This window comes from Ictalurus punctatus, chromosome 17, assembly GCF_001660625.3.
Source record: "Ictalurus punctatus breed USDA103 chromosome 17, Coco_2.0, whole genome shotgun sequence".
NCBI lineage: Eukaryota > Metazoa > Chordata > Actinopteri > Siluriformes > Ictaluridae > Ictalurus > Ictalurus punctatus.
Window position 1 is genome coordinate 6,525,609 of NC_030432.2, and position 144,179 is coordinate 6,669,787.

Sequence of the window (144,179 nt, forward strand, 5' to 3'; positions counted from 1 at the left end):
TGGGATAATTGTCCTGTTGGAAGGTCCAATGACGCCCAAGTTTCAGCTTCCTCACAGACAGCATGACGTTTTCTACTAGGATTTCCACCACCATGCTTGACTGTGGACAGTGTTCTTTCTTAGTTCTTCTTCCTTCAGACTTACTGCTGATCCATCGTGCCAAAAAGTTCCAGTTTTGTTTTATCACTCCACAGAACAGAATACCAAAACCTCTGTGGCTTATTTATATGATTTTGAGCTGACCTTTCTCGTTCTTTCGGGTCAGTAGTGGTGTACATCTTGGGATTTCTGGCATGGAAACCTTTTGTGTTCAGTACGTCCCATGCTATGCTCAGTGAAGCTATTGTGTGACTGTTGCCACCAAGTCTTGCTGCAGGTCTTTTGCAGTCACTTGAGGGTTTTTCCACAACCTGTCGTCTCAGAAATGTGGTTGCAGCCGTTGATAATTTCCTTTTTCTACCCCTCCTGCCCCCCGCCCGCCCCCCAACCCGGTATTTCATGTGTTTTCTGCCCTGAGCAAGTTCAGGTATTTCATGTGTTCCAGCTCAAGCACACCTGGTGCAGCTAATGAAGCCCTTGATTAGTTGCGTCAGGTGTGCTTGAGAGAACATCTGTTTTGCATATTTGTGCTGTTGTGAGGTATTCTATTCAGCGGGTTGAATAATTTTGAAACTGGAGAAGTCATAAGTTGCATTTTCAGTTGAATTTGGGGAAACCACTTGAAGCATTCATTGTGTTGAACTATTTCAATTGCTTTTGTTTGATTGATTTTGTTTACTGCAAACAGCTGAAAGTCTGTACATTTTGACAATAAACCTGATTTGCGATGGGGGTTGAACAATGCTGATTGCAACTGTATGTAATACTGCAGACCTTGTCATTATAGAGTCAAATACTGTAGCTACATCCAAATCAGCATACTAATAAAGGCTTGCTAAAAGGTGTGGACTTTCAGCTGGTCACTGACTATATGGCCAAAAATATGTGGACCCTTGACCATCATATTCCTGTGTTCTTGTTGAACGTCCTATTCCAGTGGTAGTCCATTCTTTTGCTGCTATAACATCCTCCACTCTTCTGGAAAGGCTTTCCAGTAGTTTTTAGAGGGTAACTATGGGAATTTCCCATTTAGCCACAAGATTTTTAATGAGCTCAGACACTGATGTCGGGTGAGGACGCCTGGGGTGTAGTGGGGTTAAGGTCAGGGTTCTGTGTAGGTCACTTGAGTTCTACCACTCCAACCTTGGCACACCATGTCTTCATCATGCACAGAGGCAATGTCGCACTGGAACATGTCTGGGCTCAGCCGCTTAATTCCATTAAAGGGAAATAATGCTACAGCACACAATGACAGTTTGTGTGCTTTCAACTTTGTGCCCCTGTTTACAGGGGCTGGGACATCACAGACTACCTAGATCTTTTCTCAGTACATGGGCTTCTGAGTTAGCTGCATTGGATCGTTGATAATTTGACACGATCCTGGATTTGTCTGTTCTTTTCAATCATTGAGAGTCCTCGTCACACTTTGAACAAACAGCTTACGGAAGAGTTTGGAAAAATTCACAAGACTATGGATAGACTTTTTTTTTTTCTTTTTTTTTTTTTCTTTCACTTAGTCTTAGCATGAGGGAAGATATACAAATACCTCTTGCCACTACCAGTAATATTGTATTAGGACTATTTGACATACATTTTTAATATTTGAGTTTTTCCTCCAAGTATAATGAAAACTTCGCCAAGTATGAAAGGTTACATTAAACATCAACATTAAAATCACTGACCTCAACCTTTAAATGCTATGCTACACAAATAACTTTCTAAAATGAAAATACCATGGTCTGAATTACACATTTCTACCCCCTACGTCACAGGTTTCCAGCCCTGGTCCTAGAGTACAATACAGTACAGCATTTAGCAGATGCCCTTATCCAGAGCGACTTACAATTATCTCATTTATACAACTGAGCAGATGAGAGTTAAGGGCCCAACAGTGGCAGTGTGGAAGTACTGGGATTTGAACTCGCAACCTTCTGATCAGAAGGTTAACCTCTGAGCTATCACTTCGCAAGAGTAAATGCCTTTAGTGCTTCCTGCTCTAATACACCCACTTCAACTGTTAATTATCTTATTAATTTCATGAGCTGTGTTAGAGAATGAAAAACATTTACGTGTCGGAGAGGGTGTATTCCCGGACCCGGGGTTGGGAATCCCTGCACTAAGTAATGCACCAGGCTATATCAGTGGTCAGCAATCCTGTTCCTGAAGACATGAGCTCCAACCATAATCGTGCCCACATGACCATCTGATCATTGCTTTAAGAAGTTCTTGATCAACTAAAACAGGTGTTTGATTTTGGTTGAAGATGAACCTGCAGGAAGGTCAAGTAGATCTCAAGGAAGAGGGTTGGTGACCACTGGACTATATCTAGCAGTGGTTGGTGACAGCAGATGGCGCTCTTGTGCCTGCTTTACATTTCTATTTTATTTACCGGTAACCTTCTGTTGAAAAAAATGTCTTCGTTTTAGAAATAATAATAATAAAATAAATTGAACGTACCTTAGAAATCAAACCAGGCGAGTGTGCGTAACGATGAGAGAAATAACGCATTTATTTGCTTATTGATTATATAGGCTAATTCCTAATTCTGTCAGTGTGGTGTTGGTTCTTCGGCTAGTTGAGAGCAGCATTTTCAGACATCAGCCCTCTGACAGCTGAGCAGACCCGAGAGAGAGCAGCCCATCGACCGCATGTCACTCAAACCTCCGGCCCGCTGTTCGCGCAGAAACTCGTTAGGCCTTTAATAGGCGGGTTCATGGCCTTGGCTCCGACCCCAGGGGAATATTACCTTTGGCTTCTCGCCGTGCCGACGGCTTGGAGAATGGACTGATAGAGGAGAAGGAGTAATCCGACTCCTATAATTGCCTGTCTGGGCTGACATTTGTAGTTAGTGGAGAAGGGAGGGCCTCCCGGACCGCAGGGATAACAAAATCATTATCTGCACGTAATGCTACTCTGCTACAGGGATATGTCTAGTAATTTAACGTTGAGGGGGAAAAAAAGAAGAAAATGTGACGCTAATGGATTATGTCGCACAGAAGCATCTGGCTCCCTGCAGTCCATAGCCTGTAGTCTATTCAGCATCTTTATCAGTCTGTTATGAATGTATCTGATTGAGGGACTAATTTATCTCAGCCGAACCCTTCGCTTCTAAAGAAACATTTTGCTGCCCTATGAAATGTAACCCGCTCTCTTTTCCTGATTATCTGGAGAGGAAGAGGGAAGAGGGGGAAAGCTTATTCTTCACCCTTAAACCATTGACTTAACATCTGGGTCGGTATTCATCGTGCATAAGCGACCTCTGAATGGCCGCGGTCTCTCTCTCTCGCGCTCGCGCTCTCTCTCTCTCTCTCTCTCTCTCACACACACACACTCTCTCTCCTCTCCATCTCTCACTCTCTCTCTCTCTCTCACTCACACACACACACACACACACAAACACACTCTCTCTCCTCTCACTCTCTCTCTCTCTCACACACACACACACACACAAACACACTCTCTCTCCTCTCCCTCTCACACACAACACACACTCCCTCTCTCTCTCTTTCTCTCTCACACACACTCACTCTCCTCTCCCTCTCACACTCCCTCTCTCTCACACACACACTCCCTCTCTCTCTCTTTCTCTCTCACACACACTCACTCTCCTCTCCCTCTCACACTCCCTCTCTCACACACACACACTCCCTCTCTCTTTCTCTCTCTCGCACACAATCACCCTCTCTCCCTTCCCTCTCACACACACACTCTCGCTCTCTCTCTCTCTCACAGACACGCACTCTCTTTTTCTCTCTCTTCTCTCTCTCACAAACACTCACTCTTTCTCTCTCTTTCTCTCTCTTTCTCGCTCTCTCAACCTCTCTATATATCTCTCTCGTATTATTTCTCTCTCTCTCTCTCTCTCTCTCTCTCATGTTACAAGCCCCCGCGCGACCTGGCGTTAAGTGGCTCAGGAAATTGCTCTGACTCCCCCACATCAGTCAGCCTATAATGGCGGCATCGTGTTGCCGGCGGAAAAAAAATGAATGGCAATAAAAAGGGGAGATGATAGCTGTCGAGGGTGAAGAGGGAAGTGGAGTTTTATTGAGCTTGGCTGCCTCTGGGTGGATGTGACCTGGCACGCTTCAGGCAGAAATGTGCTTTGAGCTGATAGATTAGGACAAAATGGCCGCAAAGTAGAGGCGCGGGAATTTAATGAATCGCCTACAAATTTTGTTCTCAGTGGGGGAGATGTGGACTCAACAGTCACGGCTGTTTACGGGAGAGGATTAGACAATGTTTTTAATCACGTCTGGTTTCAGTGGCTTGTCCTGAAAGTCGACGGGCATTTCCCTGAAAGAAAATGGCCTACTTTCAAGACTGAATTGATTTCAGGTCGATTCTTGATGCAGGCTAAAAAAGAGAGAGACATGAACCTTTAGAAATAGGGTTTATTCTCAATATTATCTCCATGTTTGTCTCCATCCTTAAAACGAAAAAAAAAAAAAAAAAAACACGCTGAACAACTTCAGTTTCATAATCAATGCGAGATCGGATTAAATCTGATTGATCTTACTTTTATTTTTCTTTAGTTAAACCTTTTTCATCGACACACAGGTCTATTTTCAGTAAACAGTTTCCTATATAGTGCTGTCAGTGGTATATAGCCTTTGCTTAAACTCTACCTGAAGTGACCGCTGCTGCAGCAGCGCTTTAGTGCTTTAGTCATATGGTTTTCAAACTGCTGTTCAGGGATGCACAGAAACGCGGGTCGATGCTTTCTTTATATTCTTACCATATTCAAATCACATTATCGAAGTTATTAGGCTGTATTTATTATTGAATTCTGATCAGTATTAGTCTGTTTGACTGGTGAATTGAATTGGTTTCCTCCAAATCCTAATAACTCGAAAACATGTAGAACTATAAATAATGTCCATTTGAATCTACAGGGTGTCTGAAAAGTCTCCATACATCGTGGAAACAAACACATTTTAGCAGAATGTCTTTCCAAATTATTCATGTTTGGTTTATAATATATTTATTTTTTCAGATAGGCTTTAAGAACGCCTTTGACAAAAGAAGAACGTATTGAAATCATTCTCATGTCTGGATCAGAAAGCTGGGATACGTAGTCCCCTATAGGCTATATGAAGACTTTTGGGCCACCCTGTAATGACAAATTTACTGAAACAAAAATGTGTTATGTGAGTGAACATTTTAAAAGCTCTATGAGTCCAATTAGTAGCCAAAGTATTATTGTACACATTCTATAATAAGGTTAAAAACTAAATAGTCCGTAGATTTCTTTTTCCCCATAGATAAAGGGGTCCCTGGCTGCAAAATTTTGAGAAACCTTACTGTACATGCTACTGAAACAGGTCAATCCTCAACTTCAGTTTTAAAACCATCATTAAGTCCATTGTGGTTATCAGGCGCAGACTGGCCATTGGGAAGTTTGGGAAATCTCCTGGTAGGCCGGTCTTTTTAATAATTCTGATCATTCTAATTTCATTTAATAATTCTAAAAGCTGGCTATTAAGTCAAATTACTTGTCAGGTGATCATTGCATTAATTCATCTTTGAATTTTTGCTTTCTGTTCACACAAACATGGGGAGGAAAACCTTTAGAAAAAAATAGTTTCATCATTTTACAGATTCACTTAACAATACAAATGAACAAATACAACTTTAATATATATATATATATATATATATATATATATATATATATATATATATATATATATAATTATTATTATTATTATTATTATTATTATTAATGATTTGTTGATAGAGAAACATGTGTCAGTTTGAATTTGGTGTATCAAATTGTGGCCGTGCAAATTCCCAGGTTGCTTTTTGTTGCCAGTCCGCCCCTGGTGGTTGTCAGCTCATAGATCAGTCAAGTCGAGTATCTGCCCTAACTCTTGTGTTCTATAGCTACATTGCATTGTAACTGCATTGTATTCTGGAAATTTCCTTTTTTTATTCATTTCTGTGTTGGATTTCTCCTTTATATGACACTGAACGTCAATTTTGGTTTTTGGAGATAACAGCAAATCCTTACATTTATCCCTTATGTATTCTCATTAAAACCAATTGTAACTACCCAAGCAATGTCCACCTGTGACAGCAGAGCGACACACAAGCATTAACTTCTCACAGCAATGACATAAACACAGCACCAACTAACAAATTAGCACCAGAATCACTGCATATTTGAATATAAACATATTTAATGTGCTTCAGGGTGGAGTTTTCCTTTTACATACAGCTTGAGCAGAGCTCTGAATACTTAAAGAATGCTGCAGTGTTTTCGAAACATCAATCTGTGTGTGGCAGGAAGGCATCCTGTTGAAGAGGTAGGAAAGTGCATACACCTCGGCTTCATACTTCATCATGCTCCATAATGTAGCTACATGTCAGACTGAATTCAGGTAGATGGAGTAGAATATACTAAAAATGTATTAAACATACTGGGTTGAGGTAAGTTGTTTAAGTAGTCAGTTTTAAAAAAATAAATAAGAGCTGGAATTCATTAACTGGCATTGAAAAGGAACTGCAATAATGATGTTGACAGATCATATTTTATTAGCTATTTCCAGAGGGATAGGGGGGAAACAACCTTCCGGTAAATTGGAACGATTACAGTCAGAGTAACGATTTTTATCAGGAGCAGCGTTATCTGATATTCTTTTGCATCAGCAGAACCTTTTGAAAATGTCTCTCATATTCACTTGTGGTTGAGTACACAAGCCTTAATTGGGTTATCAATTGGTCAGGTTTGGAGGTTTGTAATATGCATCGGTGTCATTTGTAAGCTAGTTCGCACTGTGTCTGTATCTGTAGTGTGTGTGTGTGTGTGTGTGTGTGTGTGTATACCATGTGCCAGCTGTTTGGTGGCCCACGAGCGGTAGGTGGGCAGAGGACCCCATTAACCCAGCTTGAACTGGGCTCAGTTTTGCAGATTAAGCAGGTCAGAAAGAGTGGAATTAGCTTCTCCTGGAGAACATCTGATCACAAAGCCTCATCCAATTACAGACTTATGTCCCAGCAAATAAGATCCATGAGTAAATGGACACCAAGTGCTCTCAGCCAACAGGAGCGACTGGATAAGGGCCTGGTAATTAAATTTTTATGCCAATTAACAGGTAATAATAATGCATAATTAATCAAAACAGATCATGAATAATTTGCATTGTGACGAGGCTGCTCATCATTAATACACAATGCCAAGTCTGAAAAAGCAAAATAGACAGGACTGGTAGGTGAACATTATGGCTATAATGAGTAAGCCTGTAAGTATGATTACTGTTCATTAGTCTCAAGCTCATAACACAGATGATCGTATAGGCTATGGAACCATTTTTTTAATACTCTGATGTGCTTGTTTGGTTTGAATGGTACTCAGCTAATAAATGGATGATGTGTCATATTTTAATGAGCACCATCTGGACTTGAATTGAGCATGAGAGAAGTGTTGACCCCAGACACAGTTTCTCATTGTCCATACTAAACAGTTGGGGTTTTTTTCTTCAAAAAATTCTTTCAGCCTAAAAACTCATTGAAAAGAGTATTTATTAGGGGTTCTTCACACAGTTAAGGATTCTTGCTTATATAATCCATTGTAGGATTATACATAGAACCCATGAGAAGCATGGTGAAGAATACATTAAGGTTATTGATTTAAGTGTGTACTTGTGAGTTTACTTGTAATAAAGTCCTGCTGTATTTTTGATACCTCCGTTAAGCTCTTAGTTATAATTTAGCAATATTCTTGTATTATAACTAATAACAGTAAAATTGTTGTCTGCATTAGGATTGGGCAGTAACTGAATATGCGTAATCAAATTACCTGATTAAAACAGAAATTTACACACACAGATTACAGGTACTTTTAGGAAATGTCTCTGTACAGAATTACAAGGCTATAAATAGCAACTTACCTTGCTTTTAAACAAGATAAAATATGTATAAACACTATTAAACCTCAGCACAGCTGATTTCACAAATGTGATTGGTCAGATGTTGACTCATTTTCTATAACAGCAGCTCTGACTATAGTGCTCACTGTGAGGTAAATCACAGGTTTATATTAATGCTCTCATTCTAGTATGTTGTAATTTATGTAGTAACAGCTCATTCACAGGGACGTATGGCATGTACGCCACATAATCAAAGTATCATAATAAATGAATTTAAACATGTATTGTTCTTTAACAAAAGAAAAATTTGTAACTGTTTGATATGATGAATTTATAGAAGGAGTCTCCGGTGTCAGTGCTTCACACCGGGGCGCATCACACCACAGCCCTGTTGAGTAGTTTCCTATAACGGTACACCACTTCATGTTTTATTCCTTACATAATAAACAGTTAGTATGAACGGGTTCATCTGTCAGGACAACATCCACTGATTCATTTCAAACTTCTACCTTCAAACGTCAAGTTCAAATCCAGTTTCTGTTTCTGGAATCAGAATAGTTAAGTGTATCAGATTATTTATTGCAATTTTAACTGAATAAGATCCTAAAAAAATGGATGTGACATTAAGATGTTTAGAAATGTCGAGTAATCAAGTCCTTATTTTGTATAAATCTGACAATCAAACGGTCTGCTGCTTTTCTGTAATTGGACTGAATGTTTTTTAGTCGCCTGTGACACAGCTTGTGTGGGCCTAATTTGTCCTGTCTCATCTCTGAACAGCTTGAGCGTCAGTGTTATCTTAGACATTTCCCTCCTCCGCTTCTATCCTCCCACCACGTTCCTTCAAATACAGCTGACAGGCTAACCAGAGCAACCTCAGTGATCTCCTTTGATGTCGACTCCTTGGAGAGATGTGAAATGGGAGAAAAAAGACGCTCGCGCCAAAGCACCCCTGATAAGGACCTAATCAGCTGCCGTGGCGCCTTCCATTTAGCGCACCCTGTGAAAAAAAAAAAATCATCTGTCACCGAGCTAGCATGCCGCTCGTGTCATACTCCATATTCTCCTGTCGAACGGCTAATTTCTCACGTGGCGTAGAATTTATCTTCCTGCTGAAGCTGTCCTGACAGGTTTGTTATCGGTTGGCCTGCTTGCCGAACCCTGGGGAGATGAGGCGTAGCTATTAGCCGACGGGAATCGGAGTGCGTAAATGTCAAGTAAGCTGTCATTGCTATGAGGGAAGCCAAGAGACTGTGTTAAAGGCTGACATATTCAGTGTGGTAAACACCGTGGCGAATCTCACCTGTCACAAGCCATTTGTAATATTCCATTCTGGTTGTTGGTGAAAGCAAGAGGAGAAGGAGATAATAGCTTGTTATGGGCCATTCCTCATGAAGGATGTGCACTGCTCTTATGAAATCCCACTGTCGTCAGAAGAAAAAACGATTTGTAAGTTGGTTTTTATGGTTAGGCCTTCTATTATGATGTTACTCCAGTATCACAATGCTTCTGAGTGCATAAAGCCATGCCAACATCTGCCTGTCTAAGTATATATTCTGTTTTTCCCATATTCTGATACCCTAATGTTTTGAGTTGACCTCATCACTTGCTCACTTGGTGAGTTCAAAAACCATTTGTTTCCACTTCAGTGAGTAGAAGAAACTCTTGCCATCTGGCTCAGAGCTAATGGATGACCCTTCAGGGCTTCTTGTCTTGGCCTCTGCTGAACTACTGGTCTCCGATGGACAGTGAGACAGTGAGAGCAGGGTTAATTGCTTTTCACAACACAGGATCATCAAAATGATTGTAAGTAAGATCCTACTGGACCGTCTGACCACCACAGTCGACAATAGCATTGAGAATGATCAGCGGCTTTAGCGAAGTGACCAACACAAATGTAGCTATCTTCCCATTCAGGAACTGATTCCAGTAATTGAGGGAGAGAGATACATTTAGTGTTGTCCCAAGGGGAAAGTACACATTTCTTTATTCCTCATTCAGAGCTTGTCAAAGCAACAATAGACAGACATTGCCACTATGGTTAGATGAAAAACTAAGAGATTTACAATTATGTAAATGTCAGTGTTTTTATTCTCTGCAGTGACATGCAGTGCTGGATGTCAGCACCATCAGAGTGGATGGAGTAATGGAACTGACTATTCAGGGTCCCTGGGGTAGAGCATCAAAAAGCCTGGACTGGATTCTTTGTTTTGAGCTTCAGTCTGATGTTTCTAGATCATTAGAATAACAACTAATCTCAAATTGGAAGAGAAAATTGATGGAACTGAACTTTACATCAATAAAATATATTGGAGGTCCTCTGGAGCCTTGTCTCTGCTATCAAAGATACAAATGGTTTAGTCTACACCACGGATACAGTATAGTAATCCTTTAAACACAGGTAATCATGGCTGTCACAGGACACAGTTATGTCCGTCGTTAAGAAAATAAAGTTGAAAGAAGGAAGCTTGAGGGGAAAAACAATTCGTAAGTAGTTTCTTTCTGAAACCACCCCTTCCTCAGTTTTTTTTTTTTTTGAGAAGACATCCCTCAGAGTAGCTCCATATGCAGGCCCAGAGTTTTGTGCTATGCTGTTGCTGAGTGCTGAGAGTCTTCTTCAACGCAACGTGTCTGAGTGCAACTATAGCGCTGACAGATGGTAAGCATCCCAAGGACGTTGGCAACGCCAAGCCTCCCACAGAGCTATCACAGAACACAATTTGTTTCGCCGCGACTGTGTGCCAAGGTGTCCTCAGCGGTGGGCCAGCTCTGCTCTGTTCTCTCTCATAAGCATGCAGGAGCAGAGCATAGAGAGGTGCAATCTCACCAGGCAAAGAGCCTCATCGGCGAGAAGCTCCAGGCTAGCAATCAAGGCGTAAGCCAACACACATATTGACAGCATTTCTAATGCATTCCTGATTATGCAGCTTCTTCCTTCACAGTTTGATGGAAAAAGTATTTTGGCCGAGACAGTTTTTGGCATCTTTATAGGCTCCAACTAAAAAAGAAATGAGGCTAGTGCCAAGTTGACTATCTTTTCTATGCTACACACTGAGAGTTCTTGCCCAGGTTTTCAGCGAAAATTACCACTCCACATGCTGACAAGGAGAGTTACAGTTCCGCGTTACAGATAGCTGCTCCATATTGGCATCCCAAGCTGCTCTGCTTCTTTCCGGTCGGAATGGCAGAGGGCGTTGGTGGCCACGTCCCGATCTGTCTCCATAATGTATGAGCTGCTGGAGAGGCTCATCATTAGGCTCCGGCGGTGTGTCTCGGCCAGGCTGGAGACGGCTCCTGGACAGAGCTGTAAATTGGATGGGCTGCCCCTGCTGAGCTGAGCGGCAGAGTCAGTGCTGTGCGAATTAGGGAGCTGTGCGAATTGGCGCTGCTGTCAATTATAGAGCTGGCACGGCACTGCCACGGCAAACGCACCCGCTCCACCGTGGCTGTCATTACCAGCACTGGCAGACTCCCAGCCCTCTGTCATATGCGCACAGTCAGGGCGCCTCCGTCTGCTCACCATGCCGGGCATTGGGGAAGGTGGGGGTAAATGGACCTTGAAATTGATATTGGGCGGGAGGACTCACAAGCTCTTTTATTCCCCCCATCCACCCACCTACCCCAAAATCCACAGGCAAAATGCAGAACTAATTTCCAAAGGAGTTTTTGTTATTTCACATATATCAGCCTGTTATTACCATAAATGGCATGCTAAAATGGATGCACAGGTTTTTATACTTGTAGGCTCTATCATTGCGGTGCATTAAATATAGCATTGAAGTTTGCATAATTCATTGAACAGAAAGAGGATGAATTTATAAGTTCAAGGTCATTCATAAGAACTGGTTGAAGTTGATCATTTCTCATGTATTAACCTTACATAAACCTTACCAGGCCAAAACTTGGAACACCTTCAAGATCAAGATGGTAAACCTGCTGAAATGTACAGTGATATATGGTGATGTCTACTCCTATCTGATCAAATCCATTTTGTGAGTGTGTGTGAGTGTGTGTGTGTGTGTGTGTGTGTGTGTGTGTGTGTGTGACAGGCTTCAGTTCACAGACTATGTGTGCTGCCAACTGACAGAGGGTAAGAAAGAGCTTTCCCAGTCTGTCGGTTCATGATTTCTCCCCTGTGTTTTCACCGACAGTACACCAGAGGCCATTGTCATAGATGACATATCACCATTTGCATGATTTTGTTTTTTTTTCTAGGGCTATTTGAATGTACTTGGACCGTAATTTGTTCTTGGCTGATAATATGACCCTTAGCGAAGCAAGATCATGGGGCGACTGAAGTGATATTTTCTGTTAATGACGGTCATAGATCATTTTTGACGGCAAGGGTTTAGAGGCTAGCACATCGCCGTGGCCTCCTCAGGGACTCAGCTGCCATAAAGCAGCGAGACATAAGGACCCTGCGGAGAGCAGAGCAATTTCACAAGCTTATCCGGAGACCTCAGTGGCTTGAGGCTGCGCCTCTCACTGTCCTGGTGATTAATACCTCCCAAGTCCCATCATCTTTCTTCATGCTCTCCCTGGGCTGGTGCACTGCATTAGCGCTGGTCTAGATGTCCTCAAGGTGGAATGCTGCAATCATTTTCAGCATATAGGGCTACTAGCAGGGGAGTGTGCTGGGATGTGAAATATGGAGAGATCAAGCCATAGCACTTTAACTCCAGTGGTGGAAAAGGAAAGGTGGGCCACCTCTATATGCCAAAGAGCAAGGGTACATGGTATCCCAGATTGAAAAGCTTAGGATGCAAAGGTGAGGGTTAACTAAAAAGCTTTATCACAGCCTGCAGCAACAGTTGCTCAATCTGCCGTTTACAGCTTCCTACTGATTGATGATCAAGCAAAGACTGGAGTTTGTGTGTGTGTGTGTGTGTGTGTGTGTGTGTGTGTGTGTGTGTGTGTTGCATCCAAGGTTTAGCTGCAAAGGAAAGGTGAAGACATACCTTCCAACCAAAATGACATGAAAATATGACATGGGTGATAGATTTTTTCTGGGTCTGCCTCTCTTCTCAGCTCTTATTCTGTATCTTTCCCTATCCACCTTCTCTATTGTGTTATTCTGAAACCTTACTATCTCAGGGGGAAAAAAGCTGAAGAATTTCACCTCTTTGCTGTCTCTCCTCTTCTATCTGCACTCATGACTGCAATGGGAGCTGCGTGATTATGATGGAAATCTCACAAGCCATTACCATGAAGAGGCCGGGCCCGATGCAGACAGCTTAATGGGCTCATTTGTAATTGGTAGGGGGCAATGACTAAGCTACCATGCTCTTTGTCTGATGGAGTATAGAGGCATGCATGCAAATGTGACAAATGAATAGGGATGGAGCCTCTCAGGTTTTTTTGCCCCCCCCCTTCTTCATCTTTCCAAGCCAGCAGAGTGACCTTGAGAGACTATGCAATAGGTGTTAAGAATCAGCATAAAGGGCTGTTAACACTGGGGGTAATGAATGGAAAGGAGCAATTCAGGACATCTAAAGAGCCATATTCATTAGCTGTCACATGTATTACCTCCAAGAAGAAGGGTGTTGTGCAGCTCAGCCAGTAAAACATGATGGTAGTACATTTATGTTCATACTGCATGTGCCATCAGATTGTCACATACGCCTGCTGCAACATGTCAGATTGCCAGGAAGTTAGCAAATTCAACACTGAATATACAATTGCACTTGTCATCTCCAACTGATGGCAAGAGCAACGGGGTGAGGTCTTCACAAAAGTCAGAAATATTTCACTTGCCAAAGGAGCACCTAGCAAATGATTGAATTATTGTTATTTTTTTATGATTATGCCCCAAGGAACGTATGCGTTGATGAGAACATTCAGTTTGTTTAAAAAAAATAAATAAAACATTTCATCATGAATAATCTTGTTAATGTCGTTCATCAGCTTGGCAGGCAGGAAAAATACGCTCCTTTGTGAGAGGTGCTTTTTTGTGTGTGTGGCATTGGAAGAGAGCCTGTTCTTCACAGATGTCCAGGGAAAATTACACAAGTGGCTCGTTAATGAACGGCTGAGCGGTCTCTGGAGGAGGCCACTGAGGCAGCTCTTTAATGAGCTGGGAACCTAAACACTGCCAAAGTTTACCCTGACCCTGCCTCTTAGTCCCGGGTCAGTCGGAAGAGCGATTCAATTCAGGGCCACTGAAGCAGAGGGGAATGGCATCACGCTGATTTTCCCCTTTCAGCTCCCAAGGCAGGAATAATGCACTTTTGTGCCACGCATCCTTGGGAATTATGGCTCCTAATTTGATTAGGTGAGATTTGATTAACTGGAAAATGGGGATTTCACTAAAACTTTCACATGCTTAATTTATCCCGAGCGGAGCAGACGCAACATTGTATCATCCAAACCAAAGGGCATATGGGAAGCCTTTTCAGTCGTTAGATGGGCTTTGAAATCCAAGAGGACTGGCGTTTCGCTATGGTTCTCAAAGAAGTCCAAATTCCTTTGATTTACTTAGGCTGGCGTTGATAATCACTTGGCAGTGCCATTTTCTGTAGGGCAGTGATGCTCTGCAGTCATTTATAATGCATAAAAGAACCTTTGCTGACCAGGGTCTTAGCATACATTCACTCCTGATGATGGATTGGGGCATTTTCATTTCTAGGAGGCTAGAAAGGCAGGTCGTTTGAATCTTGACCCGAGTTTAGCCCACGCCTTACAATACATAGGGCTGATATACTTCTTATTGAGGCTGACTGGCCATTAATAATAGTCAATAAGAGTCACAGGCCATTACAGCCAAGCATTTATGGAGGACATGTGCTACTCCAGAGGGCCACTATGTCCATTAACAGTTATCTACTTTAATCAGCTCTCCCTCTCTTTGGGCCATCATGCCAGACTTGCATGCTGAAATTAATAGCCAGGCTCAAGCTGAAGGCTACGACATCAGTTTACTCCTCCTCCAGACAGAAAATCGGTGAAAACAATCAGGCCAAGCTGCACTAATGACTTTGCCTTTGAGGCAGGTCTATAAGATTTGCCTCATATTTTTTCATAGAGATGAGTACGTTGTTTTTTGTTTTTTGTTTTTTTTTTGCTGAGTTTGAGGGCGTACTAAACTGCATGCGACATTGTTATGAGACCATTCTGGTTCATTATCATAAAAACATGATTTAGAAAGGATTCATGCAAATGGGCACTCGGCTCATCAAGAGACTTGCGCACTCTCTCTGCAGCTCAATTTCCGTGATTATGTGTGCCTCAGGTTTGCAGCCTTTGAGAATAATTACACATTTATTAGAAACTGACAGTTTTGAGACATGCAATTGTTTCCTGGAGGTATTAAAACAAATGCTGAAGAAATAAGGCTATTGGAAAGTTTACTCCTTAAGCCTGAGTGTGTGATGAATAAACTTAAACTTATTAAAGGTCTAACAGCTAGTATCTATCTATCTATCTCTCTCTCTCTCTCTCTCTCTCTCTCTCTCTCTCTCTCTCTCTCTATATATATATATATATATATATATATATATATATATATATATATATATATATATATATATATATATATATATATATATATATAAGATGCTAGCTGGTTTGTAGACCAATTAAGCATCTTCTCTGCTTAGCATACAGTTATGAGGAATTAAAAGTCACAGAGCTTTATGAGTTTCTGACCAGACCAGCGTTAGAATGCAACACTGACGTACACGACATACATTGTTTTAGTTGCCAAATACAAAGTTGGATTTGTTCACACAGTACTCATTGGCATGTCTTTGGCATGCAATCACCAACCGACGCCAACAACTGATTAAAACATTTTGCTTTTAATTATTTACTGACTTTAACGTTCATTTTCAAGTGTTCTTACACAAGCACTCGCCAGCACAGAATCTGTCTGATGAACATTTGTCCACTTATTCTCCACATCACATGCAGAAAGACACATTATAACACCCCTGTATACCAGAATGTGGTGTACTGACAAATAAACACTTCTATATGCACTTGCCATGGTAGGAGTAAATGCATACTCTCTATCAGAATATTTCTATTGTTAGATAGATAGATGTGTATAGTCCTTTTGCAAAGAACAGCTTTTGAACGACCACAACCAAGGTATTATTCATAAGTTTGGATAAGATATAAACCCTGTCATGCCAATAGCAGCACACAAAATAAAGATTTTACGCATGTTCATGTACTGTTCTCATTTGATTCTTATGATTAAACTCTCAGGTCTGATGATGTTGGACCGAAATCCCCTGTTGTCACTCTGATCTTCCCCACTCTAAAAGCTGAACAGCAAATCAACTACACCATCAGTCAAGCCTCCGGCAAATAAAATTGGAACCATTTTCTTTGGTGATGGAAGGAAATGGCAGCCGCCTGCCGTTCTCTATCCTTTTTTCCCCTCCCTTCTTGATCAGCCTCCCGGTGTGCGCCATCAGCCGAAGGAAGTGGAGGCCATTTTTCCTCAGGCCTGCCGACTCGCCGAAGCTCTGCGTCCCGCTGAGGAGTCGCGAATAACAGCCCCCATCTCAGCGGGAGAGACCATGGCGCCTCCAACAAGGCCTCGCTCTGTTCAGGGCCTTGGCGAGATGCAATTAGACACCCCCACAGGGCCTGACAGAGAGAGAGAAAGGGACCTCCCTGCTGGCCTGGACAGCCTGAGGGCTTTGAAGTCCTCCGCCATCTCTCTTCTGCTCTGAAGAGGGGTGCCGTCAGGGACGAGAAGCCGTGGGCAAACTGCTGCGCATGCAGCTTGCCTTTAATCTTCACCTACGGCCTTTTTTTGGTTAGATGTTATTTGACCACAGGCTCGTTTCCCTGTGGAGATTCGGGGAGGGGGATAATGTGTGATCATGGCCTACTTTATGTTTTTCTATATGCAAAGTCTAGTAGGAAGAAGTCCAGAACTTGTGGCCTGTCCTTGAAGAGATTTAGCTACTAATCTGAGGCGCTTCATCGGTTCTGCATAAACAAGGGGTCTCACATCTTCAAGGTTACAAGTCCAATTGAAATGTAAAAACTTCAACCTTGTATATTTCTGAAATGCACTTTTCACCATCACAAGCTGCCGTACTGCAGTGAGAAGAAAGAGCAGTAGCTGCATGTGCAGGCTATATGACTAAGTAGTTAGGATATATAGGAGTTATATATACTGTTATGTAGGCTACACAGCATGCTTGAATGCCTTGGCAGTGGACATAAACACGTTACCTTTCTCGCTGCCAGATCAGCACACCGCTATTAATTATAGTGTGACGCTGTGGCACTTGACTGAGAGGTCTCTTTACTGTGTGAACCAGAACATCCTCATCACCATACCCAGCCTGTGCACACTCCCTCAGGCCATCACCTCCCTCTAATTAAAGAGGACATACTCAGTCTACTGACCTGTCTGTGTATGTGTGTGAGACCATGTTTTTATATATCGGTGGGGACCAAATGTCCCTACAAGGATAGGAATATCTGACAGGTTTGACCATGTGGCCAGTCTTCACAAGGAAAATGGCTTCCTTTTGGTTTGGGGTTTAGGGTTAGGGTTGGATTCAGGTGTAGACATAGCATTAATTAGCTCTGTGTGTGTGTGTGTGTGTGTGTGTGTGTGTGTGTGTGTGTGTTATGAGAGAGGGGATGACTCGGAGCAGGTGTCTTCTGTGCTGGTCGGTGTCGTGCGCTGCCTGCACCCTGCTGGGCGGAGGGACGGAGAGAAAGAGGGAGGGAGTGAAAGAGTGAGGGAGGGAAGAGCACTACTGAGGGTGGAGACCGAGACGGAAGTGCAGAACAGCACTCGTTTTTCACCGACAGATCGTTTTCACCCGCGTGCAGCCTACCTGCCTGGCGGAGACGCGCTTCGGCGGGCGGGAAAAAGCGCTTCCTCGAGCGTTGGACGCACGCGCACGCGCGCACTCGCGTAAAAGAAGGGCGGCCTCACGCGCTGCTCTTCTTCTTCTTCTTCTTCTTCTTCTTCTTCTTCAGCGGACCCGGATTTAATCTGTTTCACTTGTGAGCCAGCTGAGAGAGACCCGAGTCTGCGCCTCTCCAGGGATTTGTTTGAATTTTTAAAAATATTTTAATTTTTATTATTAAATGGATACGAGCTTTCTTCACGATGGACGTGGTGATAAACGTCGTTTTCCGGCCACAATGTCCTCGTAAATCCGAGGAATAACCGAAGGGGGAAAAGTCGTTTAACGGTCTCGTAGCTCTGCGGAAACACTTCGACTTCTGAGCGGCTTCTTTTGTCCTTCACACCGCACCAACTTTCTTTCTCCACTCGTGCTGGTTACGTGGGCTAGCTAGAGCCACACACACACACCCTGAAGGATTGAGAATAAAGACACACTTTGTTGGGATTTGTTGTGTTTGTGGATTATAACGCGGAGGAGAAGACCAGCCGGAACGTCATGTCCCTCTTTGTAGTGTTCTGTCTGTGACTCGGGTAAGTAAACATCAAAATGGCTTCAGTTAAGTCTCATAAAGTAAACATTTTAATATCGACACAGTCAAGTTCGTTTTTCGAGTAATGTTGAAACTAAAGGAGTATAATGCTGAAAGAAAAGAAGAGAGAGAGAGAAAAGAGGTTTCTGAGCTAACATCAGACCTGAAAATCTACTTCACAGTTTAGTTGACAGTTCAAAGTGCTGAAAACGCTGGATAACTACTAACCCATTCAGACTCTCCTGCCCTGTCAACATTTCATAATAATTTATTAGAATAATAATAATAATAAGCAGAACCTATAGACTGTCAACCTACGCTTGTATTTAATATCATTTCTTTGTTTTTACCTCACAGTATGATGTTGCACGCGCACACACACACACACACACACACACACACACACACACACACACACACACATATATATATATATATATATATAATATTTGTATATGTGACTTGATGTTTGGTAATAACATGTTATAAACACACACACAAAAGCAAAAAGCCACATATCTATTACACAGTTAACATCACCTTGCACTGTTGGGGGTTCAAAAGGAAGCAGTGTATAATCTAAATCTAATGCCTCATGTTTTACTCATTCATCTCAGACATGCAGGTCATGACTTGGTTTATTTGAATCTAAAATCAAATAAATCCACACACACACACACACACAGACACACACACACACACACACACACACACACACACACGCACGTGTCTAATAATGCTATAAAACTACACAACACACCCCCTGTTTATTGCCCAGGGACAGACTATTTTGGATTTCACACTATGTAACGTGCATTGTATTACAGTAATATGTGAACGTACTGATATTTTTATTAACAAGTTTTCTGTTAAATTCTCACCCTGGAATTTTACTATATATTAAGAAAAAAAAACCTCCCTTTGTTTCTGAGAGTAAAGAAATCCATACAAGCTGTCATATTGGCATAAAGTATCACATAAACCCAATTACCTGAAATGGTCGTAATCTCTGCAGTCAGTATAGGCACAGATTTCAAGTTGCACACAAGAGCCCTGTTATAACCTGAACATCCATTAATGGCAAGGTCATTTTAAGTAGTTTCTGATCATGGCAAGTTATCTTGATTCCTCTTAACCAAGGACAGAGCTTATCTGAGATTTAAACCATGCATAAACGGACTAGTTGACTAAGCGCAATCATATACCCTGTTCATTTCAGGATGTTCTTTTCAATGTAATTTATGAGGCCCTGAGACCTCACTAAAAGCTGTAAATATCATGCTGCTTAGGATACGTGATGTGTTTTATGGAGACATTTAATACTCCCGTAGATCATGAAACAAGGCCTAGTGGTTTGACATTGCTATAATAATGTTTCCACTAGATTGATTCTTCACTGGACAGCTCTCAAAGTACATAAAACATGTGAGTTCTTGCTCTGATTAAAAAAAACAAAAACAAACTCAGGCATCAGACTTTACTCCATTTGACTCGAAACATCTCGGATCTGTAATGTTAACGTATGCCCGTGTGCTGCTGAGATACAGAAACGTTATATCTCCTATTAGCTCTGAGCAGATGGCATGGTGAGAAATCCCCAAGGACCAAGGAGAAGACTGCAAAATGCAATATCTTGTTAACCAATTAGTGTCCTGATAACTTAAGGAAGTGTATGTGGTGAGCCAAGCGTGTGCTAGTAATCACTAAAATAATTGGATTGGAAGACAGCACCATTACCATGAATCATGTCAACATTATTAAAGGTTACGGGGACTGTGTTACTCGTGACATTTTGATAAATGCGCTTACTAAAATGCATTTAATAGACAGTCATAAGAAGTAAAGTACGACCACTGATGTAATACATTAACATTCGCCTTGTGTTGCCTTTGCCCTTTAAGACTGCGAAAACAGAAGCACTTAAGAACGTAAAAAGATTATGGTTATACGGTCTCCAGTGTTAGTTAATGGTATTTAGGTCTTTAAATTAGTGACGGTGCTTTAGAAAAGGTCCTGTCTAGCACATATGTCACCAGGGACCAAAGCCTGGCTTGCGACCCCAAACACCGATGGCAAGGCATGCTGGGATTCCAGGATCAAGGGGTGACCGCCAACCTGCTGAGCCAGGGCTCCAAACGAAACGCTAGTAGATGTGGATACCTTCCTTTAGCAGATGACGCCTCAGAGGTGTGAGGCATTAAAGCCCTTCCTTGTGACTAAAATTGGAGGCAGAACTCGGACCGACTGGAAAGCGTTTTCTTTTCCATAGCTGTATCCAGTTGCATCATATGGCGCAGCTGTGTCTTGCGAAGCCATCACAGTTCAATTGAGTTAAAGGGTACTTGCTACAGTCACAGGCGATTTTCTTCCTCTTGGAGTCCACATTAATAGGACAGCTGTGACGATTAGCAAGTTTTAAAACAGCAATCTATAGATAACAGTGTCTATAATAGAATCTTTCATGATGTAACGTTTACTGCCATTTACAGTTGTATGACTCCAGTTTGATTATCCCCCGGTTTATGATATCTAATATCACATGGCACAGCCACTGTAACAGCGTAACTGAGCAATGTTAGTGGCTTTGTGACTGATAGCTCTGATCTCCAAAGCATGTAAGCTTTAAAAAGTTTAAAAGTCACGGGTTCATGCCCTGGTTGGGGATGGCCTAGTTACATTAGCATGTTGTTGATACGGGATACGTGTCTGTGCTGTTGGTATGGTGCTTCTGCTGAGGTACCATTTAAAGCAAGATAAGGTCCCAGCGGAGCTAAACCGCAGCTCATCCACTTGGCTGAATCCCAGCTGTCAAATGCTGACAGCTTCCCTCAGCACAGAAGCCTTACCTTGTCACTGCCTGGAATAACTGGAGCGGCTATTTGTGGAACTGTTTCTGGCCCCAACCTCGGTATTGCTCACGTTGTGTTGCAACCGGCCATGGCCGAAGGTTTTTGCGCCTTCGTAACGAATGTGATCTACGTTATTAAAAGGACATGCCAGAATGTACGCAATCATGTAGGAGCACAAGGTTTCGACATGCTTTAGGAGATTAAACCTCACGTGTCCTGACGTGGACACCACCGATGTTATTGCAGTTCATTTGTTCAGTTGTAGCAGCTTGTGTAGTCTATTTTTATTTTTATTTGATCACTTTGTCAACAGAAAGTCTTTGCAAAGGACTTTTGAAGAAGCGGTTTAATAATATGCCTGAAAGCGTTTGATACAAAATCCATTTCCGGAACATTCAGGGCTCTAAATTTTCCAAGAACTATGGTGAGGCATTCCAAGAAAGTGAGGGAGGCATTTGGCCTCTGCAGATTCATAGCCAGAGCTCTTAATGCGGAAAAACCAACATGCAGTGGAATGTCAAACCTCATTTAAAAGCTATGAATGGCCTACTCATAGTGGAATTGGTGCAAATATGTACAGTAGTAAAACTGTTATGTTTGAATGTGTAACCTGGAATATATATATATATATATATATATATATATATATATATATATATACAAATATATCATCTTTTCAATTTAAATTGGTGGGCACTGTAGCCATTTCAAAAAGTACATTGAAGAAAAAAAAAGTGGCACCAATGTTTAAATCACATCTCTAGAATCACATCTATTTTTAATTCATATATTAGGGATTGCTCACAAAAGCTTTCTGTTGCCAGGCCAGGAAGGCAGAGCTGTAAGTGCAGATTTAATTGCAGCTGGCTCATAGATGATGCATAGGAAATAACCCATCCAAGGCCACTGCATGATATATTAATTCACAGTCCAGCACAGACATAGGTATGAATGTTAGTACAGACGGATCCTGGGAGACTGGAGAGCCTGCACAGGGTTCACATTGTTCTCGTGGTAACCTGAGCTGAGCCAGGCATGAGTGGAGGGGAGGGAGGGAGGGATGGTGTGCAGCCAAGGTGGACTCTGTTGAGAGATCAGCAAGACAGCTGCCCATTCGGGAGCTTTCAACGCGGTTCAAATAAATACTTTGACTACCTAACTTACGAGCGTTAAGACTCCCCCCCACACACACGTTAGAGCCGCAACTGCAGCAGCACTTCATGTTGGCCCCGTGGAGGCGGCCCAGCCCTTTCTCATTTGTAAGGTCATTCTTTAAAGCCATCCATTATAGGGAAGGAGTGGAGGGAGTCCCTGGGGTCCTCTGGGCTGCAGATTGTTATACTAGCATGCTAGGGGGGATTGGTTTCTAGGAAGCAGGCGGCACGACACATCCCAGAGGCATTGACAGCTATTGTGTGCATGCCCGCCCTACATCACTGCCGCTAATCTCTAACTGAGAGAAACCTGACCGCTAAATAATGGAAGAGCTCAATGCCAGCGCACTCACCTATTTCCTGGCATGGACCGATTTGCTCGCCACAATTCATGTGTTCTTTTCAAAGTCTTCTGTCTTACATGGTACATTGCGAAAGGGATTATCTTTGATGCCAGGGCTGTGTCGCTCGAATAACACGGTATGTTTTATTGAACGCTGCCACAGTTATCTCAGGTCTTCACGTAATTGTCGAGACAATATTTACGTCAGCGTGTTAATAACTGCAGAACAAGCTTATTGGAAATTCTGTTCGAAATGTTATTATTTAAAACATTTTATATAGTGCCTTTTATATAGTGATTGATGTTAGTAATGTTCTGTGGTGCATTCACCATCAAACAGGCTTAGTGTAGAGGGAGGAGTGTGTTTGCTTGCCAGAGAGAGAGAGAGAGAGAGAGAGAGAAGTCTTCGCTTAGACTGTGTGTTACCCTACACCACAGACAGTGAACTTTCAGACAGAAGTAGAGTATACAGAAAGAGCTCCCTGGTGCCTTATTCGAGAGCCATAGAAATCCACTGGAGGAAAATTTCATTAACTCAGCTCGTTACACTCCAGCTAGACTGCAGACTTTCCGCACTTAAAGCGGCAGATCTGCAAAGATGTAAAGGTTGCATTGTAGTGGATAGCTGTCGAGGACTCGAAGGTGTTTGATTTAACAAACTGAAAAAATCTCATTACACATATTCTTCTATTGACTTTTTGATTGATTTCCTCCTGGTCTGGAAATGTTTTGAAGCGTAGATCAAAGGTTATTCTTGTGTCGCTTGAAAAAGAAACGCTGGGGAAGTTGCTACATCGAAGTGTCTGCTGCGCTGGAATGTAGTAACTTGGTGTAATACTCGAACGTTGGGAAAATGTAGCTGAAATGTGAGCAGAGTTATGGACCCCTTTAGCTGACTGGGCCTCATTCACAGCTAAACTAAAAGCAACGTGAGAAACTATAAGTGTGCAAGAACAACTGTTTCTCTGTTTCGGTCATTGGCCAGTTGCACTCAGGCAGCGCTGTCCACAAACCGTCATGTTGCGGGAGACTTTACAGGCTGTCCCTTGTCCAGCCATTGCCAACGTAAACACTCTCTGACTTTCCTCTCCGTCTTTCCGCAAGCTTACCTGGAACCATTCCTGAGTCCTCCATCTTTTCTTTTTCGTGTACACACAAACCTCTTCCAGTGGCTCCTTCACAAGGTTTTCCTGCCACTCTGAGCGGGACAAAAATGTAGAGAACAAGAGTATTTAACCTTCAGCTAATCTCACCTTTGTGTGATTGGAGGGATTAGGCCATTAGACTCAGCATGCCTGGGAGGTTTAGCTCAGTAATGGGGTTGATGAATGACAAAAACCGCTTGGACAAGAGAGGTGCCGATTGAAATAGGAAGACATATTTGTTGGTGGGCTGACAGCTTTGAGAAGCTTAACCCTAATACCTAACCTGCATCAAAGGAACATTAACGTACCGTGACTCGAACTGGAAATACGCACTTAGAGTCACAATCAGGAATTTCAGTAAGGGAAAGTGGCGGCTTTGAATTTTCTACATCACTAAAATGGCTGTAGTCATTTTTCAGTCACGCTGCTTGGTCCAGAAATTAACGCATTGAACCGAGTTTAAATGGTTTGCAAACAAAGACGTAAAAAAAACTGCACAATGTTAGCTCAAAATATATTAAGTAAATGTATGTATTTTTTGAAAACACCTTTCTGAAAACCCTGATTAGGTTTAATTAAACATGTATTTATAAGAAAACTATTTATAATAATACCTTTAGCTGTACATTCACTTCTTTTAAGATGAGATAAGATAAGATGAGAAGTACTTTATTAATCCCCAGACGGAGAAATGTGGGTGTCACGGCAGCAGCAAGACAGGTGAAGAAAAAAAAAAGAAGAGATAGTCAGGAGAACAATACAGGGATATATAAAGAATACATAATTGAATACAGAAACTGCAGAAACCAACCAGCGCCACAATTACACCAGCTCCAAAATGACACAAAGGTGCACTGAAGATTATGTGGTCTATATCTCAAGTGCTCTGTCGCACAAAGGCATGTTCCTCGAGGCAGCAGTGCTCTTGTCTGCTGTTCTTCCTGGCGTTACCATGCTCACCCCCCCCATGGTTGCATCACCCTGCTCAATACAAACTGTTCACCAGGGGAGAAGCGACGCTCTGCAGAGGAGGAATAAGCTGTTCCTACTACTCCCTCCTCCATGGACCCCTGGTGCTTCCCAAAAGGAGCTTTACTCTAAGAGAGCCTAACCATCCATTATGGACCTCTCAAAAGACCTTTCACTCTAGATACAACAGGCTCCAGGGGGGGAAAGGCCTGAATTGACAGCCCAACACAAAAGAGACTTACTGCTTATCTTCATGTGCATGAGTGGCATTCAAAGAGAGGTAATTGCAGGTTGTATACATCGGCAATCCTCCTGGGATTTCAGGCCTCCTCCCCATTTGCATTCACTATTGCCGCTCCCTTGGGAAGGTCCAGCAAATGTCAAAGTGACACAACATTAGCTATTAAATGCTAGGTTTACTTTGAGCGCAGCAGAATTAAAAGAGCACGGCAGCGTAATGTCATGGAAAAGGTGCTGCAATAAAAGCAGAACGGCTTGCTTTTATTTTCCCTAACCCCTTCTTTATTAGCTCTTTCAAATTACATGGCCCTCCCTGCCATACCCAGCTCTCTGTTGCTTTTGTCCTGGCTGCATTACTGCAATGTGCTCTGTCCTGTTTAACAAGATTAAACAGATAGCATTCTACTAACATCCTTTCTTGGAACAACATGCTATCAAATGAAATTAGTGGCTTATTAGTGGCCTCATCCTAAATTAGGTTATTGTCCATAATGTAGTCTGACTACACTACACTGAATGTATTTTCGTTCCAACACAAGTGCACAGAGTCGGGCGGTAAACACTATGAAGGGGGGCGGGGGGGGTGGGGTGGGCATTTTGATACTTCAGTAAAGTCGCGTAAAACGAAGACTGTAAAATGTTTGCGCTGACGGGATTTCATTCTGTCTCTTGCAGATACCAGTGATGGTAACGATCCTACAAATACAAGGCCAGACGAAAGTGAGTTTGGAGATTTTACGAGAGGAAGACTAAAGTTCTGTCGTGTTTCCTGGTAGCAAACGAAAGCACGGGAAAGCATAAAACATCTCCGCACACCAACTGCGCACGAGAACCTTCTACATAAAAGCGGTCATATAACAGTCCCTGTGCTCCTGGGATCAGCAGGATTGCACCATGTTTTCTCCAACTGCAGCCTTGGCTCCTCCTCCTCTCCTGACAGGAAATGCTCTAGCCGTGCCCAGTTCGTCTCCTGCAGGTCCCTACACAGGAACATCACTGCATGCTTTCGATTAGACACCAGATTTGTGAAAGATTGCATTTGTGTAAGCAACGTGTGTTTACGTTTGTAAAAAATTATTATTATTGTTGAAATTACAGAGCAGGACCTGCTGCGCCAAGAGCTGAACTCGCGCTTCCTGGCCTCCCAGAACGTGGATAGAGGAACTCCTCTGGCTGCTCCGTCGTACCTACGCACCGAGTTCCACCAGCACCAGCACCAGCACACACACCAACACACACACCAGCACACGTTCACCCCTTTCCCTCATCCGGCCATCCTGCCAGGCCCTGTAGCACCCCTGGTGCGTACCACCACCAGACGTGTGAGGATGAGTTAACGAGGCTGCTTTTTATTCTCCTAATGGTCACATTGTGTACATGTAACACGTGCAGGAGGGCTAGCGTGACCCTAGTTAGTGCTTCTGTAACAGTGACACTCTAGTGTATATGTTGTTGCAAAAAATGTGGTAGAAATGAACCTCGTCTGTGTGTAAAATAACATTTTCTTCCTCTCTCTCCAGTTTGACAAATACCCACCAAAGGTCGACTCCTTTCACAGGCACAATGTACGTCTTACAATTTTCATTCTACATAGAGCAGCTTTTTCATCTTGACTAGACCATTTTTAAGTTCATTAATCCCAGCAAATCTCTCTAAACAGCATTTGGAGAATTTTCTTTAAATGAAAAATTGCATTCTCATTCACCTCATGGACAAAAAAAATCCACTATCCAATCATCTTTTACAGTTACTTCAATCGTATCCGTCAGTAATGCCGGGAATGTCTCCCATGGTGCCCCCAACAGGGATCTTCAGCTCTCTGCAGGGAGCCTTCCAGCCCAAGGTACTGAAGCACCACATACACACACACCAACCCAAGTTATCTTCTTTTTACAATATTAAAAATGATTTTTTTTTTTAAACAAACTTTTTGCTCAAAATTAAGTTGAGCGATATTTAACGTTGGTAGTGCTTTCTAAAACATTAAAAGAATGAAGTTTGGCAGATGAATTCATCACTTTGTGAGAAATTTTATTGACCGACCTCTAGCATCAAAAAGACTAGATACAGAATTTTAAATATTTTCTAGTACTCCTGTTATACAGTACGCTTTTGTGCGACATTGTGATTTTGTTACAATAGGCCTCCAACCCACTCGATGTGGTTCCTGGACCGGGAGCAATGCCTCGTCCACTCATACAGAAGGAATCCAGAGTAAGCTTCCGAATGAATATTACCGTATTCGAATTATAGCTTCGACATGCAGTTATTAAACATGGCTGTGAAACCGGCTCGTCACCTGACTAAACCGATCGTAGTCCGAGAGCACATTTTAAAACGAACGAACCTACTCTTTGCATGAAATAATTTCAATGAAGTTGATTTAAAGTACACAAGTGGACCCTGATCCAATATTATTTATGTCGATTCTTTTCCAGCTGTTGGACTCGGCGTGTCCGACACCAAAGGTACGAGCTACACCACGTCCCGCAGATAAAGCGTTATTCGATCATCTGTACAAATCAGAAATACAGTCATTACCCTGTTTCTCGTTTACAGAAACCTGGGAAATGGTGTGCGATGCATGTTCACATTGCATGGCAGGTGTACCACCATCAGCAGAAAATAAAGGTACGTTAGCAGATCAAACATTGGCACTGTAACATGACTCTTACGATGTTTGTTTTGGAAGCTGTTGCTCCGTCCTTCCTTCCGCCTTTCTCCATCTGCGTTTACCAGATCGCTGATCTTCGGCTTCTGTCATCGCTACTCGAACGCTAAGCCACTTTCTTGTCTGTGTGCATTTCAGAAGCAGATGCAAAATGAGCCACACAAGCTAGACTTTGGGTTGAAGCCAGAGTTCCTGAGTCGACCTTCTGGTTCAGGCCTCCTAGGAATGATCCAGCAGCCACGTGACTTACCTCGCCCTTCCACCATCTTCTCCAGTGCTGGTAAATCATGGGGCTCGGTTATATACACAATGACACGAGAGCAGACAAGCAGTAACGGACATTTACTGTAGAACAGTATTTAGCGGAGATCTAATAAGTCTGTAATATAATTTTCACACATTTCTAGATGAACTGGTCTCAGGATCACTTCTCTACTGCCCAAAATGTTTGGCGTGAATCAGACGTGGAAAATGATATTAGCAAAATATTCAAATCTAATATTTATAGTAAATGCAATTTTTTAAAAAGAAAATATAACAATAATGACGATAGAAGAAAAAGATTTGTATTCTATTTTGACGAGCGTTTCTATTATCAGGTCCCACACACCCTTCAGTCTCTCCCTATGGATACTTACCCCATCCTCACACCAATCTCCACACACCCCCCTCTCATCATGGTAAGACTGGGTTCCCATGTGATTATTGTGTCATTCTCAGGTATCATTGTAAACGCTCATTAAAACATTGTATTGTTCTGAATACACAGACCCTCTGAGTAAGGCACCAGCGTTTGGAGGCTTGGGAATACTGAGCTCCACAGCATTCGGAGGGCTTGGAAATCCCACAATAAGTAAGTAATCAAAACTTTTTTCTTTTTTTGATTCTTCTTTTAAAAAATGTTTTTATAGGCCTTTGAGTGTTTTAGATGCAAGGCAGAACAATCTAATCTAAAAAAATCTTTACAGCACCAAGCTCTACACATGGCAGTAAAGACAGTAAAGCAGCTCCGTCTTCAGCAGGACCTCAGGAGCCCTGGAACAGGCTCCAGCAGACACCGTCCTCTTTCCCTACACCCCCTGCTTGGCCCCAGCCCCCTGAACTGGAAAGAGTAACAGACAAGAGAGACTTTGCGCTTAACAAAGAAGAGCATGAAAGGTTTGAAATTATTCTTGATCTATTCTTCTCAATGGGAATGGACACTAAGGGCACTCCTATGGGCTTATTGAACATCCCATTCCAGATTTCGTTCCCCTTTTCTGTTATTATAAATTCCACTCTTCTGGGAAGGATTTCCAATACATTTTGAAGCGAGGCTTGGGGTTTAGCCCATTCAGCCACAAGACCATTAGTGAGGTTGGGCGAGGAGCGATGTCCTGGTGTGCAGTGCATTCTGTGTTCCAGTTCATCTCAAAGGTGTTCAGTGGGGTTGAGGTCAAGGTTCTGTACATACCACTCGAGATCTTCTACTCCAACCTTGGAAAAACCATGGCTTCCTGGCTTTAGCTTTGTGCACAGGTGTACCGTCAGGCTGAAACAGGTTTGGGCCTCTTAGTTCCAGTGAAGGGACATTGTAAAGCTACAGCATACAAAAGGTATCCCATACAGTAGTGTGCTTTCAACCTTGTGGAAACAGCTTGGGAAAAAATCCCTCATATAGATGTGATAGTAAGGTGTCCACAAACTTTTGGCCATATTTTTTAGTTTGATTCCCATCCACACTATAGAGATGGAGAAAATAGTGCAGTAATATATAATATCTATGCGTACAAAGGTTTCTATAAAATTAATAGACTTTGACCCACACATTTCCAGTTTGCTTATGTTGCTTTACCTCGTTTTTGCAGAGACACGAAAGAGAAGTTAAACGCGAGGCATCTGTCACCTGCTAACACAAGCCCACAGCATCATAAGCAGACAGTACAGCCTTCTAGAGACACTCCTGAGCCAAAAGACAAGGACCGAGCCAGAGAACGAGTACAATCCCTGGAACCCCCCACACAGAGCGGAGAGATGGAGGATCAGAAGCACAAGGACAGTCAGCAAGAGAAGAAGGAGAAAACCGCTAAGGGTGATCAACGTCCTACAGAGGAGAAGGCTACTTCTGAGGACACGATGTCCCCACAGCAACAAAGGATTCGAGTCGAGAGGCGCGGTAGTGACGGATCACAGTGGGAGCCGGATGCAAAGAGGAGTAGACTGGAAGCTGAGCACGCAAAGAGTGTCCATGTTAAAGTAAAGGAGGAGAGGAGAGAGAATCGGGACTCTCCTGAAACCAAACCACCTTCTAAAGTCTTGGAGAAACCAGTGCAGGACCGAAGAACCCCGGGAATGCAGCCTTTGCCCATGTCATCCATTCCTGTGCCTCTAGGAATGACAGGATTTCCACATGGCCTGGAAAGGACTCGCTTAATGACACCGCTTGTTGGGATGAGCCCACTGTCTGGTGCCGAGCGATTTCCATACTCTCACCAACATTGGGATCCAATTCGGAGTATGAGCCGTGGTCTGGACATATCTCAGAAAGACCACGTTGCCAAGGAGCTGCTGCTGAGGGGCGACCCGCTGCAGCGTGTTTACCCACGCGAACCGCTCCTCCACCCGCTGGCGCTGGAACAGCAGCAGAGGTGCCAGCTGGAGGAGCGCCATCGCCTGGCACTGCTACGTGAGGAGAGCGAGAGGAGCCGACTGCTGGCACTGCACCACCATGCCACCCTCGAGACCCAGCTGGCACATCCCGGCCTCCTGCCCGCACCCTACGCCGGCCCACTGTTCCCACGCCTGGCACTGCCTCACGCTGCACACTACGGCACTCTGAGCAAGGCTCTGCCTCCTGCAGGCTACATCCATGCCCCTCCGCCCCCCCTACTGCATGGAATGCCCATGCGGCCCCCTTCTCCCAGACGGACTACGCCACTGGCGGACAGAAATGTCGAGGCGCCATGAGTGGGACACAATGAGGGCCTCACCGAGGCTGAGCCAAGCACTTCATCTCAAATATGTGATAAATATGGAAATGTACAGGGGCAAAAGCATCTGGGCTGTCGCCTGAATCCAGATTAAGTCTAGATTTTCGGTTACTTGCCGTGTCCGTGTCTATGATTCAGAGTTGTCCCTCCCCCACCCCAAACTTCCGCTACTCAATTCATTACCAGGAAACTAGCCCATCATTATTTTTTTTTTGGTGAAAAAAATTAAAAAGAATTTTAAGAAAAAACCCCCAAAAGGCTCATTTATTTTTCGTTGGTTTAATATCAACTAAAGTAGACAACATTACACAATTGTTGTAACATTTACAACACAAATAATGGAAAATAAATAGTGATGTCAGCAAATGTAAACTGACTACATGTGAAATTTCTCTAAAACGGAAACGTTTATTTACGAGTATAATAAACATGTAAAAACCTGTAAAAACAATGCATCAGCTCTCAGCTGAACCACCTGTGAAACGACTTAAAATGCAGATGGATGTATTGTAAACAGGAACATCTACAATCAGTATTAGAACCGGAGATTATTTCCAAGCTGAAAGATGAATTATTATAAAATCAAATTTAGCATAAATCCCAAACCGAACATTACTATGAAATCCCAATGGTCGAAGACGACATGTTGTTATGTAAATCAGACGCAGTACATCAATAATGGTGCTTTGAAATGCAGCGTGTTATGTATATAATTTCTCCTCACACAACATCCATACCGAGCCCTCGAGCTACAGCAGCCAGCGCTCTCACTGCCCCCGACTCCATCCCAGAGTCTGCCGTGGTCTCTTGATCCCTGTTCATCTCGGTCACTGTGCTCAGTATACAATACACTGATCCTCTGTCCTTCACCGCACCGTCGTCGTCATTTGCAAGCAGCGTGATGTCAGAGGAGGAGGAAGAAGAAGAGGGGTAAGGAGATGGTGTGGGAACATCATGCATGCTCTCTGCTTGTAGCGCTGGTCTCTTAGCACTCGAGCCTGAGAGCTTGCGAGGGGTGCGTTTTTCTGCCATGTTCTTGATCAGCTCTTCTGTTACTTCAACAGTCTCAAAGCGAACCATGTTCAGGCGCAGGTAGCCGTCCTCATCTTCTTTATACCTGCTCGTCATAAACAGATTATTAGCCAAAGGGCAAAATTACAATAATATTTATTACTACATAAAGATTACACAATGCATAGAGGAAGGGGATGTTTTATTTAATATTTTTATTCAAAAGTGAATATTCAGTATAAAAAGGTGCATCTCGAAACAATTTTCTACCATGGAAGTGTCATATATTCTAGATTCATTACACAAAGTAAAATATTTCAAGCCTTTTTTTTGTTTTAATCTTGATGATTACGGCTCACAGCTCATAGAAATAAAAAATCCAGTATCTCAAAATATCAGGATAAAGAATTTATAATACAGAAATGTCGACCTGAGAAGATCTCTAATCAGCAAATTAACTCAAAACACCTGCGAAGGTTTCCGGAGCCTTTAATCTCTCCGACTGGTTCAGTACACACAACCACAATCACGGGGAAGATGAAAGTAAATGTTGCATTTCATTTGGAAATCAAGGTCCCAGAGTCTGGAGGAAGAGTGGAGGGACACAGAATGCAAGCTGCTTGAAGTCCAGTGTGAAGTTTCCACAGTAAATGATGATTTGAGGTGCCATGTCATCTGCTGGTGTTGGTCCACTGTGTTTTCTCAAGTCGAGACTCAATGCAGCGTCTACCAAGAGATTTTAGAGCACTTCATGCTTCCATCTGCTGACGAGCTTTATGGAGATGCTGATGTCCTTTTCCCGCAGGACTCTGCACCTGTCCACAGTGCCACAACTGCTAGTAACTGGTTTGCTGACTCTGGTATTATTGTGCTTGATTGGCCAGCCGACTCGACTGACCTGAACCCCATAGAGAATCTATGAGAGACACCAGACCCAACAATACAGACGAGCTGAAGGTCACTATCAAAGCAACCTGGGCTTCCAGAACACCTCAGCAGTGCCACAGGCTGATCGCCTCCATGCCACGCCACATTGATGCAGTAATTTATGAAAAAGGATTAAAGCCACGACCAAGTATTGAGTGCAGAAATGAACATACTTTTCAGAAAGTCAACATTTCTGTATTATAAATTCTTTATTCTAATATTTTGAGATACTGGATTTTTGATTTCCATGAGCTGTAAACTGTAATCATCAAGATTAAAACAAAGAAAGGCTTGAAATATTTCACTTTATCTGTAATAAATCAAGAATATATGAAAGTTCCACTTTTTTAATGAAAATTACAGGGAAAAAAAAAACTTTCCCACAATATTCACATTTGTTTAGATGGACCTGTACTAGGAGTCATCAGCTGGCAGACCATGGTCCAGATGCAGACCCAGCATTTCAGTGCATCTGAGTATTTCAGTGGCGCAAGACAAGTAATTAAAAAAACTAAAGAAATAAAATAAAAATACTATATCAGAGCTGATAAACTGATAATCCATAGTTCAGTGACCTTAGTTGTTTTTAAAATTCAAGTCGGCTTCTTCGTTGCGACTTATCTTGTCTAATTGGCTTATTACCTAAATGTGTTTATGTCGACTATTTAGCTGAATACAGCTAATCAGACCAGAGGATAGATACAGGGCTATCTCAATGACTGTACACACACACACACACACACACACACACACACACACACACACGCATATATATTATATTAAGATAATGAGTCTTTATTGATCACATATACATTACAGCACAGTGAAATTCTTTTCTTCGCATACCCTAGCATGCTAGGAAGTTGGGGTCAGAGCACAGGGTCAGCCATGATACAGCGCCCCCTGGAGCAGAGAGGGTTAAGGGCCTTGCTCCGGAGCCCAACAGTGGCAGCTTAGCAGTCCACTAATATTGGCACCCTTGGTAAATATGAGCAAAGAAGGCTGTGAAAATTGTCTTTATTGTTTAACCTTTTGATCTTATGTTAACCCCCCCATAAAAATACACTTAAAAATAATTGTTGCACACCTATATTTAACAAAGATTTTTTTTGATAAACCTGTGTTTTGTTTGCAATTGTTTAATATCCATGAGAGCAGAGTATTTTTGTGATTGTTTTTTTTAACAAAATATCAAAAGGTTAAACAATAAAGACAATTTTTCACAGCCTTCTTTGCTCATATTTACCAAGGGTGCCAATATTAGTTTACTGCTAAGCTGCCACTGTTGGGCCCTTGAGCAAGGCCCTTAACCCTCTCTGCTCCAGGGGCGCTGTATCATGGCTGACCCTGTGCTCTGACCCCAACTTCCTACACACACACACACACACACACACACACACAAAACACATAAAACTCATGTGAAAAAACATAAGTACACCCCATGGAAACTGTTGCTTTTTTGTCATATTTGGATAAGCAAACGATCATCTTTGAAACAGTGTCTATTAATGAAGATGATGTACTTGAAAACCACAAGGAAAATAGCTTTTACAATAATTTATTTAACAGAAATATCAATAGATGCGTCGCAACAATAGATATTCGTCTGTGGAAAAAATAAGTCCACCTGCACTCCCTAAGCAGGTTATAATCACTGGCACCCAATCCTGAACACCTGATTCTAATTAGATGGATTTGAAGGTGTGATTAATGTAGGAATGTACTTACTTTATTTATTTATTTATTTTTACATGTGACTGATCTGTTGTTGTTTTTTTGTTAATTTAAATTGTGAAATTTACTACAAAATGTCAGTTTTATGTGTCATTTGATAGTGTATCAACTTTATTAATAGGAACTGTTTCAAAGAGGATCAAATGTTTGCTTATCCAAATACATCAAAAAACACAATTTCCATGGGGTGTACTTATTTTTTTTTCCCCATGACACACACACACACACACACACACACACACACACACAGAGGTGCTTGAAGGTTTATGAACCCTTTAGAATGGTTTATATTTCTGCATAAATATGACCTAAAACATCATAAAACTTTCACAAGTCCTAGAAGTAAATAAAGAGAACCCAATTAAACAAATGAGACAAAAATATTATACTTGCTCATTTATTTATTGTGGAAAATGATAAAATATTAAATACATGTGCATGGCAAAAGCATGTGAATCTTTGCTTTCAGTATGTGGTGTGACCCCCTTGTGCAGCAATAACTGCAACTAATGTTGGTGTGTTTCCTCACATGAACTGCTTGCTTCAGGTCCTTCCACAACATTTCTATTAGATTAAGGTCAGGACTGTGACTTGGCCATTCCAAAACATGAACTTTATTCTTCTTTAAGCATTTTCTGGTAGAACGACTTGTGTGTTTAGGGTCATTGTCTTGCTGCATGACCCAATTTCTCTTGAGATTCAGTTCATGGACTGATGTCCTGACATTTTCCTTTATAATTCTCTGGTATAGTTCAGAATTCATTGTTTCATCAATGATGGCAAGTCGTCCTGGTCCAGATGCAGTAAAACGGACCCAAACCATGATACTTCCACCACCATGTTTCACAGATGAGGTAAGGTTCTTATGCTGAAATGCAGTGTTTTCTTTTCTCCAAATATATCCCCTCTCATTTAAACCAAAAGTTCAATTTTGGGCTCATCAATCCACAAAATATTGTTCCAGTAGCCTTCTGGCTTGTCCACATGATCTTTAGCAAACTGCAAATGGGCAGCAATGTTCTTTTTGTAGAGCAGTGACTTTCTCCTTGTAACCCTGCCATGCACACCATGGCTCCTTTGTGACCTTGCGGACTATTACATGTCTTGCTCTTGGAGTGATCTTTCTTTGTCTCCACTCCTGGGGAGGGTAACACTGGTCTTGAATTTCCTCCACTTGTACACAATCTGTCTGACTGTGGATTGGTGGAGTCCAAACTCTTTAGAGATGGTTTTGTAACCTTTTCCAGCCTGATGAGCATCAACAACTCTTTCTGAGGTCCTTAGAAATCTCCTTGGCATCATACACTTTCACAAACATGTTGTGAAGATTTCACTTTAACAGATACTTGTTCTTGAAATAAAACAGGGCACTCACTCACACCTGATTGTCATCCCATTGACTGAAAACACCTGACTAATTTCACTTTCAAATTAACTGCTAGTCCTTGAGGTTCACAGACTTTTTTGCCACTCACAGATATGCAATCCCGGATCATTTAAAGACCGAGCATAATATTTTTGTCTCATTTGTTTAATTGGGTTCTCTTTATCTACTTTTAGCACTTTTGTGAAAATCTGATGTTTTAGGTCGTATTCATGCAGATGTGTATAAATTTTTAACTTTCAAGCACCACTGTATAAATAAATAAATGTTATATATATTTTGTGTATACACACACACACACACAGTCATTTTGTTAGCCCTATCAGCTAAATAGTTGACACACACATATACAAACACCATTCATTTTAACAGGAACACTTGTACATTTGCTCATTTATGCAGGTTATCCAGTCAGCCAATCATGTGGTGGCAGCACAATGCATAAAATCATGCAGATACAGGTCAAGAGCTTCAGTTAATGTTCATATCAAACATTAGACTGGGGAAAAGTATGATCTCTCTGCCTTTGATTGTGGCATGGTCTGAGTTTGGTTGTACTGAAACTGTGTCATGATTCCCGTGAATGTGAACACAACTTGCTCTAGGGTCCGCAGTTTTTCGGGAAATAAAGCATGCGTTTTAGCTGACGACGACATCATCAGTTTCCACTAGACATGTGTACCATGTGTTGCAGGGGAATGTTGTGGGACGCAGAAACTTCCCCTGAGAATAATAGCACCAAAACTATGAAAACAGAAACAAAGAACATGGCGAGTCGCATTATATTCTCCATGTTGTGACGACGTAAGGTGAATGCAAACGTTCCAGGGTTCGATAGAATCACGCGAGTCTGAAACCAGACCAATGCTGTGGGTGGCACTGAGAACAATCGTCTCAGGGAGTTATTCCTCGCCACCGTCGCCTCATGGCTTCCTCATTAGGGATAAAATCATACATTTAAAATCTAGATCCTGTGTTTATATGTTTCTGCAAAACTGCTTTGGGACAATGTCCATTGTTAAAATCGCTATACAAATAAAACTGAATTGAACAAATCGCACTGATTCAGACTGCAGCAAATGTGCCTAGTGTGAAAACCACAGACTTACTACAGACTTCCTGTCAGCTCAGACCAGTCTCATCATTCTCCTCTGATCTCGCTCATGAACAAGGTGTTTCAGCCTGCAGACCCTCTGCACACAGGATGGGTTTTTGTTCTTCGCACCATTCTATGTAAACTCTAGAGACTGTTGTGTGTGCAGTACACTTGTTAACTCCACCCATTCAGAATGAGCCAATCTTAGATTTTAAGTTATATCTCCATAAATTATCTTCAGGAATTGTGTTCTGTCATTCCCCCCCCCCAAGATATTAGTTGACCCTGGTATCTCCCCTATTATTTATATGAATGCATTTTATACAAATTATTTGATGATAAATAAAAGGCTATGGTTGGTGGTCATTGACAGTTTTGCACATGAGAGTTTAGCCTCATCGAAGCGTAGGCATTTTCCAATACAGGCCTGAAGCTCTTCACAGTTCCGTAGCAAAGCCTTGACTTGTTCTGCTGTAAACTGTTCTAACAGGCCCTCAGCAGGGAGTTTTCCAGTTTTCCATTATGTTGCTCATTTTGTCTTCTAAGCTAGCTTGCTGTTCTGATTATATGGTGCTGTGAAAAAGTATTGCCGATTTCTTCTATTTTTACGTACATCTCGTACTAAAAATAGTTTTAGATCTTCAAACAAAATACAAAGTAAAACAAAAGCAACCTGAGTGTAAACACAATACAGTTTTTATTTATATTTTTTTATTGAAGGAAAGAAAAAAAAAAACTAATTGCCACCTTAAACTTAAAATCTGGTTGTGCCACCTTTAGCAGGAATAACTGCAACCAAATGCTTCTGATAACTGGAGATCGGTCTTTCACTTACTTCTAGGACTAGGACTTACTTCTATGTTTTGTATCATTGTCTTGCCATTCTCATTTTGGTATTTTCTGGTAGAGAGCTGAATTCATGTTTCCCGCAATTATTGCAAGTTGGCCAGGTCCTGAAGCAGTAAAGCATCCCCACACCATCACACTTCCACCACCATGCTTGACTGTAGGTATGATGTACTTTTTGTGGAATTCAGTGTTTGGTTTATGCCAGATGTAACAGGATCCCGGTCTTCCACACAGTTCCACTTTCAACTCATCAATCCACAGAACATTCTCTCAAAAGGTTTGAGGATCATCAAGGTGTGTTTTGGCAAAATTCAGAACAGCCTTAAATGTTCTTTTCTGTTAGCAGTGGTTTCGTAACCCTTCCCAGACTGATGTATTTCAAATCACCTTCTTCCTCATCATTTCTGGAATTTCTTTCAACTTTGGCATAGTGTGTTACTGGGTAAGACCTTTTAACCAACTTCATGCTGTTGAAAAAGTTCTATTTAAGTGTTGATTTGATTGAACAGAGTTTGCAGTAATCAGGCCTGGTTGTGTCTAGTCCAGCTGAACCCCATTATGAATGCAGTTTCATAGATTTGGGGAATTAGTAACTATGGGGGCAAATACATTTTCATACAGGCCCTGTATAATTTTGGCTTCAATAAATAACTATAATTTAAAAACTGTATTTTGTGTTTACTAGGGTTTCCTTTGTTTTATCTTAGATTTTGTTTTAATTTCTGAAACCTTTTAGTGCGAGATATATACACAAAAACAGAAGAAATCCTCTCCACAGCACTGTACCTAGCAAATCAGTGTGAGTGAAGGAAGTGATGGAACAAACCAAGGCAGCCACCAAACACCTCCTCAATTTCATAACAATCCACTATTTACTGTATGACCTTATCTCACGCTCGAAGTACCTCGGGAAGGTTAGCCAGTCTCTCCTTATTAAACCAACTCCACCGACGGCATGATCAGCGCATAAAAGAGCACTTCTCTATTCAGATGGGTTCAGAACCTTCTGCAGGTGTGAGCTAGATGAAAATTATGGTAGAGCAGCAGATGGTTGTTTTGTGGTTAAAACAGATTGTGTTGCAGGAAATGGTCACTGCTGTTTACCAGAATATTTCAAGCTGGTACAATACATCAGTATGTCAGCTAGCTAGCACACGGGAGCTCGTTCGGTCATGATTCAAGGCTCGAACATCTTTCCCTGACAATGGTCAAATTAACATACTTACCCAAAAATAAGACTACAATTTGCATTTTACTTATTAATTAACAACACTGTGTACTTTGCATGTGTGTACTCCCAGCATTAAGAATGACCAATATGGGTGGCTGAGAGGCCTACTGTCTGATCAAGAGTGTGTACTGATTACGCTTTGACCTACTGTGCAAACCCAAGTCACGATGGCGGACTTCAATACAAACAAATTTAGTCAACCAACAATTTGACCAAATGTGCAGCATACCTGAAGCGGGAATGTCCCGATGGCCATTTGAGCTGATGTTTCTTTCTCAGATGAAGGGTCAGGGTGTAACACCAGGAAAAGTTCTTCTCACACAGATGACATTTATACCTGGACACCATGTTCCCCTGCTGGAACAGTAATAACACACAGCGTTTAAAAGACTAAACTTCGGGCATGGCAGAAAACTTTGGCAATGTGAGCATATGGCACCCCCTGCTGGCTGACCTCGTGTACTCTTTTATAATGTTGTTTCATGGTGTGAGCCATGCGAGAAGAGTAACCGCAACCCTCCACGGCGCAGTGGTAAGCTGCTCCTTCGTTGTGGGTCTCCATGTGCTTCCGCAGATCATGCTGATTCTTGAAGCTGAAGCGCAAAAGTACATTTTTCACTCCAGTCCTGCTCTTTTTCTAATTTGATAGAATTAGAAATGGAGGGTGTGGAAATAAGCTGAGCGTGATTCACTACCTGCTCTCGCAGAAGTCACAGGGGAACGGGCGCTCGTCACAGTGGCGGAATTTGATGTGGATCTTCAGGGTGGAGAGGGACGTACACGTCATGTCACAGAGTGGGCACTTTATGTGATTCACTGAAAAAGTAACAAAATGAACAAAGGTTCATATAAGGAATGCTCTTAATTCTTTTTTTTTTAATTATTATTTCACTGAAATGCTTTAATACAATGGTTCTCATTTCTGTTTCTGGAGTAACCCTGCTACACAATTTAGCATTTCCGTCTACTATTATCCAAACAGGCAAAAACATAACACTTACATATGATTACACAACACTGCTGCAATACCAAGGAGGCTATAATAACAGCAGGGGATAATTACATCCCCATTTTTGTATATTTGAGCACTTAAGCGTGTACTGACTTGCCATGTTCGATCATCAGGTTAATCTATGTGCTTGGAAGCACCATTGTTTAATCTCTAGGTTTGATGCAATACCATATTTCTACCAAAGACATCTCCAAAACCCCATAGGTCTATATTCTTTTACTTCAATCACTGAGGAAGATATCAAAACATGATATAAACAGAAGGGTGGCGTGCCCTGGGAACACACCGTGCTGCCGAACGTGGTCTCTCAGCAGTCTCTCATTAGCAAAGGCTTTGTCACAATGGGCACATGTAAGCGAATCTGAAACAGATCGAGATTATTGAGCAACCAGAACATCAGTATCAATATAACAAACTTTAATAAAAAACATATTTACAGCACTTAGAACCTGTCTGTCTATGCCCCACTAACTCCATACTACTTTGGACTGTAATCATTATAGTTATAATCATTATAGAAAATCTTAGTATTTTTACTTTGATTTGAACATGCTTGAAACATCATTTCCCATGAATCAATCTTTATAGATTAGAAAAATGTACATTATGGTCCCATTTCATTCACACCTATGAAATCTTTGGAATATTCCCTAAATCACATGTTCAAGAGGTTTCATCATATGAATTTCCTGAAGATATGGGAAGAGGAAAAGTAATTTCTCTCATTCATTTTCCTTTATAAAAAAAAACAAAACAAAAAAAAAAAAACAGCAAAACTTATTTTAACTGATATTGTGAAATTGACTGACGGGTTTCTTTCAACCCTGTTATTTGTTTAAGAGCAAAATGCAGCAACCGACAGCAAAGAAACTTTGTAAAAATGAGAGTGACTACATTTAAATGGACAGCAGTAATCTAATTATTGACCTTATTCTGTATAAGACAGTATTGTGATTAAGGTGTTTACATGAGTCGCTTTTAGAATATTCCTTTCATGTTATACTCCCGTTTTACATGTTATAGTACATAGACTGAACAATGGCACGTCATTACGTCCACTCCATGCCGTCCGACGTTCCCTCCAGAATTTCACGTATCGACATACAGTCTGCTGCGTCCCAAACCACATACTTACCTACTCTATAGTAGCCGAAATACATGTATACTATATAGTAGGGAAGTACGCGGTTTCGGACGCAGCCGTGCTCTCGTTTGTCATCAAACGGTTGAGCACTGCCGTGTGTGTACGTGTCCTGTCGCAAAACGTGTCAAAATTCCCACACGACGTTAATAGTGTGATTAAGGTGTGTACGTGTCTGTAATGCAAGTCGATAATGCGACTAAAACAGGAATACTCCACATGTCTTAATTCGATTTGTGTTTACTTCGAGTATGACATTAGCCGGATTAAGGTCATCAATAATCACTGTTTACATGCTAGTTTCGTCTTAATTTGGTTAATATCGGATTATTGTTGTCCATGTAAACATACTGATTGTTGCCTTAGGTGCTATACCACCTTACTGGATTGGTTAAATGCACACTTTCTTAGATTCGATGGTGAAAATTATTTTTATTAAGTTAATTTTGAAGAGTTACAAGGGCTAAATTGTGAAATCGCCTGTGTACTGTGTAATTACTGACCCTCTGGCTCGGCCTGTCTCTGAATGTGATCAAAGAACTTAGTGTTGCTGGAGAACATGCAGCCGCAGGTTGGGCAGGCCACCAGACGCTCCTGTGTGTGACTGCGCAGGTGCTCACGCAGCCGATACTTGATCTTAAAGAAGGCATCACAGCCTAGAATATACCGAACCACAATTAACTTCCAACAAGGCAAATGTCATTAAAATAATACTACCCGTGTTTATCTTTCAGATACGTGCATGCACATTACCTTTCCAGCCACAGAAGAGAGCCTGCTGTTGATCAGGGAGCGGTTGTAACTCTGTGCAGTGTGCATGCATGTCCACATGGCGGTAAAACCACTCGGGATTGTTAAAAGAACTCTGCCGAAAGAGAAAAACAACAGATTTGCACGAGTATGTGACCACCTCTGCTGTTTATCCCACTGCATAACTCTTAATGAAAAGGATAAACAGATGGTACTCGTGTTGAAGTTAACTCATACTAACGTCACAGTGTTCCCACTGACACGCGAATCCTTCAGAGATGTCTGTGATCAGGTTGTTGCTGTGCAGGTCCTGCGTGCAGCTGGGAAGCTCAGGGTGGGACTGGAGCAACTGAGTCCCGATAAACTTTAGTTTGCTGTGGAAATTATGGAAGTGTGCATGGGCAATGAGCTCATTAGGACTTCCCATAGCCAGGAACTCACAGCCCTGCCACAGACACTGATAATCATCTGAAAGAGAGAAAAGATCATGCAACCCCATCACACGTTAAGCGAAAAGAGGAAATGCGTACAGAGATTTTTCTGGCCAAGAACTTTAACTTCTTGGCTGAAATGGAAACATAGTGGGACAAAAACCAGAGAGCATAAAAAGTGCTTTTTTTTAATGATCTCAAATTTAAAAAAAAAAAAAAAAAAAAAAAAAAATCTAAACAACTAAAGTAAGCACCTTGCTAATCCAGCACATTGGAATAAATACTGTTGCACTCCTGTGAACACTTCATACGTGTACAATAATGCGAAGCAGATAATTATTGCAGACTTGAAGCTTCACCCCCAGGATCTACAGTGGCCCACAGAGTGTCTATAAAATGTCTAATAGAAGGCGCATCCAAATACAAACAAGCACTCCGGACCAGAAGTCCACTTTCCAAACAGGTTCTCTCAGCAACTTATACCAAGGCCATGACTAAATCCATTGTTTTTTATTTTTAAATCATGTTGAACATATCTTCCAGGTTATTTGTGCAATTAAACAAAAATCTGCACTATTATAGTATCTCAGGCTCAAGTGGGAGACGTGCACCCATGAATTCTGCTCTCTTAAGGATGTATTGCTGATGGAGAAGTCATAAAAACATGATCCTAAACGTTATAAGCAACACCATGATAACGGCTGATTGATCGGATCTATAAAACGTAAGACAGGATGATGTAATATGTGGGTTGTAAATAAGAGCAAACACACGTTTCAGTATAAAGGGCTTCTGTTCTTAGCTGGTTACTCCGCATCTGCTTACACATTAACAACATTAAATTCAAGGGTACAAGGAAGGCATGCAAGAAGACTCTTCTCTGTTCTGGTACCTAGGTGGTGGAATAAACTTCCTCTAGATGTCCGAACAGACGTCAAATGACGTCTAAAGACCAACCTCTTCCTAAAATACTTAAGTTAGAACTTTTCATTAAAAAAAACTAAACAAAAAAAACACTATTTCCTTACGGAGTTTTAAGACTGACTGTATTATTAGCCCATGACATAGTGAACCAGTATCGGGATATATTTATTGATGGAGACTTCAAAGCACTTTAAGTAAGTGGCGCTGCATAAGGACGTCTGCCAAATGTCATAAACGTAAATACAATATCACTGGCTTTAAAAGTTACACCTTAAGGTGCATTGCAGGTGTCCCAGACTGCCTCTCTACTTGCTCGATCATACAATGAGCACTTTCAGCCAACGACTCCGTCTCCCGTGGCCATTTTGCATGTACTTAATAACAGTCTAATTGCAGGAATCCTGCATAATTTGGCATCGGTGAAAAAGTTGCTGGCACACACAGCCAAAACATCTAGCCAACTGTGGCGCTGTGGTCAGAAACGAAGCACAGATGAAGCGCAAGAGGACGACTGAAAACGAATTTGCAAGGACACAAATGAGCTGTACACCTGCGAGAACGAACATCAAGAGGGGGTGTTGATGTGACCACTAATACAAGAGTTTAAACACCCAATAGCTCAGTTGTAGCAGTGCAACAATAAGAGCCAACGTTCCTGATTCATTAAGGACACATCGCTAATACACCACACACACACACCACCAAGTAAGTGTAACTGCTATACTAAAAATGAACCACCACCTAATAATAACCTCTTAATGTGATGCTCCTGTATTACGTCTACTGTAGATGGCATAAACAATGGCTGATAAACTGCACACAGAAACCGATACTAGAGGCTACAATCAGTTATTTTATACCAACACAGTGCATCTACAGTCAGGACTATAAGTATTTGGACAGTGACAAGTTTTTATTTTGCCACTATACACCATCACAATGGATTTGAAATGAAACAATTAAGATGTGATTGAAGTGTAGACTTTCAGCTTTAATTAAAGGAGTTTGGAAAAAAATTCCCTAATGGTTAATTTTTGTTACAGTCCTTCCATTTAAAAAAAAAAAAAAAAAAAAAGCACAGACCTATCAGAGAGATAGCAGAAATCAGTGGCCAAATCAACAATTTGGTACAATCTTAAAAAGAACTCAAAAAGACCGGGAAGATAACGGAAGACAACTAACGCATATAAATGCAGAATTCTTTCCTTGTTGAAGAAAAACCCCTTCACAACATTTAGCCAAGTCAAGAACTCTCCAGAGGAGGTAGGCGTGTCGTTGACAAAGTATACGATCAAGAGACGCCTTCATGAATGCAAATACAGATGGTTTACCTCAAGATGCAAACCACTGGTAACACTGACTCAAGAACAGAAAGGCCAGATTAGACTTCGCTTAAAAAAAAAAAAAAATCTTAAAAAATAATAATACATTTTTTTTTTCTTTGGACAGATTAAACCAAGATGAACTTGTACCATAATGATAAGAAGAGTACGGAGAAGGAAAGGAAGGGGTCATGATCAGTACCACATCGTCTGTCAAACATGGTGGAGGACTGTTATGGCATGGGCATGTGTGGCTGCCAATGGAACTGGGTCACTGGTGTTTATTGAGGATGTGCCTGCTGATAGAAGTAGCAGGATGAAGTGTATACAGCTATACTTTCGGCTGAGACTCAGTCAAATTCTGCAAAACTGATGACAGTGCTTCACAGTACAGATGGATAATGACCCAAAACATACTGCTAAAGCAACCCAAGAGCTTGTTAAGGCAAAGAAAGAGAATGTTTGTAAACAGCCAAGTCATTCACCTGACCTCAACCTAATTGAGCATGCTTTTCACTTACTGAGGACAAAACTGAAGGCAGAAAGGCCCACAAACAAGCAGCAACAGACGATGGCTGCAGTAAAGGCCCGGCAAAGCATCTCAAGAGAGGAAACTCAGCACTTGGTGATGTCTATGGGTTTCAGACTTCAGTCAGTCATTGCCTGCTAAGGATTTGCATCAAAGTATTAAAAATAATCCTTATATTTATAATAATGCTAGTTTGTCCAGTTACTTTTGAGTCTGTAAAAATGAAGGGGACTATGTTAAAAAATGGGACGGCTGTGGCTCAGGTGGTAGAGCGGGTTGTCCACTAATCATAGGGTTGGCGGTTCGATTCACAGCCCACATGACTCCACATACCGAAGTGTCCTTGGGCAAGACACTGACCACCAAGTTGCTCCCGATGGCAAGTTAGCACCTTGAATGGCAGCTCTGCCACCATTGGTGTGTGAGTGTGTGTGTGAATGAGACACAGAGTAAAGGGCTTTGGATAAAAGCACTATATAAGTGCAGACCATTTACCATTTAATATACCATTTATTCATGGACCCGACAGTATATGGTAGGTTTATCGACCAAGAAGCACTTTCTGTCCCGTTTCTTGACTTCAAAGGACTTACCAAGCTCCTCCATGGTGTCCCCATCCCCAAGATGCTCCTTCAAATGTGAAGACATGTGATCACTCAGCTCCTCCATACTCTTTCCCTTAAATGTACACGAAGCCCATTCACACGTAATCATCATGTTGGAGAGATTTCTTTTCATCGCCATGATCCCCTAAAGAGGCATGAGGTAACTTAGTAATTAGGCAACTCAACAATGCAGATTTTCTAAGCATGGTACATTATATATGACCAAAAGTTTGAGGATACCTGACCATCACAGCCATATGTGCTTTTTGAACAACCCATTCCAGATTTAGTCGACTTTGCTGTTTTAATAACCTCCACTCTTCAGGGTAGGCTGTCCACTAGGTTTGGGGCTTTGCGCTCATTCAGCCACAAGAGCATTAGTGAAGTCAGACACTGATGTCGGGTGAAGAGGCCCAGTGCACAGTCAGTGTTCCAGTTCATCCCAAAGATGGAATGGATGGGAGATCTCCTGGGGAAAACTAAAGTTGCTGCTGGAAGTGGTATTAGTGAGGCCAGCAGGGGGCGCTCACCCTGTGGACTGTGTGGGTCCTCATGCCCCAGTATAGTGATGGGGACACTGTACTGTAAAAACAGCACCGTCTTTCGGATGAGACCTTAAACCAAGTTCCTGAATCTCTGCAGTCATTAAAATCCTTGGGACACTTGTCGTAAATGAATAGGAATATAACCCCAGGTGTCCTGGCGAAATTCCCCCATTTGCCCTTCTTTATCATGGCCCCCTAATTATCCCCAACATCACTCTCTCCTCTACACAAACAGCTGGTGTGTGGTGGGCGTTCTGGTGCACTACGACTGCCATCGCATCATCCAGGTGGATGCTACACACTAGCGGTGGTTGAGGAGACCCCCCCACCCCCATTAGTTACAGTGAAGGGAAACCATAATGCTCTTGTGTACAAAAATGCCTTATACAATTGCGTTCTTTACTACTTTGTGGAAATAGTTTGGGCAAGGCCTGCATATGGCTGTGATGGTCAGGCGTCAACTTTTGGCCATAGGTTTTGTCCATCTGCTACAAAAACTAAAAGTAAAACAGAAATGAATGGGATGCTAGGCCACTGCATGGTACCAAGACACAGTCACACTGAGGAAAATTTACTGTATCCAACCCACCTACAGGCATGGAGGAAACCAAAGAACCTGGAGGAAACCCACATAGATACGGGGAGAACGTGTACGGAAGTAGCAACGCTACCCACTGTGCCACACCAGTCTAACTTTAAGTACAGAAATCAAACACAGTCACCAGGTGATATCAGTACCTAATCTGGACACACGTCTACTGCTGTGGCTCCCCTCACCCTCAAGACATGCCTGAGTCTTCCTGGTGCGCTACTTCTGCTTGGAGCTTAATGTGCTCCTCACTCACCTTCTACTGTAGTGTGTGGATGCTCTAAAGATTTCCACTTCCGCAAAACAATTTACGCTCAAGACGCGATCTTGCTTCCGTGGATAATCTCACCCGGATACAGTACATCTGACATTCTGAGTAAAAAACCCTGTGTGTTATGTAGGAAACGGGCTCAGGCACCTTCAACGTCCGGACTGCGCTTCTCTCACTTCAGAAATGGACAGTGCAACCAATATTACATATTCATTTTAATGCATTAAACTAAATCTTGTTTTTTGTTTTGTTTTTGTCATCATAATCACCACATTAAAACTAGGTGAAAATGAACACCAAGCGAGTCGCTAGAGTTTTACAGGCAGTCTTGCCAAATGCGTGGTGTTCCTGTAGACTTTTAAACCGCCAGCATGTTTTATGTCAGATATATTTTTAACATTTGACACAATGTCTAATAATAAAAGACAACAATAGGAGTTTATTTATGGAAACTGGCATATGTAATATGGCAGCACGGCATCTCCAGAGTCCCTCCAATCCTAAACTCGGGTTTCACACGTTCTCCCGTTCAGTGTCTACACGGGTTTCCTCCCACCTCTCAAAAACAGGCTAGTAAAAGGATCAGACATGCTAAATTACCCCTCGGTGAACCACAGAAGTGGGAACTCTGGACATGCAGGTACATCATGAACACAATGGCTTTCCTCACATTTTCTGACCTACTATTTAATTTACACACTTTCCTACAGATTAGCTTCTTCACTAACACCACTTAGTAATCAAAGCATATTAGTTTTTATTAATACTTTCCACTATATTTACTTGCTCTTACATAAACGTCTTTAATCACCTTCTACAGCTGTGGACGCTCGGAAGATCAAGACTCCCCCTTGCTTCAGTGGATAATCTCAGCTGGATACAGTGGACTTAAGTACCTAGGAACTGCTGCTGTAATTCAGAATGTGTTCACACTGAGCATCATTTCACCACAGTTAGTACTGCTTGACTTTATAGTGTACAGTTGTGTAAAAGGAAGAAGTTAGAATCCCACTCTTTGGGGTCAGCCAGAAGACATTGGCTTCCCTTCTCAAGGTTTCTTCCTCATTCATATCTCCATACTTAAATAGAAATCTACATCCGGGTTCTCTACATCCAGAACTGAGCTCGAGGTTTATTCTGTGCTTTATAACCGCTAAAAACAAGCCAAACATGTTTATGTTGATTATATTCACCACATCGACATGTTACAGTTCTGGTTAATATAACATACTCGTTCACAGATCAAATTAAATACGCCAGTGTTGTTGTTATTGTTTTTTTTGTTTGTTTGTTTGTTTTTAGTTTACTGGCCGGAACTGTTGGATCTGCTTAGTTCACTGCTAAAAGTCTAACTGTATATTACCCGACTAGACAGATTAGATACTTACCGGTACCGCTGAGTTATATCAAATAAAATAAAATAAAAACAAAGATTTCGGAATGTTCTCTATTGTACGGACCGAACATAGCAACTCAAGTCTTGTGTACACTGTCACAGCTCCCTTAAAACTGAGTTTAGGCGCGGGATTATGGCTGAATCTCAATCCCCCCCGATTTCGATAAGTAGTGCACTATGTAGAGTATATATGTCATTATTGTCTACCTCATAGCGATTTGGGAAAGGGATTGGGTTTTCGGTCGCAGGTTGATTGCGTCATCGGCCAGAAAACAAAATAAGAGTCCTCACTAGCACTTTGGTTTATAGAAGAGAAAAGGTTTAGAGACGATACAGCAGGGTTTCCCCTGGTGTTTGGCTTCGGCATCGCCATCTTGTGAGAGAACGTGCGGTGTTGGTTTTGCCTTGAGTGCCTCGTTTGCAGTGATAAGTAAATAAAGAAGAAATACAGGATTGAAAATAATAACAATCTAAGTCAGTTAAATGCAAGTTATACGCACTCAGATTCCCAAATCCCAACCCTGGTCCAGTAGCACCTCTCCTCCTGCATGTTAGTGTTTTCTTCTCTATTATTATTATTATTGTTTTATATTTTTTATTCTTACCTTTAACAGTAAATTTTTATCCTGTATTTTGACACATTTTATCCTTTTTTTTTAATTATTCTGTATATAGTAAATTTATTTTGTCCTTAATTTGTACATTAATGTTCATTGTTTGCACTATTTTTATTTTATTTTTTTATTTATTTTTTTTTTTTTACTTCTTTCTATTAATATTTTATTCAGCTTTTATTCTATTTTGTCTTTTATTTTCATTCTCTTGCGTTTACACTACCTTTCCCTTGTACTTGCTTTGGCAACACAAATGTACAATTGTGTGTCATGCCAATAAAGCACGAAAACTGAAACTGTTTTCCTGCTCTAACACACCCACTTCAACTCAAGGAGGACAGGTAATTAGCCGATTAGTTGAATCAGGTGTGTGAGAGCAGGCAACACGCTATAACATGCAGGACTTGGAGTACTCCAGGACTGTAGATGGAAACCGGTTGTGTTTTAGTAGCCTATTTCATCCACTTTCTTACCTACCTGTCTGTTTTTAGTCAAACGGTAGTCTAAGGTACATTTAGTATATAACCTGCATCCTCGCTCCGTTCTGCAGGCTGCAGCACTGGAATAAAGTTGGTGTGACGTTCGATATTCGCGGATATGCGGAAATTAAGGGACCGTCTCTAAAGTTACATACGACATTGTTAAACACGTTTCTAACTTCAATAGCATTTGAAGGGAATGACTTGCAGTCACAAAACCAACTGTAAAGTGCTCATCTAGGTGTCAGCTATGATGTACACCTTTTATATTTATGATATTTATTAAAAATAAACTATTAAATCACATTTAAATTAGACATGAATTTCACTACGGAATGGGCTCATTAAACCTTGACCCCCTTTATGCACCCGTGAAGGTTTTTTTTGGTTCATGCATTGTAGGGTTAAATATCAGAAATCTAAAAGGTGTGCATTATACCTGACACCTAGATGAACACTTTCCAGTTGGTTGTGTGACTATACATCAATCCCTTCAAATGCTATTGAAGTTAGAAACGTGTATAACAATGTCGTATGTAACTTTAGAGACGGTCCCTTAATTTCCGCACTTCCGCGAATATCGAACGTCACACCAACTTTATTCAAGTAGCTGAAGCAGCTCTTTCTTGGAAGCATTAAGTGGAAGGCGGTATGAAATAGTACGTCAATAATTATAATAATTATTTTTGTCAGCACGAACGCAGCACATTAACGACCTTTAACTGATGTGCCCTTTAGAATCACCCTGATTAATTATCTATATAAAAAGCGCAAAATTAAGATTTTACAGAGGTGCAATATTTAAACTGGCCACAAGATGTCATCGTTTTCAACATCTTCACAGGTGGCGCATACTATTTTTTAATGATGGGTGTATAATTAAATAATATTCTCAGGTATTTTTGAACTTCGGAGGACAGAATAAATTTTTAGCAGCAGTTTATGAGCAAAAATGATGTTAGTAAGTCATTGCAGTGAAACTACTTGATAGAAGTAGCACGAGTTAATTCATGTGACATCATATTAGGGGGTGTGGCCAGCATCAAACTGGAAGTTGACCCCTCAAAAAAGGTTGAGGTAGGAAAAATGACAAATGCTTTGGTTTGTAATAAGGTTATAAAATGCATATACAGGTGCATCTAAAAAAAATTAGATTATTATGGAAAAGTTATTTTTTTCTGTAATTTAATTTAAAAAGTGTCACTTTCATATATTCTAGACTCATTACACACAAAGTGAAATATTTCAAGCCTTTTTTGTTTTTATTTTGATGATTATGGCTCACAGCTCATAGAAATCGAAAATCCAGTATCTCAAAATATTAGAATAAAGAATTTATAATACAGAAATGTCGACCTGAGAAGATCTCTAATCAGCAAATTAACTCAAAACACCTACAAAGGTTTCCTGAGCCTTTAATCTCTCAGACTGGTTCGGTACACAACCACAATCATGGGGAAGATGAAAGTTTCCTTTTTCCAAAAAGCTGATTTCCTTTTCCCGCAGGACTCTGCACCTGTCCACAGTGCCAAAACTACTAGTAACTGGTTTGCTGACCCTGGTATTACTGTGCCTGATTGGCCAGCCGACTCGCCTGACCTGAACCCCATAGAGAATCTATGAGAGACACCAGATCCAACAATACAGACGAGCTGAAGGTCACTATCAAAGCAACCTGGGCTTCCAGAACACCTCAGCAGTGCCACAGGCTGATCGCCTCCATGCCACGCCGCATTGATGCAGTAATTCATACAAAAGGATTAAAGCCCTGACCAAGTATTTAGTGCATAAATAAACATACTTTTCAGAAGGTCGATATTTCTGTATTATAAATTCTTTATTCTAATATTTTGAGATACTGGATTTTTGATTTCCATGAGCTGTAAACTGTAATCATCAAGATTAAAACAAACAAACAAAAAAAAGGCTTGACATATTTCACTTTATGTAATCAATCTAGAGTATATGAAAGTTCTACTTTTACATTTAAATTAGGGGAAAAAAGGAACTTTCCCACGATATTCTAATTTTTTTAGATGCACCTTTATAGATCAAATGTACCACTGTAACAGAATAAGCATAAACCTAGTTCAAACCATGTACATATGCTTATAATGTTATAATTGTTATTTTATTATATCATAAATTACCAAAAATGGTAAATGGAACAGTCTTAATGGGCTTTTCCAGTGAAGTAAAACATTTGTTTTATAACCCAACCCTAACCACCAGGCAAATAAGTATGCTATGAATAAATAACATTTACGTTCATTTAGGATGAACATAAAGGCCTAACACAATTAAATGTGTCCAAAAATATTGGAATGATCCAACATGTCAGTTCTATCAAAAGTTATGTTAAAATATGATTTAAAAAATGTAATCTACATGATATGCATTGAGGATTGTAGAAATGTATAATGCATTGGGTTATTTTATTGTAATATCATCAAGAATGCCAGATATATAAAAAACTGACCCCAAAAGGGTAGCCATGTCCACAGTGAAATATTATTGTTCACCCCTAACTGATAGATCACTGTTCAGTTGTACGTTTGGGGAACAAGCTCGATTCCATCATGATGCAAATTTCAGTGATCATGTGATTCTTGGCATCTTTATAAATGATCTTGTCCTTTCTTTTTTATATGTCGATAGAGAAAATGAACAGGTAGAATCAGATTAATCCATAATAGATTGACTTTATGTGATACAAAGTGTTTTGACATGTTATTTGTTTCTGAGATATGATAACTATCTAACTATCCAACAGTGAATATTCTTTCAAATTATGTGATGCAGTTTTGCTTCTAATTTTTCATCCATACTCTATATGAACACTGATTCAGTGTGTTTCCTGCTTTGTGTCAGTGAAAGGAAAGCCTGATTATTATACAACCTTTAAAAAAATGAAAGTATAATTATTTCGCTTCATATCTAATACCCAGGTGAAATTTACACTTAAAGGCTGTGTTTACGCTCCTGATTATTTATGTGCTTATATGCACAGAGTAAGAAACTTTTGACATGTTTTCATGGGGATTATGCAATATTCCTCTCTTACAGTGAAGTATCAGTGGGATACATTTCTCTGGAACACTTGGTTTATTTCATTTGAGGTTGAAATGACAGTAGCTGTGCCATAGACTAGACTGTTGTGAATTCAAATCTCAGAACTGCTAGAAAAACACTCTTAGGCCCTTAATCTTCAATGAGTCAGCTATATGCTTGGACTGGATTCTGCCTCCTAGATTATTATACATCTTAAATCACATTAATTAGAAACTACTAAGATGGAGAGATGTAGGTCTGAACTTACCAGTGGGCTGTTAGCATTTAAGCGTTTAAAATGAAATAAATAATTAAATGTACCAAAGATACCGCTTTAGTGATTTTATTCAAGGCAAGCGAACACCACAAGAACATCACACGTACAAAACACAATGCAGTTGCAGTGGCATCAGGTGGCGTGTTCAGGCACCATATTCTCAAACGGACGGCAGAGCTTAAAGATAGCACCCAGTGAAGTGTACACAGCATGTTTGGAGGACAAGCCAGCAAGATTGATGCGCCAAGAAGTCTGCAGGTTCTCCCAACTTGTGACTTACATGGCTAGGCTGATGACAGAACAACGGTTATCAGAAATGCACCATGCGTCCACCTGTACGAGTATTTCTGACATTTTTATGGCAATCTCAACAGAAATGGCTTCATTTATCATATTCGTTGAAAGACCAAACAGTAGTGCGGTTAGCAGCATTCTTCCATACAGCTTAACTAACTATAGCAGGCAGCTTTAAGCTTAAAAGAGTTGTTTACTTCTCATTTCATAGCATAACGCACAGCAGATCACACTGACATGTCGACCCTTTTGAGAATTCAGTTTTAAGGGATTAATGTATGTCACTACAAAGACACAAACACACAGCGAGGTTGTTTGAGACTCAGATATTTCAGATGGAAAGGTCTGAAAACAGCGGTGGATGTATTTTATATGTATTTTTGTTTTGTTTTGATGTGCATCCTGAAAGACTATGGGCCTAATTTGGTAATGTTTCAGCAGCAGTTTTGATGAGTTTTGGGTGCACTGGGCAATGAAAAATGAATTATGACTCGTGGAAGTGCATGCACTAATCATTTTATGATGTGATAGAAGTTCTAACAAATCTGGCTCATTGTTAGTGTTTGTTGATGTACGCGCTATATGAAATACCGTTTCAATAATTAGTTCGTGGGATGCTGGGAAGGAAACTACTAGGAACCAGATATATGTGCAATTCCATTATTACCTCTAATCAGTACATATTATGTGTACGTCTTTAAATCCAGTTGGGGTGTGTAATAAGTATTTGTAAAAATGTTATGTGATTAAAGCCCAATGATAACTACAAATTTCTAATGATACATTTCTAATCACATATTTATAGTAAGGGTTGAGCAGTGTTTGCTCGCAAATTTCATGCAATAAAGCTTAAGGCTTGTGTGAAAAGATTGGAGATCATTATGGATTATGCAGTGATGCCACATTCAAGGCGAAGCAAGCTGTCAAATCCAAATCCACAATCCATACTTAAAAGCCTAAAAGACTGAAATTGGGCTTAAATAAAAGTGAGTCTTCTAGTATCAAGAGCACAGACCCCTTTCACCCAAATCCACACACAGAATTGCATCTATTCTTTTCCCTCAGCCAGTCTGTTAATCATTTCTTTACTTTTCTTGGTGACTCCTCCATCTGGCTTTAAATCCAGCTTGCTGACAGAGCTTTTCTTCTTGGCAGGTTGGGTTCCAGTGTTCGGCCTTGCTTTAGATTTACTTGCTGTTTTACTTGTATGGCTTGTCGTCTTTTTGGGTTTGGAGTGGGACACACTGGGCTTCTCTGGCTACAGGCACAAAAATGAGACAGTTTGCACATCAGCTCTAAACACAAAGACATCTGGAAGTAATACCTTAAGTAATAACCACATACTACACATGTAATATAAAAATATAACATGCATTATGTCTTCTAAATGAAATACAAGCAACTTTTTTTCTTCTTCCACAAACGTTTGATTGCACCACAAAAAATTAAAATCCATTGGTAAAGATAAAAAGGGTTACAAAAATGTCTTTATGTTAGAGGTGTGCATTGGGACTGGGATTCTGTGAGACCAAAAACATCACAAGAGCAGGCAATTTAGACTGTCATGTGGTGGGTGCAGTCGGTCAGATATAAAGCTTGCGGGACCAATCATGATCACGTTCATTAAAATGAATGCGAATTGGACATGATTGTGTTCATTCATTCGGTAACTAATTTATTCTGGTCAGGCTGGGTTTGCAAACTTGCTTATATTTTGGGAAATAGAACCAACTAAATTCATTAGAAAAAAATCACAATTGGGTACAAACAAAAATTGTGGGAACGGGTGGGATTTGGATTTAAAAACAGCCCAGCACACACCTCTACCTTGTGCTTAATTAGTTGAATCTCATCCTAAAAAATGTATACTTTAACAAAACTACATGTACCACAATTACTGTCATCCCTGCACCCATACTTCTTTTTATTTTTAATACTATGTGCAACCTTCCGTTGCCACGGAGTCTTCCCCTGTAATGCTTGATGTGACAGGAGAATCCGGAGCAAGGAATCTGAGACGACTCCTTAGTACAGAATCTCTCCAGATCCTCCAGGGTCCTACATCCTCTCTTGTGGACTCTCCTCTTCATTTCACCTCACAGGTTCTAAATAGGGTATAGGTCAGGGGACCGGGAGAATCATGTCAAAAGCTTGATTCTGTGGCCATTGATGCATTTGGATATTATTTTGGATCATTGATAGATTGGTAGAGGCAGCCAGAGTTTCATTTAAAATCTATTAAAACCTCATGGAATCCTTGATGCCATGTATCCTAACAAGGACCTTAAAGCCTCTGGAGCAAAATCAGCCTCATATCAAAGATCCGCCACCATATTTAACCGTGGGGATTGTGGGATTGGGGATTGTGTATAATCCTTATTTTTATACTAAATTCACCCTGAGCGTTTGTTGTCCATAAAGTCTATTTTTGTCTCAACTGAACATAGAGAGTTGAAGGTCAGCTGTGCATTCACAGAACAGAGACCACTGGGATTTAACTGAATTCATTACCTGATGATGCTTTAATTGCAGCCTGAGTACAATGAAGTTACTGATATCAGGAAAGTCAGCAATAATGTGGGAGTCCTTAGGACACACTGATGGACACCAGTGCTGAGAGAAGCCACCAAGTTGAAGAAGAAGGCCCTTCTGACTAGTGAACACAGAGGACTACAGCAAAAACAGCTGCAGAAGTGAAAGCTTGAGCATGAGACGAATTTGGAGAGGTCATGGAAAAAGACGTTCAATTGGCCCAAAAAATGTTCAGGAAAAGGAGATGAAATCACTCACAAACTTTACTAAGCAAGTGTGGGGAAGTGTTGACCTCTACTGAGGATATTGTTGAGCAATGACAGGAGCACTTTGACGAACTCCATGGACCTGCCTGCCCTTCAGGAGGCAGTGTCAGAATTCTCTGGTGTTTTTTAGTCCATCTACACTTGCTTCTTCAATGTTGCATGAAAATCTTATTATAGGGAGCAGAGGGTGTGTTCCAAGTATAGGCGACTCACACCTCTCAGCATCCCTGGACAAGGCTATGCCAGGGTTCTAAAGCAGACTAGGATTTCAGAGGAACAATGCGGGTTCTACTCAGGATGTGTAAAAATAGACAAGTTCTTTGGACACCTACTAACCAGGGAGGGTGAAGGCTAACACATGCTATCTCCAAACCGTGAAGCCAGCCAACAGCATCTTTTACACCTACTGCTCATCACAAGGCAGTGTAACACACTTCGAGTAAAGCATTAAAGCTCACAGATGCCCATGAGCCAGTGCTATATCTCCCTGCAGTTCTCGCTGTTTTCCCACTGAAGCTAAGTGGCCAGTACCTGGATGGAGGACCTCTTGGGGAAAACTAAGGTTGCTGCTGGAAGTGATATTAGTGGGGCCAGCAGGGGGCACTCACCACTATGCTGTAGAAACAGCACTGTCTTTCGGATGAGACGTTAAATGAGGTCCTGACTCTCTGTGGTCTGTGGGCAAAATTCCCCCATTGGCCCCTCTCTATAATGGCCCCCTAATAATATTCATCCCTGAATTGGCTACATCAGTCTCCTCTCCTCTTCACCAATAGCTGGTGGGCATTATGGCACACTATGGCTGCCGTCACATCGTCCAGGTGGATGCTACACACTGTTGGTGGTTGAAGAGATTTCCCCTAATACAATGTAAAGCGCTTTGAGTGCCTAGAAAAGTGCTAAATAAATCTATGGAATTCTTCTTCTTATTATTATTATTATTATGAGTCACTGTGGCTGTGGCCACAGATGGCTGTGGCATAGTTGGAACTTCCACCTTAGATCCCCAAAAGATAGGTCGAGCACTTTTTAGTTGTGAAATTTGGGAGCTCCACAACAAAACCGTTTAAAGTGACTGACTTTTTCAAGGGTATGTCTTGTTAATCTATATCCCTATCCTCACCTATGGTCATGAGCTGCGAGTAGTGACTGAAAGACGTGACTACAGGAGGTTGCTGGGTTTACTCTCTGAGATAGGGTGAGGAGCCCAGTAATTTAGGAGGACCTAAGAATAGAACTGCTCTTCCTCCAAATCAAGAGTAGACAGTCGAGTTCGTCTAGCCATCTTGCAGGGATCAGACATGTCCCACTGAATGAAGATCCTGGGGCAGACCGAGGAGCCACTGGAAATTTTATATCTCACAGATGCCTAAGGAACATCTGGGGATCCCCAGGAGGAGCTGGAATCTGTGGCTAGGGCTAGAGAAGTCTGGGCTGACCATCTCAGCTTGCTGGCACGATGACCCCGACCAGGCAAAGCGGAAGGAAAATGAATAAATGAATGAGTCAATGGTTTAACTAATTAACCACGAAAAAATTTTCTTGACCTTTTTACCCATCTTTACCAAGCGTGCCAATAATTCTGGAGCTGACTGTAAATGTGGAATAAACACAAAAATAGAACAGAATAGTTCTTTCATTTTAAGCCATTATTGTCTTGTCAGTGTAGATATTGCAGTCATTTGCGTTAGGGTACAGGGCCCTATTTCAACATGCATTTGCAGATGACATTTTCATCGCAAGAGAGACCGGCTGTGCTGCATATGCCGAGTAAAAACTAATATGAAAATTATCTGAGACAAAAAAATAGCAAGATATCATCAGTAAGAATGATTTAACTACTACAGAAGAGCAGTACTGATAAATAGAAGTATCTCTCTTTTTTTTTTTAAAGATTATTAGTAATTATTAGTTGTGTGAATGTGCTTAATTTATTCTTGCGCTAGTCATTTGCATTAAAAGTAGGTAAATAGGGCCCATTCGTAGTGAATGTTGCTTTTGTGACGTGCAAATAAAAGAGTGGTCATTTAACTGTAAAGCTGAGCATTCATAAAGTGTGCATTCAATCCTCCCGCATGAGTGCTGATATTAATTTCAATCAAATTTAACAGCACACATTAGCTACTACTTGCACATTCATATCAGTGAACCAGGCATTTTATCTAAGTTGACTACTGCAAAAACCTGTATACTTTACCGTTCATCCATCCATCCAACCACCTAGCATTAAAAGGATCAATCTATCTATCCATCCACCAAGGAATAAACTGACTCGTTTTTTCATCAATCCATTCTTTAAATTTTTTTGTGTGTATAAAACTGTGAGATCTATGCGTTTAAAGCATAAACAGCATATTTAGCCACTTTAACCAGTTTTGGGTTGTCACGTTTGCGGAGGGATTGAATTTGACCCACAGGGAAAGGTCTAATCATCTCAGCCATGGTGTTGGTGTGCTGTGCTGAGATGCTTTACATCCTCCATGCTTTGTGTATGAAACATTAAAAAAAAAAACCCACACCTGACTAGAACAGACTTACAACAGAACGTCTGTCACTGTCTGAACAGCCCTATGAGGATGAAAAGATGGGCTGCATAAACACATCTACACACATATACGGTATCAGACCTACATACTGTATTCCCATACCTAGTTAGTAGAAATTAAATACAGCGAATATAGAAAGTCTATACATCCCTGTTTATATTGGAGGTTTGTATGATGTGGAAAAACCCCCAAGATAAATCATGTCAGATCTTTTTTCAGATCTTTAATGTAATGTTGCAACCCACAAAATTCAAGTAAAAAACAAATACAAACATTTTAGAAAAAAACCCTGAAAACTTACAAAAACCTGGTTGTATAAGTATGCACATCCCTTAACTAATACTTTGTCTAAGTATTTTGCTTGTAATTCAGCACTTAAGTCCTTAAGAGTGTAACAACTTAGCACACATTTTTCTTCATCTTCAGCTGTCTAACAGAGGCCTGCAGGTTTTCTGCCTAAATAGATTGTTATTTAGAAATATCCATGATTCCCAGTTGAAGAGAAGCAGCCTCATAGCATGCTACTGCCAACACCATGCTTCACTGTAGGTGTGGTGTTCTTTGACTGTCTTGTTTTTGGGCCAAATATATCTTTTAGAATTATGCCCAAAAAATTATACCTTTGTTTCATCAGACCATAACAATTTTTGCAACATGGTTTTGGCAATAATTAGGTAGGCTTGGATGTTTTTTTTCCTTTGTGAGAATGGGCTTCCATCCTACCCCATAGCCCAGACATGTTACGAATACTACAGATTGTTGTCCCATGCAGGGAGTGTCCAGTACTTGCCAGATATTCCTGCAGCTCCTTTAATGTTGCTGTAGGTCTTTTGGCAGCCTCCCTGATTAGTTTACTCTTGCCCTTTGGTCAATTATTGAGGGATGTCCTGTTCTTGGTAATGTCACTGTGGTACCCATTTCCTCTACTTGCCGATGATGACTTACACTGTGTTCCATGGTACATTTAATGTTCTGGAAATTTCTGTTGTACCCCTATCCTGATCAATAAATTTTAACATTGAGGTCTTGTAAATGCTTTGTAAGCTCTTTGCGGACCATGTCGCCAGCAGTCGTGTAAAACCAAGAAGATGTCAAGAAAATCGTACAGAAATAGATGAACTTATGTATGTCTTACTCCCCATATATGGGGTTAATCAAAATCACTTCATTGTTGACCGGTGTATTATAATTATTTTTAAACCTGAGCTTGCATCTGATTGGTTAATTCTGAGCACAGTCAAAAAAAAATCCTATTAATTTTCACTTGAAATTTTGTTGGTTGCGATATCACATTAAAGGTGGAAAAGGTTCTGACATGATTTTATCTTGCTTTTGTTTTTCTAAATCACAAAAACCTGCGATTTTACCACATTCTACCATGTGTAGCCTTTTTTATATCGCCCATATTTGCTAAATCTTAATTACTGGATATGGTGAGTTTTTCACAAAATAAATAATAGAAACTTTGTAACTTCTCCAGAAAGAATTTACAGAGATATAAATCTACAACTTTAAAGGAGGTTTTTGGCACAGAGCCTGTAGCAGCCCTTCACTCAGAGAATAGCTTCAACTAAATTTACACCGTTTAATCATACAATAATAAAAATAGTCACAGTGCAATTCACGCATAATTTGGAGTCAGGGCTGACTGGCGTAAATAGGGTAGGTGGGCCAAGACCTCCATCTCATTCAAGGAAAAAATACACTGTTTAGCCAAAATTTTATGGACAATCACACCCATATATGAGTCTTCCCCAAACTGTTGCTGCAAAGGTGGAAGCACACAATTGTATAGGATGTCTTTTACCTAAGAGGCCTATTCCATACATATTCCAGCATGAGAATGCCCCTGTGCACAAAGCAAGGTCCATGAAGACATAGTGTGCCAAGGTTGGAGTGGAAGAACCCCATTGGCCTGCATAGAGCCCTGACTCCCACCCCACAGAACACCTTTGGGATGAACTTGAAATCCCCACAGCCACGCTCCAAAATCTAGTGGAAAGCCTTCCCAGAAGAGTGGAAGTTATTATAACAGCAACATGAGACTAAATCTGGAATTGGATGTTCAAAAAGTGCATATGTGTGATGGGCAGGTGTCCACAAACCATTGGCCATACAGTGTACATAAATATAAGCCTTAATTTTCGGCATCTACGTTCCTTTGTGTCTTATTTCTTGGTAACAAAAGGCTTAAAGCGGATTAGTTTTTACCTTTGTGGAAACAAGCACCACCAGCGTCGGTAAACAACAATATAGTACACAGTATGGTGTGAAGAAGTGAGGCTGGGGCTGATTTCTTTCTAGACCAGACTGTAGATTTACACAGCCTATCATTGACCGTCATGACAAGTGATTACACAGAGTGAAACACGCCTCTAGATTTTAGGTCGAGATTCAATATTGTGACTTCTTAGAGTTATTTGATTCGATTTAGTTAGTACCCTGCTTGCAGTGGAAATTAAAAGTGTCCTGACTGTACTACTTGCATACCTTGCTGGGTTCTTTAATGCTGGGATCATTGTATAGGCTGCGTATCCTGCGGCGGTCCAGCAGTTTGTTATCTGTAGCTTCTGGCTTTGCCTGCTCTCCTTTATAAGTGGCACTGTAGCTCGTCTCCAAATTAGCCTTCTCCTCCATTGACAGTTTGTACTGTGACTTGGCTTTGATGGGTTTTACCGGCTTTACATCAGTGTACGCCTTGAACTCCATACTGAAAAAGAGCATCATAGTCAGTGTACGTTTTCTGAAAAGAGCAACTGTCACAGACTATGGGTCTTGCTTTGTCAAAATGTGCACAGTATGTGGGAGAGCCTGACACAAAATAACATGTAACCTTATTTTTGTATGATGTATTACTCCCCTGTGTATCTCGTACATCTGAAAGCTTCCCTTTTTTGGATTTAGGATGTAATTTTTCATCACACAACAAGAGCTTCCTGAAGTACAGGAGTGACAGGTTAGTACACTGGTTTATGTTCACTGGAACAGACCTATACCGTGCACACTCAGAATTTTGCAATGTCAAGTGCATGGGCGTAGCTTTGGGTTGAACCTTTGTGGGGGGGTTGAAGTATGTATGGATATGCTTCCTGATATTTTTAATTAAATTTAAAAAAAGATTTGAAAAAAATCAGCTTAGTTATATCTGCAGTGTCATTACATAACTAGCCTCTGCTTATCAATCTTTCTATCTATCTATCTATCTATCTATCTATCTATTTGTCTAAATATATCACCCACAAACATTTATGATCAAAAATTGTTTCATTAAAACCAATAACACAGGGCATATTAACAGTCCAAATGAACACACACGGTAACTGATTAAAACATCATTAATTGTGAACAACCTTGTTGTTGATAATAATGGAAACTATTAAAATAAAATCTAGCTAACATAACACAAGGCAGTTTTTCACTAATTTGTTATACTGATAGTCACGGCTAAATTGCAGTGAATTATCTAGCTAACTAGCTACAATATATGTGGAGTTGTCGATTATTGGTGTGGTGTTATTGGGGGAAACTACGCCCCTGGTCAAGTGTATGCGATGGGGGTGGGGTGGGGTTCGGGGGGGAGTGGGGGTTGGGGGTTGTGTCAAAACCGTTTTAGTTATATGTTATATCCATATTCCTTTCAGTTATATATGGATGCTTAAATTGCAAAATAATTATTCAGCTGTGATATTCTGATATTTTGTGTTAAATATTACAACAAACAGATCATTAATGCCATTTAAACCTCTGATGGTGGGGAATAAAGCAAATGATTTGAATCTCAGGTTTTCTTGACTAACAGAACACATGTCGAAGTACATGAGCATGCTGAAATATTATACCCCGTAGTGAACGATTACAATAGCTGAAAGTATACAAAGTGAAACAAAAGGCTAATATATTGTATTTTTGTCATTTACAGAGAGATTACAATGCTGCTGTCAGAATATGTATACCCATCACCTCTGCCCTTAAACCCAATTTTGGTCTTCTACTATGCTTCCAAAAAAATTTATTATCCTTACTTTACACACCCTTCACCAGTGCTTGTTTCTCACTCTGCATTATTCTTTCAGCCTGAGGAGAGAGCCACACAGGTTTGTGTACAGAGGAGACTTGTGCAAGGAGCACATCCTACATTCATAGTGTGTGTGAAGTGGCGGAGAGAAGTATTTAAAAGCTATAAACTGTTAATAAATCTATTATATATATATATATATATATATATATATATATATATATATATATATATATATATATATATACACACACACACACACAGCAGTGATGTAGTGTAAAACTATCCAGAGCAACTCTGCCTTCTGTTTAATTTTTTTATTTTTATTTTTTATACCTGTATGAGCTTCCAGTAGTTCCTTCCTGCTTGATCTGCCTGTTTAGAGCATCTGCTGCTGATCTTCCTCTGGACCCCACGCTCTGCTCTTTCTTCTTCTCTCCAGTCTCAGCATCCTCCTCTTTCTTCACCGGGCGCTTCTTCTTCTCCTCCTTGGCATCTTCTTTTTCTTTTACTCTCTCCTCGATCTCGCACTTCTCCATGCCCGTGTCCGGTTCTGAGGCTCTCACGTGCTCCAGCTTTTGGCTCTTGCTCTCGCCTTTGGGGATCCATGGATGATCTCCGCGTTTCTGAACGGGCCACGGTTTATAATCTTTCTGGTACTGCGTCTCGTTATCGAACGGTGTTTGGCACGGGCGGTACTCGTTTTTGGGTTTGCAGCTCGGTTCCGGTTTGACTTTCCAGGCTTTGAAGTCCTGGCGCGTGACGGACGACCCGCGCGCTGCTGAAGATGCTGATGCTGTTGCTGCAGCCGACTCTTGTGGCGCGGTGTGGGCGGGCTCTGTTTCTATGGCGACCGCGCTGGGATGATGGGATTGCGCTAACGGGCCCGGTTGCGGATGGAGGTGCCGCACCTCGCCCACGTCCGAGTACTTGGTAAAAACGAGCGGTACGGCGATGTCCGCTTTATCCAGCTCGCTCCAGAAGCGGTTGATGCAGCAGGCGCGGGTGATGCAGGGCCACGCCATGCCCAAGACCTGCAGCAGCGATTAATTCTCAGCAAAAATGAGGCATCGAGTTAATCCCCCTCTTCTTTTAAACGGATTAGAGCGCGACTTTTCCTGCCGTGATGGATTTCCCCTCAGAAGGTGAAGTCAGTGCAATCTTGCCGTAGTGTTCCAACAGAAAAATATTACCCCAAATAGTAGCTTGAAGGCCTGATGAGTGTGAGCGCAGCCCCGCCTGGTTGTGGAGGATTGCTGCGTAAAATCTCCCGTCACCTGCAGCCGGCTGCGGCTGGACAGCAGCACCCACAGGCCACGCCCCCAGATTAACCACTTCCTGTCCGAGACTATAACACTGTTCAGTGTCACTGAAAAATCACACGTTTGTTGTCCGTTCATTCTGGAAAAATGCACTTCAGTACAGTTTCACAATCTCTTAATTATAGCCTAGTGATTGGAATGTTTTAATGTAATGTTTCATGTTAATATCATGCTGGCTTTATGTATTCATCTTTATATTCATCTCTTTAGATTTCTATACAGGGGGGCACGTTTGGGGCGTTTGGGGTTTGATTCCACCTCCACCCTGTTTTCGTGTTCTGCCCATGCATGAGCGCTTTCCTCCGGGTACTCCGGTTTCCTCCCCTAGTCCAAAGACATGCACCGTAGACCGATTGACATTTCCAAATTGTCCGTAGTGTGTGAATGGGTAGCAACGTGAACGCCTTGTGTCCTGATTTCCCTGGGATAGGCTCACCCGTGTAGGATAAGCGGTATGGAAAATGGATGTACGGACATATTTAGACTAGGACATAAATTGCTTCAGAAATGAATGTACAATTTGGAAACGGCCTGATGAGAAAAAAATTGACGTGTGCAAGCGAAGCGCTTTATACAAGTCTTTATAGGTATATTGTATTATACATGTAACATATACAGTGCCCTCCACTAATATTGGCACCATAGAAGCCGATCCCATTTGAAGTTCCAGTAGTGTCTGGATTTTTTTTTATAAACCTGTTTTGTTTGCAATTGATTGATATCCATGAGAGCAGAGTATTTTTGTGATTTCTTTTAACAAAAGGTTAAAGAATAAAGACCATTTTTCACACCCTTTTTTGCTCATATTTATTTAACACATGCCAATATTAGTGGAGTGGCACTGTATTGTATAGATCACAAGTTCCCTACCCTGGGCATGCAGTAATCCTTGTCCGGTCCTGCATATTTTTTGTGTTTTTCCTGCTGTTACACACCCACCCCAACTCGATTAGTTGAACGGATTGTGTTAGAGCAGGGAAAAGTGTGCCAGACTCGCTTCTGTTTGAACCGTTTGCTAATGATATAAAAACAACAGCTGTCTGTGATTTGTGTTTATTTTCAGAGTACTGCATTCATTAGAAGAAAGTGTGAAAATGGGAAAGCTCAAATCGACACTGAAACTTGATTACACATTATGCCAGGTTGTCATGTAAAATGCTGACACACCCTGCATGACCTAAGTTTGGATTGTGTGCATTTGTCTACTCCCATTCATCTATAACTAAGCTGGTGCTCTTAAGTAAAGCAGGGTTCTACAGCAGCTCGAACACACTTAGTAAACCTGGTAGTTAGCAGATGAGTATAATGAGATGAAATGTCACCAGACTGTACTGGACTCCCATGCTTTAGGACTGGAATTGTGAATCGCCATCTCTGAGGAGTCACACCCATGTTCCTTTGTTTCAATCTTACAAGAGAAACACTAACGATACCATCTAGTGGCAGCATCAGAGCAGCAGACTGGAAACTGGAGACAGAGCAGAGAGCAAAGATACAAAGTCACGGTTCATATTCACCCTATTTACTAAAAACGATGGACAGATGGACATTAAAACTGAAATCAGATTACATTTACGCCGTCATTTCTGCATCTGGTTCCTTTCCGTGCTTCTTCATCATGTTGTCTCAGAGTTTTTCTTGCCAAAGTCACTTCTGGCTTGCTCATTCGGGATCTAAACCTACAAAGATGCTTTGTGACATGGTCTATTGTTAAACGCTCTATACAAAAATGACTGAATTGAATTTCTTTTTATACAAAAATATGACAGTATAAGAATTACTGGAATCAAGAGATTCCAGAATGCCGTATTAAAAATATGTCACATTTATTTACATTGTAAATGAAGTACAGTGTTTAAAACAATGCACCAGTTGTGATGGTTCAAGATTGTTCACTTTCAAATGTTTCACACAGGTGAAATTTATACACACCAGTTAATACCCATTTAATTAAATGCATTTAGGCTCATAAGGTCTGTATAATATAAAACAGTATAAATACATTTAACACTGTAATGACTAACAGAATATTAATCCTGCAAAATGGTAAATTGTATACACCAGTTAGAAAAATAAAAAATAATTTAAATCTACCCTATGCTCATAAGCACAGTGTGATCTAGAAAAGAGTTCCACTGTTAAGTCTCTGTAAAGGCCACTATTTAATCACTTTCTTCTGGGTAACTTTTGATATAACATTCAACCATTTCATCTAGATCTACTTTAACATGGTAATTGATATTCAGCACAGCCAAACTTTTTGACCTGTGCCTCACTGGTGTGTCTGAAAGGTAAGCCTGTAGGCGTTTCTGTCCAGTACCTCCCTGACCCCCAAACGTCAACACGGGTAAAGAGGCCAGAATTCTCAGGAACGCGTTGACGTTTGGGAAGAACTTAACGTCCGAGTGCTGTAGTGTTTCATGAATGGTGCACGGCAGGTTGACTTCCTTTCCCCTGTGTTTCCATTTGATCCTCCAGCAGTGAAGCTCTGCAGGCAGTGTGTCTGGCTGAGGAAGATCGCTTCTGAATATGTCCGCGTGGGCTTCCTCTGAGGTGTTAAATTTCATCTGGCCCATGACTGCTGGAACAAGAGACAAGCACTTAAGAGCCCTGATATGGTTATCCGAGAACATGTCCTTCACTTCCTGAGTGATGTGCTCCATGAGCGGAAGAGTTAGGTACTCTTTGTAAAAGGACTCGGCCTGTATTTCTACCGTTTCAATCGCCCGTTGCTTTCTGAGGAACAGTCTGGGCACTTTGACTGGGATCTCCATCGCTGAGGCCAGATTTACAGCTTCCTCATACCAGAATTCGTGGTAAACTTCAATGTTGTCTAGAACCTCATGCAAAGAATGCAAGACGGCTGTTAGGCTGCTAGCCGCGAAATACACATCAAGAGTCTCTCCTTGCAAGTTTTTACCAAAGGCTCTTGTGAATGAGAGAGCGTTCTTCATTACGACCAGAGTAACGACAAACTCGAAGTCAGCCAAAGCCTCGGAGATGGCGTAAGCATCGCTGGTGAACTGGTCGTTCCATTTCAGGTCTTCGTTGTCTTGTATGCTGTCCATGCAGAGCAGAAGTGGCTCTAACAAATCAACAGCCATCTCAAACACATTATGCAGCTCTGTCCACATGGCACGACAGTTCTCTTTGAGATCTTCTCCTTTCTCCATGTTGCCCTGTGAGAGAATAGAGATGGCGCTGTCGAGTTCAGCCTGCAGAAGTGGAGAAGACTTAAAGAAGGCATCTGTCTTTTTAAGAACCGACATTACGACTTGAACACCAGTCAGCGGAATGCTGTTAGCTAGGTGTACGTTAAGCGCATAGGTTGCACATGGTGTACTCATGGCCATTGGGTATTTCTCTGTCAGTTGGTTGGCTATGGCTTTCATCTTACTGCCAAAGACACCAGAGCCTGCGTGTGCTTGACCTCTGCAGTGTTCCATGCTCAGATCCCATTCCTTCATAATGTGAGTCTCCAATTTGTCTGCCATAAATTGCTCCTCTCCTTCTCCTTCAAACAAGAAGAACTCGACAAACTCCTCCCTGAGAGTGTTGCTTTGGTCCACAAAACGCAAGAACACCGGGAAATGCTGACCTTCTGGAAATTCCACCAGCTCCCCAGTCACCAGTGAAAAGAAACGGCTTTCTCGTACTTCCTGCAGCAGCTCATCGCGAACGCATCGCTCACAAATATCCAGCAGTTGCTTCTGCTGTGCTCCTGGCCACAATTCCTCATTAACAGCTGCTGCTTCAAACCGTGCTCTAAGAACTTCATCGCCAGCATTAATGCGGTTTTCCAGCAAAGCATGAAATGTGCTCATGATAAATGGCTCTTCTTTTGACTGGTAACTCGATGGGATGTTTTGTTTTCCTATTAGCACAATCACTTCAAACAAAGACTTTAAGAACTCTCTTAGTTCTTTCTGATGCGCAGTCAACTGGGGTACATCATCAGCCTCTGTGTCATCCTCACCAGCAGTTTTTTCCTTTTTTGAGAGCAACTGTTCTATTGAAGACTCCACTAAAACACAATTAAGGCAAAAAAAAAAAAAAGTTATTTATGAAATGTTTTTAATCTGGGCATCCAACAGATATATTTAGAGATGTAATGAATACTCACATCTTCGCTCTTTGATTTTTCTTACCTCTTCATCTGTCTATAAACATAAAAACAGAAATGAAATAGGATAAAAGAGCATTATAATAAAAAAATTATACTAATATGTTTCATACACATAGGGATATCACTGATTGCTTCATAATGCCAATGAAGACAAACTTTTCCACAACAGACAAATAACAGAAACATAAATGTATTTTCGCTGAATAATGTACAGTGCCCTCCACTAATACTGGCACCCTTGGTAAATGTGACCAAAGGAGGCTGTGAAAAAGTGTCTTTATTGTTTAACCTTTTGATCATTTGTTAACAAAATTCACAAAAAGACTGCTCTCGTGGATATCAAACAATTGCAAACACAAGTTTAGCAAAAAAAAAAAAAAATTGTTAAATATAGGTGTACCCTTATGAATTCAAATGAGAAAAACATATTTGAAGTATATTCCCATTGATATTTTACATTTCCTTTAATACTCCTGGGTGACTAGGAACAGGAAATAGTTCAACCGTGACTTCCTGTTTCACAGGAGTATAAATATGAGGTAACACATAGGCCAAATTCCCTTAGTCATTCATAACAATGGGTAAGACCAAGGAATATAGCTGTGATGTGCGGCAAAAGGTTGTTGAGCTTCACAAAATGGGAAGTGGCTATAAGAAAATAGCACAAGCATTGAAAATGCCCATTTCCACCATCAGGGCAATAATTAGGAAGCTCCAGGCCACTGTAAATGTTATGAATCAACCTGGAAGAGGACGTGTGTCTATATTGTCTCAACACACTGTGAAGAGGATGGTTTGAGTGGGCAAAAATTGCCAAGAATCACAGCTCAGTTAGTTAGTTGTATCTTGGGGTCAGAAAGTCTCCAAAACTACAATCTGAAGTCACCTACATCACCACAAGTTGTTTGGAAGGATTTAAAGAAAAAAGCCTCTACTCTCATCCAAAAACAAACTCAAGCGTCTTCAGTTAGCCAGACACTACTGGAACTTCAAATGGGATCGGGTTCTATGGTCAGATGAAACCAAAATAGAGCTGTTTGGCAATAAATACCAGAGGTGGTTTTGGTGCACACAGAGACCTAACTGTCTCTTCCAGAAAGCTTAAAATGCACCATGGTTGGATCTTCCACCAGGACAATGATCCAAAACATGCATCAAAATCAATACAAAAATGGTTCACTAACCACAAAATCAAGGTCCTGCCATGGCCATCCCAGTATCCTGACCTGAAACCCATAGAAAACCTGTAGGATGAACTGAAGAGGAGAGTCCACCAGCGTGGACCTCAAAAAGTGAAGGATCCGGAGAGAATCTGTATGGAGGAATGGTCTCAGATCCCTTGCCATGTATTCTCCAACCTCATCAGGCATTATAGGAGAAGACTCAGAGCTGTTATCTTGGCAAAGGGAGGTAGCACAAAGTATTGACTAAAAGGGTGCCAATAATTGTTTCACACCTCTATGTAACAAAGATAATACATTTTTGATAAACCTGTTTTGTTTTAAATTGTTTGATATCCATGAGAGCACAGCATTTTAATGAATTTTCTGAACAAAAGATGAAAAAGGTTAAACAATATAGAATTTTTCACAGCCTTCTTTGCTCATATTTACCAAGGGTGCCAATATTATTGGAGGGCACTGTATATAACCCATCTTGGGTTTGTATTATTTATTACAGAGGTTAAAGACTATAGAATACTACAGAAGCATATGTTTCATTAGGCTGCTACTCAACTTTCTTTTGCTTCATTAAAAGTTGAAAAAAGTAGTGTACCAAAATTTTGATGCGTTTCCGATGTCTGCTGTGTGGATTACTGAGGTGGCTGGTTAAATCAAAAATGGTAGGAATAGCAGTATCTCTCAGCACAGTCCTGTAAGGACTCTGTATTAACAGAAAAAATGCAGCTATGAGACATTGACCAACAATAACCACCAAAACATGGCAGTTAATTCCTAAGCATGCAACAGCAGTCACACAGTCAGTCCTATAACCACAGAGTCAGTCCTATAACCACAGAGTCAGTCCTATAACCACAGAGTCAGTCCTATAACCACAGAGTCAGTCCTATAACCACAGAGTCAGTCCTATAACCACAGAGTCAGTCCTATAACCACAGAGTCAGTCCTAGCGTCAGTCCTATAACCACAGATTCAGTCCTATAATGTCAGTCCTGTAACCACAGAATCAGTCCTATAACCACAGAGTCAGTCCTAGAGTCAGTCCTATAACCACAGAGTCAGTCCTATAACCACAGAGTCAGTCCTATAACCACAGAGTCAGTCCTAAAACCAGTCTTAACATCATACACAGTCCTAAAAATCATAAAAGGTCAATCCTGAAATTATAGTCACACACAGGCAGTCCTAAAGTCACACAGCAGAAAGATACATGTAATTAAGTCAAGTAACCGCACTCACCGTTTTACAAATCATTGCTGGCTCAAAGTGTTTCGCACATAGCCTGTAATGTTTGTTTAGCTGATCAGGAGTTTTCTCTTCGAGATCTGCACGGCGACAGTTCTCTACCCACAGCCTACATCTGTCCACAAGAAAGAGAAATTACAAAGGCGTTATACTCAGTAGGGCTGCAACAACTAAGCGATAAAATCGATAATTAAAATAGTCGACAACGAATTTCGTTACGGATTAGTTGGGTCTATGACATCACTGTGGATACCCCCCACTGCATTACACATAAATTACTGTAAAAGCTCATTTTCCTTGTGGTTTTGTTCAGGTATATCAACTTTATTAACAGGCACTGTTTCAAAGATGATCCAAATATGTCAAAAAAAAGCCAACAATTTCCATGGGGTGTACTTATTGTTCACATGACTGTATAGCCCTGTTTAGTGTGAACAGGCACAATACAGGAAGTGAAGCACAGATTTTAGGATTCACGCAGCACTTTTTGTAAATTGGAGCTGCTAAACTGAGCAGTTTAGTCACTGCCATATTTCTAACCAATGAATGGAATTTTTCTTTTACAAGTACATATAAACCTAGCACCCTAAAGCCCATTCGCTGTGACGCACAATATATTAGCACCCGTCTACCATGTCCTTTATTGAAAATGGATCACCAGACGACCACCACTGAGGTGATATTTGGGCGTCGGACTGCTCTCAGAACAGCAGTGACATGGTGGTGTGTTGCAATGGCTTCACAGGGTTTCTGCTGATGAGTTTACCAACCACAAAAAGTCTACCAACCAAAAACACAGTGCAGTGCTGTGATTGGAAACTGACACTGATGCAAGGCTTGGAGGGTGAAAAATATGGTGTTTGTGTGAAAAGTTCAACAAACTGTTTTTATCTCGCTGTATACTTACTAGGTGATTCAACAAGGTACGTGTGTACAATAAAGCAGTGAGTAAGCCTACACAGTACAGGGCTGATCCACTCTTACGAGCCATACACACAGGTGGTGCTGAGAATGTTCCACCACCCAAATACATCACCAAGAATGTGTGGACACCTGACCATGACACTCATATGTGCTTGCTGAACATCTCATTCCAGATTTTGACCCCTCCACTCTTCTGGGAAGGCTTTCCACTAGATTTTGGAGTATGGCTGTGGGGATAAAACGGCCAGTGGGTGTACCTTAAATAAAACGTTATCTGAGGCCAGAGATTGTGTGTGCTAGGTTTCCTCTATGCAGCAAGAAATCATAAAGACAGAAAGCATGATGCTCATAATAAAAGATCCTGTTAGTACACTTGACTCTTTTTGAGCCTGGTTTCTCTGAAGGTTTCTTCCTCCTGTCCTCTCAGGGAGTTTGTCTTTGCCTCTGTCATCTCTGCCTAGCTCATAAGGGATTTCAAGAGGCATTTATTTGTCATTTTCACAAATAAAATGGGCATCGAAACACCTGTGACGAGGCTCAGATTCAGACATTGACAGTCCAAACACATATTTAGACATGAACGGGTGAGCTGATGCTGTAATGTAATAAGGTAAATACAGTAGTGGACAATGGCAGAGTAACAGTGGCGTTCTATTAAGTAAGCAGAACTGCAAATACTTGTGAAAGTAAAGCTGCTTTGTGACAATGTTTATTATTAAAATGAAACTGCAATCGCTAATTAGTCAGAATCACTCTCAGAGCCACAGCTACGTCCAATTCAAATAGTGTGATGAAAGTGAGCAGCACCTATCACTTCATCCTGCAGGGCAAACTCATTCTACCCACCCGTATTCGCACAGATCCCGCCTCCTGCGTTGTGATTGGCTGATAATATCCACAAAACAAAGCACGGGCCAATTAAGACACTGCATGAAAGCGCGATTCGGAAGTAAAGTTTTCAGAGTACAGGTGGAATTAACAAATACGCAAACTAGATTTAGCTTCTCTAGCTAGTTCGTATTTGTTGTTGTCTTACCTGTACCTGCTAGCTTGCTGAATGATGCTGTAACGCTTATTTGTGTTCCTATTAGCATGAGGTTTATTGACTTAAACGTGTTAATTTGCTAATAAGAAACATACTCACCTTTCAGGATCTCTTGGAAACCTGAAGAAAGCCAGATCAGACTGAGTGCTTTTCCGGGTGCAGTTTGGAGCCGCGCAAAAATTTGGCATTGTTTATGAAACTAGTGTAAACAAACTGTTACTGTTTACAGTCCACGCATTTTTTTTTTTTTAAATGTGTATTAAAATTGAATAGCGATGTATTTTCCCACTAAATCAGCACACAGCTACTACACAGCTAGCTAGCTAAACAGCTAACAAAGCACGGAACTGCTGTCCCAGAATGCCTTTCGAGACACGTCCCAGAATGCTACAGTTTCTGTCACGATGTATTTTAATATAGGTTGAAAATTAGTCAAAAATCAAAGAAACAACGGTAATATGATTGGAAGTCATAGGATCCCTAGAAATAAACACCTTTGTGATTATAAATGAAAAAGCTGCTCAGATTTTCCTATTTTAGTATTAGGTATAACGCAGGTATTAGCAAGGTGTTGATGTTGCATTACAGCATTTGCGCTACAGAATAACTAAAATGGAAATTTAATTAATTACCGAGCTGTATCACTGTAACAAAACATACAGCTTAAGTCTCCCATTGTTCCCCAGTTTTAAATAAAAAACTAAAACTCGTGGGCTCGTCCGGGATTTGAACCCGGGACCTCTCGCACCCGAAGCGAGAATCATACCCCTAGACCAACGAGCCGTGTGCTACAAATTCACGTTTTGTTTTAATAAATACCTTCTTAAAACGACCACAACACGTTTCACTTATTTTTGATGCACTGTATGGCCAAGAGGTTATGGACACCTGATCATCACACCCATATGTGCTTGTTGAATATCCCATTTCCCATAAAACAGTTTTGCGGTTATAATAAACCTCCACTCTTCTGGGAAGGCTTTCCACTAGATTTTGGAGCATAGCTGTGGAGATTTGTGTTCATTCAGCTATAAGTGCATTATTGAAGTCAGGGTGAGAACTCATGGTCTACAGTCAGTGCTCTAGTTCATCCCAAAGTGGAGTCGAGGTCTGGGCTCTGTGCAGGTGACTCGAGTTCTTCCACACAAACCTTGGCAAACCGTGTCTTCATGGAGCTTGCTTTGTGCACAGGGGGCATTGTCATGCTGAAGACAGGTTTGGGCCTCTTAGCTCCTGTAGGCAAGTGATAGCTCAGGGGTTAAGATATTGGATTACTGATTGGAAGGTTTTGCATTCAAATCTCAGCGCTGCCACTGTAGGTCCCTTAACTGTATAAAAGAGTTAAATGTAAGCTGCTCTGGATAAGAGTGTCTGCCAAATGCTATAAATGTACATCGTAATGCTACAACATACAAAGGCATCCTTTACAATTTTGTAGCAAGAGTTTAAGGAAAAACTACATATGGGTATGATGGTCAGGTGTCCACATAATTTGGCCATATATTGTAGGTGGCTTACAAGGTGAAATGAGTCAATTTCCTGTTAAATGATCTAGAACTGTTGTACTCACCGCCATCTTATTGGGAAAACCTCTACACCTGCTCGTAGCCAATCATATAGCAGCAGCACAAGGCATAAAATCATGCAGATACAGGTCAAGAGCTTCAGTTCATGTTCAGATCAGAATGGGGAGAAAATGTGATTTCAGTGATGCTGACCATGGCACAGTTGTTGGCGCCAGATGAGCTCTTTAGAGTATTATAGACACTGCTTATCTCCTGGGATTTTCATGAACAATAATCTCGACTGTTTACGGAGAATGGTGTGAAAAACAAACAACATCCAGAAAGTGGTAGTTCTACAGGCAGAAATTCATGGTTAGTGAGAGAGATCAGAGGAGAATGGTGAGCTGACAGAAAGGCTACAGTAACTTAAATACCACCCTGTACATGTAAATGTGAACATTAACTAAAGCTCATGACCTGTATGTGCATGATTTATTCATTGCACTCCTATCAGATTATTTCCTGATTGGATAATTGCATGAAAGGGCAGGTGTAAAGATTCTCCTTAAAAAAAAAAAAAAAAAAAAAAAAAAAAAAAAAAAAAAAAAAAGTGGCAGTGAGTGTATATATTTGCACTTCTCTTTATTTGTTAGAACATCTTAAAACTTCAAGGACCATTTAATAGGAATAGTTTCTCTTAATGAAAACATCATTTTAAATGGAAAATCCAACATAATTTTCAGCTCATTAATACATAAGGGAAAGCACTATTTGACTAAGCTCCGACAGACTAAAGCACAACATTCAGAGCAGAGTTTCCAAAAACAAATCACAGCGTGCGCACACACACACACACACACACCACCATTAAATGGCAAGAGTGGGTTTGTGATCCTGGGCAATCAAAACAAAGCATCTCCAAGTAGGACTGTGGATCGAAGACCAAATTTGCTTCTTTATTTATAGTCAGATCAGCATTTGTACTTTTTGCTCAGTCAAACCTTTTAACGAAAGGTCCAGTGATCGAAGAAAATAAAGCATTCCCCCGGCAATACTAGAATATTTATGATTAAATCTAATGCTCGCTTTTGAAAACATTTTATACTTGTGACAGCCAAAACAGTTGTAATTATATACCAGGAGAAATGTAGCGAATTCTGTATTTCCTTTATTTAAAATTTATATATATATATATATATATATATATATATATATATATATATATATATATATATATATATATATATATATATATATATATATATATATATATAACACACACACACACACACACACACGTCTATTTCAACTATTAAAAAAGGGGCTGCATTTCAGGAAAGGACATCAAATCAGAGAGCTAAAACAGGTAGACACTTAATATCTGTTTAGTTTTTTTCCAGGTTTATTTTGGAATGTTTTGAGCTCAGCAAATTGCTGTGTTCCCCCACGCAAACAGGATCATTTATAAAAACTATTTTTAAAAGCCATTTAACATTTATATGAACCATTTCTCATCACCATTACTCTTAGAATATGTAAATATATCAAACATTTTTTGTTTTATAATAGGGTAAAGATGCCTTCGGCAAAATAAACACCATTTTCATGTACAATAGTGTCCTGTTACCTGATTTAGCAGCAGGACACTAAAGATTCATTGGTAATATGCATGGAGTTGGTCTTTGTTAATACCCGATGCAAAGTGTGAGCATGGGTGGAGAACACTTCACAACCTGTTATACTATAAAGTGTGGGTGAGATTGATTAATTAATTAACAATTGCTTGTGACCACAACGTGATTTCTGAAAACACTGAATCTCTTGGAAACGTGCGTATGCCCATGTGCCCTCAGTGCCATATTTAGATTCTGTTTGAACAGTATATGGGGAAACAAGCACCAAACAAAATGTCTGACAAACTCAACTTGTACTCATAGTAGCTACAGTAGACTGCCTGAATATTTCAGCTGAAGTATGGTACTTCGGTAAAAATTAGCATGTCATCCAAAGTAAGTAGAAAAAAGTAGCATCACCCACCAACTGACAAAAAAACCTTTTTTTTTCCACCTCCTTGTAATCTTTCACAGCTACTCCGTAGCCTGCAGAGCAGCAGTGTTGTGCCAAGCTATGCTCCCAACTGCTTGATGTTAAAAAAAAAAGAAAAAAAAAGAAAAAGTAAATAACAGGGTTTTGATGTTTAACCAAACAACAACAATTCAACCAAGCTCCGCAAAATTTCCATTGCGCAAAAGTAGTTGATAGACATTTGGTATGGACAAAACTGATCATTTAATAAAACACTTGTGTTGGAGTGGTGAACTGCTACATTATTGGTTACAGGACCGTTTAAAAATAAAATAAAAAAAGAAAACAGTTACTTTGGTATTTAAAAAAATGTGTAAAGTTCACAGCATAATTCAAGAGGGGAGAAAGGCAGTCACAAATTTCAGCGAATATTTCTGTACTAAAAAGTGAATAAGCAAATTGAAGTAAACAGTGTTCAATGGAAAGCGTACAATCAAAAGGAACAGGAACAAATAAATAAAATTAAGCATTTCATATAGGGGTGACTAACTCTGCTGTGAAATCCTATTTGATAAGAAAGAATTATAGGAAGTCACTATTAAAACACTTGACCCTGTAATTATGAGTCCCTTAAGTCCCTTTGTTAAATAAAGGCTTCTTAATAACCTCTTGATTACTTTTTTTTTTTTTTTTTTTAAACTCTACTCAGCATTCCTCTAAATAACGATCGTTTATGTTAAAAGAAGAGGAAAGCCGTATTTATCTGAACAGCATTGTCCGTGTTCTTTTCACTCAAATGTTCAAAAAAATCATAAGGCCAACAGGGTTCTTAACGTGAACCCCTAAATCTGTATCTGACCCCGTTTTCAGTGCATCCTCTCCATAACTTGAACACGTAGTGAGACGCGTCTCAGCCTGAACACTACTGCAGCTCCTTCTGCTCCCACAGTCTGAGAACACGCTTCTCACAGTTACACAATACAGACAACACCAAAGACCACTGCGAGTACTTCTTCCTGCACACACTACAGGTTTTAAACATACAGCTCCTCTGAGAGGTTTCAAATGAAGGGTAAATAAATTATCAAGGGAAAAAGAAAAAGCTAAATGATTCACCGTTAGAACGTAAATGGATTTTTTTTTTTGCATTGCTTTACATGTAGATAGTTGTGTGGCAGTTATTGGCTCTGAAATACTAAAAACGAGATTTAAAAAAAATGAACAAATAACGAGTGGGACGTGAGTACTATGTGTAGTGAGTGAACTGGCAGATGCAATCTTATGATGGTCATTTTGCAGTATTACGAATGAGTCTGTTAGGTGGACCAAAAAAAAAGAAAAAAAAGAGAAAGAAAAAAAAGAAAAAAAAAAAAAGATTTGAAATACATATACTTTAAATACTCTTCAGTTGTAGCGTTTCAGTGATATCTCCCCTAAAAAGTGAGCAGCTTTTTGTTCTCTATGCACCATTTAAAAATTGGAGAAAAGGAAAATATCACCTAGAAAAAAAATATTCATAATAACCACATACAGAAAAAACAAAACATTTTCAGATTAGTCACGAACTAGCCATGGAGCTCGGCTGAACGCAGACTCCAGTCATCGGAGACTCATCTCTATCAATGCCTTGTCTCATTCCCAAATGTCCCTCTGTTATGAAGTGCCCGGGCCCCGAGTTGGAGGGAACCGAGTACGGTGGATGTCCAGCGATGCCAGTTTCTTGGCGGGGATTTGAGAAGGCACCCAAACCCATGCTCCCGATTCGGCTGAAGCCCAGGGCTGTGGTGGGCCCCTGGCGGAACTGGTACACCTGGTGGCCATGGTTTCCTGTGGAAGAGGAAGAGGTGGAGGAAGAGGAGGCAGAGGAAGACAGCGATGTCATGGACAGATGGCCATGCCCGACCTCCATGGAGTCCTGCGTGGAGGCGCTGTTGGTGGGCGAGTTGTAGAGCCGTGACCGAGGGAACGCGGTTATGACCTGTCCATGGTGATGGTGATGGTGATGGTGGTGGTGGTGATGAGGGTGTAATGCTTTAGGATGCTGGGGAGGCACATGAAAGGTGGTCTCCTGCACTGGATGCGTCTCTACCGTGACAACTTCTGGGCCAACACCATCAGTCCATACTACAGGAGGATGGTAAGGCTGTCTTTTCTGTAAGAGAAACAAACACAGGCACGACTGTTCATATATACGCATGCAAAAACAGCAAAAAAAAAAAAAAACCCTGCACGGTCAACACAAAATAGGGTGGCAACACTAACAAGAAAATTACCCTATCACACAAAGTCTTCCAAGAATACCCTAGTGTATTTGTTGGGTTATTTTTTTTAAACAACACAATACACCATGAACTACCGAAGATAGGCTACCTAATGAATAAAACACTGAGGTGTGTTGTTGGAGAAAAACAAAAACCAATCAATCAATCAATCAATGACGAGGTCATGTGATGCAAGCCAATGCAAAGCTGTTGATTGTTACCACTCTGAAGTTGCTTTTCCTAAACCAGCACATCACAAAGTGGTCCAAAAACGCCCCCCAAAAAAAAATAAATTACAATTTTAAATTAATTAACGAGTGGGGGAGGGGGGTGACTATCAAGTTACAGAGAAGCAGGAAAGTGCAAAGCCCACCTTTCCCATGTTGGAAAAACCTCACAATATCAAATATTACACATTTGTCTTAGTTAAACAAGAGATTTTAAAAATCCATGTATTTATTAGGTTTAGATGATATAGTTCTCCCACCTTAAATGTCCCCGTGAATAAGTTGTGAATAAGTTGATACTATAGAAACAATAAGATGCTAGAATGAGTGCGTTAATATAAAACACATGAATTAAAGCCAGCACTACTGTAAGAGCGGCAGTTAGAAAAAACACCTTCTAGGTTTAGAGAATTTGACAGCATTGTGGAATAATAAATTAGCAGCTCGTTCGTTTTCTTTGATCTGAACAGTATAAATTTTTGACCCTTTGCTACGGAGATGTAGGAAACGACACTGAAAAATACCCGTACAGAAGCAATAGAAATCATTAGGTCTAAACTGTAGATACTGCCTCTTCTATGGATATGCAGCTGGAAAATTCAGTATCAGAATAACTGCCTTGGTTTATACACAGACACACACAATGAAATGCACAAATACTTGTAAGTAATTTTATTATTCTTGCAATATACTCCTTAAAGCCACCAATGTTTTTGTGTTTTGTGTGTTCAACATTAAGTGTTGAGCCCTAAAGTCTCCACTGACCTGAGGGCGGAGGTTGTCACAGTCTATGCTTGGCATTGCTGTGCTAAAGTGCCCCCCACTGTGCCGATGATGGTGAGTGGGATCAGACCTCGCTCTGCCACTGGTACTCGTTCCAGATGATCCTCCTGAAATCAGGGAAAATGTGCTGTTTTTATTGCTTTTCCACAAACATTTCACATAAACCTTGAAATATTAAATTTGGAATATTGTTTAGCCCTGGAACCATATGTACAAGATAAGCAGTACTGTTTCTCCAGCGTTTTTTTCAACCTAATTCCATCTATTGCATCAGGAGTGCGTGTGTGTGATTGCTTTCAGAGCTTATGATGGCAGCCTGTGATAGGTTGCTGGAAAGGTCAATTACATATTTATTCAAAAGTTTTCCTTTCTCTCTCTCTCTTTAATTTTTTATAGAATGCATTGACTAAATATTATTTATATTATACATTTGTTTCCACAAAACAGGATTTGTGTTTTTCCCCTCTCAGTGTAGGAAACATGCTGAAATACTTGGTAGGCTGACTTCACAGATTGTTGCTCAATTTTAAAATGAATATATCGTTTTTTAAGAAAGAAGTGCTAATCAGTGATGACAATTTCGGAACAATGTGATTCCTTGCAGCTTGCGTAGAAATTAGCCCGTCCTTTCATTTTCATATGTCCACAGAAAAACGGACAGCTGAGCGGCGACGCGAGGTGAACGCCTTCGAAACGATCTCAGTGTAATTGGTTGTTTGTTTCCATGTCAAGTGAATTAAACCTCATTTGAAAATACGATACATTTCCAGTGATTACTTTAATAAACAGTCTAATTTCTCAGTAATTTTGCATTGACAATTCTTCTGCTGTAAATGTTCTGTACTATTCGGAAAAAGGTGTGGTCGGTCGAGAACGATTACGTTTTGAAAATACAAATTCAAACAGAAATACAAAACTCCAAAACTGTATATTATTATTATTATTAAAAAACAACAAAAAAAGAAACCTCTTCCAGACTAGGGAGATATGATGATATAAGATCGATATCATTATACATTATAATACGATATGTGGTTTGGAGATCGTGCGTTATCTTTTTGCATGTTTTAAATTATGCCACTGCTGGGAAAGCACGGTCTGCTCTTTTCTGCATACACGAGCTCACACAGAGGGAGAGAGAGAAAGAGAGCGCCATTCCTCCCACCTGGAGGTCATGGCTAGTTCTGCTCCCATTGGCCACGGATGGCTGTGGAATTGTTGGGTTTTTAACTTGTTGGGGTTTGATCTCATGATGATAGGGCCATATAATGTAGAGGGATTAGAAGAGGAAGATTTTGATTGACGATACAGAACTATGATTGTGGGGGACTGATTTTTAATCGTAATATATAGTATTTATAATAATAATAATAATAATGCATGTTATGGGTATCACAATTACTCTGTAGTACATGTGTAGTGCACTATATGCCCAATTCAATGCTATTTGAATTTAAGCCACAGAAAAAGCAGTTTTCTGCACAAAATATTTTGTGTTCAGTAGATAAGCTCTTTTAACAGAAAACAAGCCCTAGGCCTATTTTATTCTCTTACTCAATCTGGATCTAATCTAAGCAGTATGTGTTACCAAAAATTCATGCTTTATAATGTTAGCCTCAATAAAACTTATTTTAATGCAGGAATAAACTCCTTTTCTTTTCAAAAAAAAAAAAAAAAAAAAAAAAGTTGAATGAAGATGTGTCCTAATGTTCTCATTCATAGATTGAGGTGAAACCTCTTAATAGCACTTATCGAGTCACTCGTTTTCTGTAAGTAGGGATTACTGAGTAGGCAAAGTGGAAGACTATTTGCAGAACACCTGAGCTTGAGGATGTACTAGAGGTGGTCCCTGAGGACTGCGAATGCTCAAGTGCAGGACTTGTTGAAACACTGCTGCTTGTGTTTGTTCCCTCATCTGCAGTCTTCTTAAAGAAGCTGTGCTGGAGCGCGTAGTAGGGCTGGATTCGAGTCTTGGGGTCATAGTCCAGCATTCTGAGCACAAGGTCCTTGAACTTCAAGTAGTCAGCCACCGCGTGGCCAGATTCGCCGCCTCTTCGACCGCCAGGTCCACCAGCCTCCACCCCCAAGATGGCATGGAGTTTACGAGAAGCTGGGGGTTTGTACTGTTGGCAGAGAAACACACAACTTAGTAATGAACACAGAAGCTCAGCATTGTCCACAGAAAAAAAAAACTAACGGTAATAAAAACACACCCTTTTCCCATCTTTGGTCTTCTTAATGCTCCACGTCCCATCAGACAACTTCTCAAAAAACTTTCTGGCTTTTGGTGCAAGGTCCATTATGTGACTGGGTGGGATACCTAGGACTTCAACTATTTTGTTCATTTGGTCCACCTGTGTAGGGGGAAAAAAAAGCTTTATTTTTTTCCTTCTCTACACATAGATACAGTACACGAACAATTACACTGTACACTACATTTGACAGACTGTATAATTACAATTACCTCCTTATTGTGTCACTATGTTTATTTGTTGCAAATCTTAGATTTTCTGACACAATCAGACAATCCAGGATGGACCTTTAGGCATTTAGTTTAGAATACCTCAGACCAAACTGATTAAATTAATGAATGTGTGTGTATATGTGTATATATATATATATATATATATATATATATATATAGAGAGAGAGAGAGAGAGAGAGAGAGAGAGAGAGATAGAGAGAGAGGAAAGGATTTATCAGATTTCATAATTTGTTTCATGAACAAACAAATGCATAATAATTAAATGAATATGCGACAACTACTAAATGTTCGGTTTGCTAAAAATAAAACAATAATAATCTTTTCAGAAGTATGTACTGTTTTAAAAAAAAATTTTTTTTTATAGATGACCTGCATTTTACTGACTCAGTCATGAAGATGATGTTTCTCACCTCGTTGGCTCCACTGAACAAAGGCTCTCCTGTATGCATTTCCACAAGAATGCACCCCAATGACCACATGTCTATTGCCAGATCATATGGCATTCCTAACAGCACTTCAGGGGAGCGGTAGAAACGACTCTGGATATACTGATATATCTGAAAAGGACACGATTACATATAAACAATCAAGAAAAAAAACCCAACACACAGAAGATGAGAAAACTGCTCAAACCGTACCCTCTGTCCCAGTTGGCAGGAGCTTCCAAAGTCCACGATTTTAATCGCGCTTCTCTTGGGATTACATAGTAGGATGTTCTCGGGCTTGAGGTCACAGTGGATGATGCTGAGTTCAGGAGTGGCAAGAAACAGCAGTGCGGTGCAGAGCTGCTGGGCAAATTTCCGTGTCAGGTTTAAAGATACGCCTCTAAAGTTTGTGTTTCGTAACAAGTCATACAGGTTGTATGACAACATTTCAAACACTAAGCAAAGGTGATTCCGAAACATGAAGTGCCGCTTCAGATGAACTAAAGAAAAAAAGGGGGGGAAATAAAACAAAAAGTAGTTAGAGTGTTATTGAATTGAAAAATTTTGAAAAATAATTTTACTAAAAACAATGTAATACACACAAACAAACAGAAGTATAGTCTATACACACAGTATGTCCAATTCTACATTAATAAATTGCATCCCAAGATTCAAAATGCGGTCTGAAGTTTTTAAATACCTATGTAATATTTCATTTCTGTATCATGTTTGTTCATGAGCTCCAGCAGCCGCACTTCAATCTGAGCTTGATTCAGAAAAGCCTTCTTGTTCTTGATTATTTTGATTGCTACCCATTCCTGCTCAGCACGGTCATAAGCTTTAACAACCTGCAAAAACCCAATTAAAAGACATCAGTACACATAAACCCTGTTAAACCCTCAAGTCCAAAACCACAGCAGAGGTTTGGGCCAAATTTATATCGAAATGTCAGCAATCAAAACTTGTGAAAACAGTGAAAAAGTACACTCCATGGAAATTGTTGGCTTTTTTTTTTTTTTTGACGACACATTTGATCCTCTTTGAAATAGTGCCTATTAATAGTGTATAGGTGATACACTATCAAAAGGACACATAAAATTGCCAAAAAACAGATAAAAGTAAGTACACCCCTACATTTATCACACCTTCAAATCCATAAAATTAGAATCAGGTGTTGAAGATTGGGTGCCAGTGATTATAACCTGCTTAGGGAGTGCAGGTGGAACCTGTTCTATTTATACCCCTCTCATATCTAGTGTCTGGTGTTCCCTTTGCTATTGAGGTGTGTGATGTCATTATGCCAACATCTAAGGAGTTCTATAAGGCCTTCAGAAGAAAAAAAAAACGGTTGTGGATGCCTACGAGTCTGGCAAGGGATCTCTAAAAAGATCTCTAAATTATTTGAAATACATCATTCCACTGTAAGGAAAATCATCTACAACTGGCACAGATTTCATACAGCTGTCATTTTGTCCAGGACTAGCCATCCCAGGCCTTTTGGAATAATGTGCTCTCGACAGACAAATCAAAGACGGAGTTGTTTGGCCACAGTAACTGCTGACACTTTTGGTGCAGACAAAAGGCAGATTTTCAGCAGAAGCACATCATACCGACTGTGAAGCACGGGGGTGGAAATGTTATGGTTTAGGGTTGCTTCGCTGCCTCAGGGACTGGACAGTTGATTCATTGATTCAATTATGAATTCTACATCATATCAAAGAGTGTTTGAAGACAATGTGAGGCCATCTGTCTGAAGGTTGAAGTTGAAACTGAAAGTGGAATTTTCAACAGAATAATGATCCTAAGCATGCTAGCAAATCCAGTAAAGAACAGCTCGAAAAGAAGAAACTGCGGGTTATGGAAAGGCCTAATCAAAGCCCGGATTTGAATCCCATTGAAATATTGTGGAGGGATTTGTAACAGGCAGAACAGTCAAGAAAACCTTCAAACATCTTGCAACTGAAAGAACATTGCATGGAAGTGGTCAAAAATTCCAGCAAGCCGATGTCAGAGACTGGTGAACGATTATGCAAAACGCCTACAAAAAGTAATTTCTGCTAGGGAAGCAATACTAGCTTCTGAGGCCAAGGGTGTACTTACTTTTTCCACAGAAGAATCTCACATCTATTGAGATTTCTGTTGAATAAAAAACTAAAAAAAATTTCCTTAGGGTTTTGTTCAAGTACATCAACTTTATTAATACACACTTTCAAAGATGACAGAATGCTTGCTTGTCCAAATATTTGTAATAAAAAAAAAAAAGCCAACATTTTCCATGGGGTGTACTTAGATTTTCACATGACTGTGTAATATAATGTCCAGTTGGACTCATCATCTGAATATGACAAAACTGTGTGTTCGAGACCGTACCTGCCCAAATGAACCCTTTCCTATTAAAGAGTCAATTTCATAACGGTCCATCCACTTCTCTCCATTCTTAACAATGTAATCAAAGTTGTCATCATCATAGCCATCGTTGAAGACTTTCTTCTCTTTCTTATGGCTGGAGTCCTCACAATGACCCTGTTGATGCCGTCGTTTCTTTTTTGCATAATACACCTACACAGAAGGGGGAAATAAACAGCAATTTCTTTCATGTTTGTCTCATACAAAAGCAGTCCGTTTTAGATGGGTGTTCATTAAATGATATACAGGGTGTCAGTGAGAATAACATATACTTCATGTTGTATTTATTCTCAACATGTTCACCCTCATGCGCTAAGCACATACTCAGCTGCTGTATCATCTTTGTGATAATTTTGCTCAACAAATTCCCCTTGGTTCCTGACCTCCTGGACACCCTGTTATTTAGTGTGCCACATTAAAATTTGTGACAGTCAGAGGTGTCAACATCGACAACCAGAAAAAACAGGTAGCGAGAGAGGGGGGGTAATAAAAACAACGACGAATTTTTACCACAGCATCAATTCTTACGTGCTCATAGCATGAATGAACATCTGCAAAACACCCAAGTTGCTCTATTCACTTATATAATAGCAACTATAAAAAGCCATTCCCTCGCCAGAAGCTCTTATTTTCTCACTCTTTTCAGTTACCAAGAAACCTGAAAGCCTAAAATCATCTGTCCTGGAGACTGTCCCATCACCAAAAAACTTACTGTTACCGGATATTCACACCATAAATATTCAGCAAACATCTACTTACAACTATTATAGGTTTTTAATCCGTTTATTACTACAAAACTTAGCCCGTGTATTGGCAGAATAACAAAGTTCTGGGTTAGGCTTAAAGACTGAAACAGGACAGCAATAATAATAATAATAATAATAATAATAATAAACTATTTTACAGAGCGCCTTTAAAAGCAGCTTCTCAAAGGGCTGTACACAAAATAAGTAGTACACAATTTTTTTTTATTATAAAAATAACTAATAATAAAAGTAAACATCAGCAAGCAAATGGTAGTTTAAAGAAGTAGGTCTTGAGTTGAGCTTTAAATAATATAATGTGATTGATAATTAAAATCTTAGCGTTTACCTCCCTTTAAACATAATGAAACATTAGTCAGTTTTGGCAGCAGATCTTACCTCATTAATGTGTTTGTAGGTTTTGATTAAGTCAACAGAGAGCTTCCTCAATGGAGCTGCGGTTGGCTCACGAAAACACTGGGGCATGTGCCTCTGTATGAAGACACGCACAGACAGACACAGAGCTTTAGGTTGAGGTATACAGCAGGTCACTCTTCATTTTTCTTGGACCTACACTACTTCAGTTAAAAATCAATGCAAAAATTTCGGCCTGCAGGCAAGGACCATGTTTGGATTATAGTGTTGTTATGGTATCATGGTCGTATGGAGTATGATCAGATGGCTGCTTCACTGTCGCCTCACCATCAGTAAAGGAATGTGTAATAATAATAATAATAATAATAATAATAATAATAATAATAATCACCACCACCACCACCATCATCATCATCATCAGCGCAGTTGGGATCACAAGTGCTCACGGATTTTTAGGTGAATCTGCAGTAATGCTCAGTGAAAAGTAAAACGTTGAAAACGTTTTACTTGATGAACGTAGTAAAACGTTCGATGTTTGAGCATTTTTTTGGTTTAGTTTAAATCACCTTCCAATTATCATCATCATTAACGTTATTTGTAATGTGTTAGACAGACACTTTGTTGTACTGGAACTATCCATTTATTTATTTATTTATTTTACCTTTGACCAAAAACTGAAAGTACAGATTTTGACCATTTTCAGACAATTTTTCAGTGACAATCACAAATATAGATTTATTGAGAGATTATTTATTATATAGAACTGGTGTAAAATATATACTTTGTCTAATGTTAGTGAAGTTGAACATACACTATACAGATAAAACCATGAGCATTAACATAGACTCATAGGCCTCAACCACCTTTGCTGTTTTAAGATCCTCTACTTTTCTCTGAAAGCTTTGCACTACATTTTAGGAAATGGCTGTGGGGATTTGCTCATTCAGCCACAAGAGCATTAGCGAGGTCAGGCACTGATGTCAGGTGAGGAGGCTCAGTCAGCGTTTCAGTTCATCTTAAAGGTGTTCAGTGGGGTTGAGGTCAGGGCTCTGTGCTGACCACTCGAGTTCTTACACTCTGACCTTGGCAAATCATGTCTTTATAAAAGCTCGCTTTGTGCACAAGGGCATTGTCATGCTGGAACAGGTTTGGGCCTCGTAGTTTCAGTGAAGGGAAATTGTAATGCTACATCATACAGACTTTGTGGCAACAGTTCGGGGAAGAACCACATATGGGTGTGATGGTCAGGTGTCCACATACTGCTGGCCATATAATGTACACTGACCGAACGTATTTAACATTAACAAACTCAAAACATTCTCCATTTACCCCGACAGAAAGCAAGGGAGCGCTGTGAGTCGAGTACGTGTGATATGGGGGAAGGGGGCTTTCAGGACATGTCAGTTAATATTGGAGACACAAATCACTCCAGATTCATATGAGGCACATCTCCTATTTTATTGAGGAGAACAAGACTGCTCTTTTCATGTATTAGGAGTTATAACTCATATTAGTGTTCACCAAGGTTAAATCATGAAGCTCCAACACAAAACGCGTTAACAGGTTTAGTATTTTAATATAATCGGAATAATCGTCATTGGCTATCATGGCAGTGTAATATCATGTAGAGCTGATAATATCATTATATCACACAAGTGCAGCATAAAATGTACTTTTTACCAGATTAAATTCCTTACTCCAGTGGTTCCCATCCCTTTGGTGTGCAGCTCTGACTTCCCAAAACAATTCACAACCCCACTGCCTCAGAACTCCCCCAAATCATACTACATCAACCTCCATTTCGATGTGCAGGTGAAGTGGCCTGCTCTGAAAACCCTTTGGCTGTTGTAAACACGTTCGCTGCTACCTCTACTTCCACTCCTACCATGTTCATAACTACCAAACATGATGGCTATCAAACACACAGAACACAGCATTGCTAATAATAATTAAACAAAACAACCATCAACGATCTATTTTTGGCTAAACGACGCTGCAAACTAAGTTTGTGAGATTCTGGGTAATACACTGTTGTCCTGTTGTGCCCACAATTATTGTCAGTTGATAACATTATCCCCTGTGACTTTGAGTGGAGACAAGAAGTGGGCGTGGCCAGATGCATGTAACGCACGTCATGTACACGTAATGTCATTACAGCGAAAAATATACCAGAAGCTTGTTACGAGTCGGCTGAAGCTGCAATTGCTAGTATTTGCATTTAGTCAGGGTTTTTTTTTTTTTGATTAATTGCCTGTTAACAAGGTCAGGAATGTTTGCAGAATGAGGTTGGGAACGTAAATAAATAACGAGTTATTAGCTGAAACCAAGCTAATTATAAAATTGAAACACAATGATTTAAACTACATGTGCATGAATAGCAGCGGAGATACTTCATTCTTGCATAGTGTATTAGCCCTGATAAACACCACACTGTTTCATTTTCTTAATTTTAACCTTTGATCATGAAGTCAGACAGCGGGTTCAAGGTTCGTGGATGTTACAGACCCGACATTCTGATATCAATTGGTGATTTCCAATACCATCGTTAATCATCCCGAGCCTACTATACACGGTCAATTTAGGTTTTTTTTTTTTTTTTGCTCAGCAGCTGCCGGCTTTCCTCGCAGCAACTCTCAGACAAATTCGGATGATCTAAGAAACGTCATTCTTAAAAATAGGAAGAACAAATTACAGAATTTTATATTTTTGTTTACTTCTGTTGTTGTATTTTTTGTTATATATAGGCCGCTACAAGATGCTCAAAGATTTTCTTTTCATTTTTATTAGAGATGCACCGATATCAAATTTCTCAGCCGATACGATAACCAATTCAGAGTGATATCGGCCGATTCCACAATTCTGAAAGAAATGCTAATAACAAACTTTATTCTCTGCATTTCAACAAGTTGTTTCACAGTAACTGGTCTTATAAACAGAAAACACATTACTCTGACATCATCCCTGATCATCGGATATTTAAAAATAAATAAATAAGTAAATAAATAAATAAAAATCAGCCGATAGCCATAGCGTGAGAAATAGCCTTTATCGGCTGATACATCGGTGCATCTCTCACTGGTTTGTGTGTTTTTAAATGTTTGATTAATACTGTGATATTGTAGTATATTTCGACTAAACTCTAACACTCATAGTGGATTACACGTGCTTTGTACGTCTGCACACGAGCACTCAGTAGTACCTGATTGGCAGTGAGCGCATGTGTCTGGTCACTGTATGGTAGTACAGTGCCAGACTGCTCTGTACTCTGCTGGTGACAGTCACTGTGCTGCGGGTGTGAATGAAGCATCGGAGCAGCCATGTGAAACCCAGCAGCATTGAAAGAAAAAGAGCGTGCAAGCCGGCCAGACCAGGGTTGGCATGCTGAGGTCTCTCCCCCTAGAAGAAAAGTTCAAAAATATAGATTAGTGCTTATTAGGACAAACCAAAAGACTCGTTTAAAGGATTCCTTATTTTAAAACAAGCATCACAGATCACCAGAAAGCTTTTATTTCATGAAGAAGTACCTCATTATATGCAAATTAGTCCTATATGCCTAAAAAACGTTTTTCTTTTTTTTTTTTTTTTTTATAAATACATATTTTTATACAGATGCGTGCGTCCACATTAGAAAAGGGAGGAAAAAGGAGATTAGGAAAGGAAATAATATGCTGAAGACAGACATGAATGCCACAGTGCACACGAAACTAAACAATAAACGAAAGAACATTTAACGTTTAGTTTCTGAGGAACTCAATGGTGGATGTAGGACAGGAATATAATAGGGGAGGAAAAAAAAAAAAAACAAAAACACTGATTCCACCCTGGCAAATTCACCCTCCTTTAAGACTAAATTCCAATAATTATTAGGAGAACGTTGGTTTATGAGCATCCCTCAGCAGGCAGCACAATGCGCCACAGCCACACTGAACCACACCACGATTCAGAATCCCAGCAACAGCACCCAATTAGCATAGCCTATCACCGCCAAGATACAGTGTGATTTGGCAAGCCCATCAACGTTCAAGCCAATCACAGCAGACTATGCAAATAGACTACTTTTGTTGCCAGGGCAGAGCTTCTGCCATTTGCCAATAAGAAAACAAGAAATAAACAAGAAATTAAATTGAACTTTGGTACACTTTGAGGTAACATCCAGCACAATGGAGGCTGAGAGCAAACGAAAAATCTCGGGGAGGGAGAGAGCGATTTATCTGAGCGAACGGAGATTGGGCGAAGAATTCACCCAAACCAGTAACAGAAGGTGCAATCCCGGCATTACCGCACCATCATTTCGAACCATGCTTAGCACTGAGAGGAATATGACCTAAAAAGGCAAGGCAAGCTTGAATTTATTTTTTAGCAGATTGATTTGAATTTTTTTTGTGTGCTTGAGTAGAATATAACCATAGAAAAGTGACGTCAAATATAAAGAAGAGGAAATAAAACAAACAAACAACAACAACAAAAAAACCCCAACAATGTCCTTGTAGAATGAAATGAACAAAATTGTTAATTTCTTTCTTTAATAATTAAGACAAGGCAGCCATGTCTGTGTGATTAAAAACACCGAAGTTTTGTGGCTTTTAACATGAACATGTTTGCCTTAAGGTTATCTATAAGCTAGTGAATGCCAAAACAATGACAAAATTTACATTTAGAAGATATATGCGTTCAAAACTTACAGTCTCTACCTACCACCAATACGGAGCAACAATTTTGATGACATCACTCTGCACTTCAGCTTCTCATCAGATTTTTTGTTCAGTCAAATGATCTCTAGAATCTGAAGCTTCCCGTCACAAACGTTAATAATAAAAATCTATGGTTACCAACCGTTAAAGTACGGAGTAACCTGGGCTGCGGGGTGAGGCGTTAACGAGTGAATCGAAGGTGTCTTTGGCTGACGTCACATGACGTATCTTGGCCCAAATCTACGGTAATTTGGGGGGAAAAAATTATAAAAAAAAATAAAATCACAAGTTCCTTCGAGTTGGCTTGATTTTGCGTTCATTTCTGCGATGGCGAAATCCTGGAGGGAATGTAAATTTCAAGTTAAAAAAAAAATTCAAGCAAGAATATCTAATCAGTAAAAACTTCCTCGAGATAAACATCACTGGTGTCCGCTGTGCAACAAAGAACTTTTACTTTACAATTTATTTGAATTCTTACTAGATAACAAATATCCTTATAAACATGTACATGAGCACTAAAAAGCTATTTTAAAGTCATGACCTCAGCACAAATGATTTATGTGGCTGTGAAAAACCCATTTGGAAAACTGAATATGGGCCTCAGTGCTTCAACTTCTCAGTCTGTTCAGAAAGAAAGAACATGGCTGAGATCGATAAGTGTCCAGTGCAGCCAGATTTTTTTTTTTCAGTTAACAAAAAAAATCATGTTGTGCTTCATCGAAATGCACACAAGAAACACGGTACAATTAGAATAAACACTTATTCAACCACAAGAGCATTAGTGAGGTCAGGCACTGATGTTGGGATGTTTATGCGAGGAGGCCTGGGGCTCATTTGGCATTCCAGTTCACCCCAAAGGTTGGGTTGAGGTCAGGGCTCTGTGCAGGCCACTCAAGCTCTTCCACTCCACCCTTGGCAAACCATGTCTTTATGTACCTTCCTTTGTGCACAGGGGTATCATCATGCTGGAACAGGTTTGGTTCCAGTGAAGAGAAATTGTAATACTACACCATACATCCTATACAATTGTATTCCGAATTTGTGCCAACAATTTGAGGAAGGAAGTCACATGCGTGTGATGGTCAGGTGCACACATACTTTTGGTAAATGCAGCCTGTACAAAGGTTTGAATCTTTAAAAGGTTCACTTCATTCTTTATCACTTAGAGAGCCAGGTAAGGTAATGCCTTGGATGAAACATTTTCATAGAAAATAAATGTAGCAAAGAAGTACTTGTGTAACATTACACAGTAAGTCACTCTGTATTAGGGAAACGGACATAAGTCAGAATCATGCATAACTAAGACATGCCTCTGTTTATCAACCCATGTGCATAAATCACACTGAAAACTCTGAATAGGGATGCGAATACTGGTGCGTGCAATTGCAGAGTTATTCTTCATTTGGTATTTCCACGTTCTCCTTAAATTTCTTTATAATATTCACCGAAAGCCCTGGAAGAGTATTTCAAATTGTCAGTAATCAGCTCTGGAAAGACTACTTTGTTACGGCAGCATGAAATATACTACGTTTTTGTTAAGCTTTGTATTTATTTACACTAATTCACCAAGTTTTCAAACAGGAACATTATACTCTTCCACCACACAGACCAAATCCCAAATGGTTTTCTAGTCACTGCATGTGGTTTATAGGGTAAAATGCCATAGAAAATCAAAGAAGAACTATTTTACCATCCGAGTAGCCAAGCATCACTGATAACTGCGACAATGCTTCCTTTTCTTAATAAACATAATATTTTTTTTTTTTTTTTTTTTTTTTATAAACAGATCCTGTTATTTCTTGGCTGAAAGCAGAACTAACTCTGACTACATTTAAATGGACAGCAGTAATCTAATTATTGACCTTATTCTGAATAAGACAATATTGTGATTAAGGTGTTTACACGAGTCGCTTTTAGAATACTCCTTTCATGTTCATGTTTTATATGTTAAAGAACATAGATCGATAAACAGCACGTGTCATTACGTCCCCATGCCACGCCGTCCCTCCAGAATTTCACGCATCAACATACAGTTAGTCTTCGTTATGGTACCGTATACAGTTTTGGGTGTTTTTATTTTTAATTTTTACGGACGCTTCCAGTGCGGTTAATTATTTGTCATGCTATACGTGCAAACAGACGACTGCTTGAAGCCCTGGGCTGCGTCCCAAACCACATACTTACCTACTACATAGTAGCCGAGATACATGTATTTCACCTACTATATAGCATCTAAGTATGCGGTTTGGGACGCAGCCGTGCTCTCGTTTGGCGTCAAACGGTTGAGCGTTGGCGTGTGCGTACGTGTCCTGTCGCAAAAAGCGGTGAAAACTCCCACACGACATTAGTGTGATTAAGGTGTGTACGTGTCTGTAATGTACGTCGATAATGCGACTAAAACAGGAATACTCCACATGTCTTAATTCGATTTGTGTTTACTTCGAGTATGACTTTAGCTGGATTAAGGTAATAAAAAAATTGCTGTTTACATGGTAGTTTCTTAATCATAGTATTGTCTTAATCGGGTTGATATAGGACTGACTCTGCTTCCTCAATTCGAGGGACCTGTATGTGGGAATCCAAGTATGTTGACGAGTACATATGATTGGATTGTTAGTGTGCATTCAGTAACAGTGCATTCAGTGGTGCCAGAAGGCAAAAAAAAGAAAATGAATTGAAAACATTATTATTCCAAAAGAAAAAAAAAAGAAAAAAGAAAAAAGAAAAAAAAAAGAAAAAACAAGGGTGTGGTAGTGGCCTAAGAAAACTCTACAGTGAAAACTCAGCCACAGTGTTCTGGTTTAGTGAAGTGTGGCAGAAATGAAATGTGTTAATTGGTGTTAAGAAAATTGCAAGCAGATTCTAATTGATAATGAAAGCTACAAACTAGATTTTGCCAGCAAAGTCCAGGTGATCAAGAAATAATTTCTTCCATAGTAATAAATGAAAGATATTAAACAGTAATGCGTAATTTACTTCAAAAATAAAATGTGTTGTCTTTACTGATATTTTGCCTTCAAGGCTATCACATTAGGAGGCCTTAGATTGAGATAGTTTTAGATAGTTGCTGTTATCCTGCAGTCATTTGGTGTCACACCTTCACATCTTGTGCACATCTTCAGAAATGAACGCAACATGTCCATGTGGTGCAATACCAAAAGAAATAGTTGAGGCAGTGTAGCACCATGTGACTGTGTCTGAAACTGAATAAACAAACTAGCACTGTGTCTCAAATTGCATACTTGTACTACGTACAAGATCAATTTAGGGTGGTATGGAGTACAAACACTAACGGTTTTCCTATTATAGTCGGTATTTGAATTTTAAACGCCTTTTTGAACTGACCAAAAGATCTGCTTTGAATACTACATTTCTGGATTTCCTCGATCAGTAACTACACTAACTGTGCACTTTATTAGGAACACCTGTACACCTACACATTCAGGCAATTATCTAAATCAGCCAACTGTGACAGCAGCACAATGTATAAAATCGTGCAGATACGGGGCAGGAGCTTCAGGTAATGTTCACATCAACCACAGAAAAAATGTGATCTCAGTGATGTTTGACTGTGGCATGACTGTTGATGCCAGACAGTCTGGTTTGAGTATTTCTAGAACTGCTGATCTCCTTGGATATTCATGCAAAACAGTCTCTTCAGTTCACTCAGAATGGTGCAATAAAGAAAAAAAAAGAAAAAAAAAAAAACATCCAGTGAGCTGCAGTTCTGCGAATGGAAACGCGTTCTTGATGAGGGAGGTCAACAGAGATTAGCCAGTCTGGTTCGAGCAGACAGGAAGGCTACAGTAACTCAGATAACCATTCATATACAATTGTGGTGAGGTGAAATCATCTCAGAATGTACAACACATCGAACCTTGAGGTGGAAGGGCTACAACAGCAGAAGACCACGTTGGGTTCCACTTCTGTCGGCCAAGAACAGAAAGATGAGGTTGCAGTAGGCACAGACTGGACAGGTGAAGCCTTGAAAAACGAAGCCTGGTCTGATGAATCATGATTTCTACTGAGGCACACAGATGGTAGGGTCAGAAACAACAGCATGAATCCATGAACCCAACCAGCCTTGTGTCAACGGTCCAGGCGGGTGGAGGTGGTGTAATGGTGTGGGGAATGTTTTCTTGCCACACTTTGGGCCCATTAATACCAATCAATAATCACTTGAATGCCATATTTGAGTATTGTTGCTGATCATGTGTGTCCCTTCATGGCCACAATTTACCCATCTTCTAATGACTTCTCCCAGCATGATCATGCACCACGTCACAAAGCAAAAGTCGTCTAAAACTGGTGTCACGAACATGACAACACTCTTCATTGGCCCTCCCAGTCACCGGATCGGAATCCAATAGAAGACCTTTGGGATGTGGATGAAAGTGCACCTGAAAAATCTGCAGGGATTTTGTGATGTAATCATGTCATCGTGAACCAGAATCTCAAAGGAATGTTTCCAACATCTTGTGGAATCCATGCCATGAAGAATTGAGGCTGTTTAGAGAGCAAAGGGAGGCCCCACCCCCTATCAGTATAGCATTCCTAATAGAGTGCTCAATGTACTGCTGAATGTTAAAGAAGAGATGCAGATCATAAGAAATATCACACTCTCTACAGACAGTGTAAAAGACAAACTGAGCTCGTCAGTCTGTTTATGTGCACGAAATCATTAAACACTACAGTACAAATTGGAAACCTGGAAGTTTTGACGTTGATGTGCCATATAGTGGATGCCACATTTAATCCTCCAGATGTACATAAGCAAGTGAGTATGTGAACAATACCGCTCACGTAGCAGTCGCATGCCTGCACGTATGCGTGGTAAAAGGGGAGTACTTATTCATCTTTAAGCTAAGCGTTCATCAGGTAGACATGCAGGCTCCACCAGTGGAGATAAGAGATTCCTTGTCAATTTCTTCTCTCTTATACATTTCACTCTTGAATATATGGAGTCAAATACTGAGGAATGAGACAAGTAAGAAGCCAGCACAGTACTGCATGGTTCTTCTGTTATGATTAAATTCAACTACATTTTATTTGTATAGTGCTTTTAAAACACCTGTTATGTTTTTTGAACTGTGCCTAATTTTGTTTTAAATCTCTCATACAATAGATTTACATGTATCCAAGGTTAAAAAAAAAAAAAAAACAAAAAAAAAAAAAAACACTTTAATGTGCTCATCATTTAAATTGCAGCATTATCGATTCCCCCCAGTGTCACAAAAGACTCATTAAATGATCCGTTCTAAAGGATTCATTCTAAACTCCTCCTTTCAGAGATCATACTCTGCTCTGATTGGTCAGGTGTCCCAATCTGCTGTGATTGGTCTACCGCTGTCAACGTGTCAAAAAGGAAACTACCATAACGAGTTTCAGCTCCGTCTGGGAAAGAAAGGGAGAAAAAAAAAAAAAATAGAAGTCTGTTGTAACTTTCTGCTGTGTGAATGAGGCGGCTGATATGCGGCTAATAAACAGAATGAAGTGCGAGTGATATTGTCTTCTGAAGTCATGCTTGATAGAACATTTTGCAGATCTCGTGTCTGTGAAATTGTAACTATCGACAGGTGTGTGGTCTAGTAGTCTGGCCGAACCGTCTAGTGTGTGCGTTCAGAGTAGAGATGCAGTCGATATCGATAACCGATTATTCAGAGTGATATCGGCAGACTCCGATAGTTCTGCCTTTTATGCCTTCTTTTAAATTAATAATAATTAATTCCACAATTCTGAAAGAAATGAAATAAAAACTTTATTCTCTCCATTTCAACAATTTGTTTCACAGTAACTGGTCTCAAACACAAATCACATTACTCTAATTAACGTTAATCTTCAGAATTTAGTTCATGTGTTAAAGTAAGATTTCCTAACTTATTGGATGTTAATTCATATTAACAGAAGTAATTGCCTGAAAATCTTAAAAAAAATAAATAAATAAAAAAAAAAGCCTCCTGTTAGTCTCACACACACTCACCACTGACAAAAGCATTTCTGCTTAATCAGTGAACATCAAGCTGGTAATTTACAATATCAACTTTTTATATATTAACATTAACTGGATATGAAATATACTACTCTACAAATATATTTTCCAGGCAATATATACCTTTTTTTGTCTAAAAAATTTAGACTCTACGCCAAAACTCCCGCTTCACTGCTGCAGTGTCCGGTGTAAAATTTTATCAGTGCAGATATCACAAACTGCAGTTTTGTCGTCATTCCACACAAGAGACATCATCTTTATACACAACACGACATCCATGTGTTTTCCCGTCCTCTTTTGATAGACAGGATATAATCGGCCCTGAACATCGGATGTTTTTAAACTGAAAAATTGCCTCTATCGGCCGATACGTCGGAACATCTCCAGTTCAAAGGATTATAACGTTAAAAATAGGTTGAAACTGTCCTTATATGTCTGTGCTCTCCCACAGTTTAAAAAAAAAAAAAAATCATTGTGACCCTGGCTTAAGCAACAAAACTGTAGGTAATATAGGGCCCACGGTTGATTAGGAGAGGTATTTCAATAATGTGAGTTAGCCAGTTAGCAGAGACCTAAAGCTAACAGTTTAACAGCATGCACATACACAACAACATCAATTTGAGCCCGAATCCGATAGTGATACATCGGGAGATCAATCCCAAGCACCATCGCAAGCACAACAAGAGCAGGACGTTTCTCAGTGTTATGTAGTTTGGCAATAACGTGAGTTAGCCGGTTAACAGAAGCTAACAGGCTAACAGCTGCGCACGTATACAACACAAAACCACGCATTTAAAACACTAAGTAGAAAATATATACATGAATAATTAATCATACTTTCAGGTTGTGATCCAGAAGCAAAAGATGGTCCAAATAAAATGGGTACTGGCGACAACAGTAACCTAACGCTTTCAGGACAACTACAACTTTAGTGTTTGAGGGCAGGTCAAAGTTGTTCACAAGCAGCGGATGAAGACCAGAGGCGGGGCTTTTTGTTACAAGCCTACGGAGGTTAGTACAGGAAGTAAATCTGGAAAACCTTTAAAAAAAAAAATTAAGGATTTTTGTTTAATGTAGCTGAGTTTAACAAAAACGAAAGACCAAACTGCATTTCCTACAGCCCCTCGCAAATGCACACGAGCACAAATATTATGAAGAGCACGTAATGTGATCTCAGTGCAAGAGCGCAAACAGCATTTTAAATCATGGTACAATTATAATTACCATCAACATTATTTGTAAAGTATCAGATTTTACACTTCATGGGTTTTTTTTTTTTTCCCTCTTACAGAAGAAAACCAAAACATACAGCTCCTGTCTATTTGGAGACTGTAGGTTGGGTGAACCTGCTTTGCAAACCTTCAACTGTGATCCTTGGAGAACTTTTTTGTCTCTCTAACCATGTTCCTCAACTGTGCCTGGAAGATAAATACACTTGCGTCCTCTTCCAGGCTCAAAACAGCTCAAGTTCTTTAAAACTTCATAATTACTGCTCTAACTATGGATGACTGCTTAAGAGTACCTAAACACTTGGATGAATGTTTTTTATATATATATATATATATATATATATATATATATATATATATATATATATATATATATATATATATATATATATATATATATATATATATATATATATATATATATAAAAACACGCAAAAATATAAAAAGTAACATCATAATTCATGTTCAAACTCCTGATTTTTTTTACGGTAAAAACTCATCAATTCTATCCAACAATGGATCTTCCTCAGGCGCTGGCACCGATCGTAACGCCTTTGTGATGTGCAATTGTAACTGTGATGGCAAAATCAATATCGCTCAGTGTAAAGCCAGATTTATCGAGCAAAATTTTACTTCAGCTCTGAAATAAGAAAATCACTACTTTAGTCTTATGCGGACGGGATTAAATTTACACGGGGGGGCGATTTGCATTGTTGATGTTTTTCTCCGTCCTCCTTTGAGAAAATTATAGGCCAAATTACCTGCTGTTTTTCCACCAAACTCAGCGTTCAACCGATCATTTTTGTCCTGTCCTTATGCACATGTCCATGATTTTTTTATGCAGATTTAGGGGGGAAGGTGTTTAACTGCTGCTATTTGCCATATTCAGTCTCTTAGTGTGTGTATCAGTGACTCTGCCCCCGAATATTAAAGACTTCCTGAGTCGCAAAACGAATATTGGAAGCTTCTTGTATACTATGTGATTGTTTTATTGTATTCTCAGATTGTTCCTGGAGCTTGGGGTTCACCGCAAACTGCAATAACCAAATGAGCCTTCTTATTTCACTCTTCTCTACTCCAGTACCACTCCGACTGCTTGAACGCTATATTGTGAATGGAGCGTGATCGTAGGATCAGGTGACGTAAATATCCGGGTTTGTAGAAACACCTGTGGAAATTTTATTGTTGTTCAGATTAGGGTTGTCACAGTACCAAAATTTCAGTAGTCGGTACCAAAACCAATAAAATTCCACACTACTCGGTACCTATTTCGGTACCAAAGCAAAACACAAAAACATGCTAATTGAACAACACACTATTTTATTAATGAAGTTAAATATCAATATAAAATGTATTTTTAAAAATGCCATTCTGTATACTTCAAGTACATCATTATTACAGCTACTAGAGTTCTCCAGACAAGAGTAGAAATGTGTTTCTGACTGACCGATATTAAAAGACAAATAGTGCTAGCCACACATCTATTATTTTCTAAACACATAAATTTCAGATATAATCGCTCATCAAAAAGCCTTTGGTGTGTAAAATTAGTGAACCCCATCATGTCCTCCCATTTATTTTACCCCAATAAAAGTTACAGCATTAAACAGTTAATAAGGACTCCTGACTGTATTAGCGTTAAACGTGCGTATGCTAACCATTACCTAAACAAAAACGAGGAAGTTTTCTTGCAATAATACACTCGAATTAAACTATGCTACAACATTCATAATGCAACCGCTTCCATCATTTTAAACTCACCTGCTTGAATAAATACTGCGGTTAAGCAGCTGCTCTTCCTGAAAGCACGGTTAATCTAGCGGCACATAAATTTCAGAGGCGCGGCTTTAACACACTTAGCGGTAACAGCACGGAAAGCGGCAAACGAGCGTCCGAGAGAAATACATGTATTTTGCCTAGATTATAGTAGATAAGTATGCGGTTTCGGACGCAGCCATGGTAACCGGGGAGCTGCTGCTGCTTTGGCTCCAATCACTAATCACTGAGGAGATGTGTAAAAAATTTATTACCCATGTCCATCCATCCATCCATCCATCTTCTACCGCTTTCTCCTTCTTCAGGGTCGCGGGGGAAACTGGAGCCTATCCCAGGGAGCATCGGGCACAAGACAGGGTACACCCTGGACAGGGTGCCAGTCCATCGCAGTTTATTACCCATGTCCCCATGATAAACTAATCCAATCCAAATAAGGCTTTTGTTACGAAAAATTATCCAACCTACTAATAATTTCCTCGGGCCTTGATTAAAGTGGAACAAGACAATTCTCCTACATTGTCACATATAACGATTTCAACTTGAATGGACAAAAATGTACTTCCTAATCGATGATTCTGTACAGACAGCTAAACTGTGCTGAAGAGAAGAGCAGCTCCAACTGACCGACTTGTTAAACAATTTTAAAGACTGAATACTGGCATCATTTCATTTCCATGTAGAACATGTTATGAAAATTAAATTGTGTAGTTTCAAAGTTGCTTTAAAATGAACACTGCTTCCATCGCACGATGGGGAACAGATCTGCTACAACAAACACTTTCTGTGAGAAGGGCGTTCGAGGAGAGGGAGTGAGATTGCTGTCGGAGACGTCACCGATTTCTACCCTCTGTTCATTCATATGTTTCCGCTGACTAATCACAGTGGAGGTGAGCAGGCAGTCTGGATGCTTCGGTATGGAGAGACACTTTCCCCCGACATGCCACACTCCAGTCCATTAGAAATGTCTTTCTGACGCTCCGAAGGTACTGCATGCCTATTCGGGTGCAAGTATAAGTGGGTCTTACATCAAGTGCTAAATATGGGAAGGAAGCGGTCCCATAGCAAGAGTGCTGCTCAACACTTAACTGATTTAAGGTTGGTTTTTCTTGGGATTAATTTAGTTTCACCTTGTTTTTAAATGTATTAGTGCAACAACAAGCAAACAAACAAAAAAAGAAATTCCAGACTGGATGTGTTTACTTAAAATAGTATCACACCGATCGCAACTTTTCATTTCATGGGGTGCTACGCTGATTACTAGCAGCTGTTCCCATCATTTATTTATTGCTATAGTTTCAATGACTACATTTACATGGACAGCAATAATCTAATTATTGACCTTAATCTAATTAAGGTAATAATGTGATTAAGGTGTTTACATGAATCGCTTTTAGAATACTCCTGTCATGTACCCGTTTCACATGTTTTAGAACATAATTAGATTAAGAGCCCGTGTCATTACGTCACCGCGCCACGCCATCCCTCCAGAATTTCACGTATCAACATACAGTTCGTCTTCGTTACCGTATACAGTTTGTGTTTTTATTTATTTTTTTTACGAACGCTTTAACGCTTGAAGCGGTGGGTGCGTCCCAAATCAAGTAGTTACCGTCTATATAGTAGCCGAGATACATGTATTTTTCCCCACTACAGATGTAAACGCAGCTAATGTTAGCACCAGGCTAGCACATCTGTACAACCTAGCTACAGCATGTATACAAAAGCAAAACACTGATCACAAGCCTTTCCATCCAAAAAAAAATTGTGGAGGAAAATGCTTCTGTCTACAACGCATGCACCACAGACCAAGTTTACACGGACAGCAGTAACCTAATTATCGACCTTATTCTGTATAAGACAATATTGTGATTAAGGTGTTTACATGAGTTGATTTTAGAATATTCCTTTCACTTTCCCGTTTTACATGTTATAAAACATAGATCGATTAATGGCACACGTCACCACGCCACGCCGTCCGACATTCCCTCCAGAATTTCACGTATCGACATACAGTTGGTCTTCGTTATGGTACCATATACAGTTTTGGGTGTTTCATTTTTAATTTTACGAAATCTTCAAGTACAGCTAATTATTATATGCTATACATGCAAATAGATGACTGCTTGAAGCCGTGGGCTAAGTCTGAAACCACGTGCTTACCATGTATTTCACCTACTGTATAGTAGGTAAGTACGTGGTTTGGGACGCAGCCGTGCTTTCTTGTGTGCCGTCAAACGTTTGAGCACTGCTGTGTGTGAACGTGTCCTGTTGAAAAAATGCGGTGAAAACTCTCACACGACATTAGTGTGATTAAGGTGTGTACATGTCTGTAATGCGCGTCGATAATGCGACTAAAACAGGAATACTCCACATGTCTTAATTCGATTTGTGTTTACTTCGAGTATGACTTTAATCAGATTAAGGTCATCAAAAATCAGTGACTATGTTTACATGGACAGCAGTAATCTAATTATTGACCGTACTCTGAGTAAGATATTGTGATTAAGGTGGTTACATGAGTCGCTTTTAAATACTCCTTTCATGTACCTGTTTTACATGTTATAGAACATAATTAGATTAAAGGCACACATCATTACGTCCCCACGCCATGCCGTCCCTCAAGAATTTCACGCATCAACATACAGTTCATCTTCGTTATGGTACCGTATACAGTTTTGGGTGTTATTAAATTTTTTTACGAACGCTTTAAGTGCAGTTAATTACTTGTCATGCTGTACGTGCAAATAGACAACTGTTTGAAGCTGTGGGCTGCGTCCCAAACCGCATACTTACCGTCTATATAGTAGCCGAGATACATGTATTTTTCCCCACTATAGGCCTATAGTAGGGAAGTATGCGGTTTGGGACGCGGCCGTAAAATGTTGAGCACTGCTGTGTCAGATCGTGTCCTGTTGCAAAATGCGGTGAAAACTCTCACACGGCATTAATAATGTGATTAAGGTGTTTACATATCTGCAATACACGTCGATAATGCGACTAAAACAGGAGTACTCCACATGTCTTAATTCGATTAGTGTTTACTTCGAGTATGACCTTAATCAGATTAAGGTAATTAAAAATTGCTGTTACATGGTAGTTTCTTAATCATAGTATTGTCTTAATCGGGTTAATAGTGGATTATTGTTCTCCATGTAAACGCACTGATTGTCTACAGTAGCACAGAGAGCCTCACTGACTGGATCAAGAGCTAGAAATATGTGGAACCAGACAACACACTGTTTGATAGTTGAGGAGGAAAACACAATCATCCCTCACTCCTATTGGTAGTTGCCAACACGCTTTGTTTTCCCCCTTGCATAAAGTTAAACTTCACTCAACCTTGCTGCGTCACTCACCCCGGGCAGTTTACGTCGCTAAAGGTCGCTAGCCTAAGTGCTGGCCGCTTTGAAAGCATGTTGGTAAAAAGCAAGCAGCTCGAGATGTCCACGTGCATGCACAGCTGTAGGTTAAATCTGTGCTCCGGTGAAACGGACGTCAAAGCAGACTGGCTTTATGAATTCAGAGCTTTGTTCAAGTTTCTTAAATTTAATTATACCACAGTGTGGTCGCATGCTCAAGTCCGATTGGTCAGGAGGTGTGCGTTATTAGTTTCGTATAACAGCATGGCCTGGACTCTGGCTGTAACATTAACAAAAGATTAATATTAATGCGCTCTTTCTAATACGTTCTTGTTTCTATAGTAACAGCCAGTGATTCGTAAAATGGAAGCTCCACATAATCAACAACTAATAAAAAACAAAGTAAAACACACACATATATACATATATACACATATACATATACATATATGTAAGTAAGCTGCTCAGCCAAATGCCGTAAACGTAAATGTAATCAGCACAGGAAAGTCTAGTCTTCAGGACGGAGGAGTTTACGCTTTCCGGCTTCTCAGCAAAATGAAAAGGGGTGTGGTGTTTTTTGTTTTTTTAGTAAGAGAGAGAAAAAAAGGAGAAACTGTTTCTCATTACATTAAATTAATTATTATAAATGAATAAATGTAACTATAAACTGTTAACACATGCTTTATTAAATTTTGTACATTATTAAATTAATCGTTGCAAATTGCTGTGCTATATGCGTAGGAAATGCACCGGGAATTTAATTAAGGAATAACACTCTCCAAACCAAACCACTCTGGGTGAATTGATTCCAGCACGGACCGGAGCGTGTTATTCTTTACTTAAATTCCCAATGCATGTAAAAATGTTCCTAAATGTTATTAACCATTATATCACTCTCCAATTCATAGTTTCCATTCAAATACCGAATACATTATGGTTTTTTTTTTTTTTTTTAAACCAGTATGCTTGGCTATAAGAGGTGACTGTCCGTCATCATGCTACTCTAATTGTGTATTAGTTGCTAGAGAGCTGTAGCTTGTCCCTTCCCATCTTGCACTGCACTGATGGTGGAGCTGGACCATGACTGTTGGCGGGACTATGTGAGCAATCTGACCGGCCGGCAATATTCGCTTCTTATTTGCATGAAGCTGAGAAATTCTCAACTACTATTCTTGCCTGCTTCCCACCTCTCACTCCCACAATCCCGTGCACAGGACTTTAGTCCATCTCAATAGAAAGTGGATGAGAGGTGGGACAGAAAACTCTTTACGTCCTGATCTCACTGCAAATGAATAACTTCCGGGTGCTTTGACTCAGGGTATCGCCTCATCCTTGTGCACAGTACAAAACTCAATAAAATCAGAAACAGTTTGGCAACAATCGTTCAGGCTTGACAGACATGCGTATTTCCGAAGCGTTCAGAGAAATTACATCTTAACGTTCGATTTTCATCTCGAATTATGTCTTCTACATCGTTCAGAAACATCTAACCTGTTAGGGCCAGAATCCAGCATCGGCTTTTGTCTAATACACTAAACCAGTGGTCGCCAACCCTCTTCCTTGAGATCTATCCTCCTGCAGGTTTCACCTCCAACCAAAATCTAACACACCTGATTTAGTTTATCAAGAACTTAGATGGTCAGGTGGGCATTATTACGGGTGGAGCTAAAGGCGGTTTCTCAATTCTAAGAACACAAAGAACGAACTTCTCGTGCTCTCGTGAAGACCGGCCTTGCCAGGCTACCTTGAAAGAACGAACTTGGAAGGACAGGAGGATGTAGAACGACGCATCTGTGTGCTAGGAGCTTCCTGTTGCACAACAGACCATCCCAGGACATTCCTAGTAGCGGGACAGGGTCCTCATCTCTTTTGCACCTGCTTCCTCACGTTAACTAGAAACTAAGCTAACGAGGATACAACATATCTTACCTCAGGATGGAGGCTAGCGTAGTTTAATAAAAACACATCTGAGGGATAAACTTGACTTTTCAACAACCATATATTATTATTATTATTATTATTATTTTTATATATATATATATATATATATATATATATATATATATATATATATATATATATATATATATATATATATATATATAAATTATTCTTTTTAGATACATATTTCGATTATTGTAGTTTTAACATCTTTTGAATGACAGGAATGGGTCAGGCTTCCGTCGTCTGCTACTGTATTCTCGCAATGACTTCTGGGACATCTGTGCACTCAGGTCTGCCTCCTCGAGATCAAGAACACATCCGGGTAATTTCATGCATCCCCAGTACTTGTCTTTTGAGTACTGGAATTGAACTTCGGCAGTGGATGATGACGTAGAACAAGTTCACAAGGACGCAAGAACGCATATTGAGAAAGTCTTCAGGCAGGTACATCTCCAGGAACAGGGTCAGTGACAGGGATGGGCGATAGCTTATCGTTTGCGATATACCGGTAGAAATTCTCCCCACAATAATCATTAGTCTTCCCGCGATAATAACGATAAAGCCTAGTTGGTGACGTATTTCTGTGAGCGACAGTGTGCGACCCGTTTTCAGCTCACGTACAGAGCGGAGACAAGTACAGCAGACATGAAGCTGAGGAGGAGTTTATCTCTAAAGGAGGAGCTACCTCTACAATCTGGAACTGGTTTGGTTACACAAAATCAGTTTTACTTTTTGATCAATGTTTATGTTTCTGAGGCTTCAAGACTGCATGTAGCATCATTGTAGCCAAAAACACTGGCGAACGGTACTATATTTATATCGTCACTGATATCGTTATTGCAATATCATATCAGAAAATATCATGATATAGTTTTAAGTCCATATCGCCCGTCCCTAGGCTGGTGACCACGGCACTAAACTAAACTAAACTCACCAATTCATTATCAGCTTCAGTAGCTGCTCAGGCAAACTGGGTCTCATCTAAACCGTCCCTGGGCTCTTAACTGGGTGATTTCGTGTCAGGTAACATTCGATAAGCCAACCTCACATATCAAGTCCAAAGTCAGAGAGCTGCACTGGATGATCTCATATACTGGATACTCAATCAGTCAATCAATCAGATGAACAACCAACTGTGTCAAGCAGTCTATTCATTCTGCTTTCCCAAAACAATGACAGCTTGATTATAAACGCTTAAAAACTACCACTGCTACCAAGTCAACTAATTCAACAACTCGATGACATTCTTTAAGGCTTCTGTCTTAATATATTTATCAAAAATGTTTGACACTGTGGGAGTACTACTCAGTTAGATATGACTGAATATCAATGCACTGAAACAACAGCTGGGTCAACCCTGAGTAAATCCCTGCTCAACCAGTTAGCCAAGCAAATTAGTTAAAGGCATTTAAATAAGCACCACCATGTGTTAACTAAAATGTGATTATAATCCAACTTTCAGCCATCAAAGAGCTCATCTTCTACCCACAATCCTGGGAGAGTAGCTTGCTGTCTGTGCAGGGTGATGTGCTGCTAACACCGTCATACTGACCTAGCCTAGCCTAGCTTAGCCTAGCTTAATGATTCAGTTAGCTTACTAGACTGAGCTAGCGAACTAGTATAAAGACTAGACTTGCAAAACCCTGACGATCAGAACTTTTCCATACACGCAGCTAGGCAGAAGTGTTAACATGTAGGCCAGGTTTGTATAGCAATGTAAACTAGTGAGAGCGGCTTAAGTGACTAACCAGCTGCCTAACTAAATAACCAACCACACACGGAGACAGAGAGAGAGGTTTAACAGGAAACCATTTCCACCTACCTTTAATGATGTGATCTTCATTTAAAGGCCCAGATCCGGAAAGGTAAAGCCAATGATCCAGCTTCTGTAACGTTGGTTACGATGCGTTCACCGACTGAGGCACTCCAATACACACGCGCGCGCACACACACACACACTCAGAGAGAACGCGGCTAACAAGCTAACTGACAGGCGTCAAGCTGTAATCCCAAGCTAATGTCCTGCTGCTTGGGAAAACAGCCATAGCATGTGAGACGCACGGCCTCTGTATTGTAGTGCGCTAACGCTAGCCCAGGTTTCGTTAACTCTCTTTGACTTAACAAATGGTGGCTAACCAGCTAACGGCTAGCTGCTCCCGCTTCCGCTACTAGCCTTCGTTCAAAAGTGAGACTGTTTCCCTGCTTATGTTGGCAACACTTTGTACAGGGGGGAAAAGTGCGCCGTTAACAACGGTACAAAATGACTCCGCGTGTACGTACACCGTGTCCTATGAGTCTGTCTCTATATTCAAACCTTCACTTTTCCACCAAGATTATATGTCAATTTTCACAAAATGGCGCGCGCTCCAAACCTGCGCAGAGGACCGGCCCGGAAGACCCCAGACACGGCTACTAACGTTAGCCAGGAGAGCTAGGAGCCGCTTAATCTTCCCCTAACATATCCAAACGTGTGTTCCCGAAATGTCTTACTCGAGAACAGTCGAAGAATTTCTTCACACAGAGCTGTCAATCTGAATTCTCCGACCGCGTTGTTCCGGCGGGAAGCGAAAACATTTGAAAGGTTCCACACACACTTTAAAAAAAAAAAAAAAAAAAAAAAAAAAAAAAACTGCCGACAAAATGGCGACTGCCTGTGATGTTGCTATAGAAACTGTCAATCAAGTTCTAAAGTCCCGGATGTAGCAATGACGACCAAAGACAACGTAAGCCTCTGTCATCATCTGTCAATCATCACCATGGCGCCTAAATATGACAGTCCTCTCTTCATATGTGGCTGCTGTGAAAGTAGGTGTGTCCTACTTCATTTTAAGTCAAAATGTTATTTGTTTTATGTTCTAATTTTAAAAAATTGTTTAGTTAATTTGTTAATCTTCCCCGAACATATCCAAACGTCTCACAGCCAGGGTTGGGGGTTCGATTCCCGCTGCTTCCCTGTGTGTGTGGAGTCTCTCCCCGTGCTGGGGGTTTCCTCCAGGTACTTCGGTTTCCTCCCCCAGTCCAAAGACATGCAGGGTAGGCTGACTGGCATGTCCAAAGTGTCCATAGTGTATGGATGTGTGTGTGATTGTGCCCTGTGATGGATTGGCACCCTGTCGAGGGTGTATTCCACCTCGTGCCCCATGCCTGGGGTACGCTCCAGGTTCCCCATGACCCTGAAGGATAAGTGGTATAGAAGATAGATGGATGGATGGATGAATGTTTAGGTCACTGGTTTTCAAAGTTGGGGCGCCTGGGGGGGCCTCAACAATTTGGTGTGCCCATCCCTCCCACTAGTATGTTTTCTCTTTCTCACTCTCACACAACCACACACACACAACCACACACACACACACAAGCAATTCATAATGTAATATAATGTAAAGATGTAAGATGTAATTATTAAAAAAAAAAAGGGGATGTATTCAGAAATCTGTATTTTTAATGTGTTTTAAAGACATCTTGCGAAAGGGGGCCTCGGTCAAATGTTAATGCCATTTGGGGGGCCTTGCCCTGGAAAAGTTTGGGAACCCCTGGTTTAGGTCATTTTTTTTATTATTTAATTGTAAAAAATATATATATATTTAACAAAAACATTTCAAATAGCTAAAGGGAAAAATAAACATATACACATACATATGGCCAAAATTATGTGGACACCTGGCAATCACACCCAAATGTCATCCTCAAACTGTTGCCACAAAGTTGAAAGTAAGTATACAGTACAGTGCAGGGGTGTACAATCTTATCAAGGATGGGCCAGTGTGACTGCAGGTTATCATAACAATCAACAGGAGCCACACATGATTCCACCTGATTAATCACTTGAGCTTGGCTTTCAGTAGACTCAGGTATGGCTTCTGCTTGGTTGTAATAAAAATATGCACCAACACCGGCTCTTTCCAGATAAAATTATACACCCCTGGTCTAGAATGTCTTTGTATGTTATATCTTTAAGATGTCCTTTCACTTGCGCTAAGATGCCCCGACATGTTCCAGTATGACAATGTCCCATGCACAAACTGAGCTCCAAGAAAAGGCATGGGTTACCAAGGTTCACGTGGAAGAATTCGAGTGGCCTACACAGAGCCCTGACCTCAACCCCACTGAACACCTTCAGGATGAATCAGAACGCCGTCTGAGTCCCAGGCCTTTTGGAGCATTCAGTAAGCATATATATGAATATGATTCTCAGGTGTCCACATACTTTTGGTCGTGTTGTGTATGTAACTTAGAACTACAAATGTGAGAGGTGTTTACAATGTAATGAATACAGACAGAGCCATTTAATCTGTAAAAATAGACCCATATGTACACGTTAAACTCCTCAAAATATGATAGTGTCAAGTTGATACATGTATGTGCATACTTTCATTCAGATTTAGAAATGATTTATTTTATAATTAATAATCTGTAAACAATTAATAGACTTACAAATTGCCTTCCAAAATATTTTGGCCAAGATTTAAAAAGAAATATTTGTTTCGTATCATAACAGTTCAGCACATTGTGCTATATTTATCTTTTTAAAATACATTTGATATGATGGATAAAAGTGAAACTTGTGATTGATACACAAGCAGTATAAATCACCATGGACAGCAACATCCAGCTGTACAGACCAGGCTAAATTGAGGGTGCCTGGAGTGGCACATCTCTATTCGTCTGTACAAATGTAATTAATACAGTATTGTCATTTTAACATTTATGGAATTGATTATTGTGCTATGTGTCTTCATGTGATTTTTAATTTTATTTATTGTTTTTAGATATCACACCCTCACTTGCACTCACATAGGTTTAGAAAGTGGAATATTCTCCACAAGAGGGAGTCATTGACACACAAGGGTTTTTATTTTTTTTTCCTTTGCATCATCATGGGGCAAAAATCAACCTTGTACCAGTGATTCTATGGACAATTTTATTTTATGTTGTGTCAGGAACTGTGTATTGCTACCTTCTTGATCAGCCCAGTAAACTCTATGGCACAGTGGGTCATATTTGATAATTGATTAAGAAAAACAAAACCAATCCAAGTTATAAAGAAAAGAAATGAAAAATCATATCAGATGATATGCTGGGAATCAGCTTTCCAGAAAACTGATTTAGGATCAGATTTTTTTTGTTGACGTGGACTTATCCTAAATGAACACCTGTAATCTGAGATGTTTTTATGTGAGATCAAATTTATGATAATATACAGGTCTATACAGTCATGGGAAAAGGAAAGTACACTCTCACATGTTTTCATTTATCAGGGCATAAATAACAATTGTGTGGTCCTCACCAACTTCTATAAACAAACAAATAACCTCAGGTAAAAACCAAAAATCTGCAGATCTGTAGTAATATGTAGTCAATTCCCCCCAAAATTACAACAACATTCAGAAACCAGGTAAAAAACATAAGCAGGCCCTTCCTATTTCCACAATCATTAAGAGAGTCATTAGCAGCCATGTGTTACTAATGAAATGCACAAGATTAATTATTTATCAAGAAGTGTGAGTCCCTCTATAAAAGCAGAACATTTGGCAGTTTGGTGTTTTGGAGCACTCAGCTGTGTGTCTTAATCATGCCAAGAAGAAAGGACATCAGCCATGACCTCAGAGAAGCAATTGTTACTGCTCATCAATCTGGAAAGGCCATCTCCAAACAATTTGAAATCCACCATTCTACAGTGAAAAGAACTGATTACAAATGGAGAGATGTCAAGACAGCTGCCAATCTTCCCAGGAGTAGGTGTCCCAGCAAATTCAGTCCAAGGTCAGACCGTTTAATGCTCAGAGATATAAAGAAAAACCTAAGAGCTACATCATGTGACCTACAGGCCTCTGTAAGCACATCAAATGTGTTTATATATATATATATATATATATATATATATATATATATATATATATATATATATATATATATATATATATATATATATACACACAGTGCATCCAGAAAGTATTCACAGCGCTTCACTTTTTCCACATTTTATGCTACAGCCTTATTCCAAAATGGATTAAATTAATTATTTTCCTCAAAATTCTACAAACAATACCCCATAATGACAACGTGAAAGAAGTTTGTTTGAAATCTTTGCAAATTTATTTAAAAAAAAAAAAAAAAAAGCACATGTACAAAAGCATTCCCAGCCTTTGGCATGACACTCAAAATTGAGCTCAAGTGCATCCTGTTCCACTGATCATCCTTGAGATGTTTCTATGATTTGATTGGAGTCCACCTGTGCTAAATTCAGTTGATTCGACATGATTTGGAAAGGCACACACCTGTCTATATAAGGTCCCACAGTTAACAATGCGTGTCAGAGCACAAACCAAGCCATGAAGTCCAAGGAATTGTCTGTAGACCTCTAAAACAGGATTGTATCCAGGTACAGATCTGGGGAAGGGTACAGAAACATTTCTGCAGCATTGAAGGTCCCAATGAGCACAGTGGCCTCCATCATCCGTAAATGGAAGAAGTTTGGAAAGACCAGGACTCTTCCTAAAGCTGGCCGCCTGGCCAAACTGAGCAATCGGGGGAGAAGAGCCTTAGTCAGGGAGGTGACCTCTGTGGAGAGAGGAGAACCTTCCAGAAGAACAACCATTTCTGCAGCACTCCACCAATCAGGCTTGTATGGTTGAGTGGCCAGATAGAAGCCACTCCTCCGTAAAAGGCACATGACAGCCCGCGTGGAGTTTGCCAAAAGGCACCTGAAGGACTCTCAGACCAAAGATTGAACAAAGATTGAACTCTTTGGCCTGAATGGCAAGCGTCATGTCTGGAGGAAACCAGGCACCAGTCACCACCTGGCCAATACCATCCGTACAGTGAAGCATGGTGGTGGCAGTATCATGCTGTGGGGATGTTTTTCAGCGGCAGGAACTGGGAGACTAGATAGGATCGAGGAAAAGATGAAAACCTGCTCCAGAGCGCTCTGGACCTCAGACTGGGGCGAAGGTTCATCTTCCAACAGGACAACGACCGTAAGCACACAGCCAAGATAACAAAGGAGTGGCTACAGGACAACTCTGTGCATGTCCTTGAGTGGCCCAGCCGGAGCCCAGACTTGAACCCGATTGAACATCTCTTGAGAGATCTGAAAATGTCTGTGCACCGACGCTCCCCATCCAACCTGATGGAGCTTGAGAGGTCCTGCAAAGAAGAATGGGAGAAACTGCCCAAAAATAGGTGTGCCGAGCTTGTAGCATCATGCTCAAAAAAGACTTGAGGCTGTAATTGGTGCCAGAGGTGCTTCAACAAAGTATAGAGCAAAGGCTGTGAATACTTATGTACATTTGCTTTTTTTTGTTTTTTATTTTTAATAAATTTGCGAAGATTTCAAACAAACTTCTTTCATGTTGTCATTATGGGGTATTGTTTGTAGAATTTTGAGGAAAATAATAAATTTAATCGATTTTGGAATAAGGCTGTAACATAACAAAATGTGGAAAACATGAAGCGCTGTGAATACTTTCTGGATGCACTGTGTGTGTGTGTGTGTGTGTGTGTGTGTGTGTATGTGTATATGTAGTACCTCTGAACACCTCTGGCTTATTCATATAAATTTCTTAGACTTATTTGTACTGTTAGAACTCAGATATTCAAAAGTTCAATAGTCTCACCTACAGACTGTAGATTTGTGCCCAAGTGCTGCTAAAAAAAATAACTAAACTACAGACTGTCCTCATGCCAAGACTCTTATTTATGTGCTCATAATAAACATCCTTTCAACATACATAGTACTGTTTGTCTTTACTCTTCTGCACCTGTAATGATGATTTATAATCCCACTATCTGGTAGCATCCAGAAGAGAATGGGTTCCCTTTTTTTCTGTACGGTTCCTCCCGAAAGTTCTTCCTCATGTCGTTGAATTTAATGTCAGTCATTTGGGGTGTTACGTTGTAACTATAACAAACACGATAAAAATTCTAATCCACTAATCCAACACTGATTTCAGTAAAAGCAAATGCCATCTGTGTTTTATTTCTAAAATGTACACTTTATTTAAACAAATGGCAAAAAAAAAAATATTTACAATACTTAAACAAGTCTTTGGTCTCAACCAAGACTTAAATGCAAAAAAACAACAAAAAACAAAACAAAGGGGGAAACGTAGCAGAATCAGGCACACAAAGCATATACAATATACATAGCAGAAGAATAGAAAATAGAAAATCATATGTTACCATTTGACATCTGCTGAACATTACAAAACACATAAAAAAAGAACTATGACTCGAATGTATCTCTACTAGTTTGTTTTAAACAAGTTGTGAAAGAACGCACTGAAAACACAGAATTAGACTGTAATTCACCTGTCAGTACTCTGATGAGTTTCCAGAGTTTAGCAAACCTGATGTATTCCCATTAACTACCTAAACATATCAAGTAATTAACATTCTATGCTCATATATCAAATTAAATGGATGAAGTCTCACAGCTGCAGCTTAAAGCCCTAAAGACTATACGTAAATTACTAGTAGGATTAGAAAGTATTTTGCAGTGGCTATTTTTAGAGACCTTTTTTTTCTATAGTCATACACTATCAGAGTGATATCAGGGTAGTAGGCTTATATGTCAAGGTAAAACACACTGTTGCACACTGATAAGTGAAATCCGGTCACACAAATAAAATGAATAATATATGTTAATCTAAATCAGAGTATGTAAATCTATCAGAAAATAGGGGCTGAATTCAAGTAAAACAGTATTATATTTAAAATTAAACAACTGTACTACAAGCAACATATCAGTATTGTAGATATGGTTAATATAATATTTGCAGTCAATGACAAACTCCAAAAATGGAGAATTCAGCATTTACATTTGTCCTTATTAGCATTTTAATGATTTAATCCATCATAATTTTGCCAAACCATAGAAATTTAGATTTTAAACATAGCGTTTAGCATATTGTTTAACGTTTTAATGGAGCTTTTGATTCTCATGCCAAGGACGTTTGGCCATTGGAAATGCACATGCAAGCTTATTTTAACTTTCAAAATGGTTTATTTCAGGATCACTATCACATCTTGATGAAAATAACCAAGTGCTCAATGAACTGCAAAAGAAAACTGTTACTGTAGTCATACCTCAGGTACTAAAAGTGGAGCAGAGATGTGAAAAAAACAACAACCCAACAACTTATAACCAACGGCATGACGCACTTCTTACTCCAAAACACAAATGAAGTCACAGTTTACAGGCTAGCGTTGAGGTAAATTGAACTAATGAAATCGGTGTTTAATAAACAATAAACAACAGCAAAAAAAGGCAAATATTCTGTCAAACCCACCAAATATTAAACAGCAACGTGCAGGAGATTCACAATTATACAACACACATCATTTATTAAATCTTCCACTTGTAAGGAGGATGGTGATATACATTATGCATACATCAGATAACGGTTCATCATCCAAATAGATGACCGCCTATCGGCTTCCCAAACGTTTCCGTAGTTTGCAATACAGTCTGATAAAATACTGCCTCCTCTCCTAAAAAACAAAGAAGTTATTTACACAATGACTCCTCAAGGGCAATCTGCAAATGCAAATAATTAAGTATTAGATACAGTAATATGAGGCATCTAAAAAGCTGCACCAGTGTATCAGTCGCAGGAAAAGTAGAAATAATATAAAGTAGTAGAAAGAAAAAGTAGCAAGCTACCATGCCTGGATGAAGCATTCACCTTCTTATGCCGGAAGTATTCTTTGCTTTTTACACCTCAGCTTTTTGACTCTGAGTTTCCTCCAGTTTTTTGCTTTCCTCCAGTGTGCCATTCTCTTTCTCTCCAGTTTTCCAGGTGCCTTCCCTAAGTAGAAGAAACAAGTTCATATTTCAAAAGCTAATCCTTCTAACACTCTGATTTGCTAATGCAATATTTCAATTATAACATGTGTTTGAAAATTCCCTATATATGTGGTGGTCTGGGAAACACCGTCAGATACTGTCTAAATTAAACAAGTAGAGATGTCAAATCGCAGTGTACAGTATATTGACTGCCGCTGGAAATTTTGCACATTTTTTAGTGTTCCAACAGATGTATTTGGGATTATATGTCATGAAGCTACACAAAATAGCCAGTTATGCTGAATTAGAGGAAACGTAAACCTGGTTGGCAAAAAAATATATAAGTTGTGATTGCATAAGAATTTATCTGCATTGTCGTCAGACACCTAAATTGGTTCTGGTGACGAGTATTTTAGCAGCGGTCACAGTGACTACGTTTACATGGACAGCAGTAAACTAATTATTCTGAATAAGACAATATTGTGATTAAGAGTTGATTAACATGAGTTGATTTTAGAGTATTCCTTTCATGTTCCCATTTTACATGTTATAGAACACAGATCGATTAACGGCACACGTCATTACGTCCTCATGCCACGCCGTACGACGGTCCTTCCATAATTTCATGTATCGACATATAGTTCATTTTCATTATGGTACCGTGTACAGTTTTGGGTGTTTCATTTTTAATTTTTACGAAAGCTTCAAGTGCAGTTATTTATTCGTCATGCTGTACGTGCAAATGGACGACTGCTACAAGCCGTTGGCTGCATCCCAAACCGCGTACTAACCTACTCTATAGTAGCCAAAATACATGCACCTCGCCTATTATATAGTAGGTAAGTACGCGGTTTCGGACACAGCCGTGCTCTCTTGTTTGCCGTCAAACGGTTGAGCACTGCCGTGTGTGAACGTGTGTACATGTCTGTAATGCGCGTCGATAATGCGACTAAAACACGAATACACAGGAATACATGTCTTAATTCAATTTTTGTTTACTTCGAGTATGACTTTAGTCGGATTAAGGTCATCGATAATCACTGTTTACATGGTACTCGATCAAAGCATGACCTTCACTGCATGAGGAATTCAAACTTAGCTGGCAAGGTTTTAGATAGACTGACTGTGTTTACCACTGTGTTTGTTAACCTCACTCTTTACCTGATATGATCTTTGCAGGCAGACAGGCAAAGTTAGAAAAAAAAAATTGAAAAATAAAATTCAGACTGTTTTGATAAAATACATTTAATAAAATAAAATAAATTATGTTTTAGTAGAAAGGTCAAACTATAATATTGAGCATAATAACCCTGATCTTGGTGACAGGTTTTCCCAGGCTGCCACACATAATAATAAGCAGCACAAACAATATTGATATAAATAGTCACCAAGAACCTCCACATGCTTGTAGATATCTGGTTATAATAATCAAAATATTTCACGTGTGATTATAACTTCACTTGAATGAGGATTCATTTCTGACCATTTTCAGTATTTGATGTACTTTTAGTACAAACATCCAGTGGGTCATTTTGAGTCAAGAAGAGCACAATGGGTTAGCTGTTCGCTATGGTGTTACCTGGTTCTCTTCAAGTAGATCCAGTAGGCCAGACCGATAGCAACAGCAACCACGATTACGCCTATGACGATCCCCACTACTACTTGCGTCTGATCTTCAGAGCCTTCCCGCTGCTCTGTTGGACAAAAAGGTACAATCCCATTAAAAACTTTAAGTGATCCAGAGAAGTAAAAACAGGGATCAAAATATTGTTAATAAATCAGTCATGTGGTTTTAAAAAAAATCTGCACATTTCAAATAATGCTGTACAAATAAAGTTTTTGGCGATTTTCTAAGCTTATATATGGTAGTCAATTATCCAGGTAAAGCTTCGAGTTGCTAATATAATAACAATTTTAAAAAAAATTCTACATTATTTCCTTACAGGAGAGTATTTATAAAACTTTGTGAACTCACCCCTTTTGAACATTGTTATGTCATCCAACACTGTAAACAGATAAAAGCGTCCGATTTGTTTGAGTTTTCAAATGTTTGTGGACAGTAACTTGAAAGTGGAAGCATAAGACTCATATTAATATGTAGCCAACTATGAATATAAATTTAGTCTAGCAGACCATGCTCTTTCAGTTCAACCTGATAGGAAAATATAAATATCAATATACTGATAAATTCTACGTTTATACACTAAACTTTCTGGAGGTATTTTTTGGAAATATAGTCCGCATTTTTAGAACAGTTACAAACTCTGAACGGAAGCAACTGTCTAGATATAAAGGGATCAACCCGAGAACCCTGGAGTTGTGAGGTGGCAATGCTACCCATTACTCACCTGCTGCCGATTTTATTTTTATATGTTAAATAACATTATCGTTGAGGTATTTTTTTCACTGTCAGGAATCAAGGACCTATTTACTGAGTATTTATTAAGATTCTCTCCTATTTATCCAATTTGACAGTTGTTTTAGGAGTGAAATGGCATATTAAAAAGAGAAACAGCCATAATGCTGTAGAACAGAACTATACTCACATGTGGATATGTCAATGCTCTTTGTGTAGTAGCCCAGCCCATTAGAAACGGTGCAGTTAATTGTGAGATTGCCTGCTGCAGTCACTGTGAGATTGTATGTGACCGTTCCATCCACGAAGGAACTCTCGGTGGCCTGTAATTACAAAACACAGACACACATTAACACATAATTTAGCACTAAGATTTAACTAGATTAGGCTGGTTTTATATTACAGCACCTCTGTAGCAACAAAGTAATGAACAGTTTGAAACTGTCACTGTTTAGGTTTGTTAATGCATAGCTGTGATTTCACTAAGCACCACTTAAGGGCAGTATAGTACTATGTCCTACTCTACTACCACTCGATCCACTAACACCTTCCCTTCTCTAATACATGGAGTGTGCTCTAGGGATGATCTCAAAGCTCATGAGTTTCACAACTCAATCCGATCAGCTGCACAGATAATGGTGAACATAGAAAGTGTGTCTGTGCATCAAAAACCCCAATTCCAAAAAGTTGGGACAGTGGAAAATGCAAAAAACAAACAAACAGAAAGACTCGTTCAGTTCACCACATTATTTAATGTTTTACTTTGTGAATTGAAAATATACACTCATTATAAATCTGTTGACTGCAACACACTCCAAAAAAGTTGGGACAGTTGACTGTTTACCACTGTGTAACATCACCTTTTCTTTTAATAACAGGTATTAAGTGTTTGGGTGCTGAGTGAAGACACGAGTTGGTTAAGTTTAGCTTGCAGAATTTTCCCACATTCATCCATTATGCATTTCTCCAGCTGAGCAACTGTACAGGGCCTTTGTTGCACTTCATAACGCCACACATTCTCAATCGGAGACAAGTCGGGACTGCAGGCAGGCCATGCTAGCACCCGCACTCTCTGCTTACGCAACCATGCGCTTGTAATCCGGGCAGAATGTGGTTTGACGTTGTCGTGCTCTGGAAAGCAGCATATGTTGCTCCAAAGTGTGTACGTATCTTTCTGCATTAATGCTGCCCTCACAGATGTGCAAGTTACTCGTTCCATGGGCACTGACATGCCGTAGTAAAGCCATAACTTGCATCTGTGGATGCAGCGGCGAATGGTGTTGACTGACAAAGGTTTACCAAAGTATTCCCGAGCCCATGTCAGGATATTCACAGTTTTTAAGACAGTGAGGTCTGAGGGATCGGAGATCACATGCATTCAGAAGTTGTTTTCGGCCTTGCCCTTTACACCGAGATTTGACCGGATTCCTTGAATCTTTTAATTATATTGTGCACTGTAGAAGGTGAAATGCCCAAAATCCTACTGATTTGTCTTTGGGGAATGTTGTTCTCAAAGTGTTGGATTATTCTCTGATGCTTCTGTTGGCAGATTGTTGAGCCTCGACCCATCCTTGCTCTTGAAGGACTAGGCCTTTTTTGGAGGTGCTTTATATACTATGATTAGACAATTGCCTCACCTGTTTCACATCACCTTCTTATTTCAACTTCTCACATCGCTAATAGTCCTAAATTTCCCCATCCCATGTTTTTTGGAACGTGTTGCATGCATCAATTTCACAATAAACATTTCCCTTCAAAAACTATGCAGCTGATTGGGTTAAACATCAAATACCTTGTCTTTATACATTTTTCTGTTTAAATACAAGTCAAAGTACATTTACAAATCACTTCTCTTTTGTTGTTATTAGCATTTTCCATACTGTCCCAACTTTTTCGGAATTTGGGTTGTTTTACATTACCACTTTAAGGGCAGGTATAGTAAAGCTAAGATCACATTTCTGTAATTGTGTCTATAATCTATTGTATCTGTAAGTCAGTATATAAAATAGACATGTTGGAATAATTGAGTTAATTAACGAATGAATTACTATTTGAAAGGTACTTACTCATTAACTACACATTAACTAATTTCCAGAACCGCTCATTTGTAGCAGTTTAATATGTTGTAATTGTGTACATTATGCCCTTAATTTGTTTCTTTGCAGTGTCTAATAAAATTTCTCACTGAATCTAAAGTCAAAATCACATATTGAGTGTGGCACCGGACGGCAGGGAGTTTCATGGTTTCTCGCTTACATTAGTGCCGTTAATGCTCCACTGCACAGTGGGTTTGGGTGATCCTTCAGCCTTGCAGCTCAGAATCTTGTGTCCATTACTGCCACACTTAGTCAGCATAGTGATAACTGGAGCACCTACAAGTACAACAGGTCATCAATTATACAACAGTAGCTTAAAAAAAAAAGAGACAATTTTACTCAAAAGCACATTTTAATAAAAATAAAAAACATACAATTTTTTAATACTGATCAGAAGGTTACTGTTACTGGGTTACTGATCATAAGGTCGGGGGTTCAAGCCCCAGCACTGCCAAGCTACGACTGTTGGGCCCTTGAGCAAGGCCCTTAACCCTCAATTGCTCAGCTGTATAAAATGAGATAAATGCAAGTCGCTCTGGATAAGGGCATCTGCCAAATGCCATAAATGTAATGTAAATGTAATAAACGGATGAAAGTCCACTTTTAGCTGTTTAGGAAAACAATATACACGTTAATACCTGTCAGTAAGTGTTTTTTTTTTAATAAAAATAAATTATTTAATTGTTTTGAAGTATGAAATTGTGATGCAATTTAGTGTTTATTGTTGTCACCTGCTTTTACTTTGGTATACTTCAAAAAAGAATTTCTATTGTAATTTATAATGATAATTTTACAATTGTAAATAATAGTAAGGTAATCGTTTGAATGAGAACATATAATGGGGTCCAAAAGTCTGAGACCACTAGTGAAAATGCTTCTGTTTCAATTTAACACGGATTTGTGCTCAAAACGAGCTGACACAGACTCCAAAAGTTTGTGCTCCACATTTCCTTTTTTGTTTTCTAAAACTTTGCTTATTTCCTGTTTTTATATACTTTTTTCTTTTTAAACCCTACAGTTTCAATTGTGGACTCAGACTTTTGGACCACACTGTATCTTGGTAGCAGACTTTTAGAACCCACTATAACCATACAGCTTAAGTGGAAGGATGTGTTTATTTAAGGATGAGGTGTGCTAGTAGGGGGGTATTGTAAGATTAAAATGAACACGGCACCCTCACCTTGGACGCTCAGCTCAAATGATGCTTTTTTGACAAGTCCACCCACAGAAACCACACACTCGTACACTCCGGAGTCTGAGTACTTCAGCTTGTCAAACTTGGGCTTACCATTCAGTCTGACGTTGTTCTGTAACAGTGTCAGTCATTAGAAATGGCAAAGTTGATTACAAATAGAAAAGACAAAAACAAAATCCTCCAAATCAGTGGTTCTTGACTTTACCTTTGTCCACAAGACTTGTGGATTTCCAGAGGCGTTCACCTCTAACGTTGCCTCAAAGCTCTCGGATAAATTTTTAGCAATCTTTCCTTGGCTGACGGCGGCGATATGCAGGTCTGCAAGACATAAAGTAAAATCTCTCTGTATTTCATTCTCTACGTCCACATGCATCGCCCATAGCGGATCTCAGATTCACATTCCAAGCCACAAATCTCAATTCAGATCCGATCTTTCTGGCTTGACTTTCCATATTCGTGTTTGCAAATAACTTCATCTGTGATGTGAAAAGACTTAAATGCTGAAACAACCCCCATGCACACATTTTCCAAAACAGTGAACAAAAACAAAACTGTCTTTCTGCCTAGTAGTCCATCCTTGCTGAAAAAGCAGCATGAGCCTTCATTTAAAAAATACCTTGCAGATATTACTGGATGTGTGAATGTGGAAAAGCCACCTGCAATGATATGTGTATGCACGGTGAAGCGTGAAAAAACACATCTTTCAATCTACTTGTTACTGAAAATTACTGCTTGCCCATGTATTGGATATGAATCTGTTCTAGGCCCACACACAATATTGGCTCAAATATAATCTAAACAAAGTTCCACATGACTTACACATAACGGTAAAACTAGTAGAGCCTGTCTTTCCTTCGTTGTCCACCAGGGAGCACTTATATTCTCCACTGTCGGCCCGGGTGACGTTATGGAGTGTGTACGTGTCCGAGTTCTCCGTGGTCACCTTCTTCTCCTGCACGTTTAAATCGAAGCACATTTAGTGGGTTTCAGCACAGAGCTCACCTTCTCTCTGCCTGAAGTTTTGCAGTAAAAGATCTTCACAATACAGGGTTTTGGGAGAAACCGAATATATGTTATAAATATACATTCTTTCCACACGACTGAATATATGTGAGGTGTTTTACACCTACATATTGTTTAATAGTATAAAAACATATAAAGCTGAAAAGCATCTGACTTTATCGAGGACTGAAATTTTATGTCTGAGTACCATAAATTAAAAAAAATCCAGATAGAACCAGATAACAGTATAATTCAATTAACATGCAACATGCATCCAGTCGTTTTCACCAGAAGTACAAGACTCATACTTGTGATTTTAATTAGAGTGAAGAACAAAAGACTGAGACTGGGTAAATTTGTTGGACCTAATAACATGCCACAATTTTAAGTTCTTAGTGGTATTTGTTCCTATGTGCATCTTTTTCAACAAAACTTCGGTTCCCATCCAGGATGTGTCTCTGCCTTGTGGCGCAACCAGGAAAAATCGGCTACTGGACATGAATGCATGAATACAAATGACATATGGACAACCACTTCTGGCCTTTTTCCAGCGCTAACACATTCCGCATTGTTGATAAAAGGTAATACTGTAGTATGTATAAATTATGCAGTAGCCCATATGTACCTCCAAAGCAGCTTGACATTAAGAGTGAGCTCAGAATGTAAAGAGCCAGATGTGCTTCACTTACCTTGATATGAAAGTTGTAGCTAGTCGGTGGGGGGTTCCCATCGGCCGCACATTTCAGGGTCACATTGTCTCCCTCCTTTATCGGGTCTGCAGACATGACCTGGAGGCTGACCTTTTCACTGGGGTCTGTGAAGGGGAGAGGTGTGAAACTGAGGGATTAGCTCATATAGAAGGCTACAGAAGGGGCAAACAGATAAAACCACTAAGCAGATGGTCATAATGAGCCATTGAGAGGTTCTTAGTCTCAAGAGCAGAAGTTTTTCCCGAGTGAGGAGTGCTTTTGAGAGCAGCAGCAGGGCTAGGCTGGCTGTAATCATGCCCTGAGGCACCCAACAAAGCCCTATTCAAGCTTCGACATCCCTGCACCGTGTATTTGTGAAGGCAATTTATCCAGTCAGTAAATGCTGATATTCTAGTGTAAGTGGAAATCTACCAACTGATCCAAAATAGTTCATATTTAATTATTTGTTTACTAATAATGACAAAATATATTTTTTCATATTGACTTAAAAGTTGAGGACAGTAACTTACAGTGGATGACGAAGGTCATCGGAGCAGACACGAGGTCCGAGGCAAGGCTCTTATGATGGACGGAACAAGTGAACTTAGCGTTCATATCTGCCTTCGTAGCGGCATACTCCAGCTTGGAAGATGTATTCGAGAGGCCGGTGTTTTTGTCTGTCTGCACATTTAGTGTGATGTTGACCACTTCAATGATAAAGAGCAATGTTATTAGTCATATTTCTTAAGCCTTATTTGTCATTTAAACTTGGACTTGAGACACTTCATACCTTTCCCATCAGCTACGAGCGGAACATTGTCCTTCAGCCAGGTGACGATAGCTAATGGACTGGCATCTTTAGCAGTACATACTGCCAGCTGTACAAATACAAAAAGAAACGATAATGATATATATTTCCAATGCAGCCTACCTACACTAGTTTATCACAAAAGAGTAGACCTTATAGGACAATCAAAGAGAGTACTTTAAATCTAAAATATATTCTGACATTTTATATTAAATATCTCGAGAGATTCAAAACCCTTTTCTGAACTGAGTCAAAAACAAATAATACACAGATATGCTCCAGCTGTACTGTGTGTTCATGCAGCCATAATTCGCAATAAAACGGTACAAGCAGTGGGGGACAACAAAGAGAGAGACAGACAATGAGCAGCTCCTCCCATTAATTCAGGCTTCTCTCAAATGTAGCAAATGCCTTTTCCTGTGTTTGACGACTTCCAATCTATTTGTTCGAATTTGAATGACATGGACGCAGTATGAAAGCTGTACACTTAGTCTAGTTGTTTGTATAAGAGCCTTAAACAGAAAAGCTAAAAGCTATTACACAGTATTTGAAATGACCTATAAAATCAAGAGGTAGATATAATATATACTGCCCATTTATCTCTCATTGAGATGTGAATGTCTCACATTAATACATATTTAGCACTGTTATCTTCATAAACATACTGACGTATTTCTATACACAGTACTTTACCTGTAGTTAAAAATCTAGTTAGTGGACGAACTCTAATCCACCACAACAGACAAATATCATGTACAGAATAACTGTGGGACTGGTTTTTACTGTTTTCAGAAAGAAGCCAAACATCCAATGAAAAGACAAAAGCTGTTGTAATTCTGCTCCAGGCTTCTGGGTGGATGCTTTTGACATTTAGTCTATTAGTGTGTATCTGTATGAACTCCTAACAAGCCACACCTCAAAAAAAAGTATTACAGCATGAAGTTTATGACATACCGTTGTTAGCTTGCCGAGCTCTATCACTTTGGATTGATTTGTGATTGCGGGTGGCGAAGGGGCCTCTGCAGGAGAAGAGCAGTTTATATCATTTAATAAACATATGATTACTTCAGCATGTTGTGTAGTGTTCAGTGTTATTCGAGAATATACTTACTCTGAATTGTCACTTGAACTGGATACTCAAATATTTCTGTGCCTGCCACCACTAGACAGGTCAAAGTCTTCTGATCGGCCATTTTTGCCTGGGAAATTTGCAGGCTGAGGTCCTTTGTTAGGTTGAGTCTGCCTTCGTACTCCACAATTGGGTAGAACGAGGCATCCTGAGATTTTGATTTTGTCAGAATATCAACGATGGTGCCGTCCGCTTTGGTCTGGGGAATAGAATCGGGCATCTCTTAGAATAATAATGCTGTAATCACACATATGCTTATGATCTAGTCACACAGACGTCATAAACTCACTTGCATGCAATGCTGCGCAGTGCTCAGTGCAGATCATACTATCAATATTTACATTGGGAAAGGTCGCTGTTTTCAGAGTTGCATTATACAGGTGGTTATAAAAATATCCGGCAGAACAAGATATTTTTCGAAAGTTCGAGACCAGATTTCTTCTCCTTTTCTGTTAAATGCTATATATACACTATACAATATAAAAGCAAGACATTTTGAAAATCCATGCATCCATTTTCTGTACCGCTTATCCTACACAGGGTCGCAAGGTGCCCGGAGCCTATCCCAGGGGACTCGGGGAACGATGCGGGGGACACCCTGGACGGGATGCCAACCCATCGCAGGGCGAAATGTTGAAAATATAAATATAAAATCTAATATGATAATGTTCAAATAAGAATAAGGAAAAGATTTAAATAACATGTTAATAGTAGTCAATCTTGTGAACACATCTTGAACATGGAAAGGATCCTGGTTGTGGAAATCATGTTCATATGCGATCATTACAATTTTCTCGATGTCACATTTTAGGTTCCACCCACATTAGTTGGATGGCGTCTATAAAATAACATTTGATATCGCACGTCCCCCCCCCCCCAATGAACTAGAAATAGCCAAAAAATAAACTGCTATATCTGCTTTTGGATGCAGGAGAAGTGACTGCACAGGTTCCAAATATCAGTCTTTTATTTATTTATATACGTGCTGACATAGTATTAATAGTATAAATTGGGCGCACATTAATGTTACATGGAGATACAAAATTGTGAAAAACTTTTTTCATGCAGTATACTATATATGAGTTTTCGAATGAATAATTTGTATTCCTGTTTTGGTTAAATTTGCGTTCTCTTAAAAAAAAATGTGCTTATGGTTTAACGGCTAAGCTGACCAAGCAGTCATTTCCTATGTTTAGAGCTCACTGAAGTAGCAGGGTTTATCAATCATCTGTAGTATTTTATTGTATTCATAATGCCATATCTATATATTTACTACTGACCTGAAATGGCATTCCATTGTTTTTTGAATGAATATTGTTGAAAACGTGTGTTATGGTAAAAAATTGTGGTTACAATAAATTGTCAGACAGTGGCAATGGCCTTACTACTGCCACATGCTCGAGTCAATAAGAAAAAAACAACTTGGATTTAAGACCAGATTCGTAAGTGATTGAGACATGCTATTATTTTCGTAAAGCTCCAACCTGCAACATATATGTGCACAATAATTGCAGAATTGTGCATGCACAAAGTCTGTAGTTATGTCCATGGTCTCAATACCCATGTGTGCGATTTCTCTGGATATGACCCTAAGACCATAGCTGTAAAATCTTCCATTTATTACTTCGGGTTTCTGTTTCTCCAGCCTAGCTAACAAATTTACATCTGTGAGATCCTTTTATCTGGAGCAACTTAGAATTCAAATTTAACTCACAACCAGGTTACTAGCACATGACCTCGTTTTCTGACTTACCAAAACCAATAAAGATAAAAATAAAAAAAAGACTAAATGTGTAGGAATATACTTACATATTTCCATTTAGCTATCATGATGTCCTCTACTTTGATGTCTCCTTTGTTGCAAGGCACTTCAACAGTTTCACCATATTTGCCCACTATGGTTGTGAGTCCACTCACTGAAATAAAAAAATAAATAAAAGAAGAAAAGCTTGTGAGATGGTTCCGGGAAGGGGGCAGTAAGTTTATTTCAGGTAACATAACAGAACCATCTATTATAATACAAGTTCAAGTAACATTTTAATGAGTTTGTTATTACAGAATTAGATATTTAAAGAGTATTGGATATTTAAGGAGCCGCAGGTATATGGGTTTAATTTCTCCTATATAATTTGAATCCTGCTGCATCACACTGAATGTCCTCATCTGCTTGTCAGGCAAAGCAGTCAGAGATTTTGAATATTCAAATAAAGCCAAATGCCACCTTGGCTTAGAAATAAACACACAGCTCGTCTTCTCCACCTAAACAACACCCAAGTACTGCGGAGCTCGTGGCTTTGTATAGATTCGTCAGAGTAAGTAAGCTATATATGGGGGCTGAATATATTCAGCTATACAGTATATTGTATATGCTGTATATTCAGGCTGCATGCTATATACAATCAAAGCATATGACATGATTGTGGACAAACCATGCTACCAAAACCTACCTATCCTTCCACTATCCATGACAATCACCTGATGCCAGATCAATCTTAACTTGAGAGGGTTCATACACATTTTTACAAATAAATTTCAATGACTTTTGAGGCAAATTTTCATGACCATACAGTCCATAAAACGTCTATGTTTTCACGTAAAATAAGAATAAAAATTCATATCAAAATTGACCACAACATATCTTAACTAAAATTTAACCAAAACCAAAATAACTAATCTGTAATCTGGTAATCTGTGTGTATTGAAGAACGTTTATACAGCTATACCATAAAAGCAGTCCATACAGCACAAAGCCCTAGTATGGCCACTTGGAGTATAGTTTTTATAGTGCACCTTTAAAGCTCATGATCACTACCTTCTGCCATTTTATGGATTAGAGCTGTAAGAGTGGAAAAGAGTGGGAAAATAGCTTCTTTTATGTTAAATGATAACAGAATTTTCATTGTAAGTGAACTGTCCACTGTGAACTGACAAAGACATACAGACTAGCATCAAAATACAATGGTTGCAGACACTTTTTGACCAAAAAAGAGAATTAAGGGAATAAAGAAAATAGTTAAATAGTTGTTTCTCGTCTCGTCACATTGACAATAACGCGTTACATCACAGGAATCACGTAAATGTTTGCATCCCTGGATATTACTGTTGGTTGTTTAATATTTCTATCGTCAAACAGTTGTCAAATATTAAACGTTAGCTACTTAGTTACTTATTTTACCTCACACTCTGCTGCTAGACCGCAGAGGCAGACCAGCCTAAAAAACGTTTTTTTTTTACATTACCCTACGGAGAGAACGTGACCTTACATGACGTGACCGATCGCCTGAACATTAAGTGTTGTTTAACCGATATTATCGGTTAAACATTTATCCTATTATGCAGGTATTTGTGAAGCACATTTCCATGACTTTTCCAAAACTTTCTGAGTTTTATTTATTTTCCCATTAACTTCTCCAGGCCTGGAAATTGCTATTTTAAAATTCCATGACTTTTCCAGGTTTTTCATGACCATGTAATCCCTGCTTGATCTCATTTCAATTCCAACCAGCCATTTCACTAGATAGATGGTAGTAAATGGTCTTACACCTCTAAACTATTTTAGGCACCATGCCTTCAAACAGTTCAGTGTCAGACAGAGCCTCACTCCTTCCATCCATATACTGCACATCCTCCCAAACCTTACCCTGTCCTACCTGCATCAATTATATAACAGTAGTTACATAACAGTAACCAAACCATAATAAGCTACATTTTATGCTACGTTTCTTAACGATTGTAAGAACCATGGCATTTTCTAATAATTACAAAGTTCAAGCCATTGTCTGTTCTAAAATTCTAAATATCTTTAATGGCGTAACACTCTGAACTCATACTTAACCCCCCTAAATTATTATTATTATTTTTTTTTTACAGAAGTACAGAGAATGCCTGTTTTCAGGATATGACGGAAATAATTGTACATAATACCAATATACGTATGTATAATCAGAATAACCCACCCAAAAGTATGTTGGACAATTAAAACCCCCAGTTTTGACTGCAAAGGATGCAAGAAAAATAATTGTGCACTGTACAAATTATGCACTGTCATTCTTTTTTTCACCTACATGTATATATCCAAATGCATCAAATAAGAATCTAACCAATGAAACATGAATGTATATGTTTCTTTTTGCATTCATCATTTCTCTTTAACCTGATCAAATTTCCTAACCCATTCAGGCCTGGATCTTTCGATACATGGTAGAACCAGTTCATGAGGTAATGCATCTAGCTACTGATTGCACAGTGACATACTTTTGTCTCATGAAGGACAAATATTGTCAAAGCAGAAACTCTGAACTCTAAATATACCTACCTATGCAAGTCAACTTATATAATTATGAATTCTTAAAGGTAATACCCTTTTTAAATTCTAGATTTCAGTTGTTTTAATTCTTCGCTATTAGAGTTTCAATAGTTTAAGGTACAGTGCATAATTAATTTTTTGTTAAAATGGAAAGAAAAAAAAAACAAAACAACAACACCAAATAAACATTATTGAGTCAAAGGACAAAAAATATGATCTTCCAGAGCTGCTGTGAGTTGCCCTGACAATCCTGTAACAGTAATTGAAAATCAGCTCTGTGTCAGGAAGGAAATTCATATGCATATGTCATAGGTCAGCTCACACGTGTCAAACCTCATCACGCCCATCAGACACACAAGATTACTGACTACGCAGTCACAGGCATGAGCCAGCAGTCAATCAGGAGAGAGGGAGAGAGAGAAAGAGAGACCATAATACCATAATAATAAAAAAATATATAATTAAGGAACAATTAACAATAACATTTTTATTTATTTATCTGCTCTCAAATTTAGTCGGAAACAAGGCATGGTGGTTTATTATAAGCCAATTTATCCTCATTATATAGTTTGTATCATTACCCAGTTGTGAAGTAGTCTTTGCTAAAGTGATAGTGATAGCCAGTTAGTGGATATTTTTGTAGTTCAAACGCAAGTGTTTTTCATCCAACGATCTGTGTAGTTTAGCGAACAGAGACTTTTCCTTATATATTAGCTAGCAAGCTAGAGTTAAAGGGTTAGCTTACTACTGTAGCTGTTTATAGCTTACTTTCAAAGATTACAGCAGAGTAACTCTTTCCCCTTCATCCAGACATGATATTTTCTATACATCCTGCAGCTTTGAGAGAACTGTAAGCACATAGGCCTCGTTTCAAGGCTCTACTTTACCAACTTTAACTTTACCCAAAGTCTGCATGCCTGTGTTTAAATGCATCAAGGACTCATTGTCCTGTGAACACAGATGCGGTCGCCTGTCATTCCTGTCAACGGAGGCCTCTGCTGTAGATTTACGACCTGAACAGACTTGTTGCAAGACAGATCTTTGTCTCGACATGCGCATTTTTTAAAGAATGCTGCACAAAAAAAAGGAAGTGATAACATCTTTTGTTTTTCTTGTATATTTGATCAGTTAACAGTTTCAAAAGATTCAGTAGTGAATCAAACATATATACATATTTTTTAAATGTAAAGATTTCCACATAAAGGTTATCATATTATGTCGAAATGACAAGCTTCCGATGTTTTTGCGCCGATCAGATCTCTCTATATAATGACAGTTCACATTCATAACAAGTGACTCATATCTTTCTTTAATATGAATACGCCTATTTCCTGAAATGCACAGCATGCACACATCAATACCGGTCTTTCACGGTTCACATGAATCCCAAACAACAAAGAAAAACACAGTGGAAGCTACAAATGAATATGCTAGTAGCCCAAACCTCCATTACAATTTGCTCTGGAGTTACAGCTCATCAGCTGTATATCATCAGGTTTAGAAGATGAACAATAGCCCAGTGGATAGCCTTTTGCTGTTTTTCCACCAATCCCAGAAAAATTCAGATCTGTGTCACAGTAAGGTATCATGTAATGTGAATTTAACCTAAGATTTATAAGTGACCGTAGTAACATAGGCAGGACAGACACATGAAAGGTTTATCTTTACTCATTTTACCTTCACTTAGGCAGCACATACTTCTGAAAGTTTTATCTTCACTGAGTTAACTGAAAATGATTTGAGAAGATACAAAATGCACTTCTTAACTTTGATCTTCGAAGCAGTTTTCTGTCTTTCTTTCATTTCAGTTGCCATGGCTTGAATGAGGGCAAAATGGGCAAAAGTCAACTCATCTGACCTGAATTGCTAAGCAACAGCTGTCTATTTTATACAAGTGTTCATTATAGCCTTTATGTTCCTTGGATGCCGCAGACAGTGAGGACCCTAAAAAAAACCTCCATCTAATCTCACTCAACAAACAGAACATGGCATTAACACCTACATTTGAGAAGTGAACACCAGATGAGCACACAAAGATGGATCTGCGAGCGTGTTGTGCTGATTCCTCAGAGCTGATGACTATAGGCCAGGTGAAGTAAACAAATCCACCCCGTGCTCCATTTTCAGTCTTCTTTTGTAAGCAGGTGCTTTGTTTAAACATTACGCTCCCCAATCACTCATCTGCTGCCAAAGTATCACACAATGCTTAATTAATTCTATCAACTGCACAAATACGACATGAAACCCTTCAAAAATATTTATATACTGAACCTATATAATAGTTTCATACACCTACACCTAAACATATTCATGATTATAACATTTCATAGGAATATGTCTTTGTACTCTTGGCTTTATTACCTCACCAGTGTATAACTCTACCTTATTGATTTAGTAGGAAATTTGAAGAGATGAGTCATGTCACGAAGCCTAATGTTTTAGCTAATTACATTTTTCGATTAGTTTGACTGGATATTGATTAATATATACATTAACTGAGCAGCTGGTAGACATATAAATTCTTGTCTTTCAAAGATAAAAGGACGTCAAAATATGGTTTCATTTTGGCATGTACTTCAAATGATTTGTTGCTAATAAATGGCTTATTGTGGATTATTTGGGATTTTTGTGGATCCAAGCAGAACAGCACCACAAAAGGTGGTAAGAAAAAGACTCATAATAGCATATAGAAGCAAGGCTAGGGCCAGGGCTTGCTGCCAATTCACACAGTCTGTCACTGACAGTCTCAGGTGTTTACACAGAGTGAAACACCCTGCAGATTGGTTCTATAATACAATATTATATATATAAAATAAAATGGCAATGTAATGAACTATCTATCATCCTTATCCCTTTGCAGGAGAAATTAAAAGTAGACATACTAAGCACATGTTGTCCAATCAAAGTACAGATTACATAAAAAACAGATGACGGAACCATAAGTTTAATGTTTTTGGTTTGAAATTAATGGGTTACAAGTTATTCGCTTACTATATTTTTCTTACATGGCATGAACCCAGTTGGGTATTATGCATGTGAAACACCTTAAAAAATGTAAATAAAAAATGTAAATAGTGCAGCTGCCAATCTGTCTTTTAGTGTGCGTGTGGTTTATTATGTCATTGAGGCCTCATGATATAATATGCACTGCTCATCCCTGATAATTTCATGGTTGAGCGATTCATACATGCATTTTTGCCCTCCCACCTAATATCATGACCAGCCGCCACTGCACGTTAAAATGAATTTCAGTAACGTTTTCTTCTAGGCCATAATCGGCTCCTATTGAGAGGAAGGAACAGCTTTTAAGAAGAGAGTTTAGTGTTCACCAACCATTGACTATTAACCTTTAGGATGAGGCAGTTCAGTAAGGCTGGGTCTTGAATAAATAGAGGTTACCATTTTCAAATGCCAACAAGCGGAAACTGATTTTGAGCCCATATTACGTTCCCAAATGTCCTCTTGCCAATCTAGTGAGCAAGTGCCATTAAAGCTTCTTGAAACTGCCATAAATTTAGTCATAAATTTGAATGTCTGTCAGGCCAAAGCTTCATAAAAAGCATTTTGCAGGTTAAGAGATAAGTGCACTCCGGAATCACATCCATTAAGTGCTAAATTATGAATTTGATGGTAGATACCCCCAGGGGCCAGAATGCATTAAAAATCCAGCAATGTCTCCCATTAATGAGTAGTCATTAAATATCAAAGAGACACATCAAATACACTCAGCTCCTGGTGACATGGGCAAGTTCACAATGGCTACTGCATCAAAAAAAAACAAAAAAAAAAAACCCAAGATGTTTGCTTTTTCATCACTGCTCCTTTATCTACAGTACAAATGCGTTCGGACATAGCACGGTTGAATTTCCAAGGCCTGCAGAGCCTCACGTGTTCATATTATCAGCATTTGCATGCAGGACGCAGGGAGGGAGTCACAGCTGCCAATCAGAACTGATGCCAAAACATGAAGGTCAGCTAACTTGTTTTGAGATGCACTTTCTCCGGACTTGCAGACGCCTTTGATGAAAGCAAAGGGCAGTAGTGTGAAAGAATAAACCGATGTTAGCTGCACAAACAAAAGCTGTGTAAATACAACAGTATACATAGATCTTCTGTGCAGAATGGAAAAGAAATAATGGCGTCCAAAATATGGCTTTTCTTGTGGTTCATGGTAACCCATTATACCTTTATCTTTATCTTCGTTGTGCCACATGTTTCAATGGTAATGTGAAATAAAATCCTCCATCGTGACCTAAGTAAGTCAACTGTGCATGTCTTGGTTTGCATGCTGCAGATTCTTTTCACATTCCTACTTGGTGAGGGGTCTGCCTACTACACCCTGATCTGCCCTGCCTTGAGGATTCAGCATGAAACCCGGTTACAATATTAACGCCTATGCGCCAGCCTATTCTCAAGTTAAAATCAGGTCTAAGAGGTGCATTATGCACTTCATTTCCTACTGTTTCATTCATAACATTTCATTAAGCAGACATGATTCAACTTGAGTTAACCTAGATTACAATACTGTAAATGAATAACATTTTTTTTTATAGCTGACTCTTCACCCCATGTAAGGGAAACAGTCAGGAAATACCCTGTTGAAATAGTGCTCTTTGGCCTAACACACAAGCTAACAGACAATTGAAATGCTGGAAAAAGAGACTTTCAAGCATGCAAAGCTATGGGACCACACACCTGGAACAGGTGTGTCTGCTCCAAACTGCAGAGGCAATCTGTGGTGGCTTGCACACTCAAAGCAAAGCGACATCAAAGTTTGCCCCAATGAAAGATCGCCCCACCTGCAGCCTATTCTCCTTTTTCTTGGCCAACCGCAAGCAACATTAGGCTACAGTTCAGTGTTGAGCCTCTATAAAAGCATTAGAGCATTTAGAGCCTGTGTAAAATGCTGTAACTTGTTGTACTTAAAAGAACATTGAGAATATGGCTGCAACACCAAGAGCTACACTTCCGGACCAATTACCCCATCAATATTGATGCTGTAAATGGGCTGTTTTGGTGAGAGGTGTCAATTGAATCTTCGTCTTTAACTAAAGCAAAGTGTTTTTCCCCCTGAACCAGTTGAACAGGAAGTAGCTTGTTTAGTTAAACAGTGTGGCAGCTCAATTTTGATTTTTATCGCTCATGGTTCTAGCCCGAGAGCTCAAGGTGCTTGATTTATAGGCGTCAGTCTACATAACCGTTTTTTCCCAATTTAATTGCATATCTCATTTAATTTTGGTTTCACAATGGTCAATTATTATTATTTAACTGTGACTGCACATGGTAAAAAGAAACAACTTAATAAGTCTGTAACAAATAACTTTACAACAGTCCTTCTATATACAGATGCTGATTCAGCCATGTTTAACATTTAAGTGACATACTACAATTCAAATTTTGCAGACGGATTTAGATACCATATTCTTGCCTCGTAAATAAAATGTCAATTCCCCGCAGAAGAGGCTCCTGATGATTACCTTGGGATTAGAAACACGTTCTATCTTACTTTTTCTGAAAAACTGGCTTTATTTCCTAAACCCTGACACGCCCTAAAATGGATTATGAGCTCTCAAAATTGTAGTGAAGCTCCTTTGTGCCCAGGGGCTGAATAAAGCCACTAAATAAAGTTGTTTTAAGATGATAACACGAAAGACAACGGACATAGTCATCACTCTGTTTCTCTACGTAAACAGAATAAAGCCCTGAGCCTAATGGGTCAGGTATTTAATGGATGACATCAAATCGCTGTAAATCAAAGTGGACGAAACTGCTCCGGTCACTCCACTTTAACAAAATGTAAATGGACCTGATGGCATATTTCAGACTAAGAGCCTGCAGCTGCATGTGGTGCAGTCATTCATATGACACCCGGGATCCTCAAATAAAGGAAATAAAGGACACAGAACAGATAAGACCCTCTCCATGGGGGTGTATGCACTTGTGTTAAATTCAAGAGAAGAACTCCTCACTTGGAGAAACATGCACATGGGTTAAGAAAAACCCATTGGACAATGTGGCCCGTAGGGGTACAGTGCATAACAAAGGGAGGGAAACAACTTGACTCGTTGTCTAAAGCAGGGTGGACCTCTAGGAACACCGGAGCTCCTAGAAAGCACCTTCCTTATGTGCATTTCAATAGGAGCCATTCCTGCACTGCAAGAGCGACAGAGCTGTCCTTCTGTCAGTCGTAAAAAGCAACACATCTCCTCCTTTTTGAATGCAGAAACAACTGTTCTCTTGTTTTGCCTGATAACAGATAAAAGTAGATCTTATGAATAGGTGAAACTCCCAGGAAAGAACTCAGAGATATTGCTGTTATGGGGGCTTGGGAGCTAAAAGAAACCATTAAAAGATCTCTCACCATTTTATTGTGAAATTAATATATAACTTGATCTATAACTTGATCTACTCATGAAAGAAATCTGTATAAAAAAAAAGCTCTACAAAGACTTGATTAAAAAAACAACAGATTTTTTTTAATCACTGACACAATTAAATATTTATCCATACAAGATTCATGTCAATGGCCAATGATGTGTACATAAGACACAAGTTTCAGAAGGGGGTGTTCAAATGAAAACAAGCCAGGAGAATCCCACCAACTAAACAAGTTTGACCAGGTGTGACGCTGCCAGCGGTGTGTACTGTATGTGTGTGTGTGTGCCTGCGCATTTGTGTGTGGGTGTTTGTGTGCGTGTGACCACAGGGGGTGGGGGAGGACAGAAGTACCACAAGAACAAAAAACAGATGCCTCACTGCTACTTTTCTGTGACTCCTTCAATAGCCATTAAGCCCTATTTGGTCTGGCAAACGCATTGCCTCCTTTACTGCTCCAGAGGAGCTACGGGCTACAGGATTCAAAACAGCACTGAAGTCACGCAACACAATGCCCTTGCAGGACACGCTGTCAATCTTTCAGCACAAGACACACTGCCACACTATCTTCTTGTGTATGGGTCTGTCCACGGAAACAGCACTAACTGAGCAACATACCTGTTTTTTTTCAAATACATGGCAAGTGCTGTACTCACGAGACCATCTTACCTGACACAGAATACTGAAGATGAAGATGTATAACTGAATATTCAGAACAAAAGGCTATTCTCAGCATGAACCATTTCATCACCTGGCGAAGGCTGCATTCACATGCAAGCCTGAGGGAAAGAAACCAACGCCTCTCACCCCCAACCCCCTCTTCACACTATCTCACTGTCTTACTCTCATGCACACACACATTCCTTAAAAAAAATAAAAAAACTCTTATCAATGGTGCAAAATAACAGCATGTTAGACAAAGTAAACTCTGTACTGCAACAGGTGCAGACATTTCCTCAGATTAAAAAAAAACAAAAAAAAGTGTGTTCACTCCCCACACCCAAACTTCTCATGAAGACGATTTTTAGTTAAGCTAGATGACTTAAACTTTATCTCTTATTAGAAAGAGACTGGAATCCCACCCCACCCACATTTTATGTAGCCTATAAGTCCAGTTAGCTAAATCAGCATTCTAAAATCCAACTCAGTACTCGATTCAGTATTCTATGACTTAATTCAGTACTGCAAGAAGGAATCAATTCTTGAGTTTTACTCCGAATTCTTTCTGAAGAGCTATTTCTATTAGAGTTATTGTAAGAGTCGTAAGAGTTCATTCAGTACTACTTAATTAGTCCTAAGAGTTAAATCAGAACTATACGAGTTAATTCATTACTGTAAGGACTGAATTACAGCAACGTTAGTTATTTAATACAACAGGTAACTCAACATTTCGCTTTTGGTAGTCAAAATCCTTTGTCTGGTTACTTATTGATTCAGCAACAGACTTTTTAATTACATTAAAGCCATAGCTCTTAGAAAAGCATATATATATTATTATATGCTGGTAATAAACAGACTACTGCATTACTGGTCAGTACCTTGGTCCAGCAGGGACATGATGAGGACGCACGCAGAAAAGGCAGTCAGACGCATTCTTGGGAAACTATCAGTTGTTCAGCCTCCTCTTGAGTAAAAACAAAAACCCCACAATCACAACTTTCTGAAGTAAGTCCTCGGTTTCTGGAGCAGATGAGACACAGCGAGCCCTGTATTCAAACTGGTGGAAGTGTTACCGCGTGCGCCTCCAGTTCAAGCCTCAGCAACCCGCAGCGCGAGCCATAGAACAACGCTATAGGTCTGATTATGAAGCCCCGCCCAAAATCAATGTCGCCCCGCCCACTTTCTGAAAAGCGTTTTTCAAACTCGCTGCTGCTTGGATTTTTCAGTAGGGTCTATGTGGAGGGCTTTTTTGTTTTGTTTGAATTTGCAGCTTCAGCTTTTAAAGTCTTCGAACTGTTCTGTTAAAGCTGAAAACACTGTGAGCTCGGTGGTAACACCGACTGGATTAAAGTTGGTTTGACGTTGGACGTTCGATATTCGAGGATATGCGGAAATTAAGGGACCGTCTCTCTATAGTTACATACGACACCTTTTAGATTTTTGATATCTAACCCTACAATGCATGAACCAAAAAACCTTCACAAATGCATAAAGGGGGTCCAAATGACCCGTACTGGATTGAATGGTTTTCTAAAAAAAAAAAATAGATGTCCTTTTAATGAAATAATTATATATATATATATATATATATATATATATATATATATATATATATATATATATATATATATATATATATATACAGTATCTCACAAAAGTGAGTACACTCCTCACATTTTTGTAAATATTTCATTATAACTTTTAATGTGACAACACTGAAGAAATGACACTTTGCTACAATGTAAAGTAGTGAGTGTACAGCTTGTGTAACAGTGTAAATTTGCTGTCGCCTCAAAATAACTCAACACACAGCCATTGATGTCTAAACTGCTGGCAACAAAAGTGAGCACACCCCTAAGTGAAAATGTCCAAATTGGGCCCAAAGTGTCAATATTTTGTGTGGCCACCATTATTTTCCAGCACTGCCTTAACCCTCTTGGGCATGGAGTTCACCAGAGCTTCACAGGTTGCCACTGGAGTCCTCTTCCACTCCTCCATGACGACATCACAGAGCTGGTGGATGTTAGAGACCTTGTGCTCCTCCACCTTCCGTTTGAGGATGCCCCACAGATGCTCAATAGGGTTTAGTTCATCACCTTCACCCTCAGCTTCTTTAGCAAGGCAGTGGTCATCTTGGAGGTGTGTTTTGGGTCGTTATCATACTGGAATACTGCCCTGTGGCCCAGTCTCCGAAGGGAGGGGATCATGCTCTGCTTCAGTATGTCACAGTACATGTTGGCATTCATGGTTCCCTCAATGAACTGTAGCTCCCCAGTGCTGGCAGCACTCCTGCAGCCCCAGCTTTAAATAATGGCATATTTTGTGTATGAGCCCATTCAGTGAAATTCATGTTTAATTTAAATGTGATTTAATAGCTCATTTTAATAAATATCAAAAAAATCTAAAAGGTGTGCATCATACCTGACACCTAGATGAACACTTTACAGTTGGTTTTGTGACTGTAAGTCATTCCCTTCAAATGCTATTGAAGTTAGAAACGTGTATAACAATGTCGTATGTAACTTTAGAGACGGTCCCTTAATTTCCGCATATCCGGGAATATCGAACGTCACACCAACTTTTTTCCAGTGTAACTCCGGGCTTTTAAGGTCTATATAACATTTGTCCATTGTTATATTTCATTAAATACTAAGTCACATTGACTGAAAACAAATTTTCTATCATACATTCATACTATTATAACTGATGTATCACACCTGCAAATAATTTTCATGTTCATAATGTTGTGACATTATTTATATGACCTACATATTTATCCCTATTCCGAATCTAGATATCTCTATCTGCAGTATGTATCTTAATATTATATCTATTTATCAATCAATCAATCAATCAATCAATCTATCTATCTATCTATCTATTTATCTATCAATCAATCAATCATAAGGCATTAGATCAAATTACCAATACGATTAACAGTTTATCTATTGTTTCTTATCACAGTATAATGTTATACCTGTATATAATCACACCACTGGTGTAATACACTATAATTATGTTGACATAAGATCAAAGAATCTTAATATCTCACCAGGGACTATGTCCTTTCTCTCTTGTTCACGCTCTCCTTTGAATTTACATTTTATAGCCATTATTACCCCAAAAGTGTCCCTGCTGCTGCACTATTCTCTCAGCTCATTCACATTTGTATTGTCCTTCCTAACACCTCCTTCTGGCCTGATGGTGAGCCTGAAAGCCCTCCCTTTTAAACAGTAGGAGAACCCAGAGCAGGCCTGCAAGATATGAGACTCTTTACTTGTTTTTGAAGCAGAAATATAAGGTAAATGTTATATCCATAAATCCAACATTCAAGACAGACACCTCCATGCATTCACTTGGTATGCATTTCTGATGAGTGTTGTTTGGGTAGATTATATCACCTTTTTGAGCATTCACACAATCTAACCAGATTTTTCAAGAAGTATAATGTCTTTTAAAACTGGACATTGGACATGTTTTGTGATGAGGCAGAGCCAAAAATCGGAGTTTGTATCAACTTAATAACAAAGCACAAAGAGGACCTTCAAAAGTCAAGGTTTAATCTGTGCTCTATTAAATCTTAAAATATGGAAACATTAGAATGACGAGTTATAAAGTATCTTCTGTAATACTGGTATTGCAAAAACAGAGATTTTGAGCCATGATATTCTTGCAGTTTACTATTAGACATTGTAGATATTTGAACTATTCACTAAAAACCAGAAAATAATTCAATACTGAGTCGATATATCATTAATTCTATTCACTATTAGACATTATAGAATATTCAATCTGTTATTCACTATACACCATCCAAAAACTGAATCAATACACCAGTACAATTGAAGCTTTCATGCACAAAATATTTCACTGGTGTTCGGCTATTAAATGTTGACCACACTGGGTATTAGATTTTTTTGTTTGTTTGTTTGTTTGTTTTAATGTCATAATCTAACAAATCTCATAGCTTGTGTATAACAGCACCAAGTCTAAACATCTGTTCTTAAAAAACTATTAGGGAACATGAACATTCTAAAGAATAGTAAACTCTCTAAAGAGACTCTGTCTTCCAGCATGCTCCGGAGGACATGAAATGACTCACTCCACAGAGAATGAATGGTGAGAATTGGCTGTAGAGACCTCATTATATTCAATGTAGAATAGAAAAGGGCAAAGAGCAGAGGAGGAATCTAACATACCATCATGCTCTAGACTGGCAGGAGGTGCAAATGCCCTTAATGGCTTGGCCAGTGTCAGTCAATGACCAAATCTCTAATGTGTGATTGCTTCATTAGTTTATATAACCGGGAACTCGCTGATTTTAGACCTCTAAGACTGAGGGTTTATTTTAAACCTGAATCTCTAAATACACTACATTCCTAATCTATACAGTTATGGTGCAGTATGACAATTTTACTAATGTGTATTATATTTTCTCACATGCCTACTTTCACATTTACATTACATTTACCTCATTTAACTGATGCCATTATCTAAAGCAACTTACAATTGAGACAGTGTAGAACTGAGCAGTTGAGGCTCAAGGGACCAACAGCAGCTTGGTGGTGCTGGGATTTCAACCCCTAACCCTCTAGCTCAGCTGTTAAGGCATTGGGCAACTGATTGAAAGTTTTTTGTTGGTTTTGTATAAGAATGATGTAATCTAAATGTCACATGAAAATCTTATAACCCTGCCTAGTTTACCTGGATGGCACAGTGGCATACATTTATGGCATTTGGTAGACACTCTTATCCAGAGCGAATTACATTTATATAATTTTATACAATTGAGGGTTAAGGGCCTTGCCCAAGGGCCCAGCAGTGGTAGTTTGGCAGTTCTGGGGCTTGAACTCCTGACCTTCTGATCAGTAACCCAGAGACTTTAATCACTGAGCCACCACTGCCCATAGCATAGCACAGCATAGCAGGTAGAGTTGCTGCCTCACAGTCCCGATTCTGAACTCAGGTTACTGTCTGTATGGAGATTTATATCTTCTCCCTAGATTCATGTAGGTTTCTCACACTGTTTAAAAACATGCAGGTAGGGGAACTGGCTAAGCTAAATTGCCTGTAGGTGTGAATGAGTGCATAATTGATGTGTGCATGGTGGTTTGTGATAGACTGACTTATAATTGGAGAGAATTCTCCTGCCCAGTCTTCCTGGGATAAGCTTAAGATGTACTGTGACCCTGATCAGGATAAAGCAGTTAAATCTGAATGAATGAATGAATGAAGGCATGAATAGTCTAATTAGTTCCAAAATACTCTTATGGTTATGAATATTTTTGGCCACACAGTGACTGTCTTTGTGGTCACATAATCATTTCTGGTGACAAATAAAGCTTGCAGTATTTAAAACCTAATAACATTGCAGTAAATCATTCACTTTAAATAGAAAGGTGACATCCTCATAGCATTTTCAATAAGGGTAATATCAGTAAGATATGTCTATAGTTAAGTTCAGGATAAGTCAGAGGCATATCAAAAACGTATGCTAATTGAATTCAGTATAAGAGAAGATGCTCTTCTTCATAAGAGGATGGTAGACAAAGTTTTGAAATTATATATCAAAGTGCATTCATAAAAAATGCTCATCGTACTAACAAAGTTTGCATCCAAAGCTATAATGCTTGCTCCTTAGGTTTTATGTTATTTGTTTGAAATGCAAACTTGATCAACACCTCACAGCTGATACTTTTAAAGTTATTTTTCAAAGGATTGATTTTCATCCGTTTGCCTACGTGAGATTCTCACATGTCAGATGTATACTATATTCTCTTCAATTGCACAATTATATAAATGAAATGATTGAAGGTGTTTATAGTATTGGATGAGTAAGACAGTCAGGGTGTGATGAAATATCCCTCTAGGACCTTATTACATCAGTGTAGTGAAACTGCGATCCAAGCCTTCTCTCTGCCTACACTGTAAAATATCTGTCAGTCTCTTGGCTGCAATCCTGAATGTGAAGATTCTTTGGGTTCTTTGGGTTCTTGATTCTTCACTGAGTATTATATAATTACAAATCAACTTAACATTCAAATAACTGAGTTGACTAATTACATAAAGTACTGATACAAACCCTGTTTTATTTGTACATTTGAACATGACCACACATGTAGTGTAAGTTGAGATCACAGGGCATTATTAGCAGAACGTTTTTCCATGTACACTCCCAAGGATCTGAGAAAAGTAATCTCTTATTCATGAACTGTTCATATTTATGTAAAGTCACTGTAGATGTATTCAATTCTTTGTGTGCTAATTGACATTAGTATTTCAATGTGCGATGTGTTCAGACAGACAGACATGGCAGGCTTTAAATGACTGTCGGCACCGATGACACATTCACTAATTAATAATGAATCACATCAATAATTAATCAAACTATTTTTGATTAATTCTAGTCTGGATCAGACCATGCTCAGAGCAAGCGCACACACTAATAATTCATTGATATTTGCACTTACTGTTTACCATTAATCCAACTCAAATTGATTAAAGTTATACTTATACAGTGGTGTAACATATATTGTAATTGTGAGCTGATAGGCAGTGCAGTCACACAGCCTGAGCAATAGAATAACATTAAGTACCGCAGACCTGACAATAAATCCAAAAGTACAGTATGTGGTAGTCAGTCAGAGGAGCACAGCATTTTGTTGCAATCTAGATGATATGGAGTACAAGTTACAATGCACAGGTATGGATTGGCGGTGTGATTTATATAACTGGGAACTGGATATGAGATGACAGTGTAACATGCATTCTATGTCAAGTGAGCCTTGGTCATGTTAGAGGATTTATTAACCCTTTATTTAAGAGTTCATATTTGCTATATTTACTCTGAGATCCATTATAAAATGTGAACAGTTTATTATGTTTAGCAGATAGTGGCACAGTGGCGCAGTGGGTAGCACTGCCATCTTACAGCTCAAGGGTTCCCAGTTCAAGCCTGAAATTGAGTTACTGTTTAAGAATTTTCCCGTAATTTCTTTGTATCCACTTGCGTTTCCTCTGGGTTCTCAGGTTTGCTCCCACCTCCCCAAAACATGTACATTTTATTTTCTATTTATATAAATGAACTGGTGTAGGACTAGAGCCAGCAAATGTACATTTTTATGCAGATGATACTATCATCTATACTAAGGCTCTATCTGTAAAAGACTCCTTACAGACTGCTAAATACCAAAAAGTACCTAAATGTATGATTTGTATGTGCTCCAGATTAACACCTAATGATTTTATGATTAAAACTTTTGATGGCACTCATCTTGAGAGGGTTGCCTCATCTTGGTATCTGGCTTGATGATAAGTTGATATTTGGTATGCATATTGATAGCCTTTTGAAAAAACTCAGACCATTTTTATTTTCATTAATAAAAAATGTTTTTCCTTTACTTCTATTAATATTAACTGCTACTAATAGTACAATGTACCTTTTGATCAGTATTGGACTATGGTGATGTATATGCGCCTTTAAATATTTTGAAAAACTGTATGTAGTCTATCATGTTGCTTTATGATTTGTAACTGGGGCAAGTGTCCATACACATCACTGTAATTTATATGATATGACGCAATGGACTTCACTGTGCTTATGGAGGAAAAACCATATGCTAATTTTCATTTTAAAAGCTTTACTGGGTAAGTTACCACAGTAAGTATCTAGTTTGTTGACATATTGTACTAGTGTATATAATACCAGCTCAACAGAAATAGTTTTTAATTAAAACGTCAATTTTCCACGCAGGGTTAGGTAAATCTGTTTTTCCAATTATGCTCTGCATGCATGGAATGAGCTTCAGTGTATACTACATGGAATCTGCCCCATCTCTTGATCTGTTGAAGAATATTTTAAAGTCTGTTCTTATAGAACAATGTCAATGTTTTAATTAGTGGCGTATTATTTGAATTGTTTATTAGATTTTGGTGTTTTGTGTTTGTTTATTGTGTGGTTTTATGGACTTCTCTGTCATTTTTGTTTTTGCTGACCATCTTGACCAGGACTCCCCGGTAGAAGAGATACTATATCTCAACAGGACCTCACTAGTTAAATAAAATGTAAAATAAATTAAAACAAAATAATAATGAAACATAAGTGGACTGATTACAGTAGCTTGCCTCACATGTGAATGTGTGTGCTAATGTGTGTGTGTGTGGATGGTGTCCTCTGATGGACTGGTGTCCCATCCAGGGTGTATTTCCAGTTCACACCCAGTATTCCCAGGATAAGCTTCAGCTCCAACAACACCCTAACCAGGATAAAGCAGCTACTGAAGATGAATGAATGCAATCTAGTTTTCCAATCTTGAACTTTATTGCTTTAAAGATATTTTTATGACTTTGTATACAAAGTACGCCGTGATAAAAGGACCAAATGCATTTATAGAAAGTCAGTCTTTAATCTCATTCACATCTCTGCAGATATTCATGCATAGTAAAATACAACAGGTTCTGTCTAAATGCCAGTTTAAATATAATACCCCTCAACCCCCAGGTCAGGTAACTGTCTACTTTGCATGAGCAAGATTTGTTTTCCTATGTATGTCTGTATCTCAGCTCAACTGTAGATATTTTCCATCAAATTGACACTTAGTACCTTGTTGCAGCTTGCTCTTGCCTGCCAGCCATGGTATAGCACCAACAAGAACAGGTGAATCAGTGGGAAAAATATTTAGAGCAACAAAATACAACTGGCTCAAATTGCGGATCCTTTGAAATAATATATACAGAAATTAAGCTTTAATAAAGAACAAATAGGATTAATTTACCACTAAAAGCTAAAACAGCCTGCAGGAATGATTAGGTTGAAGAAAAACTCACACTTCTTGCTCAGCTAGCCTCTGGCTAAGCAATGGTTAAACTTTAGTTAATTAAAGTTAACTTTACTTCCTAACATGCTGGGGTATGCGAAGAAAAGATGTGTGAGACCTATAAAGACTCATTAAATCTTAATATATTTCTATGCCATGTAGGAAGTTGTACTGGTTTGCTCAGAGTAGGAAGCCTTGTGTCATGTGCACAAGAAAGGACCACATATGGTAAATTGGCTCAGCCGCTAAATTACAGTTGAGGCCAAAAGTTTACATACACCTGGGCTAAAGATATTCAATCTCGCTTGTCACAACTCCACACATTTCATGTTACCATACATTTCTTTTGGCA

At 39.6% G+C, this 144,179-nt stretch overlaps 6 protein-coding genes and 1 non-coding gene across 16 annotated transcripts; 1 reads left to right on the forward strand and 6 right to left on the reverse strand.

Annotated features, from left to right (window-relative positions):
• Positions 1-17,757: 17,757 nt before the first annotated feature.
• On the forward strand, positions 17,758-30,971 carry auts2b (activator of transcription and developmental regulator AUTS2 b). Of its 3 annotated transcripts, none has more exons than XM_017491353.3 (13): positions 17,758-18,384; positions 25,759-26,059; positions 26,182-26,405; positions 26,604-26,648; positions 26,831-26,926; positions 27,226-27,297; positions 27,522-27,551; positions 27,643-27,714; positions 27,893-28,034; positions 28,354-28,434; positions 28,524-28,607; positions 28,723-28,912; positions 29,602-30,971. In XM_017491353.3, exons 2-13 carry the CDS (start codon positions 25,978-25,980, stop codon positions 30,698-30,700), a joined length of 2,217 nt encoding a protein of 738 aa, XP_017346842.1. In that variant the 5' UTR covers positions 17,758-18,384; positions 25,759-25,977; the 3' UTR covers positions 30,701-30,971. The 3 variants fall into 3 exon arrangements, with proteins under 3 accessions (XP_017346842.1, XP_047017224.1, XP_047017225.1); XM_047161268.2 differs by having other exon boundaries at positions 27,896-28,034; XM_047161269.2 differs by having other exon boundaries at positions 26,182-26,384.
• Positions 30,972-31,106: 135 nt separating this feature from the next.
• Positions 31,107-49,665, reverse strand: zgc:112083. 4 transcript variants are annotated; one of them, XM_017491359.2, is made up of 10 exons: positions 49,562-49,665; positions 45,658-45,814; positions 42,100-42,326; positions 41,862-41,973; positions 41,612-41,764; positions 40,254-40,328; positions 39,651-39,771; positions 39,410-39,548; positions 39,185-39,312; positions 31,107-31,840 (listed from the first exon to the last, which is right to left on the reverse strand). In XM_017491359.2, exons 2-10 carry the CDS (start codon positions 45,806-45,808, stop codon positions 31,444-31,446), a joined length of 1,503 nt encoding a protein of 500 aa, XP_017346848.1. In that variant the 5' UTR covers positions 45,809-45,814; positions 49,562-49,665; the 3' UTR covers positions 31,107-31,443. The 4 variants fall into 4 exon arrangements, with proteins under 4 accessions (XP_017346848.1, XP_017346847.1, XP_053543243.1 ...); XM_017491358.3 differs by lacking the exon at positions 49,562-49,665 and adding an exon at positions 48,463-49,144; XM_053687268.1 differs by lacking the exon at positions 49,562-49,665 and adding an exon at positions 47,886-48,456.
• A 3,259-nt stretch (positions 49,666-52,924) lies between these two features.
• Positions 52,925-64,687, reverse strand: map6b (microtubule-associated protein 6b). The gene is made up of 3 exons (XM_017490339.3): positions 62,881-64,687; positions 61,020-61,239; positions 52,925-54,443 (listed from the first exon to the last, which is right to left on the reverse strand). The coding sequence occupies exons 1-3, from the start codon at positions 63,567-63,569 to the stop codon at positions 54,234-54,236; spliced, it is 1,119 nt and encodes a 372-aa protein (XP_017345828.1). The 5' UTR covers positions 63,570-64,687; the 3' UTR covers positions 52,925-54,233.
• Positions 64,688-65,675: 988 nt separating this feature from the next.
• On the reverse strand, positions 65,676-72,776 carry thap12b (THAP domain containing 12b). 2 transcript variants are annotated; one of them, XM_017491749.3, is made up of 5 exons: positions 72,487-72,776; positions 70,413-70,533; positions 69,769-69,876; positions 67,990-68,026; positions 65,676-67,890 (listed from the first exon to the last, which is right to left on the reverse strand). In XM_017491749.3, exons 1-5 carry the CDS (start codon positions 72,573-72,575, stop codon positions 66,029-66,031), a joined length of 2,217 nt encoding a protein of 738 aa, XP_017347238.1. In that variant the 5' UTR covers positions 72,576-72,776; the 3' UTR covers positions 65,676-66,028. The 2 variants fall into 2 exon arrangements, with proteins under 2 accessions (XP_017347238.1, XP_053543388.1); XM_053687413.1 differs by lacking the exons at positions 69,769-69,876; positions 70,413-70,533; positions 72,487-72,776 and adding an exon at positions 69,177-69,745.
• Positions 72,777-73,098: 322 nt separating this feature from the next.
• Positions 73,099-73,170, reverse strand: trnap-cgg (transfer RNA proline (anticodon CGG)). The gene has a single exon. It is a non-coding gene; the product is annotated as a tRNA-Pro (tRNA).
• Positions 73,171-75,272: 2,102 nt separating this feature from the next.
• On the reverse strand, positions 75,273-107,355 carry dyrk1ab (dual-specificity tyrosine-(Y)-phosphorylation regulated kinase 1A, b). Its single transcript, XM_017491436.3, has 11 exons — positions 106,434-107,355; positions 88,822-89,018; positions 85,647-85,739; positions 84,469-84,657; positions 82,799-82,946; positions 82,312-82,598; positions 82,084-82,230; positions 81,402-81,542; positions 81,008-81,311; positions 79,171-79,295; positions 75,273-78,069 (listed from the first exon to the last, which is right to left on the reverse strand). Exons 2-11 carry the CDS (start codon positions 88,939-88,941, stop codon positions 77,476-77,478), a joined length of 2,148 nt encoding a protein of 715 aa, XP_017346925.1. The 5' UTR covers positions 88,942-89,018; positions 106,434-107,355; the 3' UTR covers positions 75,273-77,475.
• A 5,199-nt stretch (positions 107,356-112,554) lies between these two features.
• alcamb (activated leukocyte cell adhesion molecule b) lies at positions 112,555-136,136 on the reverse strand. 4 transcript variants are annotated; one of them, XR_001815302.3, is made up of 16 exons: positions 135,890-136,136; positions 125,480-125,586; positions 123,653-123,869; positions 123,496-123,560; positions 122,524-122,611; positions 122,264-122,440; positions 121,734-121,858; positions 120,862-120,994; positions 120,248-120,360; positions 120,028-120,154; positions 119,008-119,123; positions 116,942-117,074; positions 116,371-116,400; positions 115,975-116,089; positions 114,273-114,417; positions 112,555-114,100 (listed from the first exon to the last, which is right to left on the reverse strand). XR_001815302.3 is itself a non-coding variant. In XM_017491550.3 (16 exons), exons 1-15 carry the CDS (start codon positions 135,942-135,944, stop codon positions 114,324-114,326), a joined length of 1,695 nt encoding a protein of 564 aa, XP_017347039.1. In that variant the 5' UTR covers positions 135,945-136,136; the 3' UTR covers positions 112,555-114,100; positions 114,295-114,323. The 4 variants fall into 4 exon arrangements, 2 of the variants coding, with proteins under 2 accessions (XP_017347039.1, XP_047017296.1); XR_006983953.2 differs by having other exon boundaries at positions 112,555-114,146; XM_017491550.3 differs by having other exon boundaries at positions 114,295-114,417.
• Between the last annotated feature and the right edge of the window lie 8,043 nt (positions 136,137-144,179).

Excerpts from the sequence above, each read along its gene's own strand:
- auts2b (XM_017491353.3), top strand. The coding sequence starts at position 25,978 with ATGTTTTCTCCAACTGCAGCCTTGGCTCCTCCTCCTCTCCTGACAGGA. Across the intron at positions 26,649-26,830 it reads ACTCCTTTCACAGGCACAAT|TTACTTCAATCGTATCCGTC; the intron begins GTACGTCTTACA and ends CATCTTTTACAG. Across the intron at positions 26,927-27,225 it reads AGGGAGCCTTCCAGCCCAAG|GCCTCCAACCCACTCGATGT; the intron begins GTACTGAAGCAC and ends TTGTTACAATAG.
- zgc:112083 (XM_017491359.2), bottom strand. The coding sequence starts at position 45,808 with ATGGCGATGAAAAGAAATCTCTCCAACATGATGATTACGTGTGAATGG. Across the intron at positions 41,974-42,099 it reads GTCAGTGGGAACACTGTGAC|AGTTCTTTTAACAATCCCGA; the intron begins GTTAGTATGAGT and ends CTCTTTCGGCAG. Across the intron at positions 39,313-39,409 it reads ATTATAAAAGAGTACACGAG|CAGGGGAACATGGTGTCCAG; the intron begins GTCAGCCAGCAG and ends TTACTGTTCCAG.
- map6b (XM_017490339.3), bottom strand. The coding sequence starts at position 63,569 with ATGGCGTGGCCCTGCATCACCCGCGCCTGCTGCATCAACCGCTTCTGG. Across the intron at positions 61,240-62,880 it reads ACTACTGGAAGCTCATACAG|TATGGAGTTCAAGGCGTACA; the intron begins GTATAAAAAATA and ends GCTCTTTTTCAG. Across the intron at positions 54,444-61,019 it reads GCATTAAAGAACCCAGCAAG|CCAGAGAAGCCCAGTGTGTC; the intron begins GTATGCAAGTAG and ends TTGTGCCTGTAG.
- thap12b (XM_017491749.3), bottom strand. The coding sequence starts at position 72,575 with ATGCCAAATTTTTGCGCGGCTCCAAACTGCACCCGGAAAAGCACTCAG. Across the intron at positions 70,534-72,486 it reads TTTCCAAGAGATCCTGAAAG|ATGTAGGCTGTGGGTAGAGA; the intron begins GTGAGTATGTTT and ends TCTTGTGGACAG. Across the intron at positions 68,027-69,768 it reads GGAAACGCATCAAAATTTTG|ACAGATGAAGAGGTAAGAAA; the intron begins GTACACTACTTT and ends TTATGTTTATAG.
- dyrk1ab (XM_017491436.3), bottom strand. The coding sequence starts at position 88,941 with ATGGCTGCTCCGATGCTTCATTCACACCCGCAGCACAGTGACTGTCAC. Across the intron at positions 82,231-82,311 it reads CCTGCCAACTGGGACAGAGG|ATATATCAGTATATCCAGAG; the intron begins GTACGGTTTGAG and ends TGTCCTTTTCAG. Across the intron at positions 79,296-81,007 it reads TAGTACATCCTCAAGCTCAG|GAGGATCATCTGGAACGAGT; the intron begins GTGTTCTGCAAA and ends CCCTGATTTCAG.
- alcamb (XM_017491550.3), bottom strand. The coding sequence starts at position 135,944 with ATGCGTCTGACTGCCTTTTCTGCGTGCGTCCTCATCATGTCCCTGCTG. Across the intron at positions 125,587-135,889 it reads CATGTCCCTGCTGGACCAAG|TGAGTGGACTCACAACCATA; the intron begins GTACTGACCAGT and ends TTTTTATTTCAG. Across the intron at positions 122,612-123,495 it reads AGCTCGGCAAGCTAACAACG|CTGGCAGTATGTACTGCTAA; the intron begins GTATGTCATAAA and ends GTATTTGTACAG.